The 115,111-nt window shown below is 41.0% G+C and overlaps 3 protein-coding genes across 5 annotated transcripts; 1 reads left to right on the forward strand and 2 right to left on the reverse strand.

Annotated features, from left to right (window-relative positions):
• Positions 1–1,032: 1,032 nt before the first annotated feature.
• Positions 1,033–17,962, reverse strand: CNOT9 (CCR4-NOT transcription complex subunit 9). Its single transcript, XM_054972466.1, has 8 exons — positions 17,654–17,962; positions 13,809–13,988; positions 12,939–13,054; positions 10,246–10,355; positions 5,997–6,106; positions 4,844–4,942; positions 3,381–3,472; positions 1,033–2,694 (listed from the first exon to the last, which is right to left on the reverse strand). Exons 1-8 carry the CDS (start codon positions 17,675–17,677, stop codon positions 2,526–2,528), a joined length of 900 nt encoding a protein of 299 aa, XP_054828441.1. The 5' UTR covers positions 17,678–17,962; the 3' UTR covers positions 1,033–2,525.
• Positions 17,963–18,086: 124 nt separating this feature from the next.
• USP37 (ubiquitin specific peptidase 37) lies at positions 18,087–59,406 on the forward strand. 2 transcript variants are annotated; one of them, XM_054972440.1, is made up of 24 exons: positions 18,087–18,287; positions 24,338–24,537; positions 26,576–26,744; positions 28,844–28,944; positions 31,289–31,470; positions 32,453–32,524; positions 33,039–33,136; positions 34,344–34,428; positions 35,177–35,338; positions 37,317–37,448; positions 38,736–38,859; positions 41,826–42,031; positions 43,299–43,416; positions 45,224–45,303; positions 46,019–46,183; positions 46,721–46,786; positions 47,717–47,861; positions 48,459–48,714; positions 49,578–49,744; positions 51,489–51,552; positions 52,542–52,657; positions 54,463–54,532; positions 54,975–55,113; positions 55,915–59,406. In XM_054972440.1, exons 2-24 carry the CDS (start codon positions 24,382–24,384, stop codon positions 56,000–56,002), a joined length of 2,961 nt encoding a protein of 986 aa, XP_054828415.1. In that variant the 5' UTR covers positions 18,087–18,287; positions 24,338–24,381; the 3' UTR covers positions 56,003–59,406. The 2 variants fall into 2 exon arrangements, with proteins under 2 accessions (XP_054828415.1, XP_054828416.1); XM_054972441.1 differs by having other exon boundaries at positions 51,492–51,552.
• Positions 59,407–59,628: 222 nt separating this feature from the next.
• Positions 59,629–97,784, reverse strand: VIL1 (villin 1). Of its 2 annotated transcripts, XM_054971139.1 has the most exons (20): positions 97,675–97,784; positions 85,793–85,898; positions 84,737–84,811; positions 82,364–82,560; positions 75,123–75,231; positions 74,690–74,800; positions 73,123–73,325; positions 72,359–72,437; positions 71,978–72,076; positions 69,167–69,320; positions 67,930–68,030; positions 67,477–67,614; positions 66,345–66,503; positions 65,439–65,618; positions 64,832–64,977; positions 64,053–64,197; positions 62,965–63,153; positions 62,543–62,611; positions 60,840–60,977; positions 59,630–59,998 (listed from the first exon to the last, which is right to left on the reverse strand). In XM_054971139.1, exons 2-20 carry the CDS (start codon positions 85,865–85,867, stop codon positions 59,885–59,887), a joined length of 2,481 nt encoding a protein of 826 aa, XP_054827114.1. In that variant the 5' UTR covers positions 85,868–85,898; positions 97,675–97,784; the 3' UTR covers positions 59,630–59,884. The 2 variants fall into 2 exon arrangements, with proteins under 2 accessions (XP_054827115.1, XP_054827114.1); XM_054971140.1 differs by lacking the exon at positions 60,840–60,977 and having other exon boundaries at positions 59,629–59,998.
• Between the last annotated feature and the right edge of the window lie 17,327 nt (positions 97,785–115,111).

The following is a 115,111-nucleotide window of genomic DNA, read 5'->3' on the forward strand; positions in this document are numbered from 1 at the left end:
CTCTCAGTAAGTCTTTGAAGTTTGTTTTTACTGTGATTTTGGAGGAGAGAAACCCAAATTATGTTTAGAGGAACTAAAATTTCCTGCAAAGATTTTAACCACACATCCAATAGATGGCATACTCCCTGTGGCCAAAGGGACAAACCAGAACCTTTAAATCAATGTGCATTCTGCCAGTGGCTTGAAGGCTGAACCATCAACTTTGTACGTGTAGCTGTCAACTGATGTAGAAGGGATGACTATACTTCTGGCAGTACCCAGTAATTGCTATTGCACCAACTGGAAAATTCATTGCTATTTTTGGCACTTAATGGAGCACAAGATTCTTATGACTGCTGCTTGCAGCGTTATAGAGACTGCAGCCCTTCCTTTCAACAGTGAGGCAGAACTCAGGTCTGCAACTCAGGGCATGAGGGTTTTGAAGACTATTTTTAAAAATTTAAACATTTAAACATATTTTACATCAGATAGCCTTATGCATGTTCTCAAATTACAGGTTACATTATGAGAACAAACACACTGGCAGGACCACCCAAAAACATAAAAGCTGCCTACCATCAGAAACAACTGAGTGGAAGTTGGGTGCACACATGATGCTATACTTCTGAGTCAGGGGGTTTCAAATTATAGCCTTGTTGATGATCTAGAAAGACTTACTTACTTACTGCATATCTGTTTCTTACTTGGATCAGGAGTAGACTGAATCCTGGAGGCCACCGGGGGTACTTATTTATTATTTGCTTTTTATTAACTTTGCTTCCTTGAGCACCAAAAAGATGCATCTCAGATCTACACAGCAGAAGTGAGCCCATTTCATTGCTAGAGATTAGTTACCAGCCATGTGAACCAGCCACACACACCCCTTCCACCCCACCTATGAAGAGCACTTAATATGGACACAACAACATCTAACTCCTCTCTTCTGTACAGAGGCAACATTGCCACTTAGTGGTGAAAATAATGTTTTTAAGAGATGCGTTCCTTGTAATGCCTCCTATTACCCTCCCAAAACATTAAATCAGAGGATCCAGATTCATTTGGCTTATTTTTTATTCAAGTTACAAAACAGAAGCAGTTGGTAAAGTCCACTGAAGGCAGGGATGGAAAGACAAGGCTGTTATAAAACTGAGAGCCGCTGCAAGAGCAAAAGCAGTTCATGTACAGAGGGAAGAGTTAAGACACTCTTGGCTTGGCATGGCCAGCCATCAGCAAAAATTAAAAAAGGGAAGATCTGTTCCTACCCAAAGCAGCAGCAGCAAGTGCTGAGGCCAAGGGGTCTAGCAAGGGCCCAGAAGCCACCTGCTCACAATCTTGTTGTGCAACTGACAGACAGCCTGGATTATTTTTTCTCCCTGGCCCCTCCCCTTGTTTTATTTTGCTTCTATGCTTTAGAGGGCAGGCAAAAGTCTGCCTTTGTAGACTGCTTAATGGCTCCTCAGCCAAGGCAGACGCCAACAAATGGAGTTACGTTCAAGTGGATGAATTGAATGCACTCAGACTGGTAGCAGGGGAAAGAAGATAGAGAGCACAAGAGCCCTTGAGTTTTGCAGCTATTACACTTTCCAGGGCCAGCCAGCAAGGCTGAAATACCTGCAGCCTTTACTAACTGCCTGAAATAGCTCTTGGTCCCTGTACTGTCTGCTCACCCCTAGCATTAACCCTATACTAACCAGAGGCATTAGTTGCAACAAAATGAAGGCCATATGGCTTAATGGTTCTAAGCCATGGCACGCACGCAATTACCCCTCCCCTCTGACACAGTTTGAAGAGTAGAGGAATGCTTTGGTGGCATTCTGGATGTTACCAACAAGGAATTAAGTGGCGGTGGATCAGTAGAACATCTGACACTGGTTCAAATACAGTTACAGAGGCAGGGGCTGCTCTAATGCTTGGCCAAAAGAATGCAGTCCAGGGAGTTACTGCCTTCCAACCTACCAGGAAAAAAAATATGGAGCTGTATACTATAGTGTTCCTCTCCTACTCCTCTGGGAGTTAAAACTCAAAGGTTCCCAGCCAAAACTGCTGTCCTACTAAGGAACATTGCGGTCTCCTCTTTTGAAAGTATGGTTCCAGTTGGAAAGAGGTAAACAGGCCTCCTCTATTTAGAGCTAGGTCCAGCTCAAAAGGTACTCCTAAGAGGGTCAAATGACCAGACGAACCTTTATTGAACTCATATGTAAACAATGAATAACAAGGAAACTGAGGAACACTTCCCAAGACTGACACACTGAACTAAACAGAGAGAGATGCTGTTGGCAAAGCCCTGCCAAGCTTGGTGCTCATATGAGCTGTTGGCAAAGTCCACACCCTAGAAGAAGGCTTCTCCATCCCAACTGTGTTTGCTGGTGTCATAATCCTCAGAGGCATGGTGAGAAGTAACTATAGAATGGGCTGCAGTGCAGGTGGCTATTGACAGTCCAAGGAGCTGCCCACACATGCCTGACAGGATCTGAAAGAGGTCATTGGTTCCTGGCTCTCTGTAAACCTGAGCTGTTTCCTCCTGGGTTCTGTCACCTCCTTGGCTGTTACTGTGGAGGAAGGGGTATGCCCCTGGGGTCGGTGACCTGGCCTTCCTGCAGATTCTTGACCAGCTGTGCCAGCCAACGCTTGGTGGTGGTGTCATCTTTCAGAACCTGGGCAAAAGTGGTGTCTTTCAGCTGGTCAGGAAGGCACTGCCTGAGGGCTTCCCGTGCCCTACATCAGGAGACAAGAAAGAGAGGGGCCAACAAATAAACTCACATGGACAAGAGGGGAGCTAACCCCCCTACTGAATACTTTAGGCTAGGTAAATAGCTGTCAATGTTAGAACCATCTGTGCCAAACAGTTGCACACTCTTCCCCCCTTCACTTAATTTGTATCATCTCCCCCATCCTTTCCACAGTATCTAACTAGAACATCAGAACAAGACCTACAGAAGAAGGCGAATGGTTTTTTCCTGTTTCTAAGAAACACGGTAATCTTCAATAGCCAAGAGATAAAAGAGAAAAGGACTAATTGCTGTTTAAATAAATGCAGAAATTTTTTGAATTTGGAAGGGGGGTGAAGACGGCATGTTCTCTACAATACTGTGAATGGACTGAAACCAGGAATGGGAGTCTTATTCAACGCATGTGTGTATAAATTACACCACTTACAGGATAAGTTCCCATTTCAACATCTCAGTGTACAGAATAATTGTGAAAAGTCCTGAAGATGCCAGCCAGACCCTAATTTGGGAACAGTTACGAAACTGTAGATTGATATTTTCTCTGGAAAAACAGGAGGTAGATCTGCTGTTCTCTGTCAAGCACTGCCAAGTGCTTCTGGCCACAGTCTCATAGGGAAACACAAGTTCCTCCATCTCTGCCAATAGACTTCTAGAAACTTCTAAGATGTCTACCTTGGATTATCAGAAAGGCGAAGGTAACAACGGACAACATGTTTCAGCAGCCTGGCAGAAGGCTCCTTGGAAAGTTGCAAGACCATTTTACCCTGGGATAAAAAACAAGACAAACAAGTTAGAGCATGGGAACTTCTTGAAGTGTAAATGTATTTGTTTGCATCCTTCTTTGCTACTTTTGCCCTCTGCCCCACCTCCATTTAGATTATAAATTCGTTGGTCAGGGATCCATTTTTGAATTATGTTCTTTTATAGAACACCATGCAAACTGATGGTACTACATGAATAAAGTTATTGAGACACTCACTGCTTCCTGGACAATATTTGCTTTCTCTGAAAGAAGTCATTGGCAAGGACAAAAACAAAGGTCTAGAATCTAGTGCAATATGGGAAACAAAAAAATCTAGCATACTAGTCAGGAGCCCTGTTTGGAATTTGGAAGGGTGGAATCAATTTCTTCAGTCATTAATGATCCTTTAAATCTCTCTAGGCAATAGTCTCACTTGCATGAACTCTGTGTAAATCGGAGTTGAGAGCACTGCCCTGCATCTGCAGAGGCTGGAACATAAGACTGCAAGACAAACATTTTTTATACAGCAAGCTCTGCCTTCAATTACATTATGACACTACTAATTCAACACTATTATTCAGCACATAATTCTAAAGACAGTTCTAGTTACTCAAATTGTCTGGCATCTAAAAAAAAAAGAGGTACCAAAAACCAACTACTATCTTTCCATCCCACTTTTTATATTGCAAGGGTTTTATTAAATAGCACTGATAAGCACAAGGAAAAAATGAAGTGTTCCAATTGGATACTGAAGTAACAGAGCAAAGTTTATTAAAGGAAGTACAGCCAATTATCTCAGGAAACTATATGCTTACACATGCAAATACTACATGTGCAGCCAGAAGATTTTAAGTTTTCATAGGAGCAGCTCCAACAGCTGAAGAGGCCAGAGATTTTAAACAGTAACATGCATGGTTGGCAACAGGAACAGCTGCAGCAAGGACTTCAAAGAAACAGAGTGCAATTTTTTATGTATGTTTATAGTTTCTTTGGATTGTGGCACTAGTCTAATTATATTCGTTAATATTTTGAGCAGACTGAGCCCAAATTCCTACAAAGAACTGGAACTGGTTGAAGAGCAGGGCTTGTCACAAAGGCAGTTCACCTTATGAAACTCATCACAGCTGCTATCTACTCCTCAGTTACCTGAGAACTTGGGGCTTGCCCAAAAAGGGAATGCTTTCAGATAAGCAGTTTTAGTACCATGCTTTGACATAGTGTTGCTCTCTAATGCTCTGGCACAGATTTATACCTAGAGATCAGGAGCTTACTGAACCTTCCTTGCTGCAGTAGAAACCTTTCAGTTGTACAAGGCTCCAAAGTGTACTCTCTACATCTTACTCTAGAGACCCATTTAGTTCTCTCAAAGAATTTCTCAAGCAGAGCAATTTACCAATATCATTGCCACATGAGAAAATCGCTCATAAGTCTGACAGATATAAGCCAGCCCTGTATCATCCAATAGAATCTTCTGTAGAATAAAAGTAGCAACCTGAAAGACAGAAGAGGGAAGGGAATGAACAAGTCTTTGCGTTACTTAAGTATACAATACTTAGATGTGCCTTCACATCTTAAGCAAAACAAAAAATCTAGGTCAAGCTAGAGGCCTGAAAGGATTGGTCAAAGAACATTTAATCATAGGAAAGGTTTTAGCCACTATGAAATTAAGTACAAACTTCATGTTGCAGGTGCTGGGTATACAATGGGAACAGAGCGTACTGCAACTAAATATTTGGCCTGGTCCCACAGATAAGGAAATAAAAAGCTCTTTGGTCATCTCTTTGGGGCAGGGGGAGAGTAATGAGCTTCAACTGTATAGACTGGTTAGTGCCTATTGTACTCAGCCAGTTTGGTGTAGTGGTTAAGAGCACAGGACTCTAATCTGGAGAACTGAGTTTGATTCCCCACTCCTCCACCTGAAGCCAGCAGGATGATGTTGGGTCAGTCACAGCTCTTCCAGAGCTCTCTCCAGCCCACCTACCTCACAGGGTGATTTTTGTGGGGATAATAACAACACACTTTGTAAACTGCTCTGAGTGGGTGTTAAGTTGTCCTGAACGGCGGTATATGAATCAGTTATTTTATTATCGACTAAAATCAATTACCTAATATAAGGATGAAAAATACATAAAGGTATGTCTAGGTCTAAACTGACCTAGACATAATTTCAGGTAAATTTTCAGGTAAACACATATGTCCACATAATTTATGTGACTCTGAAACTTGGACTGCACTTAAACAATAATAATTTCTCTTCTAACAGATTCTGAGAATAGTTTGGTTTGAAGTTGCATGGTGCTCCGGTGCAATGGCAAGCATAAAAGAATCCTGGATGAAAATACACCACAACTTGAGAAAGGAGGCAGGCATCATCATGACAATTTGAAGAGTATACATCTGCAATTGCCCCACAGAGAGAAACAGCCAACTAACCTTGTGGGGCAAACATGTTTTCTGCATGCAGGAATATGATGTACATGATGCATTGGAAAGAAAAGAGAAGCAGCTAAGAAGCTACAATCAGTTCATTATACTAAAAGCAGTACCGTTTTGGAAAGTTCGCTGCCAGACTCCATGATGCGTAAGCACAGAGGGATAATTTCCGTTGTCAGTAAGAAGTTGATTACTTCTTGCTCATCCGTCTTCACCAGGGCCCCTATGAAAAATACTTAAATATTTATTTTTAATATTTCTATATCCCACCTTTCCTTGAAAAAGCTTAGGGCAGCTTACATGGTCCCCCTCCCTTCATATTACCTTCACAACTACCCTGTTAGGTAGGTTAGGGAAGAAGATTTGCCCTAGGTCACCTAGTGAGCTTCATGGCAAATGAGGACTTGAACCCAGATCTTTCCACTTGTAGTCCAATTCTAATCATTATCTTTATACAAGCAGAATTATAGGAAATAAGAAATAATAGAAACCAATTAAATATTAGCATAATTTCATGACTGGTGCAAGACTGCTGTTCTTGGCTCTCATGTAGCTTAATGATTTTAACCCTAATCCTAACCCTAAATAGACAACCAGCCTTTGTCGGAGCCACAACCCTTTGTGTTGCATTATTAACATGTTAGAATTGTCATCTTCCTCCTAAAGCTTACCCACCAATTCAATCTCTCTTTACAGGAGAGGCTGGAGAGTAAACAGAAGATGACCAAGAAGCAGTAGGACTGAGCTTGTCCCAATCTAAGGCTTGAAAACAAATGCAAAAACTTTTCTATTAAGACCTTGCAGACATTTCTTCCTCTCACTGAAATACCTGAAATGCAAACCCTTCAAGCTATAGAATGTAAAAAATCTTCTGCCCATTAAATCATTCTGTAAGTGGTTGGGATTCATGAGGCTTTCTGTAAATTCCCCAATAACTAGTAAGGATGGATAAAGATGATATTGCTACATTTATACAATGGTTAGTAACTAATGACTGAGATTTGTGGTATTTACATATCCTTGGTAAATCAAACTGCCACCATTAATCAAACTAGAGATACTCAGTGGCTCTTCTGAGCACCATTTCCTCATGATTCCAAGAAATCAGGCAAGACCACTATTGCACAGTAGGCCTTGTGGCTGGCAGGTGGTTACCACCGTGAAACAGGGCTTGTGGTTCTAGTTGCTTGTGCAGAGCATTTGTTGAAGCTGTCTAAACTAGAGTTGTCCTCTAGTTTAATTTTACACTTTTAATCTTGCTTATTGTTTGGTTCTGTTGGGAGGAGAGAGAGAAATTTATCTGTAGGAACATAATAAGCGGTTTATTGTCAAAGGCTTTCACGGCCGGAGAATGTTGTGGATTTTACAGGCTGTATTGCCGTGGTCTTGGCATTGTAGTTCCTGACGTTTTGCCAGCAGCTGTGACTGGCATCTTCAGAGGTGTAGCACCGAAAGAGATCCCTGAGATCCCTGTCTTTTGGTGCTACACCTCTGAAGATGCCAGTCACAGCTGCTGGCAAAACATCAGGAACTACAATGCCAAGACCACGGCAATACAGCCCGGAAAACCCACAACAACCATAATAAGCGGTTACTTCGGACCAGTTGTTTCCCCTTTTTGGGCTGGTTTTGGCAGGATAGTCTGTCAAGCAGGCATTGTTTATGAGACTGAAGTCATTTAGTATAATTAGTCATTGGTCAGAGGAAGTGTTTTTTCTGCTTTTAGTCTTGTTCTAAGCAAGATTTTCAAGGTCATTCTATGAAGGAACCACCTACTGAGTTTAAAGAGGGGCTGCCAGAGGGACTAGAGGAGGGTACGCTACAAGCTTCCTGGAGCTGCAGACCTTGTGCAAGTAAAGGACCTATCCTGTACAACACCCCTCCCCCTGCCACATATTCTGTGCTCTCATACCAGCACATGGGTGGCTGTTGGGAAGAAAGCAAGCAGATACAGAGAACAGTGAGTAAAACCGCTATCACAAAATAGGCGCCTGGGAAAAAAGCATAATGGGATGGTGGAGATTTTACAACCCTTTCTCCATGGCCAGGTACCCTGGCGATTTCTGACATGAAGGGCTGTACCTCATGCCGAATAGAGGAAGGCAGACAGGAAAGCCCTTTCCCTCACACCAGACAAAAGGCTGGTTAAGAGTCAACAGGGGTAGAGAGAGGCAACCCTCTAAGCTCAGAGGTACTCTGGTAATTAAAAAGGCTATAGATACATATTTTCAATTAATAGGTTAGTTAGAGTAATTGCGTGTTTAGTGACGTGGTGCATAGGGCATTTAGTAGTCATGTGGTTCTTTTGGCTGATTGTAAATATGGCTTTCTACAAGCCATGGAGTAAGTAGCACTCAGCTAAAGCAGAAAGATCCCAAATGTCAGAAAAAGGAAATATTCTATCACTGTTTCTACTTTTTGATAAACTTAACTCAGATAGGCTTCCAGAATGTTAAATTGCCCCGGAGACCCTGCTACAAACCCTAAAAGGTTTGACACGCCATTAAACCAGCTCTCTCAAGAGACAGGAATGAATGTACAGAGAGTGCATTCAAGTATATATGACCAATACAAAGCCCTCTGCAGTGTGGAGCCACACCTATTTGAACTGGACCTAAAACATACCTGGGTCTAGTGCAGTTGCCACAGAGTTCTGATTTTTGACATCTACCTTATGAATCTATATCAGCTGAGGTTTTCAAATATTATTCAAAGCTGATCCAACACAAAGCACATTGTAACAGTCTATCCCTGAGGCTATAAACAAATGCAAGATCCTTAAACGCCAATGAGTGCTCCATTTAATTTTTTTTTTTACAATGTCCATTTAAGATAGTTTCAGATAGGTAGCCATGCTGGTCTGCAGCACTGAACAAGATTTCAGGGTATAAGCTTTTCAGAGTTAGAGCTTCAGATATGTATTTGAAGAAGGCAACTTTAACTCTCAAAAGCTTATACCCTGAAAATCTTGTCAGTCTCTAAGTTGCTATTGGACTCAAATCCTTATGTCTATTTAAGTGCATGCTTAGACAAGTTGGGTTGACAGCTCCAAGCTCCTCTAAATAGGTTACCAAACCACAATGGCTTGTATCATACTGTCAACTGGGGGGAACAGTTTTAACTGATTCCCCCCTTGCACTGTAGAAAATCCACTGTTTATGAACTGCAGCAGAAGAGGACAGATTTCCAGAAGCTTCACACCGGTTATGGTTTGTTGGATACAAGCCATAAATTCTATACTGCCCCAAGCTAATATGGAACATAAATCATGGAAGAAATAGCCAATTAATAGTAAAACAGAAACTAGCATGCATTCTTAGTCTTGATGAAAAACTATTCCTAGTGGAATTCCTATCCCACTAATTTGCTCTATATGGCAAATGAGTGACCAAGGAACAAGCACTAAAAAATTAGTATGTTTTGGATTCAAGAATAAATTTCAGTATTCCCAATATTTGGGTCCTCTTATACCAGTTTTGTATTCAGATCAGGGTTTGGCCGGGGGGGGGGGCAGGGGGGATTCTGAAGTTAATTGGACCATTATTCCCTATACGGGAATCTTTCCCGGGGGGGGGGGGGCTGGAAGGGCTGTTTTTCATGCAAATTATGCCAAAATTACAGCAGAATGAGGGCTGCCTGTCATCAAAAGGCACTCCCCCACTGCAGTTTCAAATAGATTAGATCAAGGGTCTGATTTTACAGGCCCCTGAACAAGGTGCTTCCAGCTACTCTATTGTTTCCTTTAAGGAAAAAAATCCAACTTTTTCACCAGGGCACAGAAATCTTAGCCAAACACATAACAGCAACTACTCACCAAAAGCCTACCAATAAAAAACAGCCAACAAAGCCCAACAGAACAAATGCCAGAATCCCAGAACCAGCCTGGCAGCATGCATCAGAAGTAACATACAGAGCAGCCAAAAACAAGCACTTCAAAATATACTGCCCTGAAGCTGCAGTCAGAAGGCCAGTTTGTGGGCCATGAGAGAATCACTGTGACTGGACCAACAGTTGAGCTCCCCCCCCCCCCCGGCTGCCTTTTGCCTGGGAAACATGCAAAAAAGTGAAAAACAAGCTGCTGCGACCTTTAAAATGGCAGTCCCAGTTATTGCCAAGTATGTTCAGGATGAACTGGAATAGGAATATCTGTATATCCAAGATATACTCAAGCACACATCTCTATACTGAACCACAAAGCAGAACTTTTTTGGCCCTGAGAGACCACTACATAATTTCATGTCAGACAAGAGTTCACCCCCGGTTAAGGGGTGCTTCTGTTCTGCATATCTAACAGATGAAACCAAACTATTCAGTTTCTCAAAAGAGAGCTGATAGTGATAGAGCATGAGACTAGCTACTTACCAATTACTCCAAGGCTTGTGAGCCGCAGATACTCAAAGGGACGAGTCTTGCTAACAGTATGCAAGAAGGGATACAAGAAAAGGGGGATGTGAGCAGCAAGGAAAGCTGACCTAGGGAAGGAGAGAAAAATGGCTTCTCAGAAAAATGTAACACTGAATAGACAAACACCAGTGGCCTAGAGCTGTTCAAGGTCTAACAAAGACAATTAACATACAACATTCCAATAAGGCAATTAACTAGAGTATCTTCAGATTAGTACAAAGAAACTATCATGTTTAGGTCTGTATATGATTTAGGCCATGGACAACAAAAAAAAAATCTAAAAGCTGGTCAAGTAGATATAAGCATCTATCAAATGGAATATTTCTTGTTTGGAACCAAAACTTCTCTATTCGTTACACTGACAACATAAGGCACTCAAAAATACCCCCTCCTCTACTGAACCTAAAGGGAATATGACTGGAGTGAAAATATTTTTTCCACATTTATTCACATCTTCACCGCCCCCTTCTTTACAGTCTTCCTTATACCCAACTTTAGACAATAAGCTCCTCAGGGAATGTGCCTTTTTCTCCTCACATTGATGGTATAATAATAAGTAAGTCCTAGGAGACATCTAGAACTAAGAATTCTGGCCTTATAGCACTGAATATTGGTGGTAATAAATACAGCAGAAATAACTTTAATTCACAACACATATAGGGAAAAATAGGCCTTCTTCCTTGCTTTGCAATTATTTAGTCATATGTTTTCTCTTACCACCATAGCTTCACGGGTCAAAAGTTAAAGGAAAACTGGCAATACTGGAACACATACTGATCTAGAGCATAGCAGGATTTGAGTCCTGTGGCACTGTATAGATAAAGCAAGCTTTCGAGAGATGGTATCCGAAGAAGGGAGCCCTGACTCTTGAAAGCTTACACTCTGAAAATCTTGCTGGTCTCTAAGGTGCTACTGGATTCAAATCCTGATGTTCTACTGCAGAACAACATGGTTACCTGCCTAAAGTGACCTAAAACATGTTCTATTAATTCACTCATTTCAGGTACAGGGAGGAGATAGACGCAAATAATATGGAATGAGTAGGAAACATTCTCCATACTTACGTCTGTGTAGCAGGCTGTTTAATGGTGACATGCTTGATCCCACCTCACTCCAAATCAGTCTATAACCTAGCTGCCACCTAGAAGCTTTTAATGTGTAAGTGCTAGATCACACATCCCAGCTCCTAATTCTGGGCTGCTTGTTTGACACCATGCAGGCAGTGACCGTTAGTCAAAAAAGTTAATGGGTAAAGTGTCACACAAACCACATCACCACTAATAAAATGGAAGCTGTCCATGTGTTTTCAGCTATTTAACAAGGCTTCTCTTGTTTTTGCACAGATGTTATTTTATAATGTACTGTGTACAGTAATAGTTAGTAACAGCACTGTTTTCTTAACCCCCCCCCCCCAAAACGAACAGAACAGAACCATCGTGTCTTTTGAGTGTTAGCTCAAAAAGAGTTTGCTTTGTGGTTGCTAACAAGCTCATTCTGTTCTCTTGCCTGGAAAGTGAAGTATTGATTATAGGTGCTCAGTTCAAGGAAGAACAAAAATATGAGAAAATATTCCTGGATCTTTGCTAACATTTCTGCACACCTCAGAGGCAGTGTCAAATAGCAAAAAGTATGATGGGCTGTGTTCACCACCCACCTAGGCCAGCAAGCGCTACAAGAGGGGTAAAATTCTGCCCCTGGTGCACGTTTTGGTCAGAATTCACAGATAAGGGGCCGTACAGCCTTGTCCTTCTGGGAAGGGTCTCTATCAATGTCCCCAGAACATTGTCATCTGCGCGCTGGCAAATGATTCTAAGTATGGTCACCTACCACTTAGATTTCTTTCTGTAAAACAAGAAAGCACACAGGAAGGAAAACCACAGGAATCTATTGATGTTGCCATTGGGGTCCTTTTTATCCCAACCAATATAACGTGTTGGGATATAAAATGGCCCATGATTTCTGCAAAGAAAACTGACCCACAGAACCACTGAAATGAAATGTAAGTTGTCAGACAGCTGGTATGAACAGTTGTCTTTCCACTAGACAACATTTACCTGACCATACAGAAATATGTTCTTGGAGAGGAAAATACCTCACCAGCATAATTAACAACAATGCTTTCCTCACTGTTTATGACAGTGTGATCATTTTCTAATACCTTAATACCTTTTTTTCAATACAGAGTTTCAAATTTAAAATAGCTGTGTAAGCAACATAATTAATTGGTGTGTGTTACTCAATATGTAGTGTGTGTATATAATTTAAAATGAACATTCCACTTTATGTATCTAGAAAAATTTTTGGATAACATTTTATGGCCTCAGGATATCTGGGAACTTGGCTAGGAATAATTAATACACCCCAAATTTGGGTTTTTTCATATTCCCATACAAAGGTTTTAGTTCCACCAAATTTAACTAAACACATTTAGCATGTCCAGTAGTGACTTCATTCCCTTGAAGAGCACCACATTCAATACCATTACTGCTTCTGAAACTTATGAGGCTTCTGTATGTGCAACTTTGAAGTCCTGTTTATTTGCTCTGTCAGATAAAACACAGGCTTGATTGCATTTTTCTTTTCCCTAACATCAGACGTAACACTTGTTGGCAAACTGTTTTCTAGAGAACAAGTACATAGAACATATTTACCTGGTTTCTGGATGCGATGCAACACACTGCAGAAGTGCCAGAGCATTGCAGACTCTGTTGGATTGATGAGCTGTCAAAGTTGGTGGATTTATAGATGGGTAGATATTTACAATTTCCTGGGGTGGGGGCCAGAAGAAGAAAACATGTTTGCACGGAAATGCTTACACCCTCTTATGCATCCTTCAATACCCGATAATAACATCTTTATGCTACCTTTATGAATAGTTTCTCATTTTGATAGAGAATTTCTAGTAAACTGCCCACATAAACTGTGCAGAACTAGTTGTGGGAACTCAAAGGGTTCTCCAGAATAGCTACAATATAAACGTATCCAACGATTCACCCATGGCTACAATTTTAATGAGCAAGATGTCACTACTAGGATGGCCGAAGTTCTTCCAGGACAGCTGATACATGCACTTTTACCGGGTTAAAAGGCAGAACTTCAGGGACATGACAAAGTTATGCAATTAATTAGCACTTTCGAAGTTCAAAGCAGCACAAGCCAATATTACTCCCAGATTAAGATGCAGGGGCTAAAGCTGAAAGAAAGTACAAGGCAGAGGTTTTCAAAGCCCTGTAGAGTTTTCTAAGCAAGAGATGAATGAAGGCAGTTTGCCATTGCCTGCCTCTGTGTAGGGACCTTGGTCCTCCTTGGTGGTCTCCCATTTAAGTGCTATCCAGAGCTGAACCTGCTTGACTTCCAAGATCTGTCTAGAATGGGCTAGTCTGGACCAAAGAAGTCAGGGTACTTGCTAAGTATACCTGCTTCCAAACCATATGACAGACATAAACAGAGGCCAGTGCCCAATAAATTGTTCATAAGGTAGTATGACAGGCTATTTCAGTCAAAGAATGCATCTTACCCACCTGTAAGAGTGCTGCAATTGTACCAAAAGAGTGCCATAGCATTGGGGCAAGATCAGGGACAGACTCTCGCTTTTTACTAAGCTCCAACAGTGCATTCTCACGAGTCTCAGGGCTGGAAAGTTCATTAATCCACTGATAAATCTTCTCTCGATCAACCTGAGCCAGTGCCGTTGGCACAGGCTTTAAATGAAAAACAAAATTTAAGTCCAATTAAAAAAAACAAGTTTTTAATAAAGCCCCATAAACAACTTCAAGGACAAGCAAGAGTAATCTGTAGACACTTCCAAGTAAGTAAATTTAGGAGGGACTACTCCAGCTTCCTTCAAAGTGAGTGCACATATAGACTTCAGGCAAACCAAAAATATCAGCACAAAAAATGATGGGGTGGGGGGAGAATTAGAGAGTATTTTGCAGTGGAAGAAAAACAAGGCTTTCAAAAGAGTCAGCTGCAAGATGGTAGTCCTAACTACCCAGTGCTGCAGTTAATCATTCTATCATATATAGACTGACACTGTAGTAAAGTTTTTCTCACCCCGGGGGTTTCCTTGGAGAGTTTGGTCATAGACTACTTATATGAAATAGATGATAATGACTGGATGATTTCTGGATTAAGGGATGTTGACATTAGAAAAATGAGAACTGTTAATTATCACTTAGAAAAAGTGTAGATTTGACATGATATGCATATTTGTTTTGGAGAAAATCAGGAACTTTTTAGTTTAGATTGTTTTTGTGGTTTTTTCTGTGTTATGTATGTTTTTGTAAGTTGATTAGCTGTTTTTGTTTGTTTTATTAGTATACAAGTAATTGTAGTTTTTAAAGATTTGTTTTTAATTATATAAAACTTAATAAAAAAGAAAAAAGAGTTTGGTCATCATGGGCACAATATTCTGTATGATATTTTGGGCAGTGATCAAGACATAGTTCTTGTATGCTTTACTATTTACATCATCAGGTCTGCCTCAACTTATGATAGAATGGCTTCTGACAGTCAAGAAAATTTTACCTCAACTCAAAAGTAGGATCTCTATTCATGATGAGGAGTGTGTGTGGGGGGATGGGGGGTGGCTTAACTCAACTCTTCCTGCTTAACAGATGAGAGAAATTCAGGAAAATTGAGACAGGTTAAGAGCCAGATGAAACAAATTTGTTTTATACTACAGGTACTAGAGATATAAAAATGAGCACTGAGGAAGCAAGTTAAACCTGCCATCATCCACTGGTTAGCAATAGTCCAGCATACTCTGCAACCTTTATTAGCTTGAACATAGGTTTACTGAACCACATCTATATCATTCTGATCTTTCTTCCTGTTCTGATATTTGACTATTTTTTCAGATGCTGAGCTCTATTCTAGCTTTAAGGATTACTGTTCTCCAGTTCTTATCTAGGAAGGTCATCCATTAACTAGGTCCCAGTCAAAAAATCAACAGGCTCACAAGCTCAGAGGCAGATAAAGGAGAAAGAAACAAGAACATATCCAGGTTTTTGCCATGTGACAGGAGAAACAGTGCTTGAAAGTTCACTTTGCTTGAACAGCAGCATCCTGGGTGGGAAGTGAAATTAAAAGAAATTGCAGAAACTATACCCATTTCTCTTTTCTTCATTGTTTTCAGCAACATAGGAAATCAGCTGAAAACATGTAGATCATAAGAAGTGTTCTGGCAAGGTAATTACAACTTTTATTCACAGCATCATCTTTGTAAGACAAACATCTCTAGCTGCAGCCATTTACTGTTCCACTTACGTTAAGAAATAAGGAGGTACTTTACTAGGGAAATTGTTTTTATAGCCACTTCAAAGAAGCCTCTTTTCATAATTATATTCTGTGTAAATGGAAATATGATTTTAATCATTTTTTCAGTGGCAGAAACTGTACCATCCTACCCATTAAATATCATTACTTCAGAACTTCGAGAGTGAACAAATAAAAATGAAAGTAATAATTACAGTTTTATATTATAGACTACCCCATTATAACTGTCTGTACCTGAAAAATCTAGCTGTTTGCTATTTGAGGATGGCTTCAAGCGAGTCTGCAATGCATAAGCAACAAAACTACTAAAATACTGTGGCAGACAGGCATGTAGAGAAAACAGTTATAATCCGCTACACCATGACACACTGATAAAGACATGGCAGAGAAAGGACTGTGATGTGATTTCAAGTTTTCCTAAAAAAACAACACTAGCTGCCACCAAACACAGCAACCTGTAGCTTCTTCTCTTCTTAACAATGAGTAAAAAGAACATGCAGTGTTGTAACATCAAGCTGCACCATTATTTTATCACATATTACTACATGTTTTGAGATGGCTACAACAGCAAAGGACTGTTTCTTTGTAGCATCTAGTTCTGTCCAAAGTTAGCATAGTATTTACTATCCGCCCTGAGCCCGCTGATGCGGGGAGGGCTGAATATAAATGTAATAAATTAAATTAAATATCACCCAGCAGAGATCACCAACCCTTAATTTTTACAATAGAAAACAGATTCTCTAAGACAGCCTATATGGGAATCTCTCATCCTCTCCTCCTCATCACACATGGAACACTAAGCATTAAATGTTCCTCTGAGAGAAAACAAAGTAGTTTCCCCTTATTTTTTTCTTAGTTTTTTAAAACCCATATTTTTTAAGGCTGTAAACAGCTTGCGATATGAAAACAACCCAAACAGCTTGCGATATGACAACAACCAAAAACGTTTAGGGCTGGATTTGAACAAAATTAGATAGAATTAAATAGAAATTTTCAGAAGGTAGCAGAAGAAAACTGGGAAAAAGAAAAAAACAAGGTGGATTTGGGGTAGGAATTAGATGTGGAATAGAAGAAGCAGCAAGGAGCAGGCTTGAGATCCTACTGATAGCTAGAAGAGTGGCTTTGCACTTCACTTTGTGAAGATGATATTGGGTAGTGGGCACCTACATACCAAATTGTTTTCTTCAGCTACCCATTTTATCATTCACTGATGTCAAGTCCATTCTTCATTATTGCCAACGTTACAAACAAACTTAGAAGTTGTACTACTATTAAACCACAATATACTTTCAATACAAATCTGAATGCAACTTTTATACAATAAATTATTATACGCTGCAAGTCAAAATACCCTGAAATGGTGTTAGCATGTAAATATACTTAGGTTCAGAGTACTACTTAAGAAAAAAGCCTCAAAATAAATGCCCGTTGAGAGCCTCAAAATAATGCCCATTGAGAGGCGCCTGAACAGGAGTGCCTTCGACAATACATTGAATAGGAGTGCGTTAGGCACACGTGTCAGGGATGGCAGCTGAACCTAGAAGTCTTTTACATATTTCTACATATGCAAATATAAGACCAAGAGTCAACCATCATTTAACGAGTATTTATCTACGTCATTACATTTTATTGTAAAATTTGTTATGCAATTGTATTTTATGACTGTTGTACCCCATCCTGAGCCCACTTGTTGGGAGGGCAGGTTAAATACCGAATAAACTAAACAGCCTACCAACCCACATTTCAGCAGCACTGAGCCACATGCAACTACGAAAGTGAACATATGGAACATGAACACAAACAACGCAAGATTCGTACAAGCGCAGAGTAAAACGCCAACAGCTCTCTTTCTCAAGGCAAGCGGAAACCCCTGCCAGGAAGAACGAGTACAGATGGAAAGAAATAAGCATTTCCTACTTGGCGGCTAAAATGCAGTGGCTCTCTTCTCAACAGTCACCCCGTTCCCAATTTCACCAGCCAATGAAAGATGGAGCGCGGCGGGAGAAGGTTCTGTACTTTTCAGGCGTGCCGTTGTTTCCCTTCCTCTCCCTGAGCGGAAGGAAAATAACGAAACCAAGGTTAGCCTTACCGCAGTAGTCGCTAAGCTGTGCATGGTCGAACCTTCAACACAAAATCTCACGAAACCGCTTCTTCTTCAGCCGCCGCCATGATGGATCCACTCACAAGCGACCGCCTCTTCCTTCTCTTGACGCTCCTGCCGTAACCTCTAACCTCTCTGGCAGGAGAAGTCGGCCCGAGGCGATCCAACGTGCGCACGCGCTGTTAGATCTTCAAGAAAACAGCAAAAAATGCGCGCTTGAGTTTAGAGATTGCGCATGCGTAGAGATATGAGCATCTAGGCCTCGCGTACCATCTAACCCTGGAATATTCGCCCGATGGGAAAGAGAAGCACGTCGCCGTGATGACGTAAGTCTCCCTTTACTCCTTTTATCCTCCCCACCTTTTCCGCTCGCGTGGTAGGTGTTGGGAGTTTTTTTACGTGCGTGCTTGCGTCAGACGGATGGTCGCGCGGCCGATCTGGTTCCCGCCATCTGTCCTTTTCAGTAGGCGAAGGGGAGGCCGGGCTGGGTCAGGCCGAGGCTAGGCCGGTGCGCGGAATCTGAGGGGGACCTCAGCGGATGAAGAAGTGGTGAAGGCAGTAGCGAGGAAGAGCGTGGGCCGGCGTGACGAGCAGGCAGCGGGCGCCGCTATCATCCTCATCAGTGAGTAGCCGGTCTGGGGACGAGAGGCTGAATGACTGAGAGAGCGAGCGAGCCCCTCTCGTACGTGCAGTACGAGGCGCGATAAAAAGTGGTGGGGCGCGGGGAGAATGGATGGTGCGCGAGCAGGCGGTGGAGGGCAGCGCGCCCCTAGCCGGCCCTTTCCTTACCGTGAAGCTCTTGACGTCAGCCTTGTCCTTTCCCGCCCGTTCGCTTCTCCTGGTTCGGTCGCTTTCTTCGTCTTCTCTCGCCTCGCAGGAGTCCAATCTTCCGACATTACCCTTTCTCCGACCGCGGCCTCTTCATCCTCCTAGAAGCCCCAGGTGCTCACCCAACGATCCTCTATGACTTTCTGAAACTTCTTTGCCGGTTGGGGAATCTGCCTTGCCTCCTTACTTTCAGTACACCAGGCACCTCACTTGCAAGTTAAAGAGTGTAAAGGTGATAACCCTAAGTAGCTGGCGCCCGGTTCAGTTACTATTCACTGAAGCTCGATCCTTTATCTTACTATGCCCGCCTTTTTGCTGAAATCACCAGGTTTTAACTCTGCTTTAATAACTAATTCTCACATTTAATTCTTATATCAAATAGATGTGTTTGGTGCTGCACCTTCCTGAGGTAGTTGAGGTCCCTTATGATGCATTTTACAGAATAGAGACATGGTATAGGAAAAGAAGAGTAAGAATGAGTGCATGTGTCCATTAGCAGTTCTTTGCCCTTTTATTTTTAGATAATCTTAGCTCTTCGTTTTGAAGCTAAAACGTATGTCTAGAAATACCATTATTCACCTTGATTGTTGTATATGATAATAGCATGTATTCTGTGGGGACTGATTTCAGTAGGTTTCACAGTAGGTGCTAGAATACACTCAAGAATCCTGTTTTATTCAAAACGTTTTTTCTTACTGAATTTGGGGATTTCTTACTGAATTGGGCCTGCTTACTTTGCCTAAAGTTATGTGTAGTTTGCAAAGTAGTTTGCAAAAAGTGTTATACTACAGTATTCATAGAAGATGCCTTATTCAAAATGCTGCATCCTTGTATGTATTGTATCTAGAGTATAGTGTGTGAGAGAGAGCATGTATGCAAGACCTTGAAAAACTGTATGAATGTAGTAGGGCATAAGCATTTTAAAATATTTATTCCACTGGTTCTAAATGGAATAAGCAGATGTCATGTAACTTTAAAAAGTCTTTTTCTATAAAGGTCTTGTTAAAAAGCAACTGAAAAATGTGTTGACTAGTGTTTAGAAGCTGAAGTTTTTTCACATATATTGAAAGCATTACATTTATTCCATAAATCCCTTCCATAGGTTATGGCAACTTGTGATTTTGAGACTTTAACATCCCTTTGAATTAACCAAATTTTCTAAGTTCAGAATTTGTTCACTTTCTAAAATCTCGCTTTGTTTTCTCCCACCTTTTTTGAATCCATCTACATGTACACATTGATCACTTCATGCGTCTGATGAAATAAGCTTTTGCATCCTTTGTTAAAGTGCCACAAGACTCTTTATTTTTCCCTCCTTTCTGAGACTGGTTATAAAAAGTTTGATTTTTACTCTTATTGTCCTGGCATTTTTTTATTTATTTAGAGTTACAACCTATCTCATTCCAGAGGCCTAAGGGTTTAAGTTAGCAAAATAACATACGGTTCAAAATAAAATAACGTTGCCCTGTTAAAATACACATTTAAATGGAATGCTAACGGTAAAATCAAATTTAGAAGCTACATCATTTGTAACTTTTGAGTCAGAGGCTTGAGGACATTGCTGTCTAGTGTGTACCCAGCTGAATTTGGGATTTGGCATAGAAGGCTGATCTCTTGTTGGGGATAGTTATTGTGTTATATGCATGACTAGCTTGCTTTTCTACCACTACGCTCTAAAGATCTAGCACAATCTCTGGAAAATTTCTGTTTTAAAACATTGTTTCATAGAATTAATTACAATGAATAGATGCCATTACCAATACAGTATTAGACAAACTTGGCATATTCAAAGTTGTATTCAGAGTTTTTTGGGTAATTAGCCCTAGGGATTATGTGAGAGAGAACGTGTGCTTTATTGATGTTGTGGGGTTGGGGTGGGGTTAATAACATTACAAATACATGTAACACTACAAAGAAAATCAAGTTATGAATATACCTGCAAGTTGTCAGAGCCAAAGCTAAAAATTTTGTTAACACATGGTGAAAGAGATACTGTTTACTCGCTTTACGTATAGCCTGGTATGACAGGACTCCCCTTCACTCTTCATTTTCCCTGCTATGAGTGAGCAGCCCCAGGTAATATGTTAATGTTTGTGGGTTTGAAAGTCTGTTCATCCCACCCTGATATGGAGATGCAATTTTGGATTTTTAGCCCAGCCCAGCCCTTGATGGGGAAAAGCAGGAACCCTCTTCGTTTTTGTTGGAAATGGCACTAGAGACTATATAACATTCAAAATGAAATAATTTTATTTAACAGGCAAGAATTGAGTACGAGTAGTCAGAGGATGAAAATACAGAGGTAAAATGCATTGGTATTACAGAATACACTTCTTGTGTAACAGGCAAAACAGTATCCTTGAAGCTTGTTTTCTTGGTTCTTAAGAGTAAGAGGTGTTCCACTTAGTAATTTAATTACAGCAACAATTTTTCTTCAGAAAGTTTCCTATGATAATTCAGGCTTCCTAGTGTTAGTCTAAAAATTTTCTCTTCACAACAGACCCAGGGTTCACCTCAGAGCCAACCCCCTTCCCGTAGAAACTGTGCAGGGCAGGAATTACTCTTCTCCTCAGAAGATATAAGCCTTCTCCTTTTGGCTTGAAGGGGAGTCTCAACCCACTACCCAGTCACTCTCGCCAAAACACACTCCCAGTTCTCCGGTGTCTATGACCCGAAACAGATGTGACGAGTTACCTCAATTCAACCTGAGTTTCCTTGCCTCAAGGTTTGACGGGAAGTGTAGGCGTCCATGCAGGTGCATCGCCGCATTTCTCCTTCCCCTGCTTGCGTGGCCCGGAGCTACATAGCCGCATGTGCTCTGCCTCCCCCCCCCCCCCGTCGCACTGAGCAACACTTCATCTCCCCCCCCCCCTCCCTCGTCTGGCCCAGTCCCCGCAGTTCTGGGCTGCGCGGCTTCTGGTGGCCGGGTGAGTGAGGGGGAGATGTAGCATGCTCCGGGAGCCTTTCCTCCCGTTCTCCCGGTGCAGCCTGGTGTCGCTCTGTGGGGGCTGGGCCAGGCGAGGGGGGAGATGAAGTGACGCTTAGTGCGACGGGGGGGGAGGCAACTCCACCCCCCTCGCCTGGCCCAGCCCCCACAGAGCGACACCGGGCTGCACTGGGAGAGTGGGAGGAAAGGCTCCCGGAGCATGCTGCATCTCCCCCTCACTCACCCGGCCCCCACCAGAAGCCGCGCAGCCCAGAACTGCGGGGACTGGGCCAGACGAGGGAAGGGGGGAGATGAAGTGACGCTCAGTGCGACGGGGGGGGCAGAGCACGTGCGGCTATATAGCTCCGGGCCACGCAAGCAGGGGAAGGAGAAATGCAGCGATGCACCTGCAAAGACGCCTACACTTCCCGTCAAACCTTGAGGCAAGGAAATCCAGGTTGAATTGAGGTAACTCATCACGTCTGTTTCGGCTCTATGTAAAGCGTTTTTTTTGGCATATACTGACGCTTAGAATTCTTCCTCAGGACAGTAATACTACAGTTAAGACAAAGGAGCCTTCTCCCTTCACTCTAAAGGTGAACCTGTCTGACTTTTCTTGTCAGACTCTCTGAATCCAAAATCCTGTCAGAAACCAGCTGACTGCCTTCAGACTGGTTTGAACTGACCAATCAGAGAAGAGGGAACTGCCTGTCATTCAGGCTCTCAATTCTAGGGAATTGTTAATGCTTCCCTTCCCAGCTCTCTGATTTTGCTGCACTTTGGAAACCTGCTGTTGCAGACTATCTTACCTGGCCTTCTCAGAGAGACTCAAAGCGGGTTACTGCATGCAAACTATATGTGTGAGTGTGCGTATGCCCTGACTTTGATAACCCAGGTAGCCCAATCTCAGAAACTAAGTGAATCGGCCCCAGTTAGAGCTTGACTAGGAGATCACCATGGAAGTCTAGGATCACTAGACAGAAGCAGGCAATAGCAAACCACTTCTGTTTGTCTTTTGTTTTGAAAACCCCGTGTGTTTGTCATAAGTCAGCTGCAGCTTGATGGCACTTCATACACATACATGCAGTCAGATAGCATAAGACATCTAGTACAAAATGCAAGAGGACTAGGGTTATAAAATCAGAAGACAATGCAAACAAAAAAGTCTTTAATAAGTGACATACCATAAACAATATAGAAAATCAAGATGGGTAGCTGTGTTTGTAGCAGTGGAAAAGAGCGAGAGTCCAGTAGCACCTATGAGACTTAACAAAATTAGTGGTAGGGGTATGAGCTTTCATGAGCCACACCTCACTTCTTCAGATACCTGAAGAAGTGAGCTGTGGTTCATGAAAGCTCATACCCTACCATTAATAACATAAAATGATTTGCAAATGGTAGCAAATGCAGTATGGGGAAGATGAAATGTATAATAATCAGTGCACTAGGCTACAGTTCTATTCCATTATAAAAGTATCTTCCTGAGCCATTTCATTATGTGGAACTAGTTTCTTCAACTTTTATCTCATGGCATACTTAGTACTGATTTTAAGGTCTAGATTATCGTGTTGGGCATGTCTCAATATATCCTTGCCACAGTAGAGGTGGTGGGGGGGGGTGTTGCGTGCTTTTTAAAGATGTTACTTCCAACTTTTCGCTATTCGCTTTTCGCTATTGTGATCACTGTGATATTTTAGCCAGAAGTTGGAGACCTATCTTACAGAGTAAATAAAAGATTTTTTTTTTACTCCTCTCTTTTGGTATCTTTAACGTGAGATTTATGGCAATAAAGTAAGCTTCAGATAACTAAAAGGAATGGAAAACTTTATTGGAAATTTATCAAAATTTTATTTTTATTTTGGAAGCAAGTGAGTTTAGTTAGGCTAGACATTTGATCAGTTGACCAGATCTTTTTTGAACAGTGTTAAAAAATTAATGTTTGGGAATCAAATAATGGTTGTGTTTTTTTAATTTATTAGGTATTTTATTTAGGGCATTTTTATTCCATCCTTCCTTCAAATAGCTCAGAGCATTATACATGGTTATCCCTTCTTTTTCATTTTATCCCCAAAATAACCTTGTAAATAGAGGTTAGGCTGAGAGACCATGATTGGCCCAAGATTAAATGGTGGAATGGAGATTTCAACCCTGGTTATTCAGATCCTACTCCAACACATGCTACTGCTGGCTGGCTGAAATGTTTTTAAACCATTAACTTTTTTTAAAGAAAAAGATTAATAATAATAACAATCATATAACATTTATGCTAATTATTGTTATTGTGTGAGATTAACTTTGAAAAAATGTAATAATTCAATTTACATGTGGAGTCCTATGTAGTGACACCTCTGGCTGCTTGTATTTGTTTGGGGATGACTGCTGTTAGAGCAGCTGGCCAGTAAGTGTACCTTTGCTATGTTGCTAAGCGTGCCGCTGACTTTTACAGAGCTAGAGCTATCAGGTCTCATTCCTGCACTTGCTAATAAATAAAAAGCTGCCACCTACATGTTTGCATTGTTGACTTCATGGAAATCAGTTTACATATTTTACTGGTTTTGTCAACCCTAGATTTCATTTTGTTTTTTGTGCTTAATTTCATTCTGGAACCATTGAACCTGATGGCTGTCTTCCTCATCCTATCAAATTTAGTCATGGCTAATATTTGGGTTGTTCAAATAATGTTGTAGCATTCATTAGCAGTTCTATTACATCTTGTAATGCCTATATTGAACTAGCTACTTTGAATCTTTTAGGAGTAAATTACATCAAAGGGTTTAAAAATCTCTGGGATATAAAGCTTGAAATTTGACTGTCAATGCAATAGTTACCTCTGATTTAATAGTCTTTTATTGAATAGTTGTCTTTGGTTACATGATTCTAATGTGTATTGACTAGCTGCTAATTATAATTGTCTTAAACAGGTTTGCATTTAAAACGTAAAAAACATTAAAAATTGTATGAAAACATGGCTCCAGTGAAGTTACATGGACCTATTCGCATGCGCAGCCTACAAACTGGGACCACAAAATGGAAAGAAGGGACATTTGAGATTGTGGATAACGATAGCAAAGTGACTCTGGTGGTTCACTACAGTGCTGGAGGAATTCCAAAAATATTTCAGGTAACTCAGAATTTCAAAAACTTTAAGTAGCACATTAATTATCGCAGCCTGCGTAGATCATACTAGTCTGAACTTTTCAAGTATTTAGGTTTTTAGTTTTTAAAAACTTTTTACTTTGTTTATATGCTGCCTTTTTCCCCAGCAGGGACTTTAAGTGGCTTATATCATTCTCTTCTCCATTTTTTCCTCTCCCAACAACTCTGAGGTTAGTCTGAGAGTATTTGACCGGACCAAGTTCGTGCAGCAAGCTTTGATGACAGAGCAGGAATCAAACCTGGACTGCCCAGATCCTAGTCTATCGTTCTAGTTACTGTGGCACACTGGTTCCTAGTGGGATAGGAGACCAACAAGGAACACTTGGATTGCTATGCTAGGGAAGGCAGTGGCAAACCACTGCTCATCTCTTGCCTTGATAATCATATGAGGGGTCACATGAATCCATTGCAATTTTATGGCACTTTATTATTATTAACATATGAATTGTGTGCCTTTGAACAGCTGTTACTTTAATGTCCATTTAGCTGTCATTTGTACTTCCCTTAGAGATTCGTTTTTACTTCTTTCCAGAACACTGATCCTGTTGTCCTGAACTGTTAATTATTCAAGTTTAATAATTATAATAATTAATGGATTTACATAGCATAGAAGAAATAAAAATTACAAAATACTTTAGACATTGGGAGAAAATAAAACTTAGAAGTCTTAAGTATCAGAGTGCTGCCTTGAGTGATTGCCCTGATAGGGTGGCAGTGAATAAACATTTGTTCATTTGACTTTATTATGGTATTGTTGCAATTACTGCAGATACAGTTAGATTCTGTTTTCCAGAGCAGAATTGTAGTAAAACATACATGGAGTGTTTGTACCGCTGTTCGTCTTTCTGCTGATGGTTATTACCGTGTATGGTTGGGAAGACTTGTGTATCCTAGACATATGCCCATGTGAATGGGGACCATTTCCAGTTTGATCCGAAATGCACATTAGGGTAGCCTGAGTATAAGGAAGAGAACATTTCTTCTACCGCCATTAGTTCCTAGGAGCTGGTGCTTCAATGAATGTACCCTATCTTTACACAATCTATAGGATCTTTTAACAAAGTGATGAAGCTGCCTACACGAGTTTGAAAGAAGTCCCAAGGCCTTGAGTATGGTGAAAGGCAATTTAGTTTGTAGAGGGGAATAATTAATAAATTCAAGCAGTCACTATAATATCGAGCATACAACAAAAATACCAAATACTGTCATGCCTACTTTAAGATGCAAATGTTCCAGGTGTTCCCACGCACTACAATATATATCGCTGAGAAAAGGAGGCAAAGGGCCAAAGAATTACTGCAAGTCTATGAAGCAGGGTTTGTAGCTACCTATCTGAGCGAATTCCATAGTGGGGTGAAACCAGCAGAAGTTAAGGTTGCTGTGAAAGGCAGGGCTGATCACAGTACGGTACTGTAGTTAAGGTACATAATGTAAAGTTAAGCTGCACACAGTGCAAACTGCCAGGGCCCAGGGAGTCACAGGAGCCATAATTCAAGTAGATACCCAAAGAGAAGAGAAGCAGGGAAACACGCGTTCCAAAAGCGATATTTTCCTTTTCGTAAGGCAGTGGTGGTCTCATGCCTTTTCACAAGGCAGACAAGTCTTAGTTTGGATCCAGATTATGGCCTGATTTTTTTCCTCCTAACCTATGAGAAATGGGCAGGGGATCCAGGTGACCTACAGATGTATCCCCTGATTGACTGAGGTGAGCTGGATGGATTTCTCCAGTCCTGAGAATATTCCTAATAGAAGAGAGAGATTGGAGAAATCCTAAGCTTGTATACTTTGAAGTCCCATGTTGTTCCGTAGGGCTTCCTCTGAGAGAAGTGTCCTTAGGACTGAAGTCTTAGTTTCTTTACAGAGGTGGGATTTGTGATGGGAAATTCCATAGTCCAAGTTACTAATTTTATTAAAATATTTTTACCATGGGGAAGAGAAAATTCCTTTAATGCTCCTTTTCATTGAACTATTTGCCCTGTAAATGGTCTCTGTTTTCCTTCCAGCTAAACCAGAATATTAAAAATGTAGTGGTACGACCAAATAGGGGGAAATTAAGATGCTTGATGATAACACTGAAGGATTCCAGTTTCTTGACAGTGGATAAAATACCATCTAAAGATGCAGATGAAATGAGACTGTATTTGGAGACCATTCAAAAAAGGTTTCATACAGGTGAGTACAGAACATAATTTGCTTTGTCTCTCATCTGGAGAAAATAACTAGAACTGTCTCCAGTTTCTGATGCATAATGATTTGTGTGCCGCAAGAATATAAACCAGAAGACGTAAAATTTCCAGAGACTTTGAAGATATGGGAGAAAACTCTAAACTTATGGGGGGTGGGGTGGGGGGAATAAAATCTATGCAATAGTTTCTTATCAAACTTAAACTTGTTTTACCTCTTTAAAAACATAACACGCACAATTCATAACTTGATTAGCTCATACAGTTAAACATGTTAAACTTTATAACATGAACCTTTTCAGTAGTGTACTCTCAGTTTATAACATAGTGTAGACAAAATCAGTTACATTTAAATAATAAACATATCCTTGAAATGTGTTGTATGTGTCTGCAGAATGCAGAGGAGTTTGCAGGATCTAATGCTCTGGACTGTGTCCTGCATTAAACCCTTCATACTATGCATTTTGAGTAAAATCTTGTCTCAAAAGGCATTTTGCACATTCCAAAAAGGAAAATATTTTATAAGTGATTTTATTGCTCTGCAAAATTTCTAACTTTTCCATTGGAAACACTGTGGGGGTGGGGGGTCTTTCTCTGACCTGATTTATTTTCTGGGCCTTCACATCCCTAAGTAAGCCATTATATACAGATTTTCAAACTGTTTGTAAACATGCTTGATGACAGTTCTTGAACACGCAGCCACTATTTAAGCATATTGAAATGTGAACTTAAGACCAAACTAGACATGATCCTATATATACTCATTCATAGTTCTACTGATTCAGGCATAGATAGGGTAGAACATGATTTTACAGAAAACTGTATAAATGAAAGGAGCTAAATGCATCTCTCTCTCTTATGCCTTAATTCTATGTGCTGTTTTAAGCACTTTTCTTCAGCACAGCTCACTTGGGCACTGGAGCTGGGCTTCAAACAATAGAGTATAGTGAGGTTAAAGATGGAAGGGGACTGAGATTAGTTCTTAATCATATGTCCTTTCATGTAAAATAAAAGGACATATGTCTGTTTTTACTTTGCTCAGATCTACCTCAGGTAGACTCTCTTTAGCATGCTGCTCTCCCTTTATGCATTTGTCTTGGTCATATGCTCCATCCTGTTTTGAGTTTTTTGACATATGCTAAGAGCCCCAGCTGCCTTGGTCAACTACCTATACCAATTAATGGAACTTTTTCTGGGGCCATGTTGGGACCCAAAAGCACCCTATGCAGAGTGATCAGTGTGCATTCTTGAAAGCCAGCCAGCAGAGGAATGAGCAGGAGAGGGGTGGTCATCAGGAACTGTGCAGAGGACGACTGGATTCTGTCTAGTTGGTCTAGAGGCCCTGTTAGGGAAGGGAGAGGCAGAACTTCTACCACAGAAGAAATGCATAGGCCTAGCTGGTCACTTTCTTTTGTGACCCTTCAGAATGGGAAACAAAAACAAGGAAAATTCTTCTCTGAAATTAAGTAGGTGGCGGGGGATACCTTTTCATAGTGTGAGGCCTTATAGTGTAGGTGCAAACCGGTTCAGAGAATTCACTGACCAAGGGACTTAGATCAGCAGAAGAATCATTCACTGCATCATTGCCATCCTGTGCCATCTCAGTCAATACTCCTTTCCTGGGGAGTCAGCCCAGAATCAGGATCTTGCCTCCACAGACGGGAAACAAAGGGGATGAAGATTATTACTGCAGGTAAAGGCCTGCCTAATTTCTCCCCATAAAGAAATATGTTCTCTATATAGAATGTTTTTTCACATCTCCCTATAGGAACAGATAACAGTGTCTGGCTTATGTTGTTAATTCACACAGTAGTAGCAACATGTGCTTTCACATTATCAGGGTTTCATGACAGGATGTGTTCCTGATCTATTTCCTCATGTGATATGTTACTGCTGGTGTATGACACAATTTTAGCTACCATATTTATAGGGCAAGTTCTTTCTTTTCAAAAAAAATAAAAATCTTTTGTAAGTAAAAGCAGTGTACGTTTTTGTGCTTTTAACTAGTGATTTGCCTTACAAGAAATTGAAATAAAACTTTGAAAAATATAAATGTAAACTTGAACTCGACAGTGTGTTTTGTTTTAGCTGCAAAATCTACCCAAGGATCTGGCAGTTTTGGTGGTGTCCTAGGTAATAGAACCACACAGAAGGATTCTAACAAGCAGTTTCAATACACTGAAAACCAGGTATTTCAATTAATTCTCTCCACTTTTTTTTCTTTACGTTTCTTCCTTCTATTGTCTCTTTAGTACTATGAAACATAATAGAGCCATTTGAAATGTAACAATAATTCTCCTGTCTTATGAATTAGTAAGAAGTACTAATACCATGTAATTATTTGAGGCCTTAAATTGGATTTAAGGCCCATGCTATGTATTTACTTTCTCAGTCAGATGGGGAGGGGGGATATATTTGATTTTTTTGCCAAACTGTTAATGTTAATAATAACATTCAATTTATATACCCATGGAGAAAATGGCTACTTTGGAGGGTGGATTGTATGGCATTATAGCCTGCTGAGCTCCCTTGATCCTCCCCAAACTGTGCCCTCCCCAGTCTCCTCCCTTCAAACCAAATTCCAGGATTTTCCCAACCCAGACTGGCAACCCTACTGGATAACCTCACTTTGCCATATTATATTACTATATAAAGAGGGAACAAAGAGAACACACTTTGACCCCTGCCTCACCTGGAGGTACCAGGTTAATAATAATAATAATATTTATTTTACTTGTTTGTTTTAACTTCTGTTCTGCCCTCCCTGCACAGGTAGGCTCAGGGCGGATTACACTCTATAAAACAGTTCAATAAAACTTACGTAAAACAATTTAAAACAACAATATCAAGCAATATAATAAATATTTTAAAAATATATTTTAAAAATACATTCTATGTATATACTGCCCTTCAGGACAACTTAATACCCAGTCAGAGCAGTTTACAAAGTGTATAACATTCTCAGTTTGGTGTAGTGGTTAAGAGCATGGGACTCTCATCTAGAGTATCAGGTTTGATTCCCCACTCCTCCACTGGAAGCCAGCTGGGTGACCTTGGGTCAGTCACAGCGTCTAGGAGCTCTCTCAGCCCTACCCACCTCACAGGGTGTTTTGTTGTGGGGATAATAATAACATACTTTGTAAACCACTCTTGAGTGGGCATTAAGTTGTCCTGAAGGGCGGTATATAAATCGAATGTTAGTATTAACAAGGGGCTGCCTTTGAAGAGTGTGGACACTGTAACAGGAATGTAGATAGTTAGTAAATTATGTACTCCAAACTGTTTGGAACATTTTTTAAAAAGCTGCTCCTTTAAATTTTGTTATAAACTGCTCCACAGATTCATTTTTAAATGGTTACGTTCTTTTAAGTAACCTTCCTAAAGTGGTCAGAGGACAATTCTTAAATGTGCGTGCAAACAGCACATTTCTTCTTAGAGTTTTATAGAACAATAGTGGAATGGAGCAGAAGAAAAAGTGAAACTTCCTCTTCACGCAAGAGAAGTAGCTTTCTTCTTGAAGTCAGTAGCTTTAGAAGCACACACCAGCAACTGAAGTGGCTTCTGCGTAAATCAGTATCATTTGGAGGATCACAGGGCTAGTCCTAGCAGTCCTAAGGATTGTGTAACAGCATTTGTTGCCATGTTGTTCCCCTAAGGAGTTCTCTTAGGCCCTTTGTTTGTACATCCTTTGAAGTGTTTCAGATCAAAGCAAGGTCAAGTTAAGGGAACATTGGAGAGTCATGTTGGAAAATGGAGGCATCATTTCTGTACTATCAAAGCAGCTGTATAGAAATGATCTGTTTGCAAAAGAACACTGATGGGCCTTCTGAGGATTTAGGGTTAGTTTAATTCTCACTATAGTTGGGGGAGCATTAAACTTTTCTTTACCAGTTAAATATATTTGAAAAGGCTCAATAAAAATGTTCAGATATTTGGAAAGGAAGCCATTGGCCTGGCTTCATGTCATACAGTCTAAATGGTTAGAAATAAAAATGTTATTTTATACAAGCTGTCTATGTACCTGTTTTGTGATGTTGTATTTACTATTTAGTTAATTCCCAAGCAGTTGTTAAAATATATACTGCTTGTGGCTTCAGAGCACTTGCCAACCTCATCTGCAGCCAAACAAAGGCATAGCACTTGGATTTAAGGGCTAAATTGCTCTTGAATCTTAAGTGGCTTTGCATTGTAAGAAATTTGCCAAGGGCACACCAGAAAAGATTTTGATCTTTTTTAAAAAAAATTACAAAGGAGGGCCCACCAGCAGGCTTTCAGCCTAGTGGAGGTGAACCAGCTTCTAGTCAGGTTTGTCGTTTGAACAGCTTAAGTGTACAGCCAGTGTTGTGCAGATCAGGCCAACTGTACTTTCATATGTCCTACATGGAAACATTGATTCCATACAGTTTGTGCATACAGAAGTTTCTGCTAGGTCAGCTTCTGCAGTTCTTTGCAGGGGGTTACTGATTGAATTGTGCCTATGATTTGCAATAATAATATAGTTTATCAACATAAACATTCCCTCTGATTTTATAGACGCCTCCCAAAAAGGGGATTGTAGAAAATAAAGATGAAACTCCACTTCGTAAGGTGCTTGCCAGCCCAGGGAGAGCATCCCTTAAGAATTCTCCAGGAACTGGAATATCTGGCAATAGGGTTAACATTGCAGTTACTCCTGCTGCTTCAACACCTCACAGAACTGGGTTGTTGGAAAACCGGTATGGAAACAAACTTTTAAAAACTTTATCTTTCGGTGTGCATGCATAAATATATGTATGACTTTGAAAACAATTACTCAATTGCTTTTTCCAATTATATAATTTGTTTTTATATGTAAGCTGTCTGGAAAATGTCTTCGAAGCTTGTACACTAAACAAACTGGAAAAGCAGTGCCTTCAGTATGGCTTTCTCTCAAGAGTTAGACAGAGCATACATATCACCCCCATTTTGTAGTCACACCATTGGCTTCCCATTAGTTACCAGGCTCCATTAAAGGTCATGACTATCGCACTCAGAGCTCTTGATGGCTTTGGCTCGTTATATCTGTGCGACTGCCTCTCCCCATATGTTCTTCCCTGACATGTTCACTCATCTGAACAGAGCTGTCTGCAGATACCACCCTGCAGATGGGCAAAATCAACAACTGCCGGCACACATGCTTTTTCTGCGGTGGTCCCCTCCTTATGGAATGGCCTGCCTGAGGAGGTCAGGAAAGCTCCCACTCTCCTGACTTTCCACAAACTATGCAAAACTGAATTATTCAGGAGGGCTTTTTATCAGATTATAGGGCTGTGTCATAAGTGGTAGCTCAATGGGATGCTCTGGTAGGGACAGGGACTATATGCTAAGCTATTGGATACTGTATGCTAATGCAGATATGTGCTACTAGGGAGTTTCCATGTTGCTTAACATGCCATATAAATTAGTTGTGAATTATTTAAGAAATATTTCATCTCTATGCTTGATTTATGCTTATTTTCAAATTTTCTGCTACTGTACCCTGTTGTATCTATTTCACTGAATGTCCTAACTGTGTTCATTATTGTACGTGCTCAGTGAATGTCGTACCTGTTGATTGTATTGCACTGGGTAATCTGCCTTGGATCTCAGTGAAAAATGATAAAAATTGTTTTAATATGAAAGAATGGGCTGTTCAGATTTTCTTGGGGACTGAATTGATGTGTATTTTTAATAAAACAGTGAAAGAAGGAAAAGGGCACAACCTACTTCAGAAATAAATGACGATTACCCTAAAGAGAATGATTCATCAAGGTAAATTTATCTTGAGCTTTTCTAGGCCTTCTCTCTCATCTCTTCTTTTCATCTCTTCGACCACTGTTAAGTTCTTTCTGATAACTCCTAAATCCTCATTTCAAAAAATGTTAATATAATCTTCCATTTACTTAAAAACTCAGTGTTAATATACTTGAAAATTGAATTTAGTAATAGGTCGTTCTGTATGTATGTTAAGTGTGCATAGTTTGCAGTCCTAAAAAGAGTTAAATCCTTCTAAGCCTTTGAAGGATTTAACTCTGTGTATGATTACAATGCTAGTATACTAATGCAGTGGCTTGCTTAGCATTTTTATGGTAGAAATTACTGAATGGTTAATTTTAAATTTTAAGATGTGTGGGTCTAGCCTTCAAAATATGTGTATGAGTATGGTGTGTTTATGTGACTATGTAGTATGTTGCAAAGAATAGGAAATCTATCAAGGTAACAGATCTGTGTGGACAGTAGTGTAGTGAACATTAGCTTCAAATAAAATTTGTGTATCTATCTGCAGCAATAACAAAGCTATGACTGATCCAGCACGAAAATTTTTATGTAGTAGCAGAGACAAGCAGCTGAACTTGAAACAGGCTGAGGAGAACAGGACATCAGGTAAACAAGTTCATGTTACTGTTTCTGACAAATTGATACAAAGATGAGTGCCAACTAACTAGTAAATCGAACATGGATAATGGGTCCACAATACTGCGAACTGGGCTTTTTTCCCTTTCCCCTTCCTCTGAACTCTCTTGAAATTCTGTTTCTGGGATTAAAGAGACACTCACAAACATGGCAGTCTAGTATGGCAAAGGGAATCAGCACACACCAATTTGTACCTGTAAAATAGTACCTTTGAACCCAATTATTTTGTTGATATTCATACTTAAGTTTAATGAAGTTATATTGTTTCCAGGTTGAGAAATGTTTGGGAGGGGTGAAATAAAAGTGAAACATATATTTTGGGAATAACCCAGTGGAAAGAATAAGAAGATCCAGGTAACGGTTTTCTTAGAGAATTATCAAAATGATGGATTAAAAGACAAGAGCTGCTGCATGACTAGATGTAAATTGTTCTGCCTGGTTGTTTTGCTAGTGTTTTTGTCTGGTTTTTGTTCTGTTTCAGTCTCAGCAGATAACATAAAGCAGCTATATTCTTAAATGCTGTAATAAATACACAATTATGACTGTATTTTTCCCTACTGGCAGAGGTGGTAATCATTGAATTACGTGTTTACATGGAAATTCACGTGATGACTTTTTGAGTATATTTCATGCTGGTTATAGGCGGCAGCAGGGACTTTGCTCCATTTGTTCAAAGCTAATCATTCAAAGTGCAGATGTATAGATTTAAAGGGTATGCTGCTGCATTTAGCAAATCATTCACTGTGAAAGCTCTTATGATTCTGTTGGGAAAGCGTTTTGTAAACACTTTGCATTTCGTATACTTGCATACCTCTGTATTGCATAAAACTATGCTTCCTGGAATAAATCACAAGCTTCATTGAAGCCGAGCTCTAACATTCACATGCAGTGAGAAGAAACACGGGATATGGATTTAATTGCTGTAGCCAAGACCGAGAGCCTGGAGCACTAATAGGACAAAATATTCCCAACTAGCAATAGATACTGTATCAGTATCTTGCTTAGAAGACAAATTTGAGTGGGAGCTGAGTAAAGGTTTTGGTGGTACACACATGTATATTATGATAAGTGCAAGGAAATTGAGTTAACACAGCACTGTATTGAGTATTTGGTAGTATAATTGTTAGCCCACTAAACATTTTTTGGCTTTTAACAGTTTTTCTTACTCTTTTTCAAGGGGTTTTGCCTTTACAGACTTCATCATTTTATGGGAGCAGATCATCTACAAAGGACTATTCAGCTAGTAATTCTAATTTGGACAGGTAGGTGTGGAATTGCTTGGTTATCAGAGCACTGCATTCATCAAATGATGTATGTGTGTATTCATGAAAGCCTTTCCTTCTATTCTTCCATCAGAACAATATTTGCTAGATTTTTATGGTTAGGAATGGGCAAAATAAACATTACCAGTATAGTGAATTGAATACTCGTTCACTGAAAGGAGTTGTTCCACAAGCTATATAAAAAGATCACATAAATGAAAGCCTTCCAGTCCCCAGACGTTTTTGCCTGAGAAAGAAGTAATTCCTATTAGTGTGGTGATAGGAGGCTGAAGCCACATTCAGAGTGTCTTAGTCCATGATGGGAGCAAATGCAGCTTTTTTTTCCCACTGACAAATGAAGCACTATTAAAGGTTTCTTCATTTGTAAAGGTGTGAATGGTTCCTTTTTACTGGTACAACCAGATGCAAGAGCCTAGACAAATTAATGTATCCTCCCTGAAAATGGGGATTCTAAACTAGGGTTAAACCAGTTATGGCAAAATGGGAGTTGTGACTGATAGTCTAGAGAGCTTTCTGAGGCTGTATAAATATAATGTGTGGTAATTCCCTCTTTATTTGTGAGAATAAAAAGAAATACATGTATAAAAATGAGTGGTTGAGTATTATGTAATACATTTCTTCTGAGTCACATATACGTATTTCATTTAGCCTGTTTTAGATAGATTTGATTGGGTTTGTCATTTCTTTTGTGATGTAAACCCTGTTGTTTTGCCATCTCATCTTATAGATCTAATGTGTTGAATCAGACTCCTTCGGCCAAAAGAAGCTTGGGGTTTCTTTCTCAGCCAGCTCCTCTCTCTGTTAAAAAAATGAGATCAAATCAGGATTATATGGGATGGAACAAGCCAAGAGTCCCTCTTTCCACTCATCCACAACAGCAGCTACAAGGGTGTGTGTGTGTGTATACTGCTTGCGCTTCTGTTTCTTTAAGTGTTGTTTACATAGGAATAAATTGAAGACATTATTTTTATTTTTATTTGATTTCTATTCTGCTCTCCCCACAAGGAGTCTCAGAGTGGATCACATTTTAAAGTGTACAATAAATACAATAATTTTCAGCATACAATAATTTTTTCAGCAATATAAGCATTAATAACACATAAATTATAAAACAGTCTCACATTTTGCCACACCATCTCAGTCTAATAACCTGTGGGGCGGGTTGCCCAGTTACAGATGGTTACAGAAACCAAGGGCGGGGCATATACTCCCCCCCGCCCCCATGGCAGGAGGCCCATACAATACCTTAGGTGGCTTGCCCACCTCAACCTCCATATGCCTGGAGGAACATCTCTGTCTTCCAGGCCCAGCAGAAAGATAGTAAATCCAGCTGGGCCCAGGTTTCCACAGAGAGAGAGTTCTACCAGGTTGGGGCCGGGACCGAGAAAGTCCTGGCCCTGGTTGAGGCAAGGCAAACCTCCCTAAGGCCAGGGACCACCAGTAGCTGTTTATCTGCCAAATGGAGCAGTCTCTGGGGAACATATGGTGAGAGGCGGTCCTGCAGCTATGTTTGTCCTAGTCTGCTAAGGGCTTTAAAGGTTAAAACCAAAATATTTAACCTGATCTGGAATTCAACTGGGAGCCAGTGCAGCTGGTGCAAAACTGGTGTTATATGTGACCGGAACAGAGTTGCAGTGAAAATACGCGCTTCTGCATTCTGGACCAGATGTAACTTCCAGATCAGACCCAAGGGCAGCCCAGCGTAGAGCAAGTTGCAGTAGTCCAACCTGGAGGTGACCGTTGCTTGGGTCACTGTAACTAGGTTATGGACTGAAAGGTAAGGAGCAAGTTGCCTAATCTAACAAAGATGGAAGAATGCAGATTTGACAGCTGCCATAACCTGGGCCTCCATTGACAAGGAGACATTCAAGACCATGCCCAAATTCCTTGCTACTGACATAAGCATCAATGGTGTCCCATCAAGGGGTTGGACCTGGATCTCAGAACCTATCAGCCCATGGCCCAAGTAAAGGACCTCTGTCTTCATGGGATTCAGTTTCAGTCTGCTCTGTTTCAATCAGCCAGTCACAGCCTCCAAAGTCCTGGCCAGATTTTCTGGAGCAGAATCTGTCCATCAACAGATAGAGTTGGGTGTCATCAGCATACTGATGATAGCCTAATCCAAAGCTTCATACCAATTGACCAAGGATGCATGAAGATATTAAATAACATCTTTGGACCCTGCTGACTCGCGTAACTTGTCCTGGAGATTTGTTTTTGGCTGGAAGAGTAATATATGTGTACTCACACAAATGGGGGACCCACAAGAACTTCTGGGAGGCATCTCATTTTCCTCTGTATTCCCTCTCCCACTATTTCCTCTTTCCCTTCCCTTTCAGCCCCCATAGCCTCTTCCCTTTTTTCCCTTCCTTCCCACCCACCAGCCAAACCTACCTTTATCTGCTCTCTTGTCTTCAGCTTTCTCTAGCAGCCTCTCCCTGGGGAGAGTCAGACCCACATGCAGGGTGGCAGGGGACAGCGATGTGAGCCTTTCAAGTGCTGTTTTTTCCAAGTTCACCCTTGCTTTCCTCTTGGGTTTGGTTTACAGAAAACAAGGATTGGAAGGTACTGCAGTATTGTGGTAGTTTATAGAAAGCAAGGATTGGAAGACACTAATATTGTTGTGGTTGTCTAACAGCCTTCAAAATAGAAACTGAGAGTGCAGTGGGCATTCTTTTCTTAAAGCTGCAAGCATTGTTGCTATTACTTTGGGGGTTTTAATTTCCTGATTTTTTTCTTTTTGAGATGTTAGATTTTTCAGCGAACTTGGGTGGTCTTTCAAGTTTGTAGAAAAAACTCCCAAATCTCATTGCATACATGTCATAAACTTTTTATTTAATATAATATAATCCTGTTGTTCTCCACAGATTTACAAACCTGGGAAATACCTGTTACATGAATGCTATTTTACAGTCTCTGTTTTCAATTCAGTCATTCGCTAATGATCTTTTGAAGCAAAATATCCCATGGAAAAAAATTCCATTCAATGCACTTATCAGGTGAGCACTAGATTTGTGGGTAAGATGTATTAGAGTCTTGATAAATGCAGTCAGGTTGATCCTGCTACTAGTAATTGCTAGCATCTGTAAAAGACTTAAAAGTGCTTATGGCTTGTATAAAGTGTCTTTATAATTTGTGAATTGAAACAGGTATCTCTCATTTTTAATTTCATTGACCTGACTGAATTTATCCATTAATGATATTTCGCCATTGGGGACTGATCATTGACTTAAGAAAACAAAATAGTATTGTAAACATGCAAGAAAGTCTATACATAGATTATGAAACCTCCTATGTAGAAAAATTATTGTTACACGCTAGATCTCTGACATTTTCTTCTGAAATTTGAGGAATCTTGGCTCTTGCAGTAAACCTCAAACTATGGCAATAGGCAATATTCAAAAATTTCATCAGTTTGCTTTGTTTTATGATAATTACTGAATGTTAGCTGAATTTGAGTTATTAAATTGTTGACTGGGGAGAAGAATGCTTGGGGAGGAATTATGGAAAAACAGTAGTTGTTGGAGAAGGTCTAGATCTAACATCCCACTCAAAACTGCATAGCATTTTTGCAGGTATAAACTATAAGGTATCAAACAAAGGAAAGTTTGAATTTTCTGTAATTTTCTTTTTCTTCTGTGTGTAGATATCTGTGGCCTCAATTTATATAATTTATAAAATGTTTGTGATAAGTGAAACTAATTTTATACATTTTCTAATTTTTTTCAGTTACTAATTTGTTTGGCTTCTTGAGTTTCATTTTTTTCTCCCTTTTTCTTTTTTCTTTTCATTATTTTTATTTTATTACAACAAACAAAAATTGACAAGAAAAGCAGAATGCAGATATTTAAAAAAGGAGAAGGGAAGGAAACGGGGAGGAAGAGGAAGGCTTCTGGAGTTTCAATATGATATTTATTGTAAATCATGGTTTTGCTGGCAGTATAACTGGATATTTAGTTAAATTATTAGCTATAAATGTTCCGTTTATGTGAAGTGAGATGTACCGACATTTGTGTAATACTTACTCACTTTGTAGAAATATTACTTGGGCACTTCTTTTATATGTGTTGATTCAGTCTCTTAATACTATTTCATAGGTTCTCTAATGTGTTTAAATGCATGCAGAATAACGATAGGGGGATAGGAATTATTTTTGAGTGCGTTTTTCCACTACTGAATTCTTTCCATGTTATAGTGGGAGCAAGCAGTACTTCAGGGAACTGGTATGGGACAGGACTTTTCAGATATTTTTACAGTTGAAATCACCACTGCATTAATTTTTCTAGACGTTTTGCTCATCTGCTTGCTAAAAAGGATATTTGTAGCCCTGAGGTAAAGAAAGATTTACTGAAGAAGGTGAAAAATGCAATTTCAGCCACTGCAGAGAGATTCTCTGGTTACATGCAAAATGTAAGTACTGTACCTTACATTTTCTGCATATTTTTCTGAAATTCATAGGTAATAGCATTCAATGAACAAAGACTCCCTTGAGAAAATTGTGGGAAATATTGGAAGTGGGATAATTTGTATTCATTTTCTAGTGATCACTTTTTGAGAGAGTTACTTTATTTTGTTGCATCATGGGCCATGTGTCTTAATATTTATAGAATACAAGAGGGGAACCTGTAATATCTTGCAGGGGAGGAGGCATTCCATTCCATTTGTCTTTGTTTCCTCCCCTCTTGTTCATTCTACCTTCCCATCTCTGCTTGCTCTTTTTTCCTCTCCTCTCCCTCACTGGTACTTTCTCAATAGGCAGAGCTTTGGGACAGAAAATGTGCTGGACACGGAGTGAAAAATGTGTCCTTTGTGCTCTGTGCTCCAAGCCATTGCTGCTGCAAGTAAGCTGTTGGGGGCTGGCTTGAGAGGAAAGCATCTTAGACCAGACACTCCATCAGGTGGTCCAACAAGAGGCTTGGAGAGGGAAAGGGAAGAGAAATTGACAGATGTGGGGGCAGAGACTTTTTCTTCCACTACCTTCCTGTCACCTCCCCCTTGGAACTGGGTTTCTCTCTTTTCCTCCTCCCTCTCACTGTTGCCCCTTTCTTTCTTGCCAGCACAAACAGGTTCTCTTTCAGTGACTCTTCTCTTGTCCCACTGCAGCCTTCTCTTGTACTATTGGTGTCATGCAGGATCGTTTTTTAAACTTCTATGTCCCCTTTGTCCTTTAACACTACAAACCTTAGGAGGAGGGGTGCTTCTGTGTACGTAGTCCTGTTTTGTGAATTTTTCAATCTATGTTCTAGGACAATGCCCAGAAGTAAATATAAGTATGAGCATATTCAGTTTTCTAAAGTGTCATATTTATATCTTAATGTGATTATTTTTACAACATAAGCAAAAATTAATATATTTATAAGATCTCTGAGGTCCATTCTGTTTATAATTTTGGCTATAATTTTCTTTCCACTTTGATAGTTGTTATAAAATTTGCAGTCTGGTTTTCTGTCTTACCCCAGTATTTAATCACTGTGATTATGAATGTAATAATGTGACTTAAAGGCATGGGTGAGTTATATGTAAGATTTGATATAAAACACAAATATAATGTGTCAAATCTTTCTCATGAAAATTAGGAACTCTGTTTTACAGTTTTCCTTAGGATGGGTATACAGATGTTTCAGTAAAAATACAAAAGTGATGCTTTTACTGTTAAGACATAAAATGTTTTCAAAAACTTTCAAATTGAGTAGCCAGCCTGGGGTTTTGGGTGAGTTTAGTATGTGGGACCCTGCTTGAAGTAACTAATTTCTGCCTTGTGTAGAGTTACCCTTGTTTGAACTCACTGCTGCCAGTGGGCTTAGAGTGGGGTCATTCTGCATAGGGTTGAAGTACATAGTGAGTCTATGTACTTCATTTACCTATTGTGTTGGTATACATAGAAATATGTGAATTATTTATTTATTATTTATGCCATGTATAGTCCGCCTTTCTCGTTCAGACTCAAGGTGGACTACGCAGTGTGAGATTAGTACAATCCATACCAAGTACATTTCCTTAAACAGTGCCATAGGGTAAATAGATACAAGTTTTAAAAGACATAGCGTTAGCAAGAATCCAATACAAAGTAGAAGAAAATACTGAAACAGAACACAATCACTTCTAGGTTTGACATTAGACAACATAAAGCACAGGTAGTACATAGGAGTACATATTTAAAGCAACAGATAATATGTAAGGCAACATAGTGGTGAAGTCTGTGGTCCCTAACTCATTAGCGAAGCATATGAGACCCTATCCCTACAATACAGCCCTCCCATTTGAGTAAAAAGCCTTTTTGAATAATTCAGTTTTGCATTGTTTGTGGAAAGCCAGGAGAGTGGGGGCTCTCCTGACCTCCTCAGGCAGGTTGTTCCACAGGGTAGGGGCCACCACAGAGAAAACCCGTGTACAGGCTGCTGTTGATTTCGCCCATGTGCAGCCGGGCACCTGCAGGAGACCCTGTTCAGATGAGTGAAGCTACTGTGGAGGAACATAGGGAGGGAGGCGGTCCCACAGGTATGCTGGATCAAGGCCATGAAGAGCTTTGTATGTAATAACCAGTACCTTGAACTGAGCACAATAACTGATAGGTAGTCAATGGAGTGACTGTAGGATGGGAGTGATGCTCATGCGCCTACTTGCTCCTGATGACAGTTGAGCTGCAGCATTTTGCACTAATTGGAGCCTCCTAGTTAGCTTAGATGGGAGACCTGTGTATAATGCATTACAATAGTCAAGCTTTGATGTTACCATAACATGGATCCAGGTGGCCAGGTCGGCTGTGTCAAGATAAGAAGCCATCTTCCAGGCTAGAGTGAGATTGTAAAAAACATTTTTTGCAGCTGCCTTAATTTGTTTTTCTAGTAGTAGTGCTGGATCTAGTATAACTCCTAGGCTCTTAACTAAGTCAGCGAGGGTCAAAAAAGCTCCATCGAAAGTGGGGAGTACAATATCCTTCAAGATCTCTGCCTTCCCAACAAGCATCACTTCAATCTTGCCCTAGTCTGAATCCTGACTGGAAAGAGTCCAGAGCACTAGAGTTATCAAGGTCTGGAGTTGGTCAGCAACTGCTCTCTCAATCACTTCGCCCAGAAAGGGCAGATTAGAGACTGGGCGATAATTGGCCACATCATTTTTGTCTAGCGATGGTTTTTAAGGTAGTGGACAGATAACAACCTGTTTGAGCTGCCGGGGAAAGCTGCCCTGAGTGAAAAACTTAGTAAAGGCCTTGCAGCTAATTGTCTGTTCTTGGGACTGTGAAGATTCAGATTTCCGCTCTTTTTTTGTTAAATAATTGGTATGGTCGTGAACTAGCTGACACAACGGTTGCCGAAAAATAACACTTCTTTAAGGTATCAGAGCTGCTGTTCTATTTACTGTATACTTGGTTTTAGGATGCCCATGAATTTTTAAGTCAGTGCTTGGATCAACTAAAGGAAGACATGGAGAAGCTGAACAAAACCTGGAAGAGTGAGCCAGTTTCTGGTGAAGACAGCTCAGTAGGACGCGTGTTTGATGACTTAACAGCTGCCAAAATTTATACTTGTCCGGTTATTACAAACTTGGAGTTTGAGGTTCAGCATTCTATCATATGTAAAATGTAAGTTTTTAAACTCCTTTCCCTTGATCTCAGTGTTCTCATACAAGTACTGCTGGAAATGAGTACAAGTTATTAATGGTGTATATGTCATTATTCTCCAAATCAAATATATATTTGCATTATCTCTGGTTCTGTTTTACTCATACAGCATGTGTTTTAAAAATCTGATTTTTTGTGTGTATACATATGAATTTTTGGTATGATAAAGACAAAAAATAAACATACACAAAAATTGATAAATTGAGACAGTTTTCCACAAAGAAAAATGTGTATTCAGATAAAAGTGTTAAAGTATTGCTGAGTAAATAATACAAAACATTAAGGGTATAATCTAAGTTTAAAGCTAGAAAAAAAGTTCTAAAGCACTGAAGCAGTATCTGCGAGTCAACTTTAAAATAGGTCTAAAAATATCAAGAGTTCTATTAATATAAAACAGTCATCAGTTTCTACCATATACTCTTTTCTCTGTGTGCCTCCACCGATCTCTTAGTCCTCCTTTAGTTTTTGTACTTGGTAATACCTGCTTTCTCTCTTAGTACAACCACAGGTCTGCATCCCCATTGGTTCCACTCTTTTTTCTGTTAACTTTTTTTGTCCTTTTTCATATTTTATTTATTTTACAATTTTTCCCTCTGCTGCCCTGTTATCCTCTCTTTTTCTCTACAGTTCTTTGTATTACTGTCTTCACTATATCCTGTCTCTTCCATTCCACATTTTTTTTGTCTGCATTTCATTGTGTTCTGTCTTTGGTCAGCATAAATCTTTCTGCAGTTCAGTCTGCTCCTACTTTTTCTGTTTTTGCACCCACAGGTTTTAAACTCATCTTTTATTTAGCTCCCCACCCCCCGCCCCTTACCTCTTCCTCATTGAGTTTGGCAGCAATAGCACCCACAATTTTTATGCTGCCAGCTATTCACAAACTGAAGACATTTCCAGTGTCAGTGAACACCAGGCAGTGTTGTTAACAGTTGAAGAACTCCGCCATGGACCACTTCTCTCTAGATTCAGCAGAAGCAATGCAGATACTTGGAATTCCTTCATGGGCATAATAAGTCAGGAAAGAGGCTGCAGTCAGCCTGATAGTCTTATATACGGCAAGCCACATTTTAAGAACATTTTGATTTCTATGGCCAGGAATGATGCTAAAGTTTTGATTATTCGGACAAATTACTTGACCTTACTGCACTTATGCTTTCAGTTTATACAGGTTTGTCCCAGGCTTAAACTATGAGTAGGCTAAAATAAATAAGAATTTCTTTCAATGCAGGTGTGGTGAAACAGTCACCAAACGGGAACAGTTTAATGACCTATCCATTGACTTGCCACGAAGGAAAAAACTTCTTCCATCTCGATCAATTCAGGATTCATTGGATCTCTTTTTCAGAGTAAGTAAGATACATATATCTTCCCTTTCAGCATATTTTTATTAACACATTTCTACTTTTCCCACACTGAATTTTATGAACAGTGCTCCAGTTACAAACTCCTTTCTTCTGTTGGTCAGAAAGTTAGATGGATAACTTTAAAAATGTACATTCTATCCTTCAAGAGAAATTAAATAGGTTGAGGTTAACAGATTTTTCCATAATTTTTTATGTAGTCAGTTCATGGTGAAGGATCTAATCAGATAATATTTGATTCAAACTTGGCAAGAGGTGTTTACCCACATTCAAAATATATGGGGATATGTGTGAGAAATGTGATTTATAATTTGTTCGCTTTGAAGAGTAGCATGAAAAGTATATAACATAACAAGAAGAAATAGCTGTGTTCTTTTAGATCAGTGGTTCTCAATTTTTTTAAAGTGGAGCTGATTACTGTGCTTTTTGAGACCCACTGGCAAAGTAATTGCATGCTACTTTCCCCCTCCCTAAAATAAAATGCAGAAATTTCCCATCAGTTACCGGTGAACAAGTTTATATTTTTATTTTTCATTTTTTGTGTCTTCAGATAAATAGCATTACTGATCGACAGGCTGTACTTCATGGCCATTTTATGCATTATGCAGAGGCAAATCCAAATTTTATTTATCTACTTTATTTATATCCTGCCTTTTCTTCCCAGTGGGAACTGAAAGTGGCTTACACTATTCTTCTCTTGTCCATTTTATCCAAATTTGCCATTATACCTTCCCTGCCACCTGTTCCTTCTTTCTCCTGGTTTTACAAACCACTTTCAAGAGTCATGAGCCACTGTTTTTATAGCGGCAAGAGTACTTTATGCACAAAAGTGGAAAACTACAACATTGCCTACCATGGAGGAATGGTTGACAAAAGTTTTGGAGTTTGTGTTAATGGCAAAACTTACTGCATTAATTAGAGAAAGGACATTAGTTAACTTCTTGTCCGAATGGAAACCACTAATAGACTTTTTGCATGAAATGGATAACGATATGATGACATCTGATTAAGAAACGGGAACAATAGAAAAAAGAGGGGTTTGTGACTAACTTAGAATAAATGGAAAAAAAAAACTTAGAATAAATGGGACTCTAGAAATGATATATACTTGTGGTGGAGAAAATTGGAACTCAACTTGTAGTGTAATCTAGGTGGTTTTTGTTTTCTTTTTTCTTTTCCTCTTAATTTTATAGATATATGTATTGTTAGTGTGTTATGTTTAGAAATGTGTTTTTTTTCTTCTCTATGTTTGTTGCTTATTGTCTTGTGGTGTGTAGTATAGTTTAAATAAAGAAAATTTCAGAGAGAAAAAAAGGAGTCATGAGCCACTTTTGGGTCTCTCAACTGTAAGTTCAAGAACCATAGTTCTGGATATTATCAAGCGACTTTAGCATCCAGTATCAAAATTCTGACTAACGGCATTAAATGTTGGCCACAATATAAAACTTATTGATGCTTATGAAGTACTTTACAGTGCTTCCTTACTACCAGACTAAGGCATTTATGTCAATTAGTGGCTATTCCAAAAAGGCTGGGATCATCAAGAGCAGGTACTGCACTGGGTGTGACGAATATCACTAATTTGCTGATTTGATTTTTTTTGCTATCCTATCTTCATCAAATATGCTACTTTTTATTCCTTTTAGCTGTCAAACTTTGAAGGATACATTACATTCTTTACTGTGAGGGTAGGTTATTGTCCTGCTGAGACAGATGGATATCTAATTTTAAAAGGAGGCTTTGGTGGATTGCAGGCTTTGTACTATGCTCATTGTTGTGTTGTGTCTCATAGGCAGAAGAAATTGAATATTCCTGTGAGAAGTGCAATGGGAAATCTGCTCTTGTTACACACAAATTCAGTAGGTTTCCCAGGTAAGTATATAATCTTAGAACAAAACTATGAAAATAGTAGTAACTTTTGGGACATATAAGAGGTGACTGAGGAGAGGATTTACAGCAATAACTAGCTGTTTGCATGTTATATGGGAATATTGGCATTTCTCTTTATGTAGTATTAAGTACAGAGCAAGGTAACATTAATGCTGGAGAGTAAAAGTTCAGCAAATGATCTTGAGAATGCTTAAAGCATTCCTACTTGTTAGAAAAGACTTGCAGCTGTAGAATTCTTATGATAACACAAAAGGGCATATTTTAACACCAATTATGAAATTTTACACTTGCGTGTTAGGAATGTTTAGCCTCTAAGGAAGAGTGCCACTTGCCTCATTTTGTGTAATGTGTAGAAGGGCCTCTGCTTTGCATGCAGAAGGCCTCAGATTCAATTGCTGACATTTATAATTAGAAATTACCAGGCCATAGATGATCTGAAGGGTCTCTACCTGAGACCTTGGGAAACCACCACCAGACTGAGAAAATACTGATTTTGGTGGACTGATGGTCTGATTCACTATAAGGCAGAGCTCTAACTTGGAGTAAAGAGCACTGTGTGATGCAGCCCTATGTACATATGATACTGGATGCTTACTTGTAGGTGTATGTGTACGAAATTGCAGCCTTAATTGAAGCTGAAGAGTTATCTACTTGACAGAGTATTTATTGAATTTCCATCTGTTCTTGTGTGTTGAAGGGTCTTGATTCTTCATCTGAAACGATACAGCTTCAATGTGGCACTCTCTCTCAATCACAAAGTTGGACAGCAAGTGATTATACCAAGATTTTTAACCCTGCAATCTCACTGTACAGAAAGCACAAGACCCCCACTTATCCTTGGGTGGAGTGCACACTCTGCGATGTAAGCTTCATAGTTTATTCTAGTAATAATATTATTACTACTGATAAAATAAATTTAAACAGTGTTCTTTGTTTACTTTAAACAGCTGTTGCTACAGTAATCCTGTAAAATTTTTCAAAAGCTGAACTTAACTGAATCCTCTTTACCAGCAAACCTATGAATATGTCCAAAATAACTTCTGCTGTATGATTCTCTTTTTGAAAATGTCATAGTTATTTCCCTTTCATATTGTTAGAATTTAATCTGCAGGTCATTTTGTCCTGTAATTTCTAGAGTTGACACTGATCAAGGGAGTGGAATTTGGGGAAAAGTGTTAGGAAGAAGTAGCAGCCACTGTCCTACTGCCATGGTGAAAAGTAAAGAATTAAAATGTTTCCCATGAATATTGTAGCATAGCATTGTTAGTCTGATTCAGAGGAGTCTTGTCCTAGTGTCTTTGCCATGAACTAGTGGATATAATCACAGTCAAAATGGTAATTTCCTAACAGAGCCTAGAGAGGGTCAATAATCACTTGCTCTTTATAATTTTTAAATCAGTTCTCGACCATTGAAAGTATCACAAATGGTGAATTCCTGTTCTGTAAGCACTTCCACACCGTGTCGGTGAGTTACGACTTTTACAATTTTTAAGATATCTGAAAATGTATTGCTGAGTAAATCTACAACATCAGTTCTGCTTCCAGTTTCTTTTTTGTGTGCTTTATTGACCCCTTATTTTTATTCTTGCATTGTTTTGTCAAACTTCACAATTAAACTGAAACTCATCCTGTTTTGGGATTCCTGTTCCTCCTGGAAAATGCTGCTTTCTTTCTACATTCAGTTCCAGTCTTTTCCTTGAGTGATTCCACACACGTTGGATAATGCACTTCCAATATTTTTATAGATCATTTGGAACAGATTTTTTTTGTGTGCGGAACAAAAAATCCACGTCAGACTATTGATAAAGTGCATTGAAAGTGCATTATCCAACGTGTGCGGAATCAGCCCTTAATTACATCAAAAAAACTCAGAAGCCATATTTTAATTTATGTAACTTTTCTACTGCAACTGTTTGAAATTAAGCATAACTAATTCTAACATGAAAACTTGTTAGTTGATCATTAAAATGTGAGGTGTAGATTGCAGCCAAAACTACCAACACTTTCTTTCAGGGTTTTACTTTGAAAATTTGAAGGGTTCATATTTTTCAAATGTTTTCAAAATTCAAAGAAAGTTTTCATAAATGTGTTTATTATGAATTTCCATGCAGTTGAAGCTGTAAAGATTCCTAGAGTAGACGGAGCCCTAGGAGTGCCAATGTTTCCTTTGTCAAAAGCACTGTAAATATGGATTCAAATGTACAAGAAAATAACTTTTCTTAATAACTTTCTAAAAGGCTGAGATGTAGTAGACTAGAATTGACTTAAGCTAATAAAGCTGTTTACAGAATAATGACCTTGTCTCTTCTAGCTATTTGTATGATTTTTTTGTGGTTTTGATGTTCATCATTTTGGCAGGTTTCTGAGGAATTAAGATGTTACATTTACTTTTCAGGAAGTACTCATTCAAGTTTAAAGGCCCTGTTCTAAATGCTGTGGATTCAGATAGTGAAGATGAACCATTGAAACGCCCTGTTGCAAACAGCCAAAAGCAGTGTGATTTTCAAATCAGGGAACAGCAACGAGAGGAACCAGAAAAAGTAAGGAAAGATTTGTCAGTATTTATTTCCTCCTTGTCTACACCAGGTGGTTTGAGACAACCATATCTTTGTTTGGTTCAGGAATGAGCCTATGGGTTCTTTAGGCTTGCATATTATCCTCCCCTCCTGCACAGCACATGGAATGAAATCTTTCATTTGGAACAAACCACAGTTTGTTGTGACATTTGAACTTGATGAAACACCAAAGTGATTTTTTTTCTTGCCTACAAACTAGGATACCAATGCGAAAGTGAAGGGCTTCTGAAATTTGTTCTTAGACCACTGCCTTTACACAGTCAATCTCTGGGCTTGCTATTAGGATATAGATTGGTTAATCTGTTTACTGGGGTTGTGCAGTCTTGGTTCAGAGCTTTGGAACTCTGCATTTCATAAATTTGCAGAAAGTGAAATGTTGAAGATGTGTGTGCCACATTTTTAATCTAAGGGTCAGAGACAACCCTGGTCCCTAAAGTAACATTGTTTTGGAAATTGTGAATTCAGAGCTGTTTACTTGCTTTTATTTCCACAAGAATAATGCAAGGCAGAAATGTATATAGTCCTATATATCCAACTCAAGAGTCTGTTATTCACCTGCAGGGTTCAAAGAAAAGTAAAACAGAAAGCGAAAAAACTTCAGAGCTGGTGAATGCTGGATTTGATGGAATGAATGAGGATGAGCTTTTTGCTGCAGTTCTGGAAATTAGTAAGAGGGAAGCATCGCTTTCGTTGAGCCATGATGAAGACAAACCAACAAATAGTCCAGATACTGGCTTTGGAGATGATGAAATGCAAGAGTTGCCAGAGAATCTGGAACCTATGGATGTGGAGAAGCCCAAAGCAGCTGCAGACTCAGGTGAGAATTGGAAAAGTTGATTTATTGAGCAACTTTTACAGAAAGTTGAAATTGCAAGGAGAAGAGAAGAAAGCAGATAGAAAAGTGGGAATGAATTAAAAACACTATTTGAAAGCATTTTTAGTTTGCACAAAAACTAGTGATCTTTTAAATTTGACTTTCCCCAGGATTTTTATGTCAAAAGTTCTCATTTCTAAGTACATAGCAGAGCCATTTTGCTCACCCTTTTTGACTGTAAAATATGGATACAAAATAACTGTAAAATTGTAGGATCCCCCTACAATTTTTGCAGGTGCAAGAGGGAGCATGGGAGACCCGATTTCCCACCCCCCTTTCGTGGGTGGGGACCCAGGGACAGCATGTGAGAGAGGAGTTTGGGACTGTTGCAGCAGGCAGGAGCTGCAAAAATTGCCCCTCTTCCTTGCATATATTCGGGGGGGGCAGGCCTGTGTTTGCCAACAATAGCTTGTTATAGAATTTAGTGTGAATTCTCGTGTCAGCTTGTAAGTGGAAGGAAAGACAAGTTTTAGAAGTAAACATATTAGGCTTTTCTTCTGCATCTGAAAAAACTTTTTGATATGTGCTCTGGCATGTGACTATAAACCTTGTTGAATGCCTTTTTCTTTAAAAAATATGTAGTAGAACACTTGACACCCCATTTGATCAGCTGGGGAATAGTTCACTACTGCTGAAATTTCTCTCTTGGATAGCATTCATATTTAGATGCTTCCAGGCCAGTAGATGTCACTCTGCTCCAGAAATGTAAGTGTCCTGAATAGGGCTTAGGCAGTGGCCTTCGACAGAAGTTCTGTCCCTTCCTCCAGCAAATTTAGAGCATCATGGTGGTGTGCTTGTTTTCATAGGATTTGCCAACTTCACTGAGATAACTAAGGATTTTGATGAGAACAAGGAGAATAAAACTCCGGAAGGTACTCAGGGGGAGGTCGATTGGCTGCAACAATATGACATGGAGCGAGAGAGGGAGGAACAGGAGCTACAACAGGCTTTGGCTCAGAGTCTCCAAGAACAAGTAAGAGCCAAAGTCTCCTTCTCAAGTGCTGCAAACCAATTGTGGGATTCCTCCCCTGGTGCTAGGAAGTCACTTAACATTCTGTGTCTGTTTAGAAGAACGGTTTGGGTCTTTTAAGCTCACTACATTAGCAACTCTTGGATGTTTTTAATGTAAACTATATAGAGAGATAAACACATTGCATTTGATATATTTTTGTGAGTAGTGTGTCCAGTAAAACTGTATCCCAGCTGTAGAATAGAAACTTTGTAGTCCTTCCACTTTGTTCCATGCCTCCATTTTTTCTCATAGAATTACTGTTTTCATTAGTTTATTAGTCTTTTAAGTTTCCACAAGACTTTTGTTTATTTTTGCTGAAATAAATGGGGCTGCCTCTAGATTTACTATCCAGAGGTCATTCTGGATGTCAAACCATTTGTCGCCAAACCATTTAGAATTATGAATCTTACGTTTCAAGCTCCTTACTGGAAAGAGCCTTTCTCATAAACTAGACAATGGAAAACAAGTTACAGGGTAGAGGGCTACTGTTAGACAGTTGTGTGGTTTCCCCTCTTTAAACCACTACCGCTTGCCAGATAATTAAACCTTGTAACTTTACTTGTGGAAATGCAGATCCTTGACGTTAAAACTTTGAATGACTAAGGTTTGTTCAGTATTGTAATGGAATTATAAGTGAAAAGAAGCTTTTCAGAAATTTTCCAACATGATCACAAGTAATCCAGAATCTCTGGGGTGGCACGGCGACTATAAATTTTGAACTAGACCAATCCTTTGACTATAGTGGTTGATCAGTAAAATGTACAATAATGGTAAAGAACTGGCTGTTTCAAAAAGTAATCAGTAATTCTAGGTTTATATACTCCTGACATAAGCAAAATTGTTACTGCCGCACTATTAGTGCTGGTTGTGGCGGAGGTGGTATGATTCCACCCAGAAAACCTTGGTGTGGTTGCTGTAGCAAAAGTTGGTCATGGGATTCATAAACTGAGTTGGTTTAACCTTTGAAGAAAAGTCATTCCTTTCAGCTGAATACACACACATGGGGAGAAGAAAACCTTCATGCAGCCCTTGGGCTGCTCCTTCCCAGCCTCTCACTTCCCTTCTTCCACTATGCATTTAATAGCCACACAGTAACAATATCTCATTCTTCAAAAAATGTATACATTTGGAATGTAAATGCTTTCATAAATATGTTCGAGTTGATAAGGAAACTAAGCAAGCTTTTGAGGAATTGTGTTATGATGAAGGTGGGATGGGTTTGTGAGGTGTGTGTGTGTGTGTGTGTGTGTAACTACCCATAAAGTCTGTTTTTTGATAAGCTGTAAGCACTAGTGTTTTTCTACTGTGGTATAGGTTTTTTTCCCTGCTTTCAACTAAGGCTTGTGTCCTCAGTTGGCTTTAGGAATAGAGTAGCATACATTTGCAACATTGTAAGGAAGTTTAAGACAATTGTGCTTTTCTTTGCAAGCAGTTCTCATTCATTTTAATGCTTTTCAAAAGAAAAGCTGCAGAGAGCATATTGTGGCACTAGGGGCTTGCTGTTATGCATAACAAGCTTGAACAACCTTTTATTTAAAACTTGTCCCCTGGAACATTTGGGTTCTCACTGGTCACAGACATGCCTGAGCTGGGAATGTGTTTTGTTGTAGAAAGTTAAATTACATAGCTTTTAGTGGCAAGAGAGGGAAACCTGCCTCAGTAACAGGAAATGGCTCAGTAAACTAACCTTGCTTCTCTCCCTTAGCAGGAGGCGCGGGAACAAAAAGAAGATGATGACCTCAAGCGAGCCACTGAGTTAAGTCTACAAGGTAGATACACAAAAGCAAATAGTGATTTAAAGAAAATCATACTAGGATACTTTAAAGGAAGTAAAAGTAAAATTCTGCTCAGAACTCTCTCAGGAGACTACAAGCAGCAGTTTGTCTGTTGTTTAACCCCCCACCCTGAAATGTTTTGCTTGTTAAGCTGAAACTTGTTAACTTCCCATGACATTTCTCATATGTTTCCTAAGAGGGATCTCCAGCTTCATTTCAGATCTCATTTTCAAGTGTTGGTATTAAAGCTTTTATGAAGCATAAATAAATTGATCTAATTCTCCTGAAAGTGAGCTTTCTGTATTCACTGCTAGTCTACTATATTCATTTCTGAATTGTTGGAGCCTTCACATATGCCACTTTAGCACTGGTATTAATTCCTCAGGTATCAGCCTCTTAGACAACTCTCCACAAACAACAAAAATACAATTGTTTATACTTTGTGCTGTGTCATATGTGAAGCCACTGACAGTTCAGAGATGGAACTTGTGAGATTAGCAGTGAATGCAGCATAGGGAATACTTGTAAAATACTTGTTCATGAAGCTGTGAACACTAGAGAATCCAGGGAGTAAAATTGCATACATTCTACTTGACCCAAGTGCACAGTAAATTTCCATTGTGAAGAGCACATCTTGTACGAGAGAACCACAGAGAGACACGATACTGTCAATACTTCAGTGGTGTGCCACCTTTAACTGGAGCACCTTTAGAAGCTGAGTGAAATTGTCTTGCATGAATGAGAGTGCTTGCATTTTAAAAATCTAATTCTAGTGTTGAAAAGCGCAGATGTTTCCTATGCCTATGTATTTTGTGCAGATAATAGAATCTATTCCTTGGAATCCCTTTTTATTTCCTTGAAAAAGAGGGTTTGATTATTTGGACTTCACAGTGAACTTCTTTGTTTACTTTGTAAAGTACTGACATCTTTGTATTATACATGAGGTCAAGAATCTTAAGCAGTATCATTTCCATGCTATTTAGAGTTTAACAGCTCTCTTCTGGACAGCATTGGCTCTGATGAGGACTCTGGGAATGAGGATGTCTTAGATATGGAGTACTCAGAAGCAGAAGCTGAAGAACTCAAAAGAAATGCGGAGGTGATGATCTGTGATACTTGGAGCTCTGAACTGGGAGGCTTGCTGTTGCTCCAGGTGGAACAAAACCATGTGTTAAATGTCTCCTGCTTTGGTAGAACAGGTTGTGCTGTGTAATATGCTTGGCTGTCTCTACCTATAAAACTCTCTTAATGCTATAGATGATAACTGAGAGACGGTAGTATACATTGACCCTTGGAGACTCAGAATTCCTTCCTAGTCATGTGTACAGCTGGGCAGATTTGGATAAGTTACTTTTGGATAAGTTACTCTAAGAGATTTCGGGGGGGGGGGGTCTCTGTCTGGGGAGAAGGTGAAAAATTAGCGAGCTTCTAAATTTAACCAGAGTTCAATATTTCGTTCATCAGTGTTTACATGGGGTGCTTAATCCTGAAGTAATCATTTGTGCACCTGGTAGTGTTATGCTGGAGACTTACCTTTGCACTCTGCTTGGTTTGGAATGACTTCTGTCTGTACTGAAAGGAAAATTTGTTTTTTATAATTCCTGCATTCCTAAAACTCAAATTGTTGTAGTGGAGTGCAACAGCAGATAGCCTTTCCAGCTACTTTTTGTTTTTTGACGCAGCATATTTACATGGCTGCCTCAGTGGGCATCATTGCTGGTTCTGGATTCCTTCATTGTCAGTAAGAGTGGTTTCTCAAAACGCTATATGTCACTTCAGACACAGTAACCGCTACCTCTTTCTGTGCTTAGAGGCCATTTTTGTTTAGAATCCTGAGAAAATATTTTTGTTGACTCAAACCTTGCACGGTCTTCCTTTAAAAGACTTTGTAGAGTGTTATCTGTTGGCCATTGAAACATATAGAATGGTTGGATTTTTTTGTGCTTTGCTTTAATCATTTTGGTTTGCACCTGCCCTTTAGGGCCTTTTCCTGTTTGTGTAGGTTGTGACTTCAGTAGCACGTGATAAAGTCAGGAGTTTCCATTCTGAACTTTAGTTGTCATTTGACTGGCAAAGAGGGAGTTTGCCGGTTTTCAGGATTTTAACTAATGGAACAAAATAAGGTGATTCCAAAAATGGGAGGGGCTTTGAATACATTGTTTTCCTTAGCCAAGTCTTCAAGTAAAATGGAAAATTGATAGATTAATTCATTCTTTGGCTATACCGTATTTAGCCCATATATCTTAATGTGGTGGACAGATATGGGTTTCTGCTATCTTAATTTGTTCAGTTTTCATTGAGTCAGATGTCCATGAGTGGAAAGTGCTGGCAGAAGGGGATTTTTTCGTGCGGATCCAGCCCTTGGTAAAGTAGTCATGGGGATGAGTGATTTGCATAAACATCAGTACTATAAACTTAAAGGGAAGACTGCAGCATTTTATTGCCCTATCATCCACAGGCTTATAGGGGACTTGTTTACTGTCCCAGTTAAGAGACTGAGAATCTTCCAAACTAATCTGAGCTCAGAAGCTAAGTAGGGACAGCCCTGCTTAGTACTTGGATGGGAGACCACCAAGGAAGGCAAGCATTGCTATGCAGAGGAAGGTCATGACAAACCACCCCTGTTCATCTCTTGCCTTGAAAACCCCAGCAAGGGTAGCCATAAGTCAACTGCTACTTGACAGCACATGATTATTAGAGACTCAGATGATATCATTGCTTATAGTATGTCTAAATGTGAAACAATCATATTTATATTGCAAGATCTGGTGATCTGAGCTAAGTAGCTAGACTTAGGAGGAATGACTCCCGTGTATGGCTTGGCTACTAATGTGTAATCCCCCTGCATAAAGTAAAAGAAAACTGCACTAAGCAAAGCTAATAGTTGGGTTTCTTTTTCTGCAGACAGGAGAGCTTCCTAATTCCTATCGCCTTATTAGTATTGTCAGCCATATTGGAGATTCGTCCTCCTCAGGTAAGACAAGGATCACAGTTCAGCTCTACTTTGTGCATGAAAGATATGTCTTTGGGGGGCCTTTTCATGCAACCCAAAAACCTTGAGGGGAGGAAAAATAATGTTATGTGTGTGGAAAGCTTGAAAGTTCAGTTTCCCCACAACAAATGCATTACTTGAGAGTACCTTGCTTTTGTTATATGAGAATATCAATACTTGAAAAGCCCTTTAAAGGACTGCAGTATTCTACTTTTAAAAGGGAATTCATTAGCATTATTTAAATTGATTATGTTGAGAATACCAAAAGAATCTTGGTGACTTGTGCAAGGTGCTGCTAATTCATAGATCTTCCATTTTTTTATATGAGGAGTGGCTTCTGAAAAAGTATCTTGAAAGGGCTTCTGGATCCTTAATGTAGCATGGAAATTCAAATTTTTGCTATTCCTGTCCCTTCTTTCTTAAGGTCACTATATTAGTGATGTATATGACATCCGCAAACAGGCATGGTTCACATACAATGACTTGGAAGTATCCAGAATTCAAGAGGCGTCTGTGCAGAGTGACAGAGACCGGAGTGGTTACATCTTCTTTTATATGCACAAGTAAGTATCATTTGTGTGTTCCTCCCACACAACATGCTGTTTTCTTGGACTTTTTTCTTCCCCTTTTAAATTCTCAGTTGCTTTATGAAATGTACTCCTGTTTTCCATCATGTTAGCTCATGATGAATCACATATGAGAGTTTTTGTACTCTCTGTTTTGCAGTACATATAAGTGAAGAGAAATGGGGGACCTGCCAGGATTTGTGGGGGGCATCTCATTTCCCCTCCCCCACTATATCCTCTTTCCATTCCCTGACTTCATAGCCTCTCCCCATTTTCCTGCTGCCTTCTGTCATTCCTACCCACCTTTGTTTGCTCCCATCTTCACTCCCCTCTCTGGCAGCCTTAAAGGCCAAATGAGCCCAGGAAAGGGCCATGCCCCTTCCTCCTACCTTTTACCGAAATAAACCAAGCTGGAATACTGGCTAAGCTGGTATGGTTACCTAGCATCAGCCACAGCAAGCATCTAGTTAAAACTATAGGTACTCCTTTTATCAATTGAGGGTTTTTTAAAAAAAAACAACATTTTTTTAAGATTTCAGATTTTTCTGCAAACTTGGGGCCATTTTCCAGGTCTATAGGAAGATCTGGCCAGCCTGTTCACGGCTCCAGCGTCCAGATTTAAGTATCTGCAGGTCAGGACCACTTGGCTATTAGTACATAAGATGTAAGATTGCAAAATGGTACTTTGGGAACTTCCCTGGATTCCTGTTGAGCATGACTTTTGCGCCCCCATACGCTTTTGCTACTCCATATAGGCATTTTTCTGTTTACTGATACAAACCACTTTCATGTTTCCAGGGAGATATTTGATGAATTGCTAGAAACAGAAAAAAATACACAACTGCCTTGCACGGAGTTGGGAAAGCCAGTTCGGCAGCCCCTGTGAAGAATGTCTCCTTTCTCCTGAGCACAAAGGATTCTGAACTTGCAGGAGTCACAAGCCCCAAAAACTCAGGGTACAGCTGAGACAAACACCTTGGAATAGGAGGAATGGACTGTTCCACACCTATCTTTGAATTTCATCTCTGCAGTTTAAACTGCTGTTACCCACTTCCTACGGTCGGGGGGGGGGACTTCTTTATTTCCCTTTTTATTTTTAAGTAACTTTGCCAGCAGTGGCAGGCTAAACAGCTTCTTCAGAAACCCATCAAGGGAGAGCATGAGAAGAGACTGCAAATTCAAATGTTCTCTTATCACAGGGGAACAGAGAATATCCCACTTAGTGTGGCTTCCCCCCCGCCCCTTTCCCACAGAAATAGCAATAGCCTGCAATCTGGCATGCATTCATTGGAAAACTGAAATGGTTCTAATGTCCATCTGCCTTGTTAAACAGGGTGACAAAGCACTGCCAAAACAGATGAACTTTGACACCCAGAGATTGGTAAATGCAGTGTCATATATAGATCCAGAAAGCAAACCGTTGGTGCTCAGGAACATGTTGCGTATGTCATCTTTACCCAGTTCATGTTCATCCATGTTTAAAAATGATATATACATATATATATATATATATATTTTAACTTGAAAGGTTTTTATTCTTTATGACTGCATTCTTTTCTAAGTACTGCCATTTGCAGGACAACTTTATTTCACTGAGTTTGTGTGGGTGTATATATATAATTGTTGTATTTCACTGAAGACTGTCCTGATTGAGCCAAGACAGAGGCAGCTAACAATGGGAAGTGAAAGCTCTAGCCTTTGACGGTCCTTTTCAAACTGTGCACAGCCAGTGCTAATCAGCAAATGGAATATGAACAACCGTTCTACATGTTTATGCAGCCTTGAGCCTTAAATAATTGTATGGGTTTGAGGGGGGCAGACATCTTTCACAAGAGTGCTGTCTTGGGCAAGGCTGAAAAACTGATAGAAGAAACATTAAAATGTTTTTATTTTAGTTGTGTGATAAATTCCATTAAATCAGTTGGGGAGTATCAAACATTTTCAGAGAAGAAATGTTAAGGTTTTGTTATCCAGAATTCATTTGGATAATGTGATGGTCATTTTTAGCTGGTTTGATCAAATAGGAAGAAGAAAAACCAGAATTAATTTATGCCAGTTTCTCATTATAGTGCTGGACACAAGTGTTACCTTGCATTTTATTTTTATGGCAATCAAATTGCTAATAATGTAGGTGCTTCTTGGTTTGCTCCTAACTCAGGGTTTTCCTTTGAAGAGGTTGTTAACTGGTGTTGAGAATTTGGAAGGTTCCCCCCCCTTGTTTTGGGGGTAAGAAATGAAATCTTGGACTCGAAGACACAAACCACAGAAGTTACTAAATAGCAGGTATTACCAGTCAGAGAAGGGTTTTCCTGCCATGTTTACCAAATGACAGGTTCTGTTAAGCCAAGCCTACATGATCCCTACTATGTATAAATACCTTAACTGTCTAGTTGGTCTGTCAGACAAGGCGAACAAGTCTCCACAGTCACACTCCCAGCAGCATATTATACTAATTTATTCTGCCATTATACCTTCGTACTGTTGGCAGTCAGAGTTGCTTCATTGTATCTTTAGCAAAGGGATTTTCTTTCAGTAGAGAGAATCTTAAAACGAGACTCATGATTCTGGTGTAGAGCTGCTTTCCTCTCTAACTGTACAAGTGCTATAATTAAGCAATTATATAACAGTGACCACACCATATTTGATCAGTGGTGAGAGCAAAATAGCTGGCATATTTAAAGGCAAAACATCCTAGAGTGATGATGCCTCAGTAAATGAAACCTGGACACTGCATTTTAAGTGTGTTTCCTCCAGAGTTGAGAACAATGTTTGGAAGAACTAAGAAATTTCAAGAAATTTCATATAACAAGCAACATACTTCACTAAAATCTGTTCTCAGTTATTTTTTTCTTTAAGGTGAAATGTGGTGGCAAAGAAGGAACTAGCACTTTCTCCAGGATTTAAGTTTATACAGTGTTCTGTATTTCATGGTCTGATCAAAATCTGTAGAATATTTTTCACCAGGGGCAGACATTTCTTCACCACACATCTCACACAACACTTTAACATGGTAAAACTGCAAGAGCTTAAGCAGTTTTTGTATAGCCATTGAGCTGCATTTAAAACCAAATATTAAGGCATGTGATTTTTAACATCTCTTATAATAGATCCTTTTGAGAATGTTACAGACGTAGAATGCCTCAGGGGGCCCTGGTAGCTGGTGATATTTAGGATACTGTTACCTGTTGAATAGAGTTTTCTTTTGGAGCAGTATGCTATGAAACATCCTTGTGCATCTTCTCAAGTATACTATTCTTAACTTTCAAAAGAATGTATCAACTAAACATCCTAGAGTGATGCCTCAGTAAATGAAACCTGTATACCTAACATCAGATCTAGTTTGAGCCAGCATATTTTAAATCTTAAGTATCTTCATTGGTCTTGCTGTACTGTATTTACTTTGTGATAAAGAGAAATAGCCATATATGTTTTTGCACTAAATAACTAAATTCCCCTTCATTGTTATTCGTCAAGTCCTCAAATTCTGTACATACTTGAAAGTGGCCCAGGGTAGTTTGCTAAGGAAAAAATCTTAGAGATCACCAAGCACCTGTTTAAAGAAGATTACTTCTTATGAAGAGCCATGAGCCTTTAAACCCTTATGGTACATCTAGGCATACAATTATATAGCACTGGGCATCATTGTTCCTCTCAAAGTTCAGTTTGTGCATTAAATTTTCCTTCTCCAACTGGAACTTGAGTCTGAGCATCCCATAAGATGGAGGTAGGGACAATACTGTAGTAATTGTTCTCTGTGTTGCAGACTCTCTAAGGTGATAGATGGATTAACAAAAAGCTGTTTGCATGGGAACCAAGTCAAGAATGAAATAATTATCTAGAATTAAATGAATTAATATTACACTCCAAATTCATGGAGGCTGTGTGATGCCTGTAACAGGCCTTCTGAGATAAGATGGAAAGCTAAGAGTTTCTGGAAAAGAACAATAGGCATACTTTTAAATTGCTCTAGTGTGTGGGATGAACTACCTAAGAATGAAAAGGGGAGGAGGGGGTCAGCTTCCAAAGGTAGCCTCCTGCATTCTCCTGTTTCCGCAGTGGGTTATTCTGTGAAAATGGGGAAGGGGTTTATGAATGAGTTGGAAGGAATGTTTCTTGACGTGTGTTGGAGGAGGGAGCCATGGCATTTATGTTAGTCACCTTGTGTCTTTCGACACTAAATGTGGAGCAGCACTTTTCTGTGTTTTAGCAGATGTGTTCTTATGTATTCTTTACAATTCTGCCTTTTCCCCTTCTTTAAATGATGTGTAGATAGATTTCAGAGAAATTAAACACTGTTTATTAACACTGATGGCCTGATTCCTCTTTCTAGAAGGATGCAAGTGTTTTCATACCACCATTTTTGGATTGCTTGTTTACTGCAGTAGTCAGCCCTATGCTTTTTTCTGTTTCTTAGAAACATATTTTAATGTCTTTTAGGACACGTGATTTTTTTGTTTTAAAAGCATAAACCTAAAATAGACTGTTTAAATATTTTTCATTTTTTATTAATGACTGAAAGATGGATGTGTATTTATGTGCATGCTTCAAAAGCTGAATTGGGAAACGTTGGTTCCTGATTCAGTCCTGGCCGCATAATTTGCAGTTGTAATTTAAATACTCTTCTTGCATTTTGTCCCTGAAAATCTCCCATTGACAGTAGAGTCTTGGCCATTCATTTGATAATACTCCTGTTATCAACCTTTAGCACACATTTTAATTTGAAAAAATCTGCATCCACCTGCAGATAAATACAGCAATGGTTTAATGCTTAGAAGAGTCCTTTTTCTTTCTTGAGAGCTTGTTGTTTCCACTGGGGCAGTGTAGCATAATCCTGTCGAGATACTCCAAAGACAGCAATGAAATCCTCCTCTGACAGGTAATCCTACAGAAAGACAGAAATGCAAAGGTGAGAGAAAGGAGGAGCTGGAATGATCAGCTGAGCAGGCAGCAGAGAGCGTTCCTCATCACTCAGATTTGCTGTGAGCAAGAACAGCAGCCTTGAGAGCAAAGGCTGATGCATGGGCAAGATGGAGTGAGCTGGGAATCTAAGGAGCCATCTCTCTGGGTTCTCTAAACTCTAAACCTTTACAATCCATCAAACATTTAAAACTAGATTTTTAAAATATTTGCCTTGATTTTGTTTTATTGGGGCTGCAGTGGCAGAGTAAAAGCAGTATTGGGGGCAGTTGTGCAGACGGAATTATAGAAAGAGAGAGAAGGTGTATAGCAGTTGTGGCTTCTATAAACTGAATTGCCTTTGGAAGACATTCACTGCATGATTTTGTTTCGGTTTTCAGGGTCAACTACGTGTTCACTTTTTATTTGTAAGCACTACAGTTGCCTTTGAAGGAAATGAAAATGTGTGGATACCATACACAACTATAATTTGCCCTTCTGTGGTAAAACAGCCCCCTCCCTCCCAAGGATTTCCTGTACAGTTAATGTTTTCAACAAAAAAAATTGCTTGTGAACTTTGTCCTGAGGTGCCTTACTGAAATGTTCTGCTCATTTTTAGAATAGAACAGTGTATTAATCTTACAACAACTGTGTAAGAGTGACTTGCCCCATGCCACTCATGAGTTTTGTAGGAGTGGGTAATCGTTTCAGGCTGAGTTTTCCATCTCCAAATACAAAGATTCAGCTGCCGCCTTCTATACAAGTCTTGAAAGATGGGAGTTCCTAATACATAGAATAATTCAGAACACAGCCCTCCACTATCTTACCTCCTTCCTGCTGGGATTCACATCCTTGGGTAGTTCTTCTGCAGGCTTGTTCACCAATTGCTCTGGTGGGTATGTAGCAATTGACAGCTTGGCAAAACTGGTGTTGGCAGTGAAAACCTCTTTTGCCTCAACAATTTCCTGAAAGAAGGCTTTCCAAGTTAGACTATATCAATCTAGATCTAAAAGTTGTTCCTGTCTCTTAACTTGGTTTAATGTGACCGTGCACACTGAGCTGTTCTTCATAACCACACTCTGGAAGAATAGACAAGGGACTATGGACTTTGAATCCTCCTCTTCTAAGTGTCTGGCTAGAGCATTTTGTGTCACCAATAATGTTAACAGAGCTGTGTTAAACAGTCTGTACAACTAAACTGGCTTAATACTACCAATTCTTTAATCACTCAATTTCTGTTAGGCCTGGTACCTATGTTCCTTATGAAAATCACGGCCAGGAATCCAGCTGTCTCAGTTTTGTAGACCCCAACAATCCTAGATCATCCTAGAAATAACCTTGCTGGGTTTAAGCTGTATCAGCAATTGCCTTATTGAATGAGCTAGATTTGTGGGGCTACACACATAGGGAAAGAAGGAACAAATGGAAGATGGTTGTTGTGGATTTTCCAGGCTGTATAGCCATGGTCTTGGCATTGTAGTTCCTGAACATTTCGCCAGCAGCTGTGACTGGCATCTTCAGAGGTATAGCACCAAAAGACAGAGATTTCTCAGTGTCACAGTGTGGAGATGTTGACAGGTAATGGAAGATGGAAGGCTACAGGGTAGCAGAAGGAGGTGTCTACGAAGCATTATCTCGGCCCATAAGCAGCAAGCAGGATGTAACACTATAAAAGTTGGTATGCTTACATGCCCTGTTTTTTCTTCCCAAATAAGGTAGTTTGAAGGCTTCTAAGAATCAAGTTCTCCTTGCCAGTAACGTGCTGGATAGAAGGCCTACCTCTGGAGGACAATTAGGAGTGACAAAATTTCTCTAAGGCACACTGTCTCTTGCTCTTTTGTGTTTGGGAGAATGAAAGAAAGGCTTCTGAAAGCAACTAACATGGTGCCATGTATAAACATTGAAGACTGGATTCTTAGTTCAGATTATTTACTGCAGCAATAACAATGGTTCTAGGAAGACTAACACATCCACTCTGCCCCCTTAGAGGCTGCTTGCCCTAATCTCTGCAAGAAGGTAGCCGGGGGCAGTGAGGGGGAGCAGGCTGCAGTGTAGCAGCAAATCTTTTGCTGGGAGAGGTGGAAAGGCTGCTCCTGGGGGTTCTGGTCTCGTATATATTGGTGAACAGAACAATGTTGGAAGAGGGCTTTATTACCCCGCAGTAAAACATGCTTTGTAGGCAGAAAGACTGAGGTTCACTTCCTTGCATACCTGCTTAAAAGGATCTTCTGTAGCAGGTATTGAATAAGAGACTTTCTCTGCCGTATGTCCCGGAGAGCTGCTGGCAGAGGAAGCAATCCTGAGTAGATGTGCCAGTGGTCTGACACTTGACAAAAGGTCACTGTTTGCTGCAAGCAGACAATTGAGGGGCAGGGGCAGGGTGCATTTGACTCCTCTAACTTCCGAAGTTAAATGGAAATAACTGCAAAGATGTATTTACACCCCTACTAATGGCTAGAATAACAGTGAAACAGTCCAGCAGCACTCGGTGCTTTAAGGACAACCCGGTCCCTATTGCTGTGACACTTACAGAAGTGAGCTCGCTGAGACTGTTGTCGTCTCCAAGTTCAGCTTTCAGTTCCTCATAGCTTTTCTTATCCTGTGGGAAGACAAATCAAAAGAACTGAAGCACTACAGTGAGCTACACCAAAGATTTAAGGACCCAAACTCTACAGAACCCCAAATGAGGTTTCCAGGCTGTGGGGGCAAAGAGCTTCCAAATCAAGAACAGGCTCCACCACTTACCATGCCAAAGTCGTATCTGCTCATGGGCAATGCAAAGCAGTCAAAACAGCTGTAATTTTGTATAAATTGCAAGTTCATGAAAGGTAAGACTGATTATGCCCAGGAAAGTCATGCTTTCTATATGTTTCTTGCCAGCCTAACATTTTCCACAGAAGCTGCAACATGTCCATAGCTACCCAAGAATAAAAGCTTTCCTATGTCACTCACAGTCCATTTGAGGGTGTCCCATGCCAGGAACCAGCCCGTGAATGTTGGAGGTTCACAGCCTTGTTTCACAACGACAATAGGGGTATCGAGGTCACGGCTACTTGGGTGGCTGCGCAGGTATTCTTGGACAGTGACAGCCGCTGCTTCTTTCTCAGTTTCGTTCGCCTCTTTACCAATCCAGAAGAAAACCTGTGGAGAAAACAAATCGAGTTGATGGAAGACAAAGTCTGTTGTGATTGGCAGGAAGTATTCAAAATCCATGTCCCTTTCCTAGCAAGTGCAACACACACAAACACACATTTTTTTCTGTCATGGAACTCAAGATGGCTTACAGCATATTTCTAGGAGGTCTGGCTTGGTTTTTAATGCTGCTGTGTCTGGTGGGGGATCTTTTTAGTCTTACCCTGGCCATGGATTCCTCCCTATACTTTGCTAGTGTTACTCTCCAGCAGTGTTTCTCTTGTGCCATCAATGATTAGATCTTTGAAATGAGTAACAATGTAAGAGTTGGCCATACTAGACCCATTTAATCTTACTTTGCCTACCTTATGACAGTTGAATGCTCTTTTGATTGGGTGTTGTCTTAAACTGGCCTCAGTAACGTCTCCCTCTTGCTGCCTTCTTTTGTGTGCAGTTTGAGTATACAAAGTTCTGATAAATGGATGAACACTTCATGCACCTGAAGTGAGTTCTGACTTATGAAAACATGCTGGCATACATGTTGTCTTTAAATTGCCACTGTTTTATTTGCTGCTACATGTTTGTTTGACTATCCATCTGCAATTATCAACAGAGTTCAATTGCACATTAAAAGGTTTCACCAATTTAACAAATAGATAAATTTTATCAGCTGAGGATAACCTAATGTTCTTGTACGGGGATCTAAACAACTCCCTTGAAACTGGGAGAAATTGGTATTGGTGAGAACAGCAGTCTAATGATTCTGCTGCAAGTTAGTGCAAAAATACATTCAATAAAATTATTCATGGGGGGGGGGGAAGGGGAACGCTGATGTGCAAATGTATCATTCACAGGAGAGGAGCAAGTGCTTTCGTAACTGATGCAAACCTTGCACCCCACAGACCCACCTGATCCCAGACATCCAGCAAGAAGACATCATCATCTTCTAGGTCATCTTGAGTAAAATTTGAAATTTCTGTAGCAAGGAAGGTGCCTGTCTTATTGGAACATTGAAACAGTCGAGGTGTGACAGAGAGGGTTTCTTCCTGTAACCTGAATAGAAAGGTAGAAGGGTAGACCAGGTACTAAAGCTGTTTCAACTTGGTATTACACAAGGTATGTGAGAACCCTTTTTGGCCTTGTGTGCTATGAAGTAGTGTCAGGATGAAGCAGCTTGAAATAAAGAATTGTCTGTGTACGATGGATGTGCTTAACTTATCTACCACCTCCTTGCAAATATACTGCTTCAAATTGCTCCTTAAGTGGTCCTGAAGTGGAAAAACCAGATGCGTGTATGTAATTTGCAGCTAAGACAAAAAGTCAGCAAGGGGCCTGCGTAATTAGAGATCAATGTTGGTATCTTGCTTGATCTTAGCCAGGCTTTGGCATTGTGACATTTGGTCTAACTATGCTTAGAGGCTATCACGGACCTAGGAGGTTCTGCCTGAAGGCTCTCATCATTGGGCCAGGGACTAGCATGCTCAGGGAGAATATGACATTATTATTATTATTATTATTATTATTATTATTATTATTATTATTATTATTATTATTATATTCTATTTATATACTGCCCTTCGGGACAACTTAAAACCCACTCAGAGCTGTTTACAAAGGGTGTAGTTAGTGTTACTCCTCACATAAGGAGGTGGACCCTCTTGCCTCAGAGTTCTGTTAAAAACATTACCTTTTGTTGTTGGCATATTGAGTCTTTCCACCCAATGCAAGCCAGAATTCAGCAGGCTCCTGGCCTTCAGCTATCACCACTTTCTCCGTCTTAGAAAGGAGGTCAGACACACTCTTTGCCATCTCTCTCTCATCCCCACTGCAACCCTGTGAGAAGGAACCAAGTGGGTGGGTGGATTATGGAAACAAGAATGAGCATAGGAACATGTAGCACTGCAAAGTCATGCCTTCTCATTAAGTGAACGTGTGACAGATAAGTCCTTATTATCTCCCTATCATTTTGATTGGCTAAATTCCCTCTTTTTGTGCAAAGCTGAGATGGAAGTCTCATTTCCTCCTTCTCTGAGACTGTAAACGTATTTATTTACTTCATTTATACCCTGCCTTTCTCCCCAGTTATGCAGCTAGCATCATTCTCCTCTGCTGCATTTTATCTTTACAAAACCCTGTGAGGTAAGTTAGGTTGAAAGCGTGTGACTGGCCAGAGGTTACATAGTAAGTTTCCATGGCAGAGGGGGAGTTTGAATCTAGGTCTCCTGGATCTTGTTCCAGCACTCTAACCGCTGCACCAAACATCACACACCACGCCAGGAGGAGAGGATACCTACCTTCCCATACCAGAGGTAGCAGCAAGTCTGAGATTTGAGAATAAAGACATCATTGGAGTTGAGGGAGGTGGCACGGGGTGGCACCTCAAAGGCCTTGGTGTTGTACTCATTGGTCCCATGAACTTGGAACAAACGGGTAGAGGGCACTGGATCTGTGTTGCCAGCTCGTGAGGTACCACCCTGGAGAGAGAAGGGGGTGGGAATTCAGAAAACTTTAAGGTTTCAGCATTGTTCTAGATTTCTGGAGGACTTCTGTGCTTTCTAGGACAAATTATGTATATATATATGCAAATTTGCAGAATTTGTATTTCCTTGGGGAGGGGTACATAACCTTTATTTATTTCAGATTTCTATTCTGCCCTCCCCGCAAGCGGGCTCAGGGCGGATAACAACATATTAAAAATACAATTAAAAAATTCATGTACATTAAAAACATTAGCATGATAGAAACCCAACCCAAACTCACAACTGTGATCTTTTGAAAAGGCACAGCAAGCAGAGTTTCAGTATCACTGAGTTATTTGTTCCAACAAACTTGGAAGGCCACGGAAGAAGCCTACATGAGTTCAAGCCTACCCATACTATTCCCCCGAAGAGTGAAATTTTAAGCCTGTGTAAAAATTACATCTTTTCCCATTTTCCATCAGAGAAATATAGAGCTGGGCCCAATAGAATATATCTTCCTACTGTGAGACTGCCTGTAGTGTCCCAGATTATCCAATTGCCTTGGCTTCCACAGGAAGAGATTCTAAGACCCCCCTAGGTAACCTGTTTTGTACCCCCTGATAGGAGTCTCAGATCTACATGTCTGGAATGTAAACCCTTATATAGTCAAAAAATGGAAGTGGTAGAAAACAGTCCTACTTTATGGGGAATAGCAATGTGAATCACTCAGGTCCTACTCACTGCGTATACCACCATGCGCCCCTTGAAAATCGCCATGAGGTGCACAGGCTCCTTGCCCATGGTCACTCGCACCTGCACAGGCTCATTATTATATTGTTGGTCCAGAATAACAGCCTGGTAAGCAGAGGCAGTTATTTCATCCTGGCTGGCATGGCGGCCCTGGAAAGCAACAAAGAGCAGGCTGAGAATCGAAGAGAGGGTATAGCTTCCTTTGTTATTCCAACATCATTCAGAGTGCTTTTAACCCATGGTTCTAATACCCACACACAAAATTATGACTGTGCTATAAAATTATGGACTGCAGATTCCTGCATTCTAATGGTAACCTTCAACATTCTGAGAATTTCAGCTTCTGGGTTTTAAAGAATACATAGAAGGTCAGATTAGCCTCATGAGTGTGTAGAACATGCAAGCAGTTTCTGTTACTGGAGATAAGAAACTGACCTAGAAGTTTGTGTAAGCAAGAAATAAAATTTTTGCTTCCTACATTCTAGCTTTCCTAACTAGGGATGCCATTTAGGGCAGGATATCAACTAATCCTACCCACTATTTATGTTTCAGAGCATATAGGAGAATTCTATAGGAGTGCCTATATTTTTGGCTAAGTCACTTGTTCTTAAAAAAAGAATCTGCATGCGTGTGTGTGTGAGAGAGCGCGAGCAAGCACCTGGGCATGTGTGTGCTCACTAGTATGCATGGCAATACTAGAAATCTGCTCCCCCCCCACCAAAAAAAAGGAACAGAGGTATTTATTTGGCCTAAACTTGATAATATTGCTATCGTACTTGTGATGGTTTCAAAAACATCCCTTAACACTCCCTAGCGACACTAAAATCTCTCCTCTTACAGTAAAATTTGCCAGCCTCTCCTCTCATTTAACAATGTATTGTCCTGTAAGTAGGACTTTATGTGCATTTTCATGTTTATAAAGACAGAAGACTTGATGAAACCACAAAGGTGTTGAATTTGGGCCTGGACACTTCTCATTTCTCCACCAACTCTTTCTCCCCATGTTGTGTTCCCAACCCTGCCACCATCTCCACAGCTGCTTTTAAAATCTGGGAGGTCCAAACAGGGTTCCCTACTCTTTTGTCTAATTTGGCCCTTGCTTTCTTTTGGCCCCAACACTCACCTGCCAAATATAGATGATGTAGTGGATCTTATTGTAAACTTGGTACTTGTAGAGGATGAGGTAGCAGTCACCACTGTAGAAATGCCCAAGCCAGCGACTCTCCACTGGCACCAGCTCCAAGTTCTCAATTCGCCAGACCTACAAAGGTGAGCATTGTATGAAGAAAGCTGTAGGCAGAGACTGCCCTATCCAAGGACATTTCCAGTTCTTCAGTCACAGTAGGAACATTAAAGTGACAAGGCCACATTTATTGCAACTCTTTCCACCCTATTCCCCCCTTTTATAAAGCCACAACACCAAATCATTTTGCATTTTCATGTGCTTACAGAGATAAGACCAACAAGAAATATCTGACCACTAACCCTAGTGTCTCACAAGTCATCCAACCAATCTCAGATTCAGTTCAGAGATTTACAATCAAGAGTGGGGGAACTGGTCAGGTTTGCTCCTTACCTGTGCCTCTCCTGAGCCATCGTCCACCATCCTGTGCTGGGCAGCCATCTCAGGCTTGGCATGCAAAGTGGTGGCATCAAATTTCACCTGCTCCACTTTGGCTGTTTGAGAGATGACAGGTAGGAAGTAAATAGGTAAGCTTGGAATTACCAGCACAGTTGAGCCTTTTGTTGCACCAAGGGCGGACATTGACAAAGAAGGAATGGGCTTTGATGGAAAAGATGCATTGTTGGGTATCTTGCAGTCCACTTCCACAAACGTAAAAGCCATTATTTTAGAAGAAATGTTTTTCACAGTTGTGTTACATTGTTGTGCTAAGAAAGCCCCATTGCAGCCAAAGAGTTATTTTGCACAAGGCATAGGGTGAACATTAGAATGCTGGTGTAACTTTTAAAATTTAATAATGCAGTTAAAGGATGGTGTTTCAAAGAAGGGAACAATAAATGTTCATGATTGCACCATGGTCAGTGCTACCCCTTGTGCAATGGTCCATGCATTAGCAGAACTTTAATAGGTGATGAATTCTACTGATGTTTCATTGGATACAATTGGTTCCGCACAACCAACCAAGCTCAAGTCCTCACAAAACCCAACAAAACTCCTTTCTGGAGAGCCAGTTTGATGTAGTGGTTAAGAGTGGCAGGACTCTAATCTGGAGAACCAAGTTTGATTCCCCACTCATCTACCTGAAGCCACCTGGGTGACCTTGATTCAGTTACAGCTTCTTGGAGCTCTCTCAGCCCCACCCACCTCACAGGGTGATTGTCATGAGGATAATAATAACACACTTGTAAACCTCTCTGAGTGGGTGTTGTTGTCCTGAAGGGCGGTATATAAATTGAATGTTGTTGTTGTTATAATAGAATCATATTTGTTCATATATATAAGCACAAACCCTCTGCAGCTCAGAGGCCTTATGTTCTGCAGGTAATATTGCAATAATCAAGGAACAAGGTGGCTTATAACAACAACTTCTTCTGATCAACATTTTGGGCCTCCATATTGCTATGTGTGCAAACCAGAATGGAACAACATGTCCACATCAAAATGCCTTTTTGGAAAGGCAATGGAGCTATTATAGGCTCACAAAGGATGCCCCTCCTCCATCTTTCTTCCTGAACTTCAGAGCAGGCAGGTCATAACAGTTTTCTTCATCTCCTCCTCTGTGAGGCCCAGATAAATCCGAAACAGCCTGTGTCCATCAGGTCTCCTGACCTGGTCGGGCTCCAGCACTTACCTACTTTACCGACCGAGCTGGTCTTGCCAAAGCCAACAGTTTGGCTGGGGACTGTCCATTTCTGAAACAGCTGCTTAAACACAGCAGATTCAGAACCATCATTTTCAGTCTCCACACCAATGCTGGGTGGGTAGTTCTTTGCTTTGATGAAACCCTGGGGTGAGGAAGAGAACAAGGCTGCAAGTGAAAGAATATAATAACAAAGGAGCTACTGTAACTGTAATAATCCATTGCATGTGCTATTGAATTAAATATGCTATTGAATTAAAGCAACAACTGAGAGAGTAAACACATTGATTCCAGCATGCACTTTCATCAGTCAGAGTTCACTTCTTCAGATGCTATCACGAGGACATCATTTTTCATGTTTTATAAGAAAAATAACAGAAGGAGCAGTTGGGTCATCTTCTCCCTATTTTCCCCTCATCCCCAGGATCCTTCTCTCTAGGTCAAGCTAAACATGTAGGTTTTTAAAGATTTAGGTCTGGGTTTCAAGACCCAACTTGGGTTTCTGCAGCCATATAGCAGTTAAAAAGTAAATGGCTGTTAAAAAATAAAGGAGAAGTCAAATGGCCTCAGAATGCCTCTGTGGGGAGAGGAGGGGATTCCCCTTCCTCCCAATCCGTTTCCCATGTCAAAATAGCCTGGGGGACTCCCCTCCCCCTGTTTTTACTGCTCAAGATGCACAGAATACTCAACATGGAACAGGGGGGGGGAACCAAGAAACCCCCCATGCTATTTTGACACAGGAAATGGCTTAAGGGGAGAGGGAAGAGCCCCCCACCCCCCACCCCCGCAGAGGCATTTCAAGTCTGTTTGGGCTCGTCTTTATTTTTTAACAGCCATTCCCCATAGCTGCTTTGTGGCTTCAGGGAACCCAGGCCCAGCTCTTTTTAAACCTGCATGTCTAGAGAGACCCTGAGCAGCTTCACGGTGCTACCTGGCAGTGGAGGGGGGGATTGTTCCTGGTGGGAAATCTTGGAGGGGGCTGAGGCCTACTATTCCCCCAAAACAGGCTAGGGGGCACTGCTGGCATGAGCTTGACCCCCAGTGCCCCCCCTCAAGTTTATACCCTTGAAACAAAATAATATATTCAGGTTGGAATATCAAAATAATTTGATAGATTTCTCTAAGTGCTGTTGAAGCAGAAGGGTGGGATATTGATCAATCAATTCACAATAATAAAGTTTTTAATGCCTCAAAACTGAATTTAAAACAGACAGTCGCTTTCCAGAAGATAATATGCTGAAACAATCGATACTATGATAAGCTTTTGAACAGAGAACAGCAATTAAGGCTAAAAAGCAGATGTAGTAGCACAAAACTAGCTTCATCTTCTGAACTTGATTGCTTATTCCCTCCCCCCACAAAAATTAATGGCTGTGTAGTTCAGTCAAATTTGCATTGTTGGATAATATGCGTATGACTTATTTTATTATGATATTCTGTTTCTTTCATAAATATAGATACAAGTATTTTCTATGCTCTGCCTACCAAGATTTCCGAGGTGCTTACAACAGTATAAATATCTTCTTTCTCAAGGCACAAAAGTGGGCTTGAGGTTCTAGGTGGTTCACTGTAATCCTTACTTTGGAACAGCATACTGCCCAAGTTCTTGTTGCAGGTCTGTTGTTGAGCAAGGACTCAGCTATATGAGACACTGAGAATTCCATGAAGGAAACTCTTTTAAATTCAGGCATGTGGAGTACAATTCCTGTTGGGTCCGTGGCATGAGGAGACAGGGTGTTCAAGCCTTCCCCACTCTAGCACCATTTCCCTGACCTGAAATAGTACTGGGAATGAAGCCACTATTTGGTCAATTGGGGCAAACAGAAACTTCTTTAGTAACTAGATGTCCAGGTTGGAAATAAGAGTAATCTTAGGTATATGACGCTGCCTTATACTGAATCAGACCATTGATCCATCAAGGTCAATATTATTTGCTCAGACTGGTGGCAGCTCTCCAGAGTCTCAGGTGGAGGTCTTTCATATCACCTCCAACTCGACCCTTTTAAATAGTGATGCCAGGATTGAACATGGGATTTTCTTCATACAAAGCAGATACTCTACCACGGAGCCCTCAACAAGTTTGTGAACCATTGTGTGTTACCCCTATAGATGACACAATATCACTATTTTTGTATCTTTTCAATTACATATTTTATTATAGTAATTGATTGGTCTGTTGCATTTTTGCTGCTATCATTGATGAGTCTTTTGTTCATTTTACAGAATTTTTATGCCATACATTTTAAATGAGAATAATTCAGTATGCTGGTGCAGAAAGTGGTACAAAACAAAAAAAGTTTTTTTTTCTCATGAAGAAAAAGCAAAATTGAAATGGTGATATTCAAACAGAACCAGAAAACTTGCAAAAGTCATTTTTATCCCTAACTACCCTATATCTGCAGGATGTCTTTAAGGAAACCTACCAAAGCAAAAACATTAGCATTTTTTAAAATCATAAAACATGTATTAGTGATTTTTGGAGACAGGCTGCTGATCTCATAGGGCAATACTAATCTTTGACATTTTCACATTAAAGCCCCGATCCAATTAAATTCAGACTAAGAGCCTGCAACAGTATTACCACAGATGTTAGTCACAATCTAGAATTGTGACATGCCATGTCCCTTTCAGAGGCAACAGACTGCAAAGGAAGTACAGAGACTGCCCCCAAATCTCCAAAGAGTTCTGTTGTCCTGCCATCATTCTTTTCCAAGTACCAAACTGGATGTGCCCAGCTTTTCCTCTACCCCAAGGCAAGGAGGACAGTGCATCCATATTCCTCTGCTAAACCCTCTCACTCACCAGGGCACGTGTCATGGCTTGCTGCTTCTCTTCCTGGCTGGATCTCCTGCCCTTCCATACATAGATCCTTACGCCACACTGGTCTAAGATGTAGCAGTCCTAGCAGGAGAAAAACAGGTCTTGATTTGTTAGAAAGCTGCTGTGTGAGGGATGGGAGCCCTTTCTCACAGGCCAGACTGTCTTAGACTTCCCACCACCATGACCCTCATCTGCTTCCCATTTTAGCATTGGAATGGCAACGGCTAAAAGGAAGGGACACAACTGTATTGACTGACTCACTGTTTCCTCTTTTCCCCAATTCCTCCCTCCGCCCAATTCTAAGCAAAATTTTCTCTGCTGCTTTGATACAACACAGCCCATTTCCCCAAATAAGCCACCTGCCTCATGTTTCAGGAGGTCCTGGGTAAGGGGTTGGACAGCAACTTCTTGGATGAGCAGGTTCCCTTCTACATCAGAGACGCTGTGAGGACAACAGAACAGTGTCAGGGAGCTAGTTCCAAAGTAAAGTTAATGCTCTCTTCATTGGGATGTGGATCTAAGAAGATGTATCTTAGAAGCTAAATAAGACTGTGCAGAATGACTTTGGCCCAGAATTGGGATTCTTGATACTCTCAGAGTTCAGTGATATGATTACAGAAAAGCAGAGAATGTGTATAAATGATACATTTCTTCATTCTTTCTCTACTTCTCTTGTACTGTGTGAGGAAGCAATTCTGTATCACACTTGCAGTCAAAATGATAAACACCTGAATGCCTGTCAACATTTACACTATTTTGAAAGGGGGAAGGGGAGAACTTGAAACAAAGCACTTGGTGCCAATCTTGTTGAATGTTAAGCACCAAATGAAAATGTTGTTTATTTTATTGTTTTTTGTCCTCCTGCCCCTGAGGCATTTTTAGATTTGTGCATCTTTATTATTATTACAAATTTTATTTGTTTTCCTTTTAACAAATAACAAAAGAGTGAACAGAAGTCACAAGGCAAGTCATTTCCACCTCCAATATCCCAAGATAGCAGAAGTGAAGGAAAAAGAGACAGAAGAGAAAACAATGCAAGAACGAAGAAAGATCAGAGAAAATAAGAGTCAAAGAGGCTATATTGCACCAAAAGCAGAGAACAAGTCCCTAGCAGCAAATTCACTCACTGGTAGAGCTTCAGAGAAGATTTCAGCTTCTGTTCCACCACAGCATCTGGGATGGCTGGCTGGATTTCCTTCTTTGGCCCCAGCACGTAGGTCAAGACTTTCATCAGTCCAGGAGAAGCATCTTCGGCCTCACCATCCACCACACCTATCTGTGCTCGACCCCCACGCTCGTGATCACGGATATCCTTGGCTAGATTCATCCCCTGTGGTGAACAGGCCACAACAACAAATCAGTGTCAGAGGGTTGCTAGTGGAAGGCTGAGTAGCATTGGCTTAACTCTGGGAAGTCCACAGATCAGAGAACACAATGACTATATGTTAGACCTTCTGGAGAGAGACCAGGGCTTGCATTGTGAACAACTGTGAGGTTAACAGTGCCATCCTAGGTACAGTTACATGGCCCATTGATTTCATTGAGTTTAGAGGGGTGTAAAGCTGTTTAGGATTGCACTGCAGGTTTGCCAGCAAAGACAGCTGCAGTTTTGGATGGGCCTTCAGGTACCAAGGCATGCATGCCCCCGTATCACAGCTCTCTTGCTTTTCTCCTTCCCCTATTTCATAGCTCCTTCACCCCATTTCTCCATTTTGCAGCTTCCTTCCTCCATGTCAGAGAGGCAGCTGTCCATGTGCATGGAGGGGGGCACCTGGAGAATGGCAGAATATGGCTATCGTGCACTCTGTTTTCTGCACTACTGTTACATACTCCTGCCAAGTGTCAGTAGTAGCCCCTCAAATATCAGATGCCTGACCATTCAAACAACCTTGGTGACAAACCTCATTGACAGAAGCAATACATGACAATTTTTAAATAGCTGAAAAGAGGGTGAATGTCTCCTTCCAACATTTCCTTGCAGAGCTTCCCCTCTTCCCCACTAAGGAAGTCCTGTTTTGTATGGAATTTGGCAGCCATCTTGAACAATGTCCTCATGTTTTAGTTCCCACTTGGATCAGACAACTAGGTCTGTCTGTCTGTCTGTCTTCTTTTTATTCTCCTCCAAGGTGCTCAGGGCAGTGCACATAGTTGTCCCAACAACCCTGTGAGATAGGTTAGACTAATGGCTGCCATGAGGCCACTCAGGGCCAAGCTACACATGACGAATGACACTTGAACAGCAAGTGTATTTCTCCCTGTTCACTTGCCCTCCACTCAATCCACTTGCCGTTCAAGTGTCATTCGTCATGTGTAGCTTGGCCCTCAGTTTGCTGCATGACCAACTGGAGATCTAAACCCAGGTCTTTCTTCCCAGTTTAACACCACATGGCCTCAGTCTGGGGTGCCCAATCCTGTAGTTATCACACAACAAGTGGGCAAATGGTAACAGTTGTTGTTGCTGTGCTACAGTGGTCAGGGATTGTAGACAGGCTGTCCTTCCTGAGACACTTGGGCCTGATTAGTCACCAATGATGCTGACACTTGATGCTGGCGTTTACAGCAGGATGAATACTATATTTGGATATTGTTACCAAAACCCTTGTTCTCTCAATAGTGGGTGGGCTTTACCATTACTGGCACATCTCATTTCTACACAGCTTTCCCATCTCCACCACTTCCCAGCATCCTCTGCACCTTCAGACGCTCCATGCGGTTGCTCTCAGGGCCATTCCACTGGATGATGAGCTTGCCCAGGTCCAGCAGGAACACATCACCTTGGTTGAAACTGCTCCAGCTCATTTCCACCTGTGAAGAGGAGCGGGACAGCTGGGGAAAACTGTGGGTGTCTCTCTAAACACAGGGCACCTATTCTCTGTGTGGGACTGGACAGGACAGAAGCACATGGAGGGGATATATTGCATCAGCGCAATTAGTAGACAGAATGTTTTCACAGCTCCAAAAAATGCAAGGCAATTCTGTGCCTGGGAGTCTGCCTGGATAAATCTGTCCTTTCCAGATCAGGCATAAGTGATAAATGCATCTCCGAGCCCAGTGTGGTGCCAACAGATTTGTTAAGGTGTTAAATCCCCAGCCTCTTCCCCATATGGCCCTCCCATCTCTGACCCACCTCTCCAGCTGCCACATGCTTCTTGCCCTTGACGTGCAGCAGGCGTTGCACATTGTATGTGTTGGTCTCTATGTGTTTCATGCCTGAGGCCACGCCCCCTTTCTTGTATCTGTAGAAGGAAAGCAGGGTCAGAGGCTGCATCATAGCAGGCAGCAACCTTGGCAACCGTCAAGGCTCCTCCTACCCAAGAAAGGATTACCTCTCCTCAAGTACATCATGGTGGGATGCCTTGCCAGAGCCCTTGATGTGCAGAGACACTTGGAAGGCCCTCAAAGGACCAAGCGACATGCAATGAGAACTTTAGACATTTATGAACTGCTTATTTTTATGACATTTATTTAATATAATACACCACTTTCCCTAATATAAGATAAATAATTAAAAACAACCTTCTCATGAGTCACATTCAGCTAAAGCCTCTTCTAAAAAAACTCAGCCTGGCATTTCTGTCTGAACTGGGCAGCGCCAGCAGAGCCTGCAGAAAACATTCTTGCCCTGGCAGAGGCTGTCTCCACTTCTCTTTAAAAAGGAACAGAAAGCAGGCCCTGTGGGGGAGACGGTAAGGTTTGCCCAGGCTTAAGAAGGGGTGATGGTATCCTCCTTGGAAGCAGCTGCCTCACGTTGCTTCAAGATAAGATTGGTTCTGATTCTATGTCCCTATGTGCTTCCCTGTCTCTTCCCCACAGCCCTATAAAATACGCCAGTGTTATTATCTTCATACTGCAAATAGGGAAATGGGGCCAAAATAAAGGTGGGCTGAAGTCTTCAGAGCTCTTTAGATACATTATCTTGTTATAACCCCTTACAACAGCCCTGTAAAGTAGGCCAGTATTATTATCCTTGTATTGCAGATGGAGAACTGAAGGTGCAAGAATGTGTCTTGCCTATGACCATCTAATTTGTGGAAGAGGTGAGGTCTGAATTGGCAAGCAACCTCATGGATCACAGCTCATTCACAAAGCCTTTGCCAGATTGGCCATTGTGTTAACTGGGAAAGCCTCCCTTCGCACAGAAGAATCAGTACTCTCATAATGTCACCACTGGATTTTGACATCTCTTTTCAGACACTAATATTATGAATGGTAATAACTACCTGGAAAAGATGGATACAGATCTCCAACACTGTTGCCTGTTGTGCTGGGTTGCCAACCTCCAGGTAGGGCCTGGAGTTCTACATGAATTACGGATGTGTACAGATATCAATTCTCTCAAGAAAATGGCAACTTTGTACATGGGTTCTATAGTAGCAAATCCCTTCCCAGGCTCTGCCCTAGAGCTGGCAACCCTAGATTCCGCAATACATATGGAAAATAAAGCTTGCTATCCAGCTTGGATTCTTGACAATCATAATTGTGATTTTTCTTACTTTTGCCTTCTAGTCCACATGGGTTTGAAGATATATTTGAAAACAGTATCTGCAAATGGTGCCAGTATTCAAGGAGTGAAGCTTCTGTCCAGCATGACTGGCCCCTCGCTGCCTCATAGCTCCCCATCACCTTTCCTTCCTGCATTTCTCTTGTAGATCACTCACCCACCCACTCACTTTCCCTTGCCAAAAACAAGCACATACTAGTTTTAGAATAAAGTAGGTACCCTTGATGCAAAGTAAATATCATTATTTGACATAGCAAATTTTGCATGAAGAATTTGTCCTTTATTGGCACACAACTGGATTTGTTCCCTTCAGGAAGAACCTCTGTATATTTCCTAGCAGCAGTTCAGATTGTGAAATTTAGCCACGTGATACTGAAACAATCTGTACGATCTTCTTTTCCCCTTAAACACTAAGGACTATTTTATATTTTTAAGTGTAACAAAGGAAGCTCTAGTATGCTGGTATTACCTGCAGTGTTGCCAACCAACTACTGTTTTTGTTTTTTACTTCGGGGCTGGTTGCCAGAAAAGCTAGAGGACAAGGCTGTTTTTAGCTGTATACCATGGTTAAATAGCTTGCTTTTGTGCTGAGTTCTGTTCCCATGCCTACCAAAAACTGCTGGATTTAGCTGCATGGCTCCACCACTTTCAGCTATGCCCCTAACCAAGATAGTTGTGTGCCCAGATTCCATTATTGTTTAAATTTCAAGACAGCCCCACTTTCCTGGGGAAAATACATGAATTATGAATGGTAAGACATGTTTTTATATGTGTACCAGGGAATCACAACTAAGGGCTTCCTGGTATGTTTCTATTAAATAGTGGGTTCAGACTTGAAGTAAACCAACAGCTCTTTATTCAGTATAACCACACACAACAACAACAACTGACAGAAACCCTCAATATATATACATACCAGTTTTCCCTCCCAAAGAGTTATAGCCAATGAGAACACGTACTTTAGAATACCCTCGTTTGCATAACTCACATACATTGTAACTTATTTACAGCTCAGTGATTGGTCTTTATCTGGCTCTCCTGATTTGCTGCCACCCGTACTTAGTGGCCACTGATAGCAAAGCCTTGAGTTCTCTATCAGCTACAGTTCGACCAATACATTACACTCCTCCCCCCTAAGTCAGAACTGACCTCCTAACAAATATAATCTTTCAGGTGGCTGGGAGTAGTCCGAGTCCGCTGGGACCTTCGTAAGGTCACTTGAGGCGAGGGACAAAGTGCGTCCGACAATTGAGCCGGTGTTTGGGCAGTTGGTAGCCCGTTACTTAGTTCCGCTTGGTTCTCGGGGGTAGTACTTGCCTCTGCAGCCGGTGAGCTGACCGTTGGTGCCTGCTGTGGTATAGCTTCACTGTCCGTTTCTGGAGGGATGGTATCCTGTTCACTGGGCGTTGGTAAGCTCTCGGCTCCCGTTGTCCTGGTCGGCCATCTGCGTCGTAGCTGGTCCACGTGTCTTCGTAGTTTCCTGCCATCCGCAGCGACAACGGCGTATGACACTGGTCCCGTTGTGGTGTCCACGGTCGCAGGCACCCATGGCAGACGTCCGCTGTAGTCGCGGGCATATACGAGATCCCCCGGCTGGAAGGTCCTTACCTCTCCTTCCGGCATGGGCCTTTCCTCATCCGCTAGGTCGGGGTGCAGCCTGTCGAGAGTCACGGTGAGCTTCCTGTTCATTAGTAGTTCAGCGGGGCTACGCCCTGTCGTAGAATGCGGCGTGACGTGTTGCTGTAACAGGAACGCAGCCAATCGCGATTGCCAGTCTCCTTGGCTGATTCGCCGAAGGCTGTCCTTTGTTGTCCGCACCATCCGTTCTGCCTGCCCATTGGTGGAAGGGTGGAATGGAGCAGACGTGACTTGCCTGATGCCGTTGTTGGCCAGGAACTGCCGGAACTCCGCTGACGTGAATTGTGTTCCGTTATCTGACACTACCGTGTCAGCCAAACCGTGTGTTGCAAACAGCTGACGTAGGGCCCTAATGACCACAGCAGTAGTCATTGTGGAGACAGGAACAACTTCTAGCCATTTTGAATAAGAGTCCACAACTATTAGGAAGGTTTGTCCCTGAAATGGCCCTGCAAAATCAATGTGGAGTCTCGACCAGGGTGCTCTCGCTGACTCCCAAGGATGTACTGGGGCTTGCGCTGGAGCTGGGCGTGTTTCTTGGCACGGCTGACAGGTACGGACCCATTCCTCGATAGCCCTATCCATGCCTGGCCACCAAACATAGCTGCGCGCCATTGCCTTCATGCGGACTATGCCTGGGTGTCCGCTGTGTAGTGCCTCCAGCACTTGTTGTCTCAGTTTGCTGGGAATTACAACTCTATTTCCCCATAGCAGACAGCCCTTGTGCACTGAGAGTTCGTGCTGCCTAATGAGGAACGGCCGAAACTCTTCGGCCAGCTGGCCTGATGGCCACCCCCTCCACACCCAGTTGAGAACGCGGCTGAGGGTGCGATCTTTAGCAGTGTGTGACGCCACGTCGGAGGCTCTAAGTGGTGGACTCGGCAAGTCTTCCAGCAGCATGATGTGATGAGCTGGAGATGGGTCGGTCCCCTGGTCAGCAAGTGGCAGGCGGCTCAGGGCGTCGGCATGTCCCATTGCTTTGCCGGGGCAGTGCTGTAAGTCGTAGGAGTAGGCAGACATGAACACCGTCCACCGCAGCATTCTGGGCGAAAGGATTTGAGGCGTTTGCTTGTCTGGAGAGAGTAGTCCCAGGAGTGGTTTGTGGTCGGTTGCGATGAGGAACTTCCGGCCGTAGAGGTAATCATGGAATTTTTTCACCCCAGCTACGATTGCCAGAGCTTCCTTGTCTATTTGGGCATAGTTTCGTTCCGCGGTCGACAAGGTTCTTGAAAAGTAGGCGATGGGTGCTTCATGCCCGGTATGCATTCTGTGGCTTAAGACGGCTCCGATACCATATGGGGAGGCGTCGCAGGCGAGTACGAGTGGTTTTTTCTCATCAAAGTGTGTCAGCACGCTCTCTGACGACAGTAGTTTTTTTACTGCTTCAAACGCCGCGGCTTCTCTTCTGCCCCACCCCCAGGGGGCGGAGGAATCTAGAAGGCGGTGCAGGGGTTCTGCAATTGAGGCCTTATGTGGCAAGAATGCGTGGTAGAAGTTTAATAGGCCCAGGAAGGATTGTAGTTCCTTCTTTGATCCTGGAGGAGGTGCACTTTTAATGGCCCGTACCTTTGCTGATGTGGGATGAATACCGGCTGCGTCAATGAGGAATCCCAAGAATTCCACACTCTCAGCAGCGAATTGGCATTTCTCTCTCTTTACCTTTAAGCCGGCGTCTTGTAGTTTGCGAAGGACACAGCGAAGCCTCTCTGCAAGTGCGCTTTCTGACTCCCCCGCGATTAGGACGTCATCAAAGTACGGAATGACGCCTGGAATTCCGCGTAGAAGTCCTTCCATGATGCCTTGGAAAATTCCTGGGGCGACGTTGACGCCGAATTGTAGTCTCTTAACCTTGAACGCCCCTCGGTGTGTCACGATCGTTTGGGCTTCTGCCGTCGCCTCGTCCACAGGTAGTTGTTGGTAAGCCTGTGCCAGATCAAGCTTGGCAAAAATCTTTCCCCCTTGAAGCGATGCCAGGAGATGGCTCACGACTGGTACTGGGTAGGCATGTTGCTGTAGTGCTTTGTTGATTGTGCATTTATAATCTGCGCAAATTCGGACCGCTCCATTGGGTTTCAGTGGGGTTACTATGGGAGTTTCCCATTTAGCGTGAGAAACTGGCTCCAGGATCCCCTGTTCGATCAGACGATCCAGTTCCTCATCTATCTTTGGCTTGAGCGCAAATGGAACCCTGCGAGGCTTCAGGCAGATGGGGCCACGGCTGGGTCTAAGTCAAACGAGACAGGCGGTCCTGTGTAATTACCAAGGGCCCCGTCGAAGACTGCTGAGAACTCTCTGCATACTGATGCTACCTCATCACGATGCAGCCGCTGCACGCCTGCGATTTGGATGCTGAGAGGGCGGAACCAGTCGAGGCCAAGTAAGCTAGGTTGGCGGCCTTGAACTACCACTAATCGTAGTGGGCCAATAAAGTCCTTGTACTTTACTTGGAATGTGCCGATGCCCATGATCGGCACGCGGCGGCCTTGGAAGTCTTTCAGCACCATGTTTGCTGATTCAAGATGAGGTGTGGATGACCTTCTGCATATCAGCTTGAGGGTGTGTGACGAGATGATGGATAACGCGGACCCTGAGTCGACTTCCATTTCACATGGCATGTTTTGGATTTTCACGGTTACTTTTATTTTGTTGCTGCTTGGAGGTCGTAATGCTTGCACTGATGACTCACTAGTCTGGGCTACATTAGCGTGGCGTATAGTGACTGTATGGCAGTCGCTCTTGCGGTTGGGTGCCTTGTTGTAGCCCAGTGCTGACTTGTGGCTGGACTTGGGCGATCCGACTTGGTTCTTTGCAGAGCGACAGGCTCGAGCGATGTGTCCCATCTTCCCGCAGTTCCGGCATTGTGCTTCCCGGAACCGGCAGGACTTCCTCCAGTGAGGTCCTCCACAGCTTGCGCAAGGGGTGCCCTGAAATGTTGTGGCCCCCCCCGGTTGCTTGCCGTGGAACTTAGTTCTCAGGACCTCTTCTTCGTCATCCTCTGATGATGACAGGTCCTCTACACACCCCTGATGTACCTGTTCGGCCCTGCGGGATGATGGGGAAGTGTGCGACTGCCGGACCTCTTTTGCAGACTGTTCTGCTGCTTCAGCAGCGAGTGCCTCCTCATGCGCTGTTTTGAAAGTCAGCTCTTTCTTCGCAAAGAGTCGTCTTTGTAGTTTTTCATTTCGCAGCCCACACACCAACCTGTCCCAAAGTGCCATCTCTAGGTCAGGGAAATTGCATTGCCGGGCTGCCTGCCGGAGGGCTGTGACGAATGCCGCTATGGATTCCCCTTGGGCTTGGTTGCGGTTGTAGAACGCGTGTCTGCTGGCTATTTCTGATGGCTGTGGTGAGAAGTGTTCTTTGAGTCTGTTCTTTATTGTGTCGAACGGTGTAGTTTGAAGCTGGGCTGGCGCCACTAGTGCCCGTGCTATATCAAACGTGGAACGCCCACACACGCTGAAGAACGTTGCTCTAGCGAGATCTGTGTCTTCAATCTTGTAGAAGTCGAGGTAGAAGGTAGAAGTCTTCTACCTTCTTCAAGGTAGAAGTCGAAGCGGGTAATGTATGATTCCCAGTCCTCGGCTGTTGAGTCAAACGGTTCGAAGTGGCCCTTAGCGGCCATGTCTGCCTTCTGGACGACGCGAGCGTATGTCGGATGGTGGAGGTGACAATTCCTCACGCTTAAGATTTCAGCTTAGGTCTTGGGGCTGCCTACCCAAGCACCTTGTTAGTGATATCGCTCTGGTATTGGGGCTGCATACCCAATCAGAGATCCCATCCTCGTCGCCAGTATTAAATAGTGGGTTCAGACTTGAAGTAAACCAACAGTGTGGTTATATTCAGTATAACCACACACAACAACAACAACTGACAGAAACCCTCAATATATATACATACCAGTTTTCCCTCCCAAAGAGTTATAGCCAATGAGAACACGTACTTTAGAATACCCTCGTTTGCATAACTCACATACATTGTAACTTATTTACAGCTCAGTGATTGGTCTTTATCTGGCTCTCCTGATTTGCTGCCACCCGTACTTAGTGGCCACTGATAGCAAAGCCTTGAGTTCTCTATCAGCTACAGTTCGACCAATACATTACAGTTTCTCTGTAGGTTTACAGTACACAATTGCTAAACAGAAATGGGAGATGGTTCTTGGGAGCAAAAAAGCTATAATCGTGCTCAGATAGCAAGAGAAAGGCAATTTATATCAAGGCCTTACATACATGAGTCCATTTCTGAAGTAGCCCCGAAACACCTCACTCTCGTAGCCTTGGACCTCCCGGTGCTGTACTGCTATCCCACCTAGGTGATCATCGATCTGGGTCGTATAGATAGCAGCTGCACCCTGCTCATCTGTGGATGATGAGCTTCCCAGCCAGTAGTGGATGTCATAGGAGAAGCTGTTCCCAGTCTTATGTGTCTATGTTGGAAAAAGAAGACACTTAGCATACCAGATCCATGTATGCCCCCACTGCTCCAGATTTATCCCTGGCTACTGTGATCAGGGCCGTATTAACCCATGGCTGGACCCCTAAGCTTTCACGTATTTTGGGCCCCCTCCGGCACCTCTTTCTTTCACCCCACTACAGCTGACAGCCTGACCCTGGTATGGTGCACCGCAGTACATAGCCCTATATCCATTTTGAGGGTCTCCTGAAGAATTCTATTCACATTTTAAAAAATATTTTTATTGCACGAATAGAACTCCTCAGGAAAGCACATTTTAGGAGTATAATTGTTCAACGTTGTAATATTTTGAAGTGAATAAATTTTTTATTATTTATTAAAATATATAATTTATGGATAATTATTTTAATATAAGACAATTTGTTTCACTTCAATAAGGACGTGGCTAATTTTCTTATTAATAAAGGTTTTTATAAGAGAATCAATTAATTGTAATGTATGTGGAAGTGTGGCTCCGTAAAAAAAATTGACAGGCCTGTTGTCCCTGCGGGGCCCCTAGGCTTCAGCCTAGTCAGCCTTATGAACAATACGGCCCTGACTGTGATCAGTAAAGGTACGGCTGCTAGACTGATTCACCTATACAGTAAGCCTGCACACAATCATCCATATCCATCCACTCATGGAGTGCATCTGCTCTGACCTCTAATCTCACACACAAAAAATCAATGTACCTTGTGCATAGTGAAGTCAGCATCAGCAGCCCTAGAAGTCTCTGAGACCTGAACTGGGCTGAAAACAAAGGCAATTCAATTGCCTAATTCATATAACAATTCAAAAAGCAGGGGGGAATTAAGAAAATTAACATTGCCACATTTTAAGGCTATCTGGTGCCTTTTTCTGTTCTATACCATTTTGGAAGCTTGCAGCAATTATTCCATTTATAACAGTCAGAGGAGCAGCTCTCTTGCAAGGAGGTCTGTTTTGAACTAACTTCACTCACTTATCTTCTCATTCATTCATTCATTCATTCATTCACAGTGATTTCTAAACTGTATACTAGTTTCCAGATATCCAAAACTTGTAAAATGCAACAAGATTCAGGCTCACAATGCAGACAGGAAGTAAGTACAGTATTTGGATGGGGATGTGTCAGTGTGAAATATTTATTATTAGATTTCTACCCTACCTTTTGATCAAATAATGCCTTCAAGCAGCTTCCCACAAGCATAAATGCAAAAACAGTAATTAAAAACATGAAAACTGCAATAGGTGTATGAAAGAAGTGAATATAAAAACATTTCTGATATGTAACAAGATTAAAAATAGATCATCCATAAAATAATAATAATGCTTAGAATGAATCCAGTACTAGAGTATTCCAAGTTCTTCTCATATATTATCTTATTTATTATCCTTAAAATAACCCTGCACTGCGGGCCAGGATGATTATCCCTGCATTGCAGATGAAGGGCTGAGGCTGAGAGAGAGAAGTTTGCCTAAAGCCACCTAAAGAGTTCAGGGCAGAAGCAAAATTGAACTAACTACTTCCTGATGATCAGATCCATCTCATAGCTGCTATGACAATCAGTTTTCAAAAGATACAATAAGTGCAGCTAGCTAAATAGGTCTGATGCAGAATAAAACTATTATCCAGACATTATCAGGTGACATGTGCCAATATTAATTCAATACAATTCTTAATAAAAATGCAAAATATTGCTTATCCTAATTGTCAATGGAAACTGTTTAGGAAACCTTCATTTAAAAAAATAGACCCATGCAGGGAGGCCTGAAGGCACATTATATGATTCTATTGTTGAAGGAAGCATAGGCCTGTAAGCTGCCTGGCATGGGGACTACCTGGGAGCTACATATAAAATGGTCGGAGCTCTTGGGAAGAAAAGCCACATATCTTGTGATAAGCAATAGACACAAGTTATAATTTGAAAGGTCTGGTCTTTAGGGTGATAGCCTCCTGTGGAAGGGGATAATTTGGGCAGCTTGGGTTATTTTCTCATTCTTGGGTACTGTCTCCTTAAGCCCCATACATTCCACCAACACCTTTACATGAGACATGACATGTTTCAGCTGCTGCTTTGCTGGGCTGGCACCTTTTCTTCTGTGCAGCTGTCCTGTCCCATCAAACTTAATAACAGGAGCCCCACCCCACCATTCTTAACTTCTTTTACCGAGAGAAGCACATAAGCGTCCCCTTCATAGAAATTCCCATATGTTTTGGGTGGTACAGGAACCATCTCCATGTTCTGGAAGGGAAGGTAGGTAAACATTAGTAGGCTCTACACAGAAGATCTCTCACTTGCATAAAGAGCATCCTGCATTTCTTTTCATCTTTTAAAATCTATTTTCATTCTTGCAATAGTCTTGAAAAATTCCATGCATTCAACCCTTTTTGCAGCTATATAGCAGGTAAGTGAATGTTCAAATATGTGATTATCTAAACATTGCTAGATCCTTGATAGTTGTGGTACAAGCTCAGGGAATCTGCTCCTCAACCACCATACCACCTCATGCCAGAGGAGGGTTTTTTGGATAGAGCAATGCCTTCACTTTCAAGTCTTAGAAAATGGGTCATAATTAACTTCTTTTCAGCTGGCAATTCCAAAATCCCGCCAACATCACCTTCTGCACTCTAAGAGGTAGGGAATGTAGCACATTAGAGGGGTCACTCCTGCCCAACCATCTCCCTTCTAACTCCCAATATCCCTGCTATTTACCCATTAGTCTGTATTCTGGTCTGCTTCCTTTGCCAACAAAACCAGTTTCTCATGAATCTGTCTTAGCATCTCTTCTGTCTAATCTGAAATCTTGTTCATACAATTTCTGGGAACATCATCTGCCTACCAAAACTTCTTTCTTTCCTTCAAGTAGCAGAAGATTGCTCTGACCATCAACTCTCAGGGGTATGAGGAGTTTAAATATAATGGGTTTAATCCAAAGACTTCCTTCTTCTAAGTGAGGAGTCTTCCTCTGATGATGGCAGATTCCTCATTCAGCAGAAGGGAATCCTTTGATCCCACGCAATGAATGAATCATTTAGCTGCCTGGCCAGAATTTCCCTTAATACAGGTCCTTCCTCCTTCTCCAAAATGCAGTAAATCCCATGGGGAGGAGAACTAAGCAACCATACACAGAGAAACATTTATAAATGGTTGTTTCTTCCTCCATGTGTATTAAGGACAGACCGATAGCCCAACACACATTCACACCCTCATGCACACACCCACCTCAATTCTCCATATCTGGAGTCCAGGTGTAGTTTTGTTCAGTGTCTTGGTGACTTTAGCATTGAGTTCTGGCATAGTGTAAAGCCCTTTACGAGGGGATCTGGCACTAGGGACAGAAAAGGTCATAACTGCCTTATTACAAGCAATACATATCAAGTAGCAGCTGAAAATCCCAAAATAAGAGCGCTCTAGGCTACTCCCCCAGCCATAAAAACCTTGCACCCGTCCCTGCTATTTGAGCACTGCTAAGTAAGAGAAAAATGTTTACTATTTGCATTCATTCAAATAATATTCCTAAATATGTGCTAAAGGGGAAATATTGATGGTTCATATTGATAAGGTTTAGCATGTTGCTAAAACCCAGTGAACCGGCAGTTGCTGATCTTACCCATCTGAAAGTGTATTAGCCAATGACATTTGGGAAACCTGTGCAAAGAACAGTAAAGTCGAAAGCTGGAGTGAAATGTGCCTTAAACCTGTATCATTTTCCTACTTCTGACTTTGAGGCAAGTGATGCGCTTAATGTTGCCAGGTCTCCCAGAGAGCCACTGTTAATTTCCTTACATGTGAGGGTTTGTGTTAACATTTCCCATTGTCAGATCTCTGCTAAATGCAAAAGTGTGTGAAGAATAAAGTGGTAGATAAGAAAGCAGGATGCTCTGCTAATACAGTACTATCTTTATTGCCCAATACATTTGCACTGCTGCTGGTATGAAAAGGGCAGACTCAAATCTGTTATCTCATGTTTAAGTACTAACTATACCAACCCCTTGTGTCTTGTGCTAAAGTCGGAACGGGCAGAAAGCTTATAAGCAAGCCTATGGATACAGTAATTCACTGTGGGATAAGTGGGGATTCACAAGGACTGGCAGAGGTCCTTGCCTCCACTATTTCCTCTTTCTCTTCCTTGAAAGCCCTCATACTTTCTCCCTCTTCCCTTCTTCCCTTTCTCCTTCTTACCCACCAGCCTGCCAATCTATCTGTATGTGATTCCCTGTCCTCAGCTTTCCTTCCTTCCCTCTCCCTGGCAGTCTCTCTCTAGGAAAACTCTGCATGGTTCTGGTTACTGGGCTTAGCTGGGCCTAGTTGCATGATGGGGAACCTGCGAGGACTTGCAGAGGACACTTCACCCTTGCATCTGCCTCCCCACATTATTTTCTCTTTTCCGTCCTCTGGCAGCCCCCATATTCTCACCTTTCCCTGCTTCCTATTCTTCTTTCCACCCACCAGCCTATCTTTTATCTGCCCCCATCTTCAGGTATATTTATTATTGATTATTACTCTGCCTTTCTCTGCCCTTCTCCATGGGGATCCAAAGCAGCTTACATCATTTTCTTCTGCTACATTTTATCAACACAACAACACCATGAGGCAAATTAGGCTCAGAGTGTGTGGCTGGCCCAAGGTCATCCAGCAAGCTTCCATGGCAGAATGGGGATTTGGAGCTGGGTATCTCAGATCCCAGGGTGACATATGAGATCTTGCAGAAAGAGTTGAGCATGGGAGGATTACGACCAAATTTAAAACTGTACTGTTTTTCTGCCATCTTAAAATCAATTTTAAATGGATTATTACAGATAGTAAAGCACCATGGTATAAAAAAATTATAAAAGATTGCTTGTGGTATTACAATCTAGTAATAGAGACAGTGCTTAAGATATGGTGTAAACTAAGGGTGAGACTTAGTCCCCAAATTTCTCCATTACAATATTTTATATATAATGCAAATGTTAGGAATGATTCCATGGAAAGTGTGGATGGATGTAAACTGCATAAGGCTGGTTGACTTTATGAAGGACAGGACCTTTCTCAAGTTTTCTGACTTAGAACTAAAAGTCCCCTCTCTTAAATGGTTTCAGTATTTTCAATTATGAACTTTTGTGTATGATAAGATAGCCTCAAGTTAATTACAAGCAGAATTAACATGCTTTGAAAATTTTGTTTACAAATATAAAAAGTCAAAGGGACTTAGCTCAGCAGCTTATAAGATCTTAAATCACAGTTGTCTTGGACTAGGTAAAGGTAAAGGTGCAAGCACCAAGTCATTACTGACCCATGGGGGGACATCACATCACAATGTTTTCTTGGCAGACTTTTTGTTACAGGGTAGTTTGCCATTGCCTTCCCCAGTCATCTACACTTTACCCCCAGGAAACTGGGTACTCATTTTACTGACCTCGGAAGGATGGAAGGCTGAGTCAACCTTGAGCCGGCTATTTGAACCCGGCTTCTGCCAGGATTGAACTCAGGTCGTGAGCAGAGCTTGGGCTGCAGTACTGCAGCTTACTAATCTGTGCCACGGGGCTCTTGGACTATTCTTGGTTTAATAAAAAATGGCAAGGTAAGTAATATTTCTGATGAGTAGTGACAATTTATTTTTACGTCTAAGGTAACAACACCTATAAGTGTTAATCTGAAGGAAAATTATTATAAAATCATATATCAATGCCATCTGACTCCTTGTAGGTTAAATCAAATCTATGGAAACAGCCAGTATGTATGCTGGAAATGTGGCTCCTATACAAACTGATGTCAAATGTATGTGATAGAGCTGAACTACTGTAAAAATGTTTTGGGAAAGAGTGTTGAGCGAAATAGATCAAATAGTTGGTTTCTGTTTACCCAAGGACCCTAATGTCTGTTTATTAGGACTGCTAAGAGATCATGTTCCCATTAAACACAGATCTATGGTATGGCATATGCTTTACTGCTGCTAAGTTAATGATTGCAAGCTGCTGGAATTGACAGAATTGGTACAGTTAAGAAAAAACCTATTGATAAAAGGTTAATGGAGGAATTCTTTTATCAAATGAATTTGCCAGAGGTGTCTAAGAAATTGAAAGACAATTTGAATGCTAAAATTACAGTAGCAGAAATTGTGGAGGCGATACAAGCAACGAAAGTGGGAAAGGCGCCAGGACCAGATGGAATTACGGCTAAATTCTACAAAGTGTTGGCAGATGAATTGATACAATTGATGCAAAAAGTAATGAACGCAATATTAGAAGGACAGGAAATACCGGAAACATGGAATGAAGCCAATATTACACTGATACTGAAAGAAGCACAGGATTTAACGAATGTCAAAAATTATAGACCGATATCTCTGACTAATAATGACTATAAGATTTTTGCCAAAATATTGGCTGAAAGACTTAAAACCTGGTTGGTGGAGTTTATAGCAGAGGAACAAGCAGGCTTTTTGCCAGATAGACAAACAAAAGATAATTTAAGAGTAGTACTGAATGCTATAGAGTACTATGATAAGAATCCAGGAAAAAAGGTCAGTTTTTTCTTTGTGGATGCAGACAAAGCTTTTGACAATTGGGATTTTATGTTTGTTATGATGGAAAAGATGCAAATGGGCAAGACGTTTATTCAAGCAGTGAAGGCAATATACAAAAACCAATCTGCAGCTATAATTGTAAATGGTGATATAACAAAAAAGTTGGAAATAAGTAAAGGGACAAGACAAGGTTGTCCACTCTCTCCATTGTTGTTTGTGATGGTACTTGAAATTTTATTGAGGCAGATACGTGAAGATGACACGATAAAAGGCTTGAAAATTAAAGGCTTTTTGTATAAAGTGAGAGCGTTTGCTGATGATATTATGGTTATAGTGGAAGATCCAATCCAAAATATACCAAGATTGATGGAGAAAATAAAAGAATTTGGGGATTTAGCAGGATTTTTTGTAAATAAGAGTAAATCAAAATTAATATGTAAAAATATGTCTAAACAAGAACAACAAGATTTAATGGAGATAACAAACTGTGAGGTAGTCCATAAAACAAAATATCTAGGTATTGAGTTGACTGCGAAAAATATCAATCTTTTTAAAAACAACTATGACAAACTATGGCAGCAAATAGATATGGACATGTTGAAATGGAATAAAATGAATTTATCATGGTTGCGTCGTATTGCTGTAATTAAGATTAATGTACTTCCGAGGATAATGTTTTTAATGCAAACAATACCAGTTGTGAAAGATAATAAGCAATTTGAAAAATGGCAAAGGAAGATTTTGAACTTTGTATGGGCAGGGAAGAAGCCTAGAGTCAAGATGAAGGTATTATATGATGCTAAGGAAAGAGGTGGACTACAATTACCGAATTTGCAATTGTACCATGAAGCTATATGTTTGGTTTGGTTGAAAGAGTGGATGCTATTGAAAAACCATAAACTATTGACATTGGAAGGATATAACAAACTTTTTGGATGGCATGCATATCTGTGGTATGAGAAGACAAAAGCTGATGCTATGTTTTTACATCATTTTGTGAGACGGAGTTTATTTGCGGTTTGGAAAAAACATAAGAGATATTTAGATGAAGAGACTCCAATGTGGATTATACCTGCAGAAGTTGTAAACCCAAAGGTGGAATATGATGGAGAGGAGTGGAGGACATATAAAGAAATTCTAAGAGTAGATTGTGATAAATATATACTTAAAACCAATGAAGAATTGCCGTTTCAGTATGGTTGGTTTCAATATAGACAAATAAAAGACTTATATGATACAGATCGTAGAAAGGTAGGATTTAGAACTAAAAACTCGGAGTTAGAAGAATGTTTACTTCAAGAGGGGAAAAAATGATATCTAAAGTATATAAGATTTTGTTAAAATGGTTTACAGAAGATGAGATAGTTAAAGTGCAGATGGTGAAATGGGCAATAAATTGTAATAAAGATATATCGATGGAAGCTTGGGAAAGATTGTGGAAAAATACTATAAAAATTTCAGCATGTACTATAAGAGAAAATGTGTATAAAATGATGTATAGATGGTATTTAACGCCTAAAAAACTAGCAAATGGTAATAGTCAAATGTCGGATAAGTGTTGGAAATGTAAGAAACATGAAGGTTCTTTCTATCACATGTGGTGGACTTGTGAAAAAGCTAAACAATTCTGGGGGGGAATTGCAGAAGATATGTCAGATATTTTACAGAAAAATGTGACTAAGAACCCAGAATTGTTGTTATTAAGTATGAGCCTAGATGAATTTGATAGAATGGACAGAACGATGTTTTTTTACATGATTACAGCAGCTGGGATGTCATATGCACAGTTATGGAAGACTCAAGAGATACCATCAGTGGAAGATTGGATTTTGAAATTATTAAATATGGCGGAAATGGACAAGCTGACGAGGAAGCTGAAAGAACATGATACTATGGAATATGCTATGAGTTGGGAGAAATTGAAAAACTATGTTGAAAAAAAGTGGGACATGAAAGGCAAAATGTGGTCTTTGAATGGTTCTTAAGTGGGGAGGATAGATCTTTACTTCATAGTAGGTAGAAGTGGAAAATATGGATAATGTATAACTAAGAATGACATAGAATGTTTTATATTATAATTTTGACATTAATATTAGAGATGTATGTTAAATATGGTATGTTAAATATGGTAGACATGGATATGCTATATTATATATTATAGATTAATACTATAGGAGATAGTGATGTAATGTAAGGTAGATGAAGGGAATGGAAAACTGTTGGAAGTCAACTGAAAAGGGGGGAATGGGTGGGAGTAATATAATGTGATGGATATTGATATTGAATATTATGGTTTGTATACTGACCCATCCAATAAAATTTTTTTATAAAAAAAAAACAACAGAATTGGTACAGTTCAGAGATGGAAGGTTAAAGAAACCCATTTTTTTAGATGATTGATGGTAACCCTTTAACAAATAACTATTAAAGTAAACAGCTACACTTTGATATAAATTTGTATAACTGTACTATTTTTCTTTGAGAAATATGCTTTAAAGGCATGGGTACAAAAGTACTGTTTGATAGTTTTGGGTAGAGGAGGCTAAATTACACAAGAAAACTGTGTGAACAAGTGCAAACATGTAGAAGAAAAGCTATGTTTTGAGGTAAGGTATATAGATACAGTTGAAGATAATGTTGGTTGCAATGAGAAAAGTGGGAACTATCATATAATTGCTGTATTACTATGTTTTACTGTCAGTTTGTCTCACTGACTCAACTAATGTTCAATTATCCCATTTATGGATAATTATTTATAATCTGACTCACTGAGTAATGCAATATTATGACAGACAGTTGTTTATGGTCCTCTCAAGTCACTGTGATATGTAAAAATTGTAGGCGAACATGTTTGTATTGCATATATAAAACAAATTTATAATAAAAATATTTTTTAAAAATGTACATCTGCACCTGTGCTCAGGCATATATCACACACGCCAGAAGCACCTAGTATTAGTTAGGTTGTAGTACTCATTTGTAATGGGAATTGTGGCTTTAAAACTCAATAGCTAACCACCAGGGCTTTTTTTCTGGATGTACGTGCCAGTATGAGGCACCAGCACCATTTTCCACAGTACCAGCATCTCTGAATAAGGTCCCCAAGACAGCGAACATCATGACTACCAATGCCTCTTAAAAAAAAAAACCCACTGCCAACCACTATGTATGTATGTACTGATAATATTAGATCCCACTCCCCAAGGGACCCCAAAGTTTCTATCAAGTATGAGATTTAATGATACGCTACTGCTTGAAAGTTAGAACCAGGGCTTTTTTTCAGGGGGAACATGGGGGAACGGAGTTCCAGAACCTCTTGAAAATGGTCACATGGCTGGTGGCCCCACCCCCTGATCTCCAGACAGAGGGGAGTTTAGATTGCCCTCCATGCCGCTGAGCGGCACAGAGGGCAATCTAAACTCCCCTCTGTCTGGAGATCAGGAGGCGGGGCTACCAGCCATGTGACCATTTTCTCTGAGGGTAACCCACTGAGTTCCACCATTTCTTTTCCCAGAAAAAAGCCCTGGTTAGAACTTCCTAAATATTTTCTTTAGCTGTTGGCATTAAATGTAAAGGAGTTTTGTGTGCCAAAATTTTAGCAACTACTGTCACTTGCCTTACAAAAAATCCATGACAAAACTCTACACTGGGCAGGCTCTCTGTAGAAACCAAGGAAATATCCTGAATCCTTCACACATAAAATGGGTGTGCAGGAAGATAAATGACAGGCTGCTCAGAAAAGGATTTAGTTGGGCAGGTCTCTATTGGGCACCCAGGAAACATGGTTGCTATTATGGTAAGAAGACAGCCCACTGAGATATAGAATGGGGGTGGAGAGAAATTATTGGAAAGAGAATGAGATGACAAAAAGAAACTGAGAAGGAAAACAAGCATGGGGACAAAAAGGGATAATTCAAATTGTCTGTCTTTCCTCCTTTGCCACACATGTTCCTGAGCAGAATAGTAGCCACTTTGGAGGCTGAACGAAAAAAGCTGAGCTATAAATTCTCTGAATAAAATAACAGATAATGCTGATCTCAGCCCCCATCCTAAGCAGTCGATGTCACTACATTAAGCCAGTGTCTTCAGCTATCCAAAATCCTCTGGTTTGTAGTGTGTTCTAAAACAAAAGGGTCAGATGATGAATTAAATATAACATGGAATATCTTGAACATTACATGGAGGTCAAGGCCATTGATTGTGTTTCCAGGTTTAAGAGTGTATCCAGCCTGGATACAAGATTACAGTAGCCTTGTTAAAGTTATACATCTTGGATCAGAGACCTCCTAGGAATCCTCTATGGGTTACATAAAGGAAGAACAGTATGGTTCATAAATATAACAAATCAGACTGGAGTGGTTCACTGCTAATAAAATGACCACATGACCAATAAACTTGAACTGGATTTACATGCTTCAGTTAGTAGGAAAGGGACATTAGTGGATGGACAAATGGCTTGCGAACTGAATCATACAGATCAATCTCGCTGCTGAACATGGATTACAAATTATTTACCTCCATTTTAGCAGAAAGACTCAAAAGAAGCATAATGAACATAATACATCCCGCTCAGATGGGCTTTGTGCCAAAGAGATATAAGAAAGAAAACATCCGATTTGTAATTGATGCAATAGAACTAGTGGAAAAGAAAGGACATAAATTTGCATTTGTCTTTTTGGACGCTGAAAAAGCATTTGATAATCTCTCTTGGACTTTTTTGCAAAAAATAATACAAAATTTATGCATTGGTCTGAAAACTGGATAAAAGGAATTTATGCAAAGCAAAAAGAGAAGATTTTAATTAATGGAGTATTGACAGAAGAATTGCAAATAGAAAAGGGTACTAGACAAGGATGCCCATTGTCACCACAACTATTCATATTGGCAATGGAAATTCTTGCTTCCAAAATAAGGCGAGACCCTAAAATTAAAGGCCTAAAAGTGGATGATGAAGACTTTAAACTGAAATGCTATGCAGATGACATGGTATTGACGATTTCAAACCAGCAGGAGACAATACAGGATGTGATGGAACAGCTTTTGAAGTTCGGCGAATATTCAGGATTCAAAATTAACAGAAAAAACCCAAAATTTATTCCTAAATTTTTAACAAAGCATGAGGAAGAAAGAATCCAGGAAGTATCAGGATGTGAGATAGCAGCAAACCCAGTGAAATATTTGGGCATCTATCTAACAAGACATAAAGACACTCTGTTTAGACATAATTATGAGACGTAGAGTAGAATTCAAAAAGATTTGGAAAGATGGTCCAAATTAAATTTGTCTTAGATTGGAAGGATTTTGGTGATTAAAATGAATGTTTTACTGAAAATTAATTTTTTGTTTCATATGTTACCAATCAGCATAAAAGATAAGAAATTGAAGGATTGGCAGAGATAAATTAATCAATTTATCTGGAACAGTAAAAAACCAAGAGAAAGATTACAAGATGAAACTTCCAGAGGAGGGCTGGCAGTCCCAAATATTAAATTATGTTATGAAGCAGCTGGTCTAGTTTGGATTACAGACTGGATAAGAAACCCCAAAGATAGACTAATATGACTAGTAGCAGCGGACTTGACAGACGGACTACACAACCTCCTTTGGGTGGCAAAAGGATCAAGAAAGAAACAAGAAAGTCATGTTATAAGAGACAGCCTCATTCAAATTTAGGATTCGGTTAGAAGAAGAATAAGCCCGTTGATATCGTCTCTATTTTCACTAATTGATGCCTTTTGTGATAAGAATCAGAGAAGAGATAATGATTTTATAATATACCAAGATATGATAAACCCTCAAGGAAAGATAAAAACATGGCAAGAAATTCAAGACGAAGGAAAAAAAATACAACGGCTGATATATTTTCAGGCAGTTTCCAGAATACAGGAAGCCCAGAAGGAACTCAGAGGACAGTTAAGGAATCTTACCGACTTTGAGAAAATAATCATGCAGAAAAAAGAACACATCTTGGGTCTAATATAGAAACTTTTACTCCAATATGATACTGAATTAGAACAAGTTAAAGTGTGCATGATAAATTGGATGCAAAATTTCAGAGAAGAAATAACATTTCAACAGTGGGAGAATCTTTGGATAAAGGGCATAAAATTTACAGCAAGCCAAACATTAAGAGAGAATTGGTATAAGATGTTCTTTAAATGGTACATTACACCAAAAGACATCGAGAAAATGGACAAGAAACATGTGGGGTTATGTTGGAAATGTAAAGAAGCTGATGGTTCCTTCTATCACATGTGGTGGACTTGCCACAAAAGTAAAAACTTCTGGAAAGAAATACATGCTGAGATGCAAAGGATTTTAAAATTTGATTTCTCCATGAATCCATGAATCGCCATGAATTTATTTATATTGAAATATAAATAAATAAACTATGCTGTTGGGAATACCACCAGAAAATGTAGACAGAAAATTACACGAACTATTTAGATATTTATTAACCGCAGCAAGGGTGGTATTTGCAACCAGATGGAAGAAAGATGAATGCCCAACTAGGGAAATCTGGAGAGATAAGATGGCAGAATACGCAGCGATGGCAAAACTAACAAGCCATTTAAACAGAAGACCAATGAGAGAATTTGAAGAGAAATGGGGGAATTATTTTGCTTACAAAGATAAAATGCATAAAATGTCTTAGTTTCAGAAACCTGAATAGGATGGTATACTGATAGATGGGATATAAGGTTATCTGATAACCTTATAACCTTATCTTTTATGCTGATCGGTTAAATATTAGTGTTGAGGTAAAATGCATGATATGGACTTTGGCAAAATAGTTACGTTAAATAGAAATAATCTATATAGACGCATTAGACCATATTAAGATATAGCAGTAAGAATGTACACGGAGACTGCTTGGTTTGACCTTTAGTTGATCTAAAATTGAATACTGTGTAGGGAAAAGATCATATTTAGTTTGAGAAGTTACACAGGAGTTGGAATAGGAGATGTAATATTGATGAACTCTGATTAAGGTATGCTTTGTGCACTCTGTATTTTATTATAACAACTCTTGTAGTGCAAAATCTTATTGTTCCTCTGACCCTGTTATCCCCCCTTCTTTTTTTTGTACCCCTCTTTGTTCTGAAAATAAGTACATTTTTAAAAATGGCTTGCGAACTGAAGATCCCAAGTTCAGTTCCCAGTTGTAGAATGGGACTTCAGCCCAAACTCCTAGAGCAACAATGCCAACCAAAATAGACAATATTGGGCCAGATGGACCAATAGTCTGACTTGATACAAGACAATTTAATATATGTAAATTGTTCACAAAAATGCTCTTTTTAAGTTTTAAACATCCATAGGATTGATGAACAAAGAAAAAAAACTAATTTTAAAACAGAATCAAAGATGTTCTAACAGCTTTCTAATCCTTATCTATACTAGGGTCATGTGAGTAAAGAATAATTATCATTAAATACAAATCTTGCATATCCCAGGTTTGAAGACACAGAGTATGGAAGGAAAAAGAGAATGTCTACAAGCATCTCAACTACAGTTTCAACATTTTGACAGAGTAAGCTCTCCATGTGGGAACAGAAGCAAAGAAGTTTCACCTGCTGATTTGAAACCAATTACATAAATATCCATTTGATGCAACCAGGCTTGTGTACACACATTCCCACTGCTTGTGACAAGGAGGGAGAATCTACCCAGGCGGTGATCATGGACCTACCCAGTGCTGATCATGCACCTGGGGCACACAGCTTGTATGCTGAGTCTTTGGTGCCAGGCTCCTGAGGGTACAGTGAGGTGCTGAGGTGGGGGCTTCAAAGTCTAAAGGCAGGGCTATCCTTTGGACTTCAGCAGTGTGCCATCACATTCAACATAATGGGACAAGAACAGGATACCAATAATTTCAGTTAAGAGGAACATCACCACTTCTCGTTGGGACTTCTAATTTTCTGTCTGTTCCTTGTCACCAGAAAAGTCTGAGTGGTCTTCCTAGCATTCTGGTGACAGCCCCACTTGAGGAGTGGCCCTGCCCATTCACTCTGGAGTTTGCTAAACAATCTAGCCTGCCTGGATTCCCCTTTGCCATGTCTCCTTTCTCCTTCCTGAAACAGTCTCTGCCCTGCAGCTTCCAAGAGCATTTGTTGGTTCCACAAACTTTATGGCACAGCATTTCTGTTAAGCCAGCAGCTTTCAGTGAGCAATCAAGGTCAAGAATTAAGCAGGCCGCATAGGTGAATTTGCTTCTAGCCGGCTTATGAAAAAAATCCAACCAAACCAAGTATCATGTAAATCTACACAAGGGTGAAACTGGAAATGTGAACAGTGTTTGTACCACAGCAACCTCAAGATCGGGGTCCTGTCTTCACTACAGATAGAAAAGCCCGGAAACTCTTCTCATCCCTCACATTTTGAAATAACTTCAGACCATTTTATAAAAACTACTTTGGCTCATTGTAAAAAGGAAGCACATTGTTTGCTATCATCTAGGGGAAGACGTCCTCCGGGATTCGGCCATGGGCTACAGCAAAGACAAGCATGAATCTGTGTCATACCACCCTCCCCCTCCGTTACACAAAATTATCCAGAAGCAACCTCTGAAGACCTCCCAGAGCCAAGTGCTTACCTTAGTTGAGGCTTAGTGGGTACACAGCACCTTGGAGACGGACTGTACCTGAATAAAGCAAGCACTGGGATGACCTTTGTTCCCTCCTTCCCTCTGTGCTGAACGCCACCTGCCTTCGCCATATAAGGGCAGAAATGTCTAGGAAAGGAAGAGCGGCAGAATAAACCAAGGTTCCTCCACTCACTCACTGGCACATTACCCAAGTAAGTCCATGCCACTTTCTCTGTGCACACCTGAGCTGTGTATGCTCTTGGGCAGAACAAAGCCTGACGTGCTTATGAATATAGTCTCATAATAAACATATGCACAACATGTCACCCACCACTCCACTTGCTGCCATATATTGTTGTGACACTCCTAGGGTAACCAGATTTTGCAAGGGCAAAAAAAAGAGTGAGAGTTTCTCGCTGGCAAGAATCCTGGAGGGTTTTGTTTTTGTTTTGCCTTCCTTTGGCCATACAGCCAGGGTCACTGGGGGAAGTGAGGGGGAGAGATAGCTGTGAATTTCCTGCATTGTGCAGGATTTGGACTAGATGACCCTGGGGGAGGGGGCCTTCCATGTTTCTATGTACTTAAATGAAACAAGGCTGCAAAAATCACACAGCCATTGTGAATGGGCTTAAGTTCAGGCGCGAACACACATATGTATATGGAAAACTATTATACATTTATATACATAACTGCATACTTTTACTGAAATGACAGGTTTACACTGAAGCAGGAAAGAAAATACAGAGTAAGCAAATATCACACACACACACACGATTGCTAATTTACCTATCACTAAGCACTTCACCAGTAACTGCAGACTTATGATGAAGAGGCACCTGAATACTGAATACTTGTTGGAAGATTTTATCTCCTTAAGTAGAGTTGGCTGTTCAAGTAGGTATTTGTAGAATTGAAGGAATTGAATAGCCATGTAAATCATAATGCAGTAACAGAATGCTCTTTATAGTTTCATCTGACCGCTGGGCGTTCATTAAAGAAAATATATTCTTGACATGTGCATTATGTCCCAGAATGCAAAAGAAAATTTCTGCTATTTTAAGCAAATAAGGGCAGCCTGTATTATAGCACGTTCAAAGTATTTAACTCACTTGCCACTAAGTGCTACACTTTTGATCATCAATTTCAGCAAAAGTCTTCAAAACCATTGTATTTTCATCTCTCAAGTATTTTATGGTAGACTGAACATCATCAAATGAAAGGGAGTCATTTAAAGTCATCCAATAAGAACAAACTAATTAAAAGAAACTCAATTTCTGCAAATATTTCAAACACAGCTCATAAAAGTAAGAAGCTTCGTCCATAAATAGACCAAGTTCTTTCTTTAGTCCATCTTTCTTTCCATTCTTTAGGATCTTTTTTGTTTTCAGTGAAAGGAAGGCTGCTTCAGTCCTATGTTGCAACATCTGACAGACTGCAGTACAGTGAGAATGTCCAAAACTGATTTTCCTACTTTGTATTTCTTGGATTTTTGTATAGAACATTGACATTATGGAGTGTAAGCATCACATATGTTTCTGCTAAGTCATTTTAAAATAATTTCTTCAATATGGATGGTGGATTGGATTGAGACAAAAAAAGAAAAAAACCTCCTATGTAAACTCACACTTCAAGGAAGTGTGAAAATCATTTTCTGCTAGGCCCCTAAAGACATGTTAACTGTTTCTGGCCATGAGTTACTGTGATTGCATGGCTAACAAGAGCAAGTGCAGGAATGTCTGGAACGGCTGCACTTCCTAGCAGCAGGGTGGCACTTGGTCCCATTGCTATGGGAAGGAGCACACGGAGCAAAGCAGTCCACAGAACTAAGAAAATCCCCATACATAACAAAAAGAAGATATTTGATCACTGTTTTTGTGATTGATTTTGGCACCCATGTCCAGCTCCATGATGTGTTATTAGCTGCAAAATCAGTTTCAGAATCGCTGCTACGGGTCAGGCCCATGGAGCTAGGGAAGGTGTAAGGTTGCACCTCCTGGTGGGAGGAGGGACTTCAATGTCTTCAGTGCATGCGCACCTGAACAGGCCCAATTCAGCCCGTTTGGGGCCTAAATCGCCCGCTGCAAAGCACAGGAGTCCTCCTGGGGCAGCATGATAACGTCACTCCCGGGAGTGACATCAAGCTGCCCCAGGAATGCGCCTGAGATGTCTATTCCTTGGCCTTTCGCCCTCGCCTGCTAGGTGAGTGATGGTGGGGGGCAGACGGTGGGAATGGAGAATCCCCCAGCTCCACCAGGTGACTGGGGATCCCTAGATCCCTCCTCAACTAAGCACACTGTTTCTCCAATTGCTTTTAGCCCTGTGAGGGGAAAAAGACCAATGTCTGTGTTTGTGCCTGTCCTTTTCCCTACAAAGCAGGGGGCTTTTTTATGGTGCAGGGGAAAACTTTTCCACCATCACAGCCACAATGCAAATTGTACCCCCTTCACCACCACCCTTACTGCTTTTTGTGATTTAATTATTATTGGGTGATCTGTTAATGGATTCCCCAAATTGAGTGAAGTTAGACAGCAAGACCAGGATGTATTATGATGGCCCTGGTAGAGAGCCATTCAGAGTGGGTGTAACTTATTTAAAAAGCACTTACAATGATTTCATGCTTTCCGTGTTCAATTCATTTTTTTTAAAGCAGTTTCATGCTTCCAGGTTCACAGCCTAATACTGATCAATACAATAGAAAACAAAGGATAGGGAAAGTTGGAGGAAGGGAATAAACTAAAAAGAAATATGGGAAAATGCATTCTGAACAAAAAAACTGCAACTGCTTGAGAGTTTATAGATGGAACTGCAGTACAGAAAAAGATTTTAAAAGAAGATATTGGACAGATAAGAGCCAGAGAGTCCCAAGCACAGGAAAAGTTCAGAAAAATTGAACGAATAAATTTATAATGGATATGAATAGCAAAAATAATAATCAGTGACAAGAAAAAAGTGGATATGCATAATCAGAATAAGATATGAAAATACGACAAGCAGCAGAACTGAGGACTGAAATAAGAGAAGATAGAAGAAGGTAGGCGACTGACAGGAAAAAAGTATCACCATCATCAAGATGAAAAATAATTCAAAAGGCCTGATGATTAACTTTCACCTCTTGGGTCCAGCATGGCATATGAACCCCCTTTTATTATTGCCATCTTGGGGGTCAACACATTATACACTATTCCACTGCTTTCACTGCAACAAGGGTTTCTTTCATGAAAAATTTGTAAATGCACAGTGGTGTGTGACTGTAATTTGCACATGGAGTGCATGCCACTACAACATGCCTGTGCATTTTCTATGTGTGTGCATGGCTGATAACTTCACGTGACTTGTCAGGAAAGGCCCCCCCCCAATATCCTAGAAATCACTTCCTTCATCTTTAAAACACTATTGAACTCTCTGTTGGGTGGTGTGTGCTACAAGGAAGAGAAATGGATATGCTTGATTGAGGTCTGGTGATATAGAGGAACTTGGGCTACTCACTTTGCTTTTCACATTGTTGTCATTCACTCTTTAGAGCCACTAATACATGACAACTTTGTGTGACTTTGAATTGCACAAATGTTCTTTTGGAACTGGACACCAACCCACCCCCACCAAAATGTCACATTTCATGTCTGGTTGCCATTTTTCTAAATGCCTTGACTGCAATCATCCTGAGGATCTGGATTTATTTGTTTATTAATTTAAATATTTATAGCCCAATTTTCTTCTGAGTGGGCACCTCAATTATCAAAACTCAAGTATTTAGCGTGGTCTTTGGCACTTAACATAAATCTGATGGTCATTGCATGTAGCTTTTATTGGAAGGCTGGATCTATTTGCCGTGTCTGAGTTGAATTGAGTTACATTTTAATATTTTAAATAAACTGCTTTTAGATTAGGAAAAACAGTTGACAAATGATTAAATAATATATAAGAAAAGCCACAGTCCTATCCTATGTTACGTTAGTTTAAGTCCATAGAAATCAGTCTGAGTAATTCTTTTAGGACTGAACTGCATACGAAAGAACTGGGGAAATGTTTACCATATTGATTGCAGAAATTGTAGCAAGACCTTGAAATTAATATGCAGACAAAAAATCAAAATCAAGCATATTAAACATACAGACAGACATTAGAAAAAGCAAGAAAATAAGTACTATGAATAGGAAGCCATAATTCCTCATATGATTTGTGCCTAGATCCTCCTTTTAAACTCACTCTGCATGTGGGCATCCTTGCATGCAGTCTTATAAGGATCTGTAGACTGGGGTACAAATCTATCAAGAAATCAATAGCAGGACACAGGCACCCCTTCCTAAAACAGTACAGAAGAAAACATCATTGGCATAAATTAGCAATTTTCCTCCTACACAAACAAAGTGGGGATGATAAAGCAGTGAGGTGTAATCATCCTCACAAATCCATTTTGATAAACGAGTCCTTCTTTTTGCAGAAATGTCCTTAGAACATGTACATTGGCTCATTTACTTAAGCAATCTCAAATAGACATGGGCACAAACGGGAAAAAAATTCCAAACACCCTGTTCGTTGCCATCCACAAACAAAGAACAAAACAGAACAGAACATATCCCCTTAATGAACATTTTCGGTGTTCAAGTTCGTGGCCCTTTAAAGATCCCTTTAAACTATCAGCTGGCAGGTGGCAGGGGGGGATTCCCCCTTGCCACCTGCCAGCTGATAGTTTAAAGGGCCCTTTCCTGCCATGTGCAAGGGGCAGGGCCCTTTAAACACCCCACAACCCCCAGCCCCCACCCCAGCACTGCCGGGCTGCTGCTGCCGGGTGCGAGAGGGTCGGAGATATTCTCTCCATCCCTCTGACAGCAGGCAGAGCTGGCACCACGGGCCACTTCTGCCCACTGTCAGAGGGACGAGGAGAGACTCCCCGGGTCCCTTTGACACTGGGCAGAGCTAGCGCCGCCGCAGGGCCACTTCTGCCCACTGTCAGAGAGATTAGGAGAATATCCTTGTCCCTCTGACAGTGGGCAGAGCCGCCACTACCGTGGGGATGCTTTTGCCAGCTGTCAGAGGGACGGGGAAAGACTCCCCTGGTCCCTCTGACAGCGGGCAGAGCCGGCGCTGCCACGGGACTGCTTCTGCCCACTGTCAGAGGGACGAGGAGAAACTCCCCTGGTCCCTCTGACAGCGGGCAGAGCTGGTGCCACTGCAGGGCCGCTTCTGCCTGCTGTCAGAGAGACAAGGAGAATCTCCTCATCCCTTTGACAGTGGGCAGAGCCGGTGCCCCCGGGCTGCTCCTTCCCAGTGCCAGCAGGACAGAGAGATTCTCTCTGTCCCTCTCACACCGAGAGAGCCAGCGCCACCCCCTTTGCTGTCATTTTCTCTTCACAGTGGCAAAAACTGTACTGCCTGTTGGACGCTACTTTGAGGGGTTACAAAACTGACCTTCCCAATGTCCAATACCCATCAAATTTGCAGGGGACATAGTCCTCACTGCCCTCTGAAGACTCCCCAAGTTTCAGAGAGATTGAAGCCCGGGAAAGGTATGATCCATGGGTCTCCCCCCCTTTGCTGCCTATTTCTTTTCTGAGTGGCAAAAACTGGACTGTCTGCTGGAAGCGGAAGGGTTAAAGCCAGAAGGAGTTCAGACAGAGTTCAGTCCTTGCTGTTGCCAGGGGAATTGATTGAAGGCGCCTGAGTGTCTGGCTTCCCGAACAGCAGCCACCTGTTTGTTTGGAATGGGGATTCACGAATGGCCCCTTCGTGAAGAGACGAACAGGCTGTTCGTGGGTTTTTTGTCGTTCACATTGCTGTTCATGCCCATGTCTAATCTCAAGGCATTGCTCTGTAAACACCATTTTGCAGTGTATCTGCTTCTGCCACATCGTGAACAGCTACATAGATAAATTGACCTGTTTTTCATCAAGGGGTGCGTGGGTGAGTGGGCGTTCACACCCACTCACACACAATTGGTAGCATTTATAGAGATGGAAGAGATGATCTATTTAGAAATTGTTTTATGCTGTACAGTACTTGTCAAGTGATAAATACTCCCTTCTTTAGGAGGCACAGTTCCCCCTATTTCTCCTTTTGTGCCTATGGTGCTGGTCTAATTGAACAGAAACACTTCAGTCTGCAAGCATCAATTCACCATTGATGCACTCATTTTCTGCTGCAAAGAGAAGTGTTGAGCACATGGAGAAGCATGCAGACATGCCTGTATTCATGAATTAGTTCTTCTAGAATTGAATTTGAGTTGAAACGTAGTAGCATTTAGTCCAAGAAGCAGAAGCAGCACCTTTTCTTACTGTTCCTCCTAGTTCAAATACCTCCCAATCAGTTCTAACCATGTACTAAACAACACTCAGTGACACCCATGTAGGGGCGAAGGCTCTCTATTGCTCTGCATTTCTCTCTTTATGGTTGCAGGGAAAGGCTTGGTTTATCTTATCTTTCCTGTTGAGCTAGCAGAAATAAAGCCTGGTCAATATAATTCCTTTTTCATTCCTGTAATTGATTTTACTGGTAGGTAGGGGTTGCAGGAAATAATCACAAGTAGCAAAATAAAAGAGGGAAGGCCAACCTCCTCCCAATGAGAGCTCTTTGACAAGTTTGCAGGGGTGGCCCTGACCTTGCAGACAGCCTTTGAACCTTCGCAGACAGACGAACCATTTTCAGAGGGAGACCAACCTGCACCAGTGCCCTTCCCAGTGCAATGGTCACACACAGAAGCGAGCAATAGGAATACCTGGAAGCTGGAGCAACTATACTGTGCAATACCACACCTCACTCACGCACTATCTGCACAGACTGCTGTCACATGTGTGACGGGCTGTATAAACACATGCAAGGGTCATGCCATGGTGATCAGAGGCAGAAGAAGGCAAGGAGCTAAAACCTTTCATGTGTTACAGTGAAGAAGGAATGGTAGCAGTTGCGGATTGTCACACTGGGGTGAGAAAAATCTGTATATTCTCAACCTCAGCATGTGGAGTCAGGCAGAGGAGGAATTCAGTTCTCCCTTTCCCAAAAAGATTATCCCATCACTGCCCCTTTCACCGTTTACTTTTACCATTGTTAGGCACTCTCCATGCTGCTGCAACTGGGGACTGGGGCTTGTTTCCCCTAAACTCTGAGTCCTCACACAGAGTCTCTCTACACAAGACACTCAAGTGAAAGATTTTACACTTGCTCTCCCATTGTGCATTGCTAGGAAGACAGAGTACACTTGAATATAAGACCACACAGAAAGTAAGTCACTTGAGCGTCCCCGTGTAAGGTGTCTTGTCTGCTGTAGATCCTACCGTCACACTCAGCCCTGCTCCTGGATGCCCTTGGACAGGGAGTTTTTGCTTCCCTGCAAGCTATCCCTGCAGTTTGCCTGCTCCCTCTAAAACACAGGGACTCCAAAAGACACAAGTGATACTTGTTGCAGATTCGTCTGGGTCTGCCAGGGAGTGCTCATTCAGGGAGTGCACTTGTCTCCCACAGCAACCATTTTGCAGTGGCCCCCTCCCCCCTCCCTCAACATTCCCCAGGTGCTCATGGGCTCTGCAAGGCTGGGAAGCCCTGCTCTAAGGACTGATGCAGGTCTTTGGAATCAGGATACTGTAGCCGTCTTGCATCTTTTTCTGAAGCACTGTGGGTTGAGATCAAATGCTGCTTAACTGATACTGCAGCAATTATGATACTTTTAAAAAGGTCCTCTAGTACCACAGCAGAGAAAAATGCAGGAGACATTATGACTGGCAGAGAAAAGAGTGCAGAAAATTCTATGCGGATGTTCCATTGCTTATACCTCTGCATTTGCAGCAATAGTGAATGCAACCTTTATAATCTTAATATATTGTAACATTTATATATTGGGGTGGAACCAGCTTTCCCACTGCTTAAAAATGGAAGAATGGTCCCCTTTGACTACCTAAAAAGTTATGCTGGGGATCATGGGACCTGAATGGACAAAAGCTGTGTGAAACAGGTGCGGTAGTAAAGACGGTTGTTGGGTGAAATTGTGTGGAAAGGCTGGTTCGATCCACTCCAGCAAGATTTGTTCTCTTAATCAATGACTTGAGACTGTTGTAATGAGGAATTATAAACGAGTTGTTCTGCTGGTAAGTTGATTATAGAGATTTCATGGTTGTTGTGACCATGTCTTCTTTGCTCCCTTGGAGTATACTTTGTGTTGGGTGAATGTGATAGCCTCTCTCTCTAGCTGAATGCATGATTTTACCTTCTCTGAGAGTTGAAATAACTCAAATGTGTCAGTCCTGTGGAAACATCCTATGATGTCAAAATCTGGTGGAGTTTGGAAAGCTGGTAAGCTGTCAAAGATCAGGATTCTGAGTTTAACAAAGATCTTCTTTATCTTGATGAACCTGCTGAAGTTGACTCCATGAATCAGTCTTACTCTGGTGCTGTGTTCAGACATCACACGAAGCCATGATGTGATGCAATGGGCACAAATGCAGCTTGCTTCTTGTGTCCACATATCTTATAGTTTTATATTGCAACAGGGATCTCTTGGGGGGGATATGACCTGGAAGTAGCTTTACTGAGAAAACTCTAGTGGCTTCAAGGGAGAGGCAAGTAGGGACAGTGTTGAGGGCTGATATCATCGAGCCCATTACTGATCACTGGTACCTCCCAGCCTTGTTGGTTCCCCCTTGGTGTTTCTACCTGGTTGCCCACCCTGTCCAAGAAAATGAGCAATTACTGGAATGAGATGGAGCATCAGCTGTCACTCACCTCTCTCTCCCCAGCCTGAGTAGGATGCAGATTTGACACAGAGGGAGAAGGACAACGTGTGGCAGCAAAGGCAACAAGGTGACTCTTCTGAGGTCATGTTGCCTGAAGGCCCTCCAAAATCTGGAGCCGCCCCAAGAAATAGAGCTGTTCCCCATTATTGGATTGGTATCCCCAGCAGCTTATTCAAATATTAACCAGCTGTTTCCTCCTTTATGATTTTTATGGCTCTCAGAAAAGTAAACAGTATATGGGGAAGAGAGAATATTTATGATGTCGACTCTGCCCTGGTTCTGTGGACTCTCTACCATTCTGTGTCATTCCATCGAGAGAGAAGGGAACGAGAATGTAGGACACCTTTTTCAGCATGAGTGGTATGGAAGCACCCCGCCCAGTTCATATTCCATCTCTCCAGCTCCTGTATCCCAGTCCTTCTAGTGTATTAGGATGCAGGGAACCCCCACCCTTTCCTCCCCATTGCCAGAGTTGTGAGGGTGCCTTCCTCCCCCTTTCAAAATAGACTATGGGAGAATCTTATTAATCTAATGCTTGCATGGTGGGAAAATGGATAGTTGGGGAGGAGATAAGAAAGTCCAAAGAGAAGGGGTGTGATGCAAAAACACAGAACACTTGAAACAAGGGTGCACTCTTGAGTAAGATCTGGGGCACATGAGCAGTAGGCCCTGGAGGAAGTTGGGCTTTGGGGGAAACAGCTTTCCTCTCTGGGTCTGTTGCAGCTTGTGTCTACATTCCTAATATTCTCTCTTTCTCTCTCTCACACACACAATTAACCAATTAATATGAACATATTTCTCCTTATAATTATTGTATTTTCCCCATGATTGTAATTTTCTAACTTGAAAATGTGAAAAAGCCGATCACACACAATAAACAGTTTAGAGACATCTTAAGTACTAACAAGATTTTTTTCATCATAAGTTTTTGTGTTGAAACAAAATCTTGTTAGTCTTTTAGGGTGCCACTACATTTGTGTTTAATTTACGCTGTAGCAGACTAGCATGGCTAATTCTCTGGAATTCTAATCAGAAACAGTATCTTCACAGAAAAGCAGTTTCTACCAAGACAACCTCATCAACCAATAACCGAACAACTCTTTCCCCCATCCATGTGAACTAGCCTGTTTATGGTTGGTGTTATCATGTTGCAGAACAATTAATGTCAAAGATCAGCTGTACTAGGGGTGTGTGTGAGATGATTATCACTTAAAAATTACTTTAGTGCTCTCTACCTTTTGCCTCATGTTAAATGCTAAAAATGTGTTTTGTTCTTTACTTTGCTTTGACTCAATGTCGGAATACCATGTTCAAGTGGACAAACCCATAGGAAGAGCCCTGCAGGATCAGGCCAGTGAGCCATTTAGTCCAGTGGCCAACCAGTTGATCTGAAAGGCTAACAACGGAGCATAGAGCCAAGGCCTTCCCCTGATGTTGCCTTTTGGCATTGGGAAGGACTTGGCTTATTGGTAGAGCACCTGCTTGGCATGCAGAAGGTCCCAAGTTCAATCCCTAGCATCTCCAGTTAAAAAGATCAGTTAAGAGGAGATGTGAAAGATCCAGAAGAGATGCTGCCAGTCTGAGTAGACAATACTGACCTCAGTAGACCAAGGGTCTGATCCAGTATAAGGCAGCTTCATGTGTTCACTGGTATTCAGGGGTTTATTGTCTCCATATGTGCAGTTTCCATTTAGTCACCATGGCTAGTAGCCCCTGAAAAATCCTCCATGAATCTGTCTAATCTCCTTTCAAAGCCTTCATGCTTGTGACCTCTGCTACATCCTCTGGTAGCAAATGAGAGCAAGCAAGGTGCCATTGAATCCTGTCAAGAAGACACTGGCAATGCTGGTAGAGAAAATTGTTGTTCTAGAATTGAATGGCTTACCAGCCTTGACTGAGGTGAATGAACATGGTCTGACTCACTGAAGAGCTTGGGGTTCTCAATAACTTTCCCAAGGAGTACATTTTTCCACCTGTACTTTGTTCATAACCTCTTTTATATTTAGCCACACTTACCCATGCTTCTGTAACCTCCAGGTTGGATTGCTGTAATGTTTTACATGGAATTGCCCTCAAAGACAATCTAGAAACTGTAGATAGTATAATATGCCACTGCTTGGCTACTAAAAGCTGCTGTCAGTGTGTTCATATTTTAAGAAACACTTCCAGTAACTTTCAGACTCAATTCCAAGTTCTCGTTCTAATTGGGACACAAATCACGAAGAACCACCCATCCCTTTATGTCTTGTGTCTTTTCTATTAGGGCCTCACAACATGCCCTTTGTGTTGACCATCCCCACCATTTTCCAGAAAAGCATTTTGTTGACAAGATGTTGTGCCTGATAGTTCTAGTCCTCTGGCATAGACTCCTGGATTGAAAGCAAGTCTAGAAGATACCCTAGCACCTGGTTTCCAGAGGATCTGTAAAACGGTTCTTTTTTCATAAGTCTTTTGAGATTTACTAAAGCTTTTTTCATTTCTCAGCAATGTGACAGAATTAATTTAGTATTTGTAAGGTTTTAAAATGTTTTTCTTACAGACTGTTGTTAATTACCTTGATCACAGGATAAAGCAGGATTAAAAAAAAAACTTCTGATCATGCTTTTTAGACCTTTAACATATTCCTGCTTTCTCAAAGATTGTGCCTGCTTCCCTTACAGCTTGATCAAGCCCCCTAATGTCTGTCTGACTGTAGCCTCTTGGCAGAAGATCATCTTCCCTGAGAAATTTGTAGATTTAGAGGAGAAATCTGAGCCTAGAATGTTTTACTGAATAATCTGAGGTGGGCATTCCACAATCTTGAAACAGCCAAGAATGCCAGGGCACAGTTCTCAGACTCCTTGTTTGGTAGAACAGCAAGATTCGACTCCAGTAGAACCTTGAAGACCAACAGGATTTCCAGGGTATGAGCTTTTGAGAGTCAAAGCTCCTTTTGTCCAATACAAGTAGGAATGGAGATTCTTCAACCTTTATATGCAGGACATATCTTAAGGAGAGCTGGATTAGCTGTAGAAGAAGCTGGAGTAAAAATTGGAAAATTAAAAGGAAAATTAATTCCTTTAAAAATTAAAGGAAAATTAAAAAGCTGAGATATGAAGATGACACCACACTACTAGCAAAAAATAGTGAAGACTTGAAACATCTACTGATGAAGTTTAAAGGAGAAAGCGCCAAAGCAGGATTACATCTGACCATCAAGAAGACAAAAGTAATGACTACTGGGGAGTTAGAAAATTTTAAAATTGACAATGAGGAAATTGAAATTGTTCAAGATTTTCTATTCTTTGGCTCAATCATCATCCAACAGGAAGACTGCAACAAGGAAATCAGAAGGATGGTTGTTGGGGGTTTTCCGGGCTGTATTGCCGTGGTCTTGGCATTGTAGTTCCTGACGTTTCGCCAGCAGCTGTGGCTGGCATCTTCAGAGGTGTAGCACCAAAAGACAGAGATCTCTCAGTGTCACAGTGTGGAAAAGATGTAGGTCATTTGTATCTACTCAGGAGGGGTGGGGTTGAGCTGAGTCATTCTGTAAGAGTTTCCCAGGGTGTGGAATGCTAATGGCGGGAGGCTTCACTGTAACCTGAGGAGGTTTTTTTTGCATATGGATTGGTGCTTGATGTGCTAATCTTCTCTGCAGGGCTATTGTCGGGTGTGGAGTGTTTTGTTGGCCTGGTGTTTTTCAGAACTGGAGCCCATGCTCTGTTCATTCTTAAGGTTTCTTCTTTCCTGTTGAAGTTTTGCTTATGCTTGTGAATTTCAATGGCTTCCCTGTGCAGTCTTTTGGTGCTACACCTCTGAAGATGCCAGCCACAGCTGCTGGCGAAACGTCAGGAACTACAATGCCAAGACCACGGCAATACAGCCCGGAAAACCCCCAACAACCATCGTTCTCCGGCCGTGAAAGCCTTCGACAATACATTAAATCAGAAGGAGATTGGAGACTTGGAAGAGCAGCTGTGAGGGAGCTAGATAAGATCCTTAAAGATAAAGATGTCTCTCTGGGAACAAGGTAATACAAACAATGGTATTCCCCATTATGACATATAGATGTACAAGTTGGACAGTGAAGAAAGCTGACAGGAAGAAAATTGATTCATTTGAAATGTGGTGCTGGAGGAGAGTTCTGCAGATAATCATGGAAAAGACAAATAAGTGGGTACTAGATCAAATCAAGCCTGAATTCTCCTTAGAAGCTAAAATGACAAAACTGAGGCTATCATACTTTGATCACATTATGAGAAGACAAGATTCTCTGGAAAAGTCAATAATGCTAGGAAAGGTAGAAGGCAGTAGGAAAAGAGAAAGACCTAAAATGAGATGGCTTGACTCAATAAAAGCAGCCACATCCTCCAGTTTGCAATATCTGAGCAAGTCTGTTAATGATAGGATGTTTTGGAGGTCTTTCATTCATAAGGTTGGAGGCAACTTGATGGCACATAACACACAATAGGTTGGAGGTTGGAGGCAACTTGATGGCACATAACACACACACACCCTTGGTTTACTGCAGCCCCCTGGTCCCAGAGTCTGTGTCCATGTTTAAAAGTGCATTATTATGAGTGAGAAGTTGTTTAAGATTTGACTATGGACAAGAAAAGCCTCCCAATGCTTGTGAGAGTAAACCAAAATGCCAGCTCTGTCCATATTCATTCCAATAACACAATCATTGGACCTAACAACACCAATTATATCATCTCAGGTTCATTCAGTTGTTTGTCTTCCAATGTTATATATGCTATCAAGTGTCAGCAATGACCTTTCACTCTCCATTCAACCAACAGGTCAGTCCCTATGCAAAAGATATAAATCTGATATTAGAAGATTACAACACAAAAAAATAGAACATTTTAATCTTCCAAGTCATTCCACTGCTTACTTAAAGTGGCAGTCCTCAGAGAAGCTTCAAGGGGAAATTACAGTGTAAGATTGCTGGAACTGAGTTCACCCACAAATTCAGAACAACATACCACACCCCTGGGGGCTGAATAGGGATGTAGGATTCTTATCTCAATACAGATGCTAATTACTGTTCAAATCAAGCTGCATTGTACCATTGTACCTTTGCATTCTGACTCCCTTCTTTGCAACATGCCTTCCACCTTCTGGCTGGGAAATAAACATTCAGTGATCTCCATTTCTACTTGTATCTGACAAAGGGTGCTTAGCTTTCAAAAGCTTATACCCTGGAAAATCTCATTTCTCTTTAAGGTGCTACTGGACTTGAATCTTGCTGTTCTACTGCAGACTAATCCAGCCACCCACCTGAAACCATTTTTAATGCAGCTAAAAAAGTTGCCCATCTGCCATGAAGTCCTAAACAAAGCTATACCCTTTCAAACCTATTGACTTCCAAGTGCGGTGTTTTAAGAAACATAGGATTAGGACTGCATCACATTTAAGACTGCCCTGCTCATGACTTGCCAGCTGCCACCCTTTCTCCTGCCAGTTTCACTTGCTGTTCAAATACCCAAGACCATCTCTTTAACTTTCATACCATTTGAATTTTAAAAAAAATTGATGAAATTAGGCATGATCACTCAGTTCCTTAGCTTTTTATAAACTTGTCTGCAGGTTGAACATTGAATCAGAGAGATTGTCTCAACTCTTGAATTAATCTTTTAGCTCTTCTTTGGTACCACTCTTTAAAGAACGCTTTTCCAGAAAATAAAGACATCCATACCTTTGCCCATGGCCCCTTTCTGCCAGAGTCTTGATTGTTGTTTCACTCACTGCTCATTACAAGCCCCTACAGTTGCCAACTAAGCAGAACAAATAAAATCAACCCAGCTTGCTCTTGTGTCTCTAAACTGCAATGGGGTTGCAGCAATTGCAAAGTGAAGTTTTCCCACCAGGGAGATAAACATTACTGCTTTTAGAGGCACAGTGCCCACCTGAAAAGTTGGCAACTCTACCAACTCACCTTCCGGAATCCAAGCTAACTACCTTATTAATTCCAAAGATGTAAGCTTACCTGGAGCAGCTGATGCTGGGTGGTAGTTATTGCTACCCCCACCCCAACAATGTATTTGTTTCTGTAGTTGCTAGTTTTCGTTGCTATGACCCAGCTTCAGTGAGGGAATTAAGACAGTGCTGGGTGAGGGAGGGGGGCATAGCTAGCAGCCCAGGCTTGGATTATTCCTGCTCTACTAGACAGCTAGCTACCCCTGCTGCCCGCCCCTAATGAGCTAAATTCCAGCAAATGCTTTCTAAAAGGCTGTGGGTGACCAGAGAAGGCAGAATCTCATTAATAAAGGAGGGGGAAAAAAGGACAAGTGAAGCATAACCAGAACAAATGCAGCCATTAAAAAAATATTGGCTGAGATCTGAGACTGAGGAGCAAACAAATAAGATAGAAAATACCTACCATTTTGTAATCTCAGGATAGAATGAATAGCGTCCATCCGATGCTCAATGGAAGAGAAAACACAGAGAGAGAGCGAAAGAGTGTGTGGAATGCAAGTACTCAAGACGAGCCCTACTGGGTCCGATCAAAGATCTATCCAACCCTCCTGCCTCCTGTTTGCCACAGAGCCAGTTGGATGCTCCAGAATGCTCACAAGCAAGGCAAGGATGCCAGCCCTCTCCCTCTTAGTGCCCTCTTCCCAGCAATTGGTATGCAGACACCTCCAAACACGGAGGTTCCTGGGATTAACCACCAGGGTTAATAGTATGAATTTGACTAATTCTCGTTTAAAGCCATCGACACTGGTGGTCACCACTGCAACTGGAGGCAGCAAGTTCCACAAATTAATAGTTTTATGTTAAGTATTTCCTCTTGTCTGTCCAAAATCTACTGTCTGTCACCTTTGCTGCCAATGTAGACATTATCTTCAACTTCCAGTATTTTGGGAGGGGATAAATGTTCTTTCCATAGCACACATACATTTTGAAACTTTGGTCATCTCCCTCCCCCACCTCAAAAGCTCCAAATTATTTAGAATCCTTAGGATGGGCTTCCTGAGAATGCCTTCAGAGAAAGAGCTTATCAAGAGCCCACGTTTCCAAACACTTGGGGGAATTTGCTGCCAGAAAGGGAAAGGGATCCCAAAATAGGCAGCTTCAACAGATCCAGACACTGAGAATGCTTCCGTGAGTGAGTTGCCTAGGAAGGAAAGTTACATCAAGTGTGGCTTCTCATGTCACTGTGGCAGGGAAATCTGCAACAGGTGAAACTGGCAAACTTACAGCCTGCATTGAAGGAGAGGGGAGAAGAATCCAAACTGGCCTGACAAGATCATGTTGACAACAGGCAGTGAAAGTCTTTTTGTGCAGAAAGATGGAATCTGGACCAGCAACTGCCCTAGAATTGCCAGTTCACTTCTCTCAAGGAATTTTTACATGGATACGTCAGAACTATTCTATGTGGTTTCTTACAACTGTAAAGCTTAATATTGTAGTGAAGTAGTAAAAAAAAACCCTCTCTCTATCATATTGCAGGGACGGGGGTGGGGGGGGGCAGCAAGCCTACAGATGCATTTCTGGAAACTCTGGGGTTTGCATGTACAGCACAGAGGATAACTGGAGCATTTGAAAGCAATTAGATAAACGTTTGTAGGAAAGGGCAATGAGCTGTGCATCAGATGTTTTTATCAGCAATAGAGTGAAATTATTAAGTTGGAGGGGAAAATGGCCCTGCCTGCTTCTTTACCTTCTCACCATATGTTTGAAAGTATAACACTCCTCATCTTCAAATGGAACCATACATGAAGGGAACAACACTCAAAAGGTCTACTTAGAAGTAAGTCCCATGTTATTCAATGAAGCTTACTCCTAGAAAAGTGTCCTTAGGACTGCAGCAGTAATATTTTGTTCAGTGGTCCTCTCCCCTCCTCCCCCCACCCCCATCACTCTCAGCATTTAAATTGTAAATCTCAACAAGGGCCTCCTTATTTTGCTTATGCAATTCTACCAATTGCCAAGTGCTAGAACAGTGCGAGCAGTATGAAAGCACGGTTTAAAGAGATACACAACCTTACAGGAGTTCCAATTGCCTTTCCGAGCCAATTCCTTTCATCTTATCCTTCTTTCCCTTATTAAGATTTGCTGCTAGCAGTTAACATAATTTGGAAGTCTTTCAAATGTGGTGGCATGAAAAGAACCATAACTCAAGAGCAGTGGGTTCCTGATGCAAAATGTAAGATCCATTGGGTTAGAACAAGGTGACAGAGGAGGGGGGCATGATTCAGTGATAGAGCAGCCACTTGGCATGCAGAAGGTCCCAGGGACCATCTCCAGTTTTAAGGATCAGATAGTAGGGGATGCAAAAGAACTCACCCTAAGATGATGGAGACCTACAACCAGTCTGAGTAGACAATGTTGACCTTGCAGGACCAATGGTCTGGTTCAGTATAAGGCAGTTTCATGTTGATTTTTGAATATGGAAACTTGTCTTGCTATCATCACTGCACCAAGAAAGTTTGTTGGGTTTCCTACACACAGTATCTATGCCAGTTCACTCGGAAATCCATCACATTGAACACTCCCAAGTAAGTTTGCATAGAAATCAGAATGAGTTTGTTGCAATCCTATTAAGTCCCAATGAACAAAGCTAGATTTACTTCCAATAACCAAGCATAGGCTTGCATTGTTTAAGTGCACCAGCACAAGAACAATAACTCCTGCTTCAGAGCAGTATGTGGTCTCCTGGATGTGTGGAGCATTATTGCTTACCTCCACGCAAGCGCTTGGTCAAGGCAAAGCCAGACACACACACACGTTACTTGAGG

This window comes from Eublepharis macularius, chromosome 2, assembly GCF_028583425.1.
Source record: "Eublepharis macularius isolate TG4126 chromosome 2, MPM_Emac_v1.0, whole genome shotgun sequence".
NCBI lineage: Eukaryota > Metazoa > Chordata > Lepidosauria > Squamata > Eublepharidae > Eublepharis > Eublepharis macularius.

Bases quoted from the DNA above. Each gene is read 5' to 3' on its own strand.
- CNOT9 (XM_054972466.1), bottom strand. From the start codon at position 17,677: ATGCACAGCTTAGCGACTACTGCG. The intron at 10,356-12,938 runs GTAAATATGTTC...CTCCTTCCCTAG, and splicing joins GCATCGCATCCAGAAACCAG to GTCAGCTTTCCTTGCTGCTC. The intron at 6,107-10,245 runs GTAAGTAGCTAG...TATTTTTCATAG, and splicing joins CACAAGCCTTGGAGTAATTG to GGGCCCTGGTGAAGACGGAT.
- USP37 (XM_054972440.1), top strand. From the start codon at position 24,382: ATGGCTCCAGTGAAGTTACATGGACCTATTCGCATGCGCAGCCTACAA. The intron at 37,449-38,735 runs GTGAGCACTAGA...TAATTTTTCTAG, and splicing joins CCATTCAATGCACTTATCAG to ACGTTTTGCTCATCTGCTTG. The intron at 51,553-52,541 runs GTAGATACACAA...CATGCTATTTAG, and splicing joins CACTGAGTTAAGTCTACAAG to AGTTTAACAGCTCTCTTCTG.
- VIL1 (XM_054971139.1), bottom strand. From the start codon at position 85,867: ATGCCAGAACTCAATGCTAAAGTCACCAAGACACTGAACAAAACTACA. The intron at 72,438-73,122 runs GTGAGTGAATTT...TTGTCCTCACAG, and splicing joins TCTTCTCTGAAGCTCTACCA to CGTCTCTGATGTAGAAGGGA. The intron at 68,031-69,166 runs GTAAGTGCTGGA...TCTCTCAAACAG, and splicing joins CAGCTCGGTCGGTAAAGTAG to CCAAAGTGGAGCAGGTGAAA.